At 42.2% G+C, this 139,883-nt stretch overlaps 23 non-coding genes and 3 pseudogenes across 23 annotated transcripts; 22 read left to right on the plus strand and 4 right to left on the minus strand.

Moving 5' to 3' along the window:
- Positions 1-13,758: 13,758 nt before the first annotated feature.
- Positions 13,759-13,922, minus strand: LOC135014765 (U1 spliceosomal RNA). Its single transcript, XR_010213162.1, has one exon. It is a non-coding gene; the product is annotated as a U1 spliceosomal RNA (small nuclear RNA).
- A 14,610-nt stretch (positions 13,923-28,532) lies between these two features.
- LOC135014778 (U1 spliceosomal RNA) lies at positions 28,533-28,698 on the minus strand. Its single transcript, XR_010213175.1, has one exon. It is a non-coding gene; the product is annotated as a U1 spliceosomal RNA (small nuclear RNA).
- Positions 28,699-41,335: 12,637 nt separating this feature from the next.
- Positions 41,336-41,499, plus strand: LOC135014771 (U1 spliceosomal RNA). The gene has a single exon (XR_010213168.1). It is a non-coding gene; the product is annotated as a U1 spliceosomal RNA (small nuclear RNA).
- A 152-nt stretch (positions 41,500-41,651) lies between these two features.
- LOC135014751 (U1 spliceosomal RNA) lies at positions 41,652-41,787 on the plus strand (annotated as a pseudogene).
- A 698-nt stretch (positions 41,788-42,485) lies between these two features.
- Positions 42,486-42,649, plus strand: LOC135014795 (U1 spliceosomal RNA). Its single transcript, XR_010213190.1, has one exon. It is a non-coding gene; the product is annotated as a U1 spliceosomal RNA (small nuclear RNA).
- A 152-nt stretch (positions 42,650-42,801) lies between these two features.
- On the plus strand, positions 42,802-42,943 carry LOC135014744 (U1 spliceosomal RNA; annotated as a pseudogene).
- A 692-nt stretch (positions 42,944-43,635) lies between these two features.
- LOC135014776 (U1 spliceosomal RNA) lies at positions 43,636-43,799 on the plus strand. The gene has a single exon (XR_010213173.1). It is a non-coding gene; the product is annotated as a U1 spliceosomal RNA (small nuclear RNA).
- A 152-nt stretch (positions 43,800-43,951) lies between these two features.
- Positions 43,952-44,112, plus strand: LOC135014732 (U1 spliceosomal RNA). Its single transcript, XR_010213141.1, has one exon. It is a non-coding gene; the product is annotated as a U1 spliceosomal RNA (small nuclear RNA).
- A 672-nt stretch (positions 44,113-44,784) lies between these two features.
- Positions 44,785-44,948, plus strand: LOC135014797 (U1 spliceosomal RNA). The gene has a single exon (XR_010213192.1). It is a non-coding gene; the product is annotated as a U1 spliceosomal RNA (small nuclear RNA).
- A 152-nt stretch (positions 44,949-45,100) lies between these two features.
- On the plus strand, positions 45,101-45,263 carry LOC135014729 (U1 spliceosomal RNA). The gene has a single exon (XR_010213138.1). It is a non-coding gene; the product is annotated as a U1 spliceosomal RNA (small nuclear RNA).
- Positions 45,264-45,934: 671 nt separating this feature from the next.
- On the plus strand, positions 45,935-46,098 carry LOC135014764 (U1 spliceosomal RNA). The gene has a single exon (XR_010213161.1). It is a non-coding gene; the product is annotated as a U1 spliceosomal RNA (small nuclear RNA).
- A 152-nt stretch (positions 46,099-46,250) lies between these two features.
- Positions 46,251-46,413, plus strand: LOC135014726 (U1 spliceosomal RNA). The gene has a single exon (XR_010213135.1). It is a non-coding gene; the product is annotated as a U1 spliceosomal RNA (small nuclear RNA).
- A 671-nt stretch (positions 46,414-47,084) lies between these two features.
- LOC135014772 (U1 spliceosomal RNA) lies at positions 47,085-47,248 on the plus strand. The gene has a single exon (XR_010213169.1). It is a non-coding gene; the product is annotated as a U1 spliceosomal RNA (small nuclear RNA).
- A 152-nt stretch (positions 47,249-47,400) lies between these two features.
- LOC135014757 (U1 spliceosomal RNA) lies at positions 47,401-47,563 on the plus strand. The gene has a single exon (XR_010213155.1). It is a non-coding gene; the product is annotated as a U1 spliceosomal RNA (small nuclear RNA).
- A 671-nt stretch (positions 47,564-48,234) lies between these two features.
- Positions 48,235-48,398, plus strand: LOC135014800 (U1 spliceosomal RNA). The gene has a single exon (XR_010213195.1). It is a non-coding gene; the product is annotated as a U1 spliceosomal RNA (small nuclear RNA).
- Positions 48,399-48,551: 153 nt separating this feature from the next.
- LOC135014730 (U1 spliceosomal RNA) lies at positions 48,552-48,714 on the plus strand. Its single transcript, XR_010213139.1, has one exon. It is a non-coding gene; the product is annotated as a U1 spliceosomal RNA (small nuclear RNA).
- A 671-nt stretch (positions 48,715-49,385) lies between these two features.
- On the plus strand, positions 49,386-49,549 carry LOC135014769 (U1 spliceosomal RNA). The gene has a single exon (XR_010213166.1). It is a non-coding gene; the product is annotated as a U1 spliceosomal RNA (small nuclear RNA).
- A 152-nt stretch (positions 49,550-49,701) lies between these two features.
- LOC135014731 (U1 spliceosomal RNA) lies at positions 49,702-49,864 on the plus strand. The gene has a single exon (XR_010213140.1). It is a non-coding gene; the product is annotated as a U1 spliceosomal RNA (small nuclear RNA).
- Positions 49,865-50,535: 671 nt separating this feature from the next.
- Positions 50,536-50,699, plus strand: LOC135014792 (U1 spliceosomal RNA). The gene has a single exon (XR_010213187.1). It is a non-coding gene; the product is annotated as a U1 spliceosomal RNA (small nuclear RNA).
- Positions 50,700-50,851: 152 nt separating this feature from the next.
- On the plus strand, positions 50,852-51,014 carry LOC135014737 (U1 spliceosomal RNA). Its single transcript, XR_010213144.1, has one exon. It is a non-coding gene; the product is annotated as a U1 spliceosomal RNA (small nuclear RNA).
- Positions 51,015-51,679: 665 nt separating this feature from the next.
- On the plus strand, positions 51,680-51,843 carry LOC135014783 (U1 spliceosomal RNA). Its single transcript, XR_010213179.1, has one exon. It is a non-coding gene; the product is annotated as a U1 spliceosomal RNA (small nuclear RNA).
- A 152-nt stretch (positions 51,844-51,995) lies between these two features.
- Positions 51,996-52,137, plus strand: LOC135014747 (U1 spliceosomal RNA; annotated as a pseudogene).
- Positions 52,138-52,829: 692 nt separating this feature from the next.
- LOC135014770 (U1 spliceosomal RNA) lies at positions 52,830-52,993 on the plus strand. The gene has a single exon (XR_010213167.1). It is a non-coding gene; the product is annotated as a U1 spliceosomal RNA (small nuclear RNA).
- Positions 52,994-53,145: 152 nt separating this feature from the next.
- Positions 53,146-53,308, plus strand: LOC135014736 (U1 spliceosomal RNA). The gene has a single exon (XR_010213143.1). It is a non-coding gene; the product is annotated as a U1 spliceosomal RNA (small nuclear RNA).
- Positions 53,309-55,875: 2,567 nt separating this feature from the next.
- Positions 55,876-56,038, minus strand: LOC135014759 (U1 spliceosomal RNA). Its single transcript, XR_010213157.1, has one exon. It is a non-coding gene; the product is annotated as a U1 spliceosomal RNA (small nuclear RNA).
- A 152-nt stretch (positions 56,039-56,190) lies between these two features.
- LOC135014721 (U1 spliceosomal RNA) lies at positions 56,191-56,354 on the minus strand. Its single transcript, XR_010213130.1, has one exon. It is a non-coding gene; the product is annotated as a U1 spliceosomal RNA (small nuclear RNA).
- Positions 56,355-139,883: the final 83,529 nt, after the last annotated feature.

The following is a 139,883-nucleotide window of genomic DNA, read 5'->3' on the forward strand; positions in this document are numbered from 1 at the left end:
GCTCCAAAACGGGCGGGAGAGTGCGGATGACTCTGCAGCACCGATTGAGCAAACATGAGTTCCTCCTCAGCCAGGGTATCAAACTTATAGTATTTTGCAAAGGTGTTTGAACCCGACCAAGTAGCAGCTTGACACAGCTGTAGTGCCGAGACCCCTCGGGCAGCCGCCCAAGAAGAGCCCACTTTCCTCGTGGAATGGGCCTTGACCGATTTCAGTAACTGCAATCCAGCCATAGAATGCGCTTGCTGAATCGTGTTACAAATCCGGTGAGCAATAGCCTGCTTTGAAGCAGGGGCACCAATCTTGTTGGTTGCATACAGGACAAACAGCGCTTCAGTTTTCCTGACTCTAGCCGTCCTGGCCACGTAAATTTTCAAAGCCCTGACCACATCAAGTAACTCGGAATCCTCCAAGTCACGCGTAGCCACAGGCACCACAATAGGTTGGTTCATATGAAAAGATGAGACCACTTTTGGTAGGAATTGAGGACGGGTCCGCAATTCCGCTCTATCCACATGGAATACCAAATATGGGCTTTTATGTGACAAAGCCGCTAATTCCGACACTCGCCTAGCCGAAGCCAAGGCTAATAACATGACCACCTTCCATGTGAGATATTTTAACTCCACTGTTTTAAGTGGTTCAAACCAGTGTGATTTTAGAAAACTTAACACCACGTTAAGGTCCCAAGGTGCCACCGGAGGCACAAAAGGAGGCTGAATATGCAGCACTCCTTTTACAAAAGTCTGAACTTCTGGAAGAGAAGTCAATTCTTTTTGAAAGAAAATGGATAAGGCCGAAATCTGGACCTTAATAGAGCCTAATTTTAGGCCCAAATTCACTCCAGTTTGTAGGAAGTGAAGGAAACGGCCCAGATGGAATTCTTCCGTAGGAGCATTCCTGGCCTCACACCAAGAAACATAATTTCGCCATATACGGTGTAATGTTTTAACGTTACATCCTTCCTAGCCTTTATCAGCGTAGGGATGACCTCAACCGGAATGCTAGGATCCGGCATTCAACCGCCATGCCGTCAAACGCAGCCGCGGTAAGTCTTGGAACAGACAGGGCCCCTGATGCAACAGGTCCTGTCTTAGAGGGAGAGGCCACAGATCTTCTGTGAGCATTTCCTGCAGATCCGGATACCAGGTCCTCCGTGGCCAATCTAGAACAATGAGGATTGTTCTCACTCCTCTTTGTCTTATTATCCTCAACACCTTGGGTATGAGAGGAAGAGGAGGAAATACATAGACCGACCGGAACACCCACGGTGTCACTAGGGCATCTACAGCTACTGCCTGAGGGTCTCTTGACCTTGCGCAATACCTCTGTAGCTTTTTGTTGAGCCGGGACAACATCATGTCTATCTGTGGCAGTTCCCACTGACTTGTAATCTGTGCAAAGACTTCCTGATGAAGTCCCCACTCTCCCGGATGTAGGTCGTGTCTGCTGAGGAAGTCTGCTTCCCAGTTGTCCACTCCCGGAATGAACACTGCTGACAGTGCGCTTGCGTGATTCTCCACCCAGCGAAGAATTCTGGTGGCTTGTGCCATCGCCACTCTGCTCCTTGTGCCGCCTTGGCGGTTTACATGAGCCACTGCGGTGACGTTGTCTGACTGGATCAGAACCGGTTGGTCGCAAAGTAAGGTCTCCTCTTGACGTAGGGCATTGTATATGGCCCTTAGATCCAGGATGTTGATGTGAAGACAAGTCTCTTGACTTGACCAAATACCTTGGAAATTTCTTCCCTGTGTGACTGCTCCCCAACCTTGGAGGCTTGCGTCTGTGGTCACCAGGATCCAGCCCTGAATGCTGAATCTGCGTCCCTCGAGAAGGTGAGAACTCTGCAGCCACCACAGGATTGATACCCTGACCCTGGGGGACAGGGTGATCAACCAATGCATCTGTAAATGTGACCCAGACCACTTGTCCAGTAGGTCCCATTGGAAAGTCCTTGCATGGATTCTGCCGAATGGAATGGCCTCGTATGATGCCACCATCTTTCCCAGGACTCGAGTGCAGTGATGCACTGACACCTGTTTTGGTTTCAATAGGTTCCTGACAAGAGTCATGAGTTCCTGGGCCTTTTCTATCAGGAGATAAACCCTCTTCTCGTCCGTGTCCAGAATCATGCCCAAGAAAGACAGACGAGTAGTAGGAATCAACTGCGACTTCGGGATATTGAGAATCCAGCCGTGTTGCTGTAACACTTTCAGTGAAAGTGATACGCTGTTCAGCAACTGCTCTCTTGATCTCGCTTTTATGAGATCGCCCAAGTACGGGATAATTGTGACACCTTGCTTGCACAGGAGCACCATCATTTCCGTCATTACCTTGGTGAAAATTCTCAGGGCCATGGAGAGACCAAACAGCAACGTCTGAAATTGGCAATGACAGTCCTGTACCGCAAATCTGAGGTACGCCTGATGAGGTGGATAAATGGGGACATGAAGGTATGCATCCTGTACACAAATGCGGACAACAGGTGTCAAGCCGTGTGTTGCCTTTGTCAAGCTGTAATAAGTAGGGATAAGGACGTTAACCACCTCGGAACATCCTCCCTTATACGTCACCTGCAGCGCATTAATCATAAGTCAGTGACAAGTTCAAAAACTTTGGATGACAGCGGAAGCAGTCCACTGACCACCTTCCTCTTGTAACCAAGCTCCTGCAAACCACACCACCAACTCCCTCAGTGTCAATTTCCTCCTTAGACAGGAGAGCCAATAGTCCTGCAGGCCATGTCACTGGCAAGTCTGACGAGTCCTCTCCTGCCTGGGATTCCTCCGATGCATCCTGAGTGTAATGCCTACTGCTGCTGGCGCTGCTGTTGTTGCTGCTGGGAGTCGATCGTCATCCCAGAGGGGAAGTCGGAAGACCACTTGTATTACTTCCAGTAAGCAATTGACTGTCCAACAGTCCTTTGCGAGGAAGATGAAATATCACAGCAGTCATCCTGCTGCAAAGCGGATAACTCAGGTCTGGGTGGTGAGAAACTTGGTTCCGGTATCCATCGTTAATTTAGAGGCAACTAGAGACTTGATTGAGGTACTGTGTCCCCGGTACCAAATACCCTCTAGGTTCCATTTCTCTAGGCAGGCGATACCGAAAATGTACACAGACCTCAGAAAAAGAGTCACCAGTGTCCTAAAAAATGCAGTTGTACCCAATGTCCACTTGTCTGTGGTTAAGTGGAGCAGGGCAGACTCAGGACTATATGACTGTGACAGCCCACTGGGTAGATGTATTGCCTCCCGCAGCAAGAACAGCAGCGGCGTCACCAGTAGCAGCATCTCGCAAATGCCAACTCATTCCTAGGCAGGCTACGCTTTGTATCACCGCTTTCCATAAGAGGCACACAGCTGACAATCTCTTACGGAAACTGAGGAACATCATCGCAGAATGGCTTACCCCAATTGGACTCTCCTGGGGATTTGTGACATCGGACAACGCCACCAATATTGTGCGTGCATTACATCTGGGCAAATTCCAGCACGTCCCATGTTTTGCACATACATTGAATTTGGTGGTGCAGAATTATTTAAAAAATGACAGGGGCGTGCAAGAGATGCTGTCGGTGGCCCGAAGAATTGCGGGCCACTTTCTGCATTCAGCCACCGCGTGCCGAAGACTGGAGCACCACCAAACTTTCCTGAACCTGCCCTGCCATCCTCTGAAGCAAGAGGTGGTAACGAGGTGGAATTCAACCCTCTATATGCTTCAGAGGATGGAGGAGCAGCAAAAGGCCATTCAAGCCTATACATCTACCCACGATATAGGCAAAGTAGGGGGAATGCACCTGACTCAAGCGCAGTGGAGAATGATTTCAACGTTGTGCAAGGTTCTGCAACCCTTTGAACTTGCCACACGTGAAGTCAGTTCAGACACTGCCAGCCTGAGTCAGGTCATTCCCCTCATCAGGCTTTTGCAGAAGAAGCTGGAGACATTGAAGGAGGAGCTAAAACAGAGCGATTCCACTAGGCATGTGGGACTTGTGGATGGAGCCCTTAATTCGCTTAACCAGGATTCAATCTGTTGAAATCAGAGCAATACATTTTGGCCACCGTACTCGATCCTAGATTTAAAACCTACATTGTATCTCTCTTTCCGGCAGACACAAGTCTGCAGTGGTTCAAAGACCTGTTGGTGAGAAAATTGTCAAGTCAAGCGGAACGTGACTGTCAGGAATCGACTCACCAAGCTGACATCTGTCCGCCGCTGCGGACTCCGTCCTGGGTCCCTGCGTTCATCTGTCATCCGCGTCTCTGCCATCAGACGCCATCCTGGGCCTGGGAGCGCTCCTGTGATAGCGGGCGTGTAGCACGCCGCGTTCCCGCTAGGCCGCGGCATGGGCGCCGCCATGACAGCCTCCAGCAGTCAGCATACGGCGGCCAATCCGGTGCTTGGCCGCACCCACTTTTCCTCACTCCACCAATGACTGTTTAACAAGGGGTATATATGAAGCTGCAGGATCAGTCTGCAGGCATCCTGAACTTTGTGTCACTCCTGCGACTCATGTGTAAGGATCTGGTTCCTGTTTCCTCCGTGTACCTGGATACCTACCTGCTGTTCCGTGTTCCTGGCTTTCTACCTGAGACTTTGTACTCCTGGTTACTTTTCACAGCTCCGTGGAACTTCAAGCCCCAGCAATACCTGCTTCCATCTACAGGCTTCACACTCATCACCATCTCTGTGTGCTTCAGCCTAGCAGTAGAGACTGACTCCAGGTGTGTTCCATCTCTCCACCTGTGATACAGCTTGCTTGCTGCCAGTGCCTCATCACCTGCACTGTGAGTCAGACTCCTGCCTCTGCTACCAGGTTTGCTATACAACACCATCTCTGCTGGTTCCATGTTTTAATCTGCTCTGGTTCCCATACCAGAATATTCTCTGCCAAATTATCACTCATCTGTTATCATCACTACCGGTAATTATTTCATCAGTCACCATTCATTCTGTTACCATAGACTTTCAGCTGCCACGCTGTACAATTGACATTTGCATTTCCTACTGTTATTTTTTGCTGCCGTTTTGTGAACCATCTGTTTAATAAATATCATTGCGCTCATGCGCAGAAACATAATCCAGCCTCCTCGTTTTCTCCCATCCACCTCCACTGACCCACTAGCGCCTCCTCCGGGGACACAGACAAAACCTAGTCTGACAGTAAGTTCAGGATCGATGGACTCGGATGGTGGACGGAGTGTGGGGTCAGAGGCCTTGCAAAATCTGGTCTCCCGTCTGGATGGTCAAGAGGCTGCGCAGCAGCAGATGCTCCAGTTCCTGCAAGGGATGTCCTCCCGGATAGATACACTACAGCAATCCCTGCCTAGTGTACACACTTCTACAGTTCCTGTTACTCCAGCACCTGCCAGTACTGTGAGTTCCTCTATGCCGGCTGCATCAGCTCCAGTGTCACGTCTGCACCTGCCCGTGCCAAGCAAGTATGATGGCAGCCCAAAGTTATGTCGCGGGTTTCTCAACCAATGTGAAATCCAGTTTGAATTGTTGTCACATAATTTCCCCACGTCAAGATCCAAGGTTGCCTACATCATCTCTCTACTTTCTGGATCTGCTTTGAGTTGGGTGTCTCCTCTGTGGGAACGTGCCGACCCTCTGATTAACAACTATACAGAATTCGTGTCAACCTTCAGACGGATCTTTGACGAGCCTGGTCGTGCAACATCAGCTTCTGCAGACCTAATCCAACTTCGTCAAGGTACCCGTAGTATGGGACAATATGTCATCCAGTTCCAGACGTTGGCCGCAGAGATTCAGTGGAACAATCAAGCCCTGGTAGCAGCTTTCTGGCATGGACTCTCTGATCGGATCAAGGACGAACTGGCAACCCGCGATCTTCCTGTACAATTGTCTGATTTAATTTCCCTGTGCATCAAGTTGGACTCTCGCATCCGCGAACGCAACAATGAACGTGCTCGGAGTGAGCCACGCAGATCAAGGATGATACCTTCCGTACAGTTCCAGTCTCCACCTTCTGATGAGCCTATGCAAATAAATAGGTCCCGCCTAACTCCTGAGGAGCGGTCAAGAAGACTTCGTGAGAGACTTTGTCTTTATTGTGCGGCTGCAGGTCACCAGATTAACTCCTGCACAGTGCGTTCGGGAAACGCCAGATCCTGACTTGTAAAGGAGGAGTCAAGTTGGGATCTTCTAGACAAGCTCCTTCTAATCAAGACCTTATCCTTCCTGTGACTTTAGAGACTTCAGTTGGGCTTCAGTCTGCATCAGCATTAGTGGACTGTGGAGCCGCAGGAAATTTCATCACCCAAGCTGCGGTAAATAAATTTTGCTTGCCTGTATGTGAACTTTCTTACCCAGTCTACATTACCGCCGTGGATGGTAGCCGAATCTCCAAGGGGAATATTTCTCACCAAACTGCACCAGTGGTTTTGGGAGTTGGGTTCCTACACTCAGAATTAATAAAGTTCTTAGTCATTCCTCAAGCCACCCAGGAGATCGTTTTGGGCATGCCCTGGCTCCAGCTACACAATCCACAGTTTGACTGGTCAACGTTACAACTTACTTCATGGGGTTCACATTGCCATCAGTCCTGTTTAGCCCAAGTTTGTCCAATCAAGTCTACTGAAGTAAAAACCCAGTCAAGTCTTCCTGCGGCTTATCAAGATTTCTCTGATGTCTTCAGTGAAAAGGCCGCGGATGTCCTGCCGCCCCATAGAGAATGGGATTGTCCCATCGATCTCCTTCCTGGCAAGAAGCCACCTAGGGGGCGTACCTACCCGTTATCTGTTCCTGAAACTGAAGCGATGAGCGACTACATCCGGGAAAATTTACAGAAGGGATTCATCCGTCCTTCATCATCACCCGCTGGTGCAGGCTTCTTCTTTGTTAAAAAGAAGGATGGAGGACTGCGTCCATGCATTGACTACCGGGGTCTCAATGACATTACCATTAAAAATAGTTATCCATTACCACTCATTACCGAATTATTTGACAGAGTTAAAGGAGCCCGCATCTTCACCAAGCTAGATCTCCGCGGTGCCTACAACCTCATCAGAATCCGGAGTGGTGACGAATGGAAGACAGCTTTTAACACTCGAGATGGTCATTACGAGTACCTGGTAATGCCATTCGGGTTGAGTAATGCCCCAGCAGTGTTCCAACACTTTGTGAACGAAATCTTCCGTGACGTTCTGTATAAATACCTCGTTGTTTATCTGGATGATATCCTCATCTTCTCCCAAGATCTTCCCTCTCATCGTCTACAAGTCCGTGAAGTCCTCCGACGTCTTCGTGAGAACCGGCTCTACGGTAAACTATCCAAGTGTACCTTTGAAGTTTCCTCTATACCCTTCCTGGGTTATATAATTTCCGGATCGGATCTCCAGATGGACCCGACAAAGTTGGAAGCCATTGCCAATTGGTCCATTCCAAATTCTCTCAAGTCTATTCAGCGGTTCCTGGGATTTGCCAACTACTATAGGAAATTTATTCGGGGATTCTCCACTATCATCGCTCCTATTACCAACTTAACTCGGAAAGGGGCAGACCATTCCAACTGGTCAGAAGAGGCTTTAGCGGCCTTCCAGAAGATCAAGCTGGCCTTTATGTCTGCTCCAGTTCTGTCCCAGCCAGATGTAAACAGACCGTTCGAGTTGGAGGTGGATGCCTCTACAGTTGGAGTTGGAGCTGTTCTCTCCCAGAAGGGAACCGATGGGAAAATCCACCCCTGTGGATTTTATTCTCGTAAATTCCTCCCTGCAGAAGCTAACTACTCCATTGGAGATCAAGAACTACTGGCGATTAAGCTGGCCCTCGAGGAATGGAGGTATCTCCTGGAAGGGGCCAAACATCCGTTCAACATCTACACGGATCATAAAAATCTGCTATATTTAAAGGCAGCCCAGTGCCTTAATCCTCGCCAGTCCAGGTGGGCTATGTTTTTCTCACGTTTTAACTTTAAGCTTCATTTCCGCCCAGGTTCGCAGAATGTTAAAGCTGACGCCTTATCCCGATCTATGGAATCCGAAGAGGAAACGCCTGACTCAGTTCCACATTCCATCCTGAGTCCAGTGGTATTTGCTGCATCTCAAGTCTCCCCAGCTCCTCCTCCTGGTAAGACTTTTGTTTCCCCAGAACTCCGTCCCAAGTTGCTGTCTTGGGCCCATCAATCCAAGTTCACTGGTCATCCCGGTGTCCTGAAAACCTTCAAGTTCCTCTCTGAGACATACTGGTGGCCAAAGATGAAAGCTGACATCAAGGATTTCGTAGCATCCTGTCCTAAGTGTGTGCAGCACAAGACTCCTCGTCAGTCTCCAGCAGGTCAGTTACAACCATTATCTATTCCTAGTCGCCCTTGGTCACACCTGTCCATGGACTTTATCTCCGACCTTCCTCCTTCTCAAGGATACAATACCATCTGGGTTGTAGTGGATAGATTTACCAAGATGGCCCATTTTGTTCCTCTCCAGGGTCTCCCTTCTGCCCCAAAACTCGCCCAAATCTTCCTACGGGAGATTTTCCGCTTACATGGTCTACCCTCAGAAATAATATCCGACCGAGGTGTACAGTTTGTAGCGAGGTTTTGGAGGGCTCTCTGTTCTGCCATGCAGGTTAAACTGAAGTTCTCGTCATCTTACCACCCTCAGACGAATGGGCAGACAGAGAGGGTAAATCAAGAACTAGAGACATTTTTAAGATTGTATGTTTCATCTTCTCAGGATGACTGGTTTGATCTGCTCCCATGGGCCGAGTTTGCCCACAACTTCCGCTACCACACTGCTACTGAGACAACTCCATTCTTTGCAGTATATGGGCAACATCCTCGTGTTCCAGACTTCCAAGAACTCCCTCACATGGATGTTCCTGCTGCCACTACTGCCCTGAGTCAGTTTTCTTCAATCTGGAGGAAGATTCACATTTCTCTCAAAAAGGCCTCCAGCCGGTATAAATACTTTGCTGATCGCAAAAGACGCGCAGTTCCTAGCCTGAAACCTGGGGACAAGGTTTGGCTGTCTACCCGGAACCTCCGTCTTAGGGTCCCGTCTATGAAATTTGCACCACGTTTCATTGGCCCCTTCCCTGTCGAAAGAGTCATCAACCCTGTGGCCTACAAGCTGAAGTTACCACCTTCTCTGCGAATACCTAATGCTTTTCATGTTTCTCTCCTCAGACCTTTAGTCCTGAATCATTTTCAAAGAGCTCTTCCAGTTGGCCCCAAAGTTCGAACTCAGCGGGGCGTGGAGTTCGAGATTGGCAAGATTCTGGATTCCCGTTGCCGGTATGGACGTCTTCAATACCTTGTCGATTGGTCCGGTTATGGCCCAGAGGAGAGAAGTTGGGTGAATTCGTTGGATGTCCATGCTCCAAGGTTGGTCCGTGTCTTCCATAACACTCATCCTTCCAAGCCACGTGGGTGTTCGGTGCCCACCCTTAAAGGGGGGGTACTGTCAGGAATCGACTCACCAAGCTGACATCTGTCCGCCGCTGCGGACTCCGTCCTGGGTCCCTGCGTTCATCTGTCATCCGCGTCTCTGCCATCAGACGCCATCCTGGGCCTGGGAGCGCTCCTGTGATAGCGGGCGTGTAGCACGCCGCGTTCCCGCTAGGCCGCGGCATGGGCGCCGCCATGACAGCCTCCAGCAGTCAGCATACGGCGGCCAATCCGGTGCTTGGCCGCACCCACTTTTCCTCACTCCACCAATGACTGTTTAACAAGGGGTATATATGAAGCTGCAGGATCAGTCTGCAGGCATCCTGAACTTTGTGTCACTCCTGCGACTCATGTGTAAGGATCTGGTTCCTGTTTCCTCCGTGTACCTGGATACCTACCTGCTGTTCCGTGTTCCTGGCTTTCTACCTGAGACTTTGTACTCCTGGTTACTTTTCACAGCTCCGTGGAACTTCAAGCCCCAGCAATACCTGCTTCCATCTACAGGCTTCACACTCATCACCATCTCTGTGTGCTTCAGCCTAGCAGTAGAGACTGACTCCAGGTGTGTTCCATCTCTCCACCTGTGATACAGCTTGCTTGCTGCCAGTGCCTCATCACCTGCACTGTGAGTCAGACTCCTGCCTCTGCTACCAGGTTTGCTATACAACACCATCTCTGCTGGTTCCATGTTTTAATCTGCTCTGGTTCCCATACCAGAATATTCTCTGCCAAATTATCACTCATCTGTTATCATCACTACCGGTTATTATTTCATCAGTCACCATTCATTCTGTTACCATAGACTTTCAGCTGCCACGCTGTACAATTGACATTTGCATTTCCTACTGTTATTTTCTGCTGCCGTTTTGTGAACCATCTGTTTAATAAATATCATTGCGCTCATGCGCAGAAACATAATCCAGCCTCCTCGTTTTCTCCCATCCACCTCCACTGACCCACTAGCGCCCCCTCCGGGGACACAGACAAAACCAAGCCTGACAGTGACCCGTCAACAGCTCCTCCTTCACATTCTCCCGCAACTGGGGGTGCGAGGAAAAGGCTAAGAATTCCGAGCCCACCGCTGGCGGTGATGCAGGGCAGTCTGGAGTGAGTGCTGACATCTGGTCCGGACTGAAGGACCTGGCAGCGATTACTGACATGTCGTCTACTGTCACTGCATATGATTCTGTCACCTTTGAAAGAATGGTGGAGGATTATATGAGTGACCGCATCCAGGTAGGCACGTCAGACCTACATATACAGTATGTATACTGGCAGGAAAAAGAGGCAATTTGGAGGCCCTTGCACAAACTGGCTTTATTCTACCTAAGTTGCCCTCCCTCCAGTGTGTACTCCAAAAGAGTGTTTAGTGCAGCCGCTCACCTTGTCAGCAATCGGCGTACGAGGTTACTTCCAGAAAATATGGAGAAGATGATGATCATCAAAATTAATTATAATCAATTCCTCCGTGGAGACATTCACCAGCAATTGCCTCCAGAAAGTACACAGGGATCTGAGATGGTGGATTCCAGTGGGGACGAATTAATAATCTGTGAGGAGGGCGATGTACACAGTGAAAGGGGTGAGGAATCGGAGGATGATGAGGTGGACATCTTGCCTCTGTAGAGCCAGTTTGTGCAAGGAGAGATTGATTGCTTCTTTTTTGGTGGGGGCCCAAACCAACCAGTCATTTCAGTCAGCCGTGTGGCAGACCCTGTTGCTGAAATGATGGGTTCGTCAATGTTTTTCTTTTCAATCTAAGCCCCTGCAGTTTTCTGTAAGAATCCGCTTCGCTATGATGATCAACAAGTCACAAGGGCAAACACTCAGGGCTGGAGGCGTAGATCTTAGGACCAGCTGCTACAAGCATGGCAAAGGTGTCACTATCATTGGTGACACCCAGAGAGGCAGCGAGGGAGATTGTAATGCAGTGCGCGCAGATAAGCAGCGCAATGGTAAAAAGGAGGCATGGTCTCATAGGTAGGGGTGTGGCCTGTTGGCCTGAATCTCCATTTTGTTGCTCCGGGTATCCCGGGGGTTGGGGGCTGCACCCAGGGACTAGTGTGTGAGTGGTGCTGGCTCCTGCACAGTGACAGAAACTGGGTGTTGCACGTAATGTCACAGTGAAACACCCATATTCTGTCACTGAAGAGGAGCCGGTACTTTGGTGTCACCCCCCTTGGCGGGTGACACTCGGGTGTGGGCCGCAACCCCATTGTGATGCCACTGACCCATGGGAAGCTTTACGTGGCTTACCCTTGTGTTAGTAGCCCCAAGCATCTTTTGTGTTAGTCCCTGAAGAAAAACTTCAAATATTTACAAATACATTTTGTAATCAATGGGCCTAATTCAGTAAGGATTGCAAATTCCGCTAAGTAACAGAATTTGCAATCCTTTGGTTCACATGCTGGGGCCACCCAGCATGCCGCCTCCCTTCTTGACCACGCTGAATTTGCAGTCGCAGTGCAGTTCAGCGTGATCATAAAAAATAGGTTAGCCTCCTGTTGGTGCAGACTGTATGTGTGCGCAGGAAGCCGCCACCATTTTTGTGATCGCAGCTGCTGCATGTGATGTCATGCAGCCGCTCTGACCACGCCTCCTGTTTCTCCGATGCCGACCCCATTTTGAAGCCCTGCCCACGCACCGCTCCATCTCCGACTTAGAAATGGAGTGTTGCTGACCCCCCCCCAGCACCGATTGACAGTCAGAGGCGATCGCATTATCTGCGGGGTGCCGCAGAAAATGCAGGCGCATGCGTATGCTCTTAGCAATTTTTGCAGTTGGATTGCTTATTGCGATTGCAATCCAACCTGAATCAGGCTCTATTACCTATCACAATGCACTGCGGGTAGTACAAAATGGGGTTAATATAAGAGAAAACCCCCCAGAGCTGTGCTCCTTAACTGTCCCTGGTGGCCAGTGGAGCGGCTGCCCAGTAATCAGTGTCCACGCCAGTGCGCACATGGCCCGCCCCCTACAGCCACGCTGGATCACGGTATAGTGCGGGCACAGAAGTACCTTACCTCCCTTTCATCAGCGGACTCGTGATCCCGGAGGGCGGTGTGTGTGTGACTGACCTTAGGAAGAAACCGGAGCCTCCGCTGCAGTGACCCAGCAACCAGGGCACGGGAGTATACTGCGCCGCTGGGAGTGATGGAGCTGCAGTAAAGATGTCTATTAGACCTAGCCTGCTGCAGCCGTTGTAGATTCTTATAAAAAAAAGTTCTTCTTTTCTTGTCAAAATTAATAGCTAAGAATAGGCTGCCTGAGGCAGCCCCCTGTTAAGTGGCCTGCTACTGAAGGCACCAACTACAAACTGAGCTCCCTGTTCATGGAAGCGAGGTTATAGAGGAGGGGGCGCTGAGCATCTTGGGAACAGTCAAAAGCTTTGAGCCTGTTGGTGCCTCAGATCAAGATCCTACTCTACACCCAATGTGAATCCTTGTGGAGTCCAGTGTACCCCACAGAAGAAATGAATGTGTCACAACCATTGGCAGCAACATTAGAATAGCTGCTGATGGGCACAATTGAGAAAGGAACGGGGGAAAACATTTGAATCCAGCACATATATGTAATTTGAATATGTAATTTGTACCTTCCTACTTTAAAATGTAATGGATGAACCTCACCCTGTGAGAACTATCTTCATGATCAAGAGATCTCATACGCAAGAAAAGCATGTGTTGAGATAGGGCTGTGGAGGGCCGCTGCTCGGGCACACCCCCGTCAAGTTAAGGAGATTCAACTGAGGAAGCACATGAAAACTCTTGTCTGGGGACAACAACTGCAGGGAGACCACATATTTTCAGATAAACATGAGAGGGCGGAAGGCTGCCTAATACTGAAGCACCCGCAAACATCAAACCATATGCAACAACTAGTGCAAGCATTCCTTGGGAAAGGTCTGCAGCAGACGGATTTGCATACGGTGATGTCATCCAAGCAGTGGGCCAAAGTTGGCTGGAACCCTCATCTGCATATGAAAAGAGAAAAGGGGCGCTTGGATGACCCCTAGTTCGCATCGAACACCCCCACCCTCCTTCGGTGTGGGATCATGTTGGCCATGCCCCTGCCCCTGAAGCATTCAAGCTGATTTCTTGCAGCAGCTGGGCACTGTAACAGCTCCAGAGCTGCTCTGTAAGGCACATAAAAGGGTGTGGGCCCTGCAACACCACCTGTAGTTCGCATTGTGCGTTGGAAGGCACAAAGTAAGCAGATGGGAGAAGTCAGGATAGTGCGCAAGGGCATAGAAGGGAGGGGCTCAAGAAAAGAGAAGTGGAAACAGACAGCAAACTAGGCTGGAGAGAGACCTGAGACAAAGAGATCTGAATTATACCAGAGCCAACCAGGGGAAAGCACAAATGCAGCCCCCCCCTACCACAAATTATGCAGTCGAGTTTCCCACATTTGGGGAAATCACAGAGGTCAGCATACCCAGAATGCAATGAATGAACCTCACCCTGGGAAAACAATCTTCATGACCATGGTATCACCTATGCAAAATAAGTATGATTTGAGATAGGGCTGGGGAGGGCCGCTGCTCAGGCACACCTCCGTCAAGTAAAGGAGATTCAACTGAGGCAGTACAAGGGAACTCTCATCTGGGGACAACAACTGCAGGGAGAACACATTTTCAGACGAATGTGGGAGGGCAGAAGGCTGCCTAATACTGAAGCACCCCCCAAACAACAAACCAAATGCAACAACTAGTGCAAGCATTCCTGGGGGAATGCCTGCAGCAGATGGATTCGCATATGGTGATGTCATCCAAGCAATGGGCATAGTTGGCTTCAACCCTCGTCTGCATATGAAAAGAGAAAATGGTCACGCAGGGCATGGCGGCCTTTGTGGGGTTGCGCTTGGATGACCCCTAGATCGCTTTATACACCCCCATCAGTGTGGGGCTCATGTTGGCCATGCCCAAGCCCCTGAAGCATTCAAGCTGATTTCTTGCAGCAGCTGGACCCAGTAACAGCTCCAGAGTTGATCTACAAGACAAGTAAAAGGGTGTGAGCCCTGCAGCACCACCTGTAGTTTGCATACACACTTATATAGGACAGCATCTCTTATATGCCCAGGGGCAATAATAGTAGCCTTATCTAGGGTATCCGTCCATGCCGCTACAGCACTACACACCCAGGCCGACGCAATTGCCGGTCTGAGTAAGGTACCTGAATGTGTATAAATGGACTTCAGGGTAATCTCCTGTTTGCGGTCAGCAGACTCTTTGAGGGTAGCCGTATCCTGGGACGGGAGGGCTACCTTCTTGGATAAGCGTGTTAATGCTTTGTCCACCCAAGGGGAGGATTCCCATCGTAACCTATCCGTTGATGGGAAAGGATACGCCATAAGAATCCTTTTGGAAATCTGCAGGGGATTCCCAAGCTTTTTCACATAACTCGTTCAGCTCGTGTGAGGGGGGAAAGGTTACCTCAGGCTTCTTTCCCTTGTACATATGTACCCTCTTGTCAGGGATAGGGGGCTCCTCTGTGATGTGCAAAACATTTTTTATTGCCATAATCATATATCAAATGTATTTTGCCAATTTTGGCTGTAACTTTGCATCATCGTAATCGACACTGGAGTCAGAATCCGTGTTGGTATCTGTGTCAACAATCTGGATAGTGGGCGCTTATGAGACCCTGACAGTCCCTGCGACATAGGATCAGGCATGGGTTGAGACCCTGACTGTCCCAAAGCTTCAGCCTTGTCTAATCTTTTGTGCAATGAGTTTACACTAGCACTTAAAACATTCCACATATCCATCCAATCAGGTGTCGGCGGAGACACCACGTTCATTTGCTCCCGCTCCTCTCTAATATAGCCTTCTTCCTCAGACATGTCGACACACACGTACCGACACACCACACACACAGGGAATACTTTTACTGAAGACATTTCCCCCACAAGGCCCTTTGGAGAGACAGAGAGAGAGTATGCCAGCACATACCCCTGCGCTATATAACCCAGGAATAGCACAGTAACTTAATGTTTGCACAGTAGCGCTGCTGTATGTAATTTGCGCCGAATTATGTGCCCCCTCTCTTTTCAACCCTCTTGTCTACCGTGGTATAAGCAGGGGAGAGTCCGGGGAGCTTCCTCTCAGCGGTGCTGTGGAGAAAAAATGGCGCTGGTGAGTGCTGAGGGAGAAGCCCCGCCCCCTCGGCGGCGGGCTTCTGTCCCGCTTAAACTGTACAATTGGCGGGGGCTCATACATATATACAGTGCCCAGCTGTATATATGTTATATTTTTGCCAAAAAGAGGTTTATATTGCAGCCCAGGGCGCCCCCCCTGCGCCCTGCACCCTTAAAGTGACCGGAGTATGTGAGGTGTATGGGAGCAATGGCGCACAGCTGCAGTGCTGTGCGTTACCTCAATGAAGATCATGAAGTCCTCTGCCGCCTCTGAAGTCTTCTTTTCTTCTCATACTCACCCGGCTTCTATCTTCCGGCTCTGCGAGGGGGACGGACGGCGAGGGTGAGATCCTGCGTACCAATCCCTTTGGAGCTAATCCCTTTGGAGCTAATGGTGTCCAGTAGCTTAAGAAGCAGGACCTTGCAACTCGGAGAGTAGGGCTGCTTCTCTCCCCTCAGTCCCTCGATGCAGGGAGTCTGTTGCCAGCAGTGCTCCCTGAAAATTAAAAACCTAACAAAATACGTTCTGTCAGAAAGCTCAGGAGAGCTCCTGAAAAGCACCCAGTCTCCACTGGGCACAGTATCAAACTGAGGTATGGAGGAGGGGCATAGAGGGAGGAGCCAGTGCACACCCAGAACTAAAGTCTTTCTTAAAGTGCCCATGTCTCCTGCGGAGCCCGTCTATCCCCATGGTCCTTACGGAGTCCCCAGCATCCTCTAGGACGTTAGAGAAAATAGGATTTTAATACCTACCGGTAAATCCTTTTCTCTTAGTCCGTAGAGGATGCTGGGCACCCGTCCCAGTGCGTACTGTGTCTGCAGTTATTAAATGGCCCTTAACTCCAGAACATTTATGTGGAGACAACTTTCCCGACTTGACCATCTTCCTTGGACGTTTTCCCCCTGTGTGACTGCTCCCCAGCCTCGGAGGGTTGCATCCATGGTCCCTAGGATCCAGTCCTGGATCCCGAACCTTCGCCCCTCTAGGAGGTGAGAACTGTGCAGCCACCAATGGAGTGAGATTCTGGTCTTGGAAGACAGAATTATCCTCCGGTGCGTGTGTAGGTGGGATCCGGACCACTTGTCCAACAGGTCCCACTGGAACACTCTGGCATGGAACCTGCCAAACTGAATGGGCTCGTAGGCCGCAACCATCTTCCCCAGCAACCAAATGCATTGATGGATTAACACTCTTGCTGGTTTCAGAATTTGTTTGACCAGACTCTGGATCTCCAGAGCCTTTCCACTGGAAGAAAACCTCTTCTGTGTCCAGTATCACTCCCAAAAACAACAACCGCGTCATTGGGACCAACTGCGATTTTGGCAAGTTTAGGAGCCAACCATGTTGTTGAAGAACTGTCAGGGAGAGTGCAATGTTTTGCACTAACTGGTCCCTGGATCTCGCCTTTATCAAGAGATCATCCAAGTACGGGATAATTGTCACTCCTTGCTTGCGATCACCCTGGTGAAAATCCTCAGAGCCGTGGACAGACCAAACGGCAATGTCTGAAATTGGTAATGACAATACTGAATTGCAAACCTCAGGTAGCTTGATGCAGAGGCTAAATGGGAACATGTAAGTAGGCATCCTTTATGTCTACTAAAACCATGAAATCTCCTTCCTCCGGACTGGAGATCACTGCACTGAGAGATTCCATCTTGAAATTGAATTTCCTTAGGTAGAAATTGAGGGATTTCAGATTTCAGATTGGTCTGACTGAGCCGTCCGGCTTAGGGACCACGAAGAGGCTTGAATAAAAACCTTCTCCCTGCTGACTAAGGCCGATTTGAACAATCGGTGAGGGGGAACATCTTGAAACCCCAGTTTGTACCCTTGGGACACTATTTGTAAAACACACGAGTCCATGTCCGAATGAATCCAGAACTGACTGAAGAGTTTTAGACGTGCCCCCACTGGTGCGGGCTCCTGCAAGAGAGCCCCAGCGTCATGCAGTGGATTTGGCAGAAGCAGAGGATGATCTCTGCTCCTGCGATCTTGAAGAGGATGCAGACCTCTTCTCTCTTCTCCTTCCTCTACCTGCAAAGAAAGGGGAATCTTAACTTCTTGCATATCTATTGGGCCGAAATGACTGCATCAGATAATGATGCGTCTTCATCCGTTGGGAGGGAACATAGGGCAAGAAGGTTGACTTACCTGCGGGAGCTGCCGAGATCAAATTAACTAGGCAGTCACCAAACAAGGCTTCACCTTCATAGGGAAGAGACTCCCTTTCTTCTTGGAGTCAGCATCAGCATTCTCTTGGTGAATCCACAATGCCCTCCTATCCGAGACTGCCATGAAATTGGCCCGTGAACTCAAGAGTCCTATATCCCTTGCAGTCTCACGTAAGTATGCTGCAGTGTCCTTGATATGATACAACGTAAGGAGTATCCCATCTCTCCAGGGTATCTATATCGGATGACAAGGTATTCGACCAATTCTTTAATACTACTACTCACCCATGCACATGTAATGGCAGGTCTAAGTAATGTACCCGTGGTTACATAACTATAAATAATGTAGCTTCCTGCATACGATCCGCTGGATTTGTGAGAGGGCCCCGTGCAGAACAGGGGGTGACTCCCACTTTATTCTGTCCGCGGCGGGAAATGAATAAACAACCAGAATCCTTTTGGGGATTTGAAACCATCTTGTCGAGCTGGCCCAGACTTTCTCAAACAGAGATGGAGGAACGTTACATCAGCTTTCATTATATATCTATATATACATACATATAGACCCCTTTGTCAGGAACAGCAGGGTCTTCAGTGATTTTAATATGTCCTTAATATCCACAATCATGTACTGAATGCTCCTTGCCAATATTGGATCTAATCAGGAAACATTATGGTCGACATAGGAATCAGTATCCGTGTCAGTATCAGTGTGTAGTAACTGGGCAAAATAACATTTTTGCGACCCCGCGGGGCCTGAGGGAAAAGAAACATAGCCATGAACATCACATCTATTCTCTACGTCTGTGTCTGGGACACAGATTTATCCAACCTTACTCTGATATTACTGAAACATTTACCCAGTCAGTTATTGGTGGTGCCAACATGGCCACCATCATATGTCTGCATTCCTAATATAGTTTCCTCTTGGGAAAAACATTCAGCCACTGACATGTTGACACACATGTACCAAGTACCCACAGACACACCGGCTTATGGGGGACAGACCGTCAGTAAATCTGTCAGAGGGACACAGCACGAGTGGAGAGGCCGCAGCAGAAATGTCTGCACTGGTGTCAGTAGGTGACTGAGGCAGGGATGACTGGGAGATAGTGGGTGACTGAAGCATGTATGAGTGGGAGATAGTGGGTGACTGAGGCCGGGGTGACTGGGAGATAGTGGGTGACAGGGAGATAGTGGGTTACTGAGGGAGGGGTGATAGGAAGGGGTTGGGTAAGTATGGGAAGAAAGTGGGTGACAGGGATAATAAATGACTAAGGCAGGGGTGATAGGGAGATAGTGGATGACTGTGGCAGGGGTGACAGGGACAGTAAGAGACTGAGGCAGGGGTGACAGGGATAGTGGCTGACTGAGGCAGGGGTGACTGGGAGATAGTAGGTGACTGAGGCAGGGTTGACAGGGATAGTGGGTGACTGAAGCAGGGGTGATAGGGTGACAGTGGGTGACTCAAGCAGGGGTGACTGGTATAGTGGGTGACTGAGGCAGGGATCGCAGGTATAGTGGTTGACTGAGGCAGCGGTGACTGGGAGATAGTGGGTAACTGAGGCAGGGGTGACAGGGAAAGTGTGTGACTCAGGCAGGGGTGATAGGGAGATAGTGGGCAGCATATCTCTGCGTCACTGCAGCAGCACATTCCTGCTTCAATGACAGCAGCACATCCCTGCCTCACTTATAGCAGCACATCCCTGCCTCGCTGACAGCAGCACATCCCTGCCTCGCTGACAGCAGCACATCCCTGCTTCGCTGACAGCAGCACATCCCTGCTTCGCTGACAGCAGCACATCCCTGCTTCGCTGACAGCAGCACATCCCTGCTTCGCTGACAGCAGCACATCCCTGCCTCGCTGACAGCAGCACATCCCTGTCTCGCTGACAGCAGCACAGCACTGCTTCGCTGACAGCAGCACATCACTGCTTCACTACCAGCAGCACATCCCTGCCTCACTGGCAGCAGCACATCCCTGCCTTACTGACAGCTGTATATAGGGCCTAATTCAGACCTGATCCCTGCTGTGCATATTCACACAACAGGAGATCAGGTCTGAAGTGCGTGTGAGCTGGTGCCGCAGTGCACCGGCACATGCCAGAGATGCAATCAGCATCTCTGCCCAGTGAGCGCCTCTGCCTGATTGACAGGCAGAGGCGGTCACTGGGCAGGAGGAGTCGGGCCAGCGGCGTTGTGCCGCCATTTTGGGGGCACAGTCAGGACAACGCAGACATGACCGGACCGTATGGGGGCGGGCCGTGACGGCTGCGTGACCCGGACAGCAACGGGCCTTATTTACTAAAATCTCAGATAAATTTTATGGCATTTATGTGCAGTCTAGTTTGCACAGTTGATAGAGTGTTGATCTTGCACTATCAATGTAAGCCTCACATAGGTTTGATACACATGTAAGTTTGTTTTTATTTTACTACATTGTGGTTTGTGGCTCTATAGCATGTAATGCATGTCTTTTAACAGTAGTCAAGTCTTCCAATGTGCTTGTTAGTGAAACCCAATAGATAGCTTTATTTTATTTTGTTTCTTCAAATATTGAATGCATATGTCTTATAACTTTTTTTTTTAAATATATATACATTTTTATTATAAGATTTTCAATGACACAAGTACATACAAGTTGCAGATTATGGATTGTGAAGGACAAATCAACCATATAAACAATTTAAGCAATTTAAATTACATGCAGGTAGTAGAATATCAAACTCCTTGGATGAGAGTTGGTCGTAATAAACTAGGATAGAAAAGAATAAAGTAGAAAATAAGATTTTAAACCTACCGGTAAATCTTTTTCTCGTAGTCCGTAGAGGATGCTGGGGACTCCGTAAGGACCATGGGGATAGACAGGCTCCACAGGAGACATGGGCACTTTAAGAAAGACTTTAGTTCTGGGTGTGCACTGGCTCCTCCCTCTATGCCACAGTTAGAGAAACTGTGCCCAGAGGAGACGGACAGTATGAGGAAAGGATTTTGTTAATCCAGGGCAAGATTCATACCAGCCACACCAATCACACCGTATAACTTGTGATAAACTACCCAGTTATCAGTATGAAAAAACAACATAGCATCAGTGCAGGACCGATGCAACTATAACATAACCCTTATTGAAGCAATAACTATATACAAGTATTGCAGAAGTAGTCCGCACTTGGGACGGGCGCCCAGCATCCTCTACGGACTACGAGAAAAAGATTTACCGGTAGGTTTAAAATCTTATTTTCTCTAACGTCCTAGAGGATGCTGGGGACTCCGTAAGGACCATGGGGATTATACCAATGCTCCAAAACGGGTGGGAGAGTGCGGATGACTCTGCAGCACCGATTGAGCAAACATGTGTTCCTCCTCAGCCAGGGTATCAAACTTATAGTATTTTGCAAAGGTGTTTGAACCCGACCAAGTAGCAGCTTGACACAGCTGTAGTGCCGAGACCCCTCGGGCAGCCGCCCAAGAAGAGCCCACTTTCCTCGTGGAATGGGCCTTGACCGATTTCAGTAACTGCAATCCAGTCATAGAATGCGCTTGCTGAATCGTGTTACAAATCCGGCGATCAATAGCCTGTTTTGAAGCAGGGGCACCAATCTTGTTGGTTGCATACAGGACAAACAGCGCTTCAGTTTTCCTGACTCTAGCCGTCCTGGCCACGTAAATTTTCAAAGCCCTGACCACATCAAGTAACTCGGAATCCTCCAAGTCACGCGTAGCCACAGGCACCACAATAGGTTGGTTCATATGAAAAGATGAGACCACTTTTGGTAGGAATTGAGGACGGGTCCGCAATTCCGCTCTATCCACATGGAATACCAAATATGGGCTTTTATGTGACAAAGCCGCTAATTCCGACACTCGCCTAGCCGAAGCCAAGGCTAATAACATGACCACCTTCCATGTGAGATATTTTAACTCCACTGTTTTAAGTGGTTCAAACCAGTGTGATTTTAGAAAACTTAACACCACGTTAAGGTCCCAAGGTGCCACCGGAGGCACAAAAGGAGGCTGAATATGCAGCACTCCTTTTACAAAAGTCTGAACTTCTGGAAGAGAAGCCAATTCTTTTTGAAAGAAAATGGATAAGGCCGAAATCTGGACCTTAATAGAGCCTAATTTTAGGCCCAAATTCACTCCAGTTTGTAGGAAGTGAAGGAAACGGCCCAGATGGAATTCTTCCGTAGGAGCATTCCTGGCCTCACACCAAGAAACATAATTTCGCCATATACGGTGTAATGTTTTAACGTTACATCCTTCCTAGCCTTTATCAGCGTAGGGATGACCTCAACCGGAATGCTAGGATCCGGCATTCAACCGCCATGCCGTCAAACGCAGCCGCGGTAAGTCTTGGAACAGACAGGGCCCCTGATGCAACAGGTCCTGTCTTAGAGGGAGAGGCCACAGATCTTCTGTGAGCATTTCCTGCAGATCCGGATACCAGGTCCTCCGTGGCCAATCTGGAACAATGAGGATTGTTCTCACTCCTCTTTGTCTTATTATCCTCAACACCTTGGGTATGAGAGGAAGAGGAGGAAATACATAGACCGACCGGAACACCCACGGTGTCACTAGGGCGTCTACAGCTACTGCCTGAGGGTCTCTTGACCTTGCGCAATACCTCTGTAGCTTTTTGTTGAGCCGGGACAACAACATGTCTATCTGTGGCAGTTCCCACTGACTTGTAATCTGTGCAAAGACTTCCTGATGAAGTCCCCACTCTCCCGGATGTAGGTCGTGTCTGCTGAGGAAGTCTGCTTCCCAGTTGTCCACTCCCGGAATGAACACTGCTGACAGTGCGCTTGCGTGATTCTCCACCCAGCTAAGAATTCTGGTGGCTTGTGCCATCGCCACTCTGCTCCTTGTGCCGCCTTGGCGGTTTACATGAGCCACTGCGGTGACGTTGTCTGACTGGATCAGAACCGGTTGGTCGCAAAGTAAGGTCTCCGCTTGACGTAGGGCATTGTATATGGCCCTTAGATCCAGGATGTTGATGTGAAGACAAGTCTCTTGACTTGACCAAATACCTTGGAAATTTCTTCCCTGTGTGACTGCTCCCCAACCTTGGAGGCTTGCGTCTGTGGTCACCAGGATCCAGCCCTGAATGCTGAATCTGCGTCCCTCGAGAAGGTGAGCACTCTGCAGCCACCACAGGAGTGATACCCTGACCCTGGGGGACAGGGTGATCAACCAATGCATCTGTAAATGTGACCCGGACCACTTGTCCAGTAGGTCCCATTGGAAAGTCCTCGCATGGAACCTGCCGAATGGAATGGCCTCGTATGATGCCACCATCTTTCCCAGGACTCGAGTGCAGTGATGCACTGACACCTGTTTTGGTTTCAATAGGTTCCTGACAAGAGTCATGAGTTCCTGGGCCTTTTCTATCAGGAGATAAACCCTCTTCTCGTCCGTGTCCAGAATCATGCCCAAGAAAGACAGATGAGTAGTAGGAATCAACTGCGACTTCGGGATATTGAGAATCCAGCCGTGTTGCTGTAACACTTTCAGTGAAAGTGATACGCTGTTCAGCAACTGCTCTCTTGATCTCGCTTTCATGAGATCGCCCAAGTACGGTATAATTGTGACACCTTGCTTGCACAGGAGCACCATCATTTCCGCCATTACCTTGGTGAAAATTCTGAGGGCCATGGAGAGACCAAACAGCAACGTCTGAAATTGGCAATGACAGTCCTGTACCGCAAATCTGAGGTACGCCTGATGAGGTGGATAAATGGGGACATGAAGGTATGCATCCTGTACACAAATGCGGACAACAGGTGTCAAGCCGTGTGTTGCCTTTGTCAAGCTGTAATAAGTAGGGATAAGGACGTTAACCACCTCGGAACATCCTCCCTTATACGTCACCTGCAGCGCATTAATCATAAGTCAGTGACAAGTTCAAAAACTTTGGATGACAGCGGAAGCAGTCCACTGACCACCTTCCTCTTGTAACCAAGCTCCTGCAAACCACACCACCAACTCCCTCAGTGTCAATTTCCTCCTTAGACAGGAAAGCCAATAGTCCTGCAGGCCATGTCACTGGCAAGTCTGACGAGTCCTCTCCTGCCTGGGATTCCTCCGATGCATCCTGAGTGTAACGCCTACTGCTGCTGGCGCTGCTGTTGTTGCTGCTGGGAGTCGATCGTCATCCCAGAGGGGAAGTCGGAAGACCACTTGTATTACTTCCAGTAAGCAATTGACTGTCCAACAGTCCTTTGCGAGGAAGATGAAATATCACAGCAGTCATCCTGCTGCAAAGCGGATAACTCAGGTCTGGGTGGTGAGAAACTTGGTTCCGGTATCCATCGTTAATTTAGAGGCAACTAGAGACTTGATTGAGGTACTGTGTCCCCGGTACCAAATACCCTCTAGGTTCCATTTCTCTAGGCAGGCGATACCGAAAATGTACACAGACCTCAGAAAAAGAGTCACCAGTGTCCTAAAAAATGCAGTTGTACCCAATGTCCACTTGTCTGTGGTTAAGTGGAGCAGGGCAGACTCAGGACTATATGACTGTGACAGCCCACTGGGTAGATGTATTGCCTCCCGCAGCAAGAACAGCAGCGGCGTCACCAGTAGCAGCATCTCGCAAATGCCAACTCATTCCTAGGCAGGCTACGCTTTGTATCACCGCTTTCCATAAGAGGCACACAGCTGACAATCTCTTACGGAAACTGAGGAACATCATCGCAGAATGGTTTACCCCAATTGGACTCTCCTGGGGATTTGTGACATCGGACAACGCCACCAATATTGTGCGTGCATTACATCTGGGCAAATTCCAGCACGTCCCATGTTTTGCACATACATTGAATTTGGTGGTGCAGAATTATTTAAAAAATGACAGGGGCGTGCAAGAGATGCTGTCGGTAGCCCGAAGAATTGCGGGCCACTTTCTGCATTCAGCCACCGCGTGCCGAAGACTGGAGCACCACCAAACTTTCCTGAACCTGCCCTGCCATGCTCTGAAGCAAGAGGTGGTAACGAGGTGGAATTCAACCCTCTATATGCTTCAGAGGATGGAGGAGCAGCAAAAGGCCATTCAAGCCTATACATCTACCCACGATATAGGCAAAGTAGGGGGAATGCACCTGACTCAAGCGCAGTGGAGAATGATTTCAACGTTGTGCAAGGTTCTGCAACCCTTTGAACTTGCCACACGTGAAGTCAGTTCAGACACTGCCAGCCTGAGTCAGGTCATTCCCCTCATCAGGCTTTTGCAGAAGAAGCTGGAGACATTGAAGGAGGAGCTAAAACAGAGCGATTCCGCTAGGCATGTGGGACTTGTGGATGGAGCCCTTAATTCACTTAACCAGGATTCAATCTGTTGAAATCAGAGCAATACATTTTGGCCACCGTACTCGATCCTAGATTTAAAACCTACATTGTATCTCTATTTCCGGCAGACACAAGTCTGCAGAGGTTCAAAGACCTGTTGGTGAGAAAATTGTCAAGTCAAGCGGAACGTGACCCGTCAACAGCTCCTCCTTCACATTCTCCCGCAACTGGGGGTGCGAGGAAAAGGCTAAGAATTCCGAGCCCACCCGCTGGCGGTGATGCAGGGCAGTCTGGAGTGAGTGCTGACATCTGGTCCGGACTGAAGGACCTGGCAACGATTACTGACATGTCGTCTACTGTCACTGCATATGATTCTGTCACCTTTGAAAGAATGGTGGAGGATTATATGAGTGACCGCATCCAGGTAGGCACGTCAGACCTACATATACAGTATGTATACTGGCAGGAAAAAGAGGCAATTTGGAGGCCCTTGCACAAACTGGCTTTATTCTACCTAAGTTGCCCTCCCTCTAGTGTGTACTCCAAAAGAGTGTTTAGTGCAGCCGCTCACCTTGTCAGCAATCGGCGTACGAGGTTACTTCCAGAAAATGTGGAGAAGATGATGATCATCAAAATGAATTATAATCAATTCCTCCGTGGAGACATTCACCAGCAATTGTCTCCAGAAAGTACACAGGGATCTGAGATGGTGGATTCCAGTGGGGACGAATTAATAATCTGTGAGGAGGGCGATGTACACAGTGAAAGGGGTGAGGAATCGGAGGATGATGAGGTGGACATCTTGCCTCTGTAGAGCCAGTTTGTGCAAGGAGAGATTGATTGCTTCTTTTTTGGTGGGGGCCCAAACCAACCAGTCATTTCAGTCAGCCGTGTGGCAGACCCTGTTGCTGAAATGATGGGTTCGTCAATGTTTTTCTTTTCAATCTAAGCCCCTGCAGTTTTCTGTAAGAATCCGCTTCGCTATGATGATCAACAAGTCACAAGGGCAAGCACTCAGGGCTGGAGGCGTAGATCTTAGGACCAGCTGCTACAAGCATGGCAAAGGTGTCACTATCATTGGTGACACCCAGAGAGGCAGCGAGGGAGATTGTAATGCAGTGCGCGCAGATAAGCAGCGCAATGGTAAAAAGGAGGCATGGTCTCATAGGTAGGGGTGTGGCCTGTTGGCCTGAATCTCCATTTTGTTGCTCCGGGTATCCCGGGGGTTGGGGGCTGCACCCAGGGACTAGTGTGTGAGTGGTGCTGGCTCCTGCACAGTGACAGAAACTGGGTGTTGCACGTAATGTCACAGTGAAACACCCATATTCTGTCACTGAAGAGGAGCCGGCACTTTGGTGTCACCCCCCTTGGCGGGTGACACTCGGGTGTGGGCCGCAACCCCATTGTGATGCCACTGACCCATGGGAAGCTTTACGTGGCTTACCCATGTGTTAGTAGCCCCAAGCATCTTTTGTGTTAGTCCCTGAAGAAAAACTTCAAATATTTACAAATAAATTTTGTAATCAATGGGCCTAATTCAGTAAGGATTGCAAATTCCGCTAAGTAACAGAATTTGCAATCCTTTGGTTCACATGTTGGGGCCACCCAGCATGCCGCCTCCCTTCTTGACCACGCTGAAATTGCAGTCGCAGTGCAGTTCAGCGTGATCATAAAAAATAGGTTAGCCTCCTGTTGGTGCAGACTGTATGTGTGCGCAGGAAGCCGCCACCATTTTTGTGATCGCAGCTGCTGCATGTGATGTCATGCAGCCGCTCTGACCACGCCTCCTGTTTCTCCGTTGCCGACCCCATTTTGAAGCCCTGCCCACGCACCGCTCCATCTCCGACTTAGAAATGGAGTGTTGCTGACCCCCCCCCAGCACCGATTGACAGTCAGAGGCGATCGCATTATCTGCGGGGTGCCGCAGAAAATGCAGGCGCATGCGTATGCTCTTAGCAATTTTTGCAGTTGGATTGCTTATTGCGATTGCAATCCAACCTGAATCAGGCTCTATTACCTATCACAATGCACTGCGGGTAGTAAAAAATGGGGTTAATATAAGAGAAAACCCCCCAGAGCTGTGCTCCTTAACTGTCCCTGGTGGCTAGTGGAGCGGCTGCCCAGTAATCAGTGTCCACGCCAGTGCGCACATGGCCCGCCCCCTACAGCCACGCTGGATCACGGTATAGTGCGGGCACAGAAGTACCTTACCTCCCTTTCATCAGCGGACTCGTGATCCCGGAGGGCGGTGTGTGTGTGACTGACCTTAGGAAGAAACCGGAGCCTCCGCTGCAGTGACCCAGCAACCAGGGCACGGGAGTATACTGCGCCGCTGGGAGTGATGGAGCTGCAGTAAAGATGTCTATTAGACCTAGCCTGCTGCAGCCGTTGTAGATTCTTATAAAAAAAAGTTCTTCTTTTCTTGTCAAAATTAATAGCTAAGAATAGGCTGCCTGAGGCAGCCCCCTGTTAAGTGGCCTGCTACTGAAGGCACCAACTACAAACTGAGCTCCCTGTTCATGGAAGCGAGGTTATAGAGGAGGGGGCGCTGAGCATCTTGGGAACAGTCAAAAGCTTTGAGCCTGTTGGTGCCTCAGATCAAGATCCTACTCTACACCCAATGTGAATCCTTGTGGAGTCCAGTGTACCCCACAGAAGAAATGAATGTGTCACAACCATTGGCAGCAACATTAGAATAGCTGCTGATGGGCACAATTGAGAAAGGAACGGGGGAAAACATTTGAATCCAGCACATATATGTAATTTGAATATGTAATTTGTACCTTCCTACTTTAAAATGTAATGGATGAACCTCACCCTGTGAGAACTATCTTCATGATCAAGAGATCTCATACGCAAGAAAAGCATGTGTTGAGATAGGGCTGTGGAGGGCAGCTGCTCGGGCACACCCCCGTCAAGTTAAGGAGATTCAACTGAGGAAGCACATGAAAACTCTTGTCTGGGGACAACAACTGCAGGGAGACCACATATTTTCAGATAAACATGAGAGGGCGGAAGGCTGCCTAATACTGAAGCACCCACAAACATCAAACCATATGCAACAACTAGTGCAAGCATTCCTTGGGAAAGGTCTGCAGCAGACGGATTTGCATACGGTGATGTCATCCAAGCAGTGGGCCAAAGTTGGCTGGAACCCTCATCTGCATATGAAAAGAGAAAAGGGGCGCTTGGATGACCCCTAGTTCGCATCGAACACCCCCACCCTCCTTCGGTGTGGGATCATGTTGGCCATGCCCCTGCCCCTAAAGCATTCAAGCTGATTTCTTGCAGCAGCTGGGCACTGTAACAGCTCCAGAGCTGCTCTGTAAGGCAGGTGTGGGGCCTGCAACACCACCTGTAGTTCGCATTGTGCGTTGGAAGGCACAAAGTAAGCAGACGGGAGAAGTCAGGATAGTGCGCAAGGGCATAGAAGGGAGGGGCTCAAGAAAAGAGAAGTGGAAACAGACAGCAAACTAGGCTGGAGAGAGACCTGAGACAAAGAGATCTGAATTATACCAGAGCCAACCAGGGGAAAGCACAAATGCAGCCCCCCCCCCTACCACAAATTATGCAGTCGAGTTTCCCACATTTGGGGAAATCACAGAGGTCAGCATACCCAGAATGCAATGAATGAACCTCACCCTGGGAAAACAATCTTCATGACCATGGTATCACCTATGCAAAATAAGTATGATTTGAGATAGGGCTGGGGAGGGCCGCTGCTCAGGCACACCTCCGTCAAGTAAAGGAGATTCAACTGAGGCAGTACAAGGGAACTCTCATCTGGGGACAACAACTGCAGGGAGAACACATTTTCAGACGAATGTGGGAGGGCAGAAGGGTGCCTAATACTGAAGCACCCCCCAAACAACAAACCAAATGCAACAACTAGTGCAAGCATTCCTGGGGGAATGCCTGCAGCAGATGGATTCGCATATGGTGATGTCATCCAAGCAATGGGCATAGTTGGCTTCAACCCTCGTCTGCATATGAAAAGAGAAAATGGTCACGCAGGGCATGGCGGCCTTTGTGGGGTTGCGCTTGGATGACCCCTAGATCGCTTTATACACCCCCATCAGTGTGGGGCTCATGTTGGCCATGCCCAAGCCCCTGAAGCATTCAAGCTGATTTCTTGCAGCAGCTGGACCCAGTAACAGCTCCAGAGTTGATCTACAAGACAAGTAAAAGGGTGTTAGCCCTGCAGCACCACCTGTAGTTTGCATACACACTTATATAGGACAGCATCTCTTATATGCCCCAGGGGCAATAATAGTAGCCTTATCTAGGGTATCCGTCCATGCCGCTACAGCACTACACACCCAGGCCGACGCAATTGCCGGTCTGAGTAAGGTACCTGAATGTGTATAAATGGACTTCAGGGTAATCTCCTTTTTGCGGTCAGCAGACTCTTTGAGGGTAGCCGTATCCTGGGACGGGAGGGCTACCTTCTTGGATAAGCGTGTTAATGCTTTGTCCACCCAAGGGGAGGATTCCCATCGTAACCTATCCGTTGATGGGAAAGGATACGCCATAAGAATCCTTTTGGAAATCTGCAGGGGATTCCCAAGCTTTTTCACATAACTCGTTCAGCTCGTGTGAGGGGGGAAAGGTTACCTCAGGCTTCTTTCCCTTGTACATATGTACCCTCTTGTCAGGGATAGGGGGCTCCTCTGTGATGTGCAAAACATTTTTTATTGCCATAATCATATATCAAATGTATTTTGCCAATTTTGGCTGTAACTTTGCATCATCGTAATCGACACTGGAGTCAGAATCCGTGTTGGTATCTGTGTCAACAATCTGGATAGTGGGCGCTTATGAGACCCTGACAGTCCCTGCGACATAGGATCAGGCATGGGTTGAGACCCTGACTGTCCCAAAGCTTCAGCCTTGTCTAATCTTTTGTGCAATGAGTTTACACTAGCACTTAAAACATTCCACATATCCATCCAATCAGGTGTCGGCGGAGACACCACGTTCATTTGCTCCCGCTCCTCTCTAATATAGCCTTCTTCCTCAGACATGTCGACACACACGTACCGACACACCACACACACAGGGAATACTTTTACTGAAGACATTTCCCCCACAAGGCCCTTTGGAGAGACAGAGAGAGAGTATGCCAGCACATACCCCTGCGCTATATAACCCAGGAATAGCACAGTAACTTAATGTTTGCACAGTAGCGCTGCTGTATGTAATTTGCGCCGAATTATGTGCCCCCTCTCTTTTCAACCCTCTTGTCTACCGTGGTATAAGCAGGGGAGAGTCCGGGGAGCTTCCTCTCAGCGGTGCTGTGGAGAAAAAATGGCGCTGGTGAGTGCTGAGGGAGAAGCCCCGCCCCCTCGGCGGCGGGCTTCTGTCCCGCTTAAACTGTACAATTGGCGGGGGCTCATACATATATACAGTGCCCAGCTGTATATATGTTATATTTTTGCCAAAAAGAGGTTTATATTGCATCCCAGGGCGCCCCCCCTGCGCCCTGCACCCTTACAGTGACCGGAGTATGTGAGGTGTATGGGAGCAATGGCGCACAGCTGCAGTGCTGTGCGTTACCTCAATGAAGATCATGAAGTCCTCTGCCGCCTCTGAAGTCTTCTTTTCTTCTCATACTCACCCGGCTTCTATCTTCCGGCTCTGCGAGGGGGACGGACGGCGAGGGTGAGATCCTGCGTACCAATCCCTTTGGAGCTAATCCCTTTGGAGCTAATGGTGTCCAGTAGCTTAAGAAGCAGGACCTTGCAACTCGGAGAGTAGGGCTGCTTCTCTCCCCTCAGTCCCTCGATGCAGGGAGTCTGTTGCCAGCAGTGCTCCCTGAAAATTAAAAACCTAACAAAATACTTTCTGTCAGAAAGCTCAGGAGAGCTCCTGAAAAGCACCCAGTCTCCACTGGGCACAGTATCAAACTGAGGTATGGAGGAGGGGCATAGAGGGAGGAGCCAGTGCACACCCAGAACTAAAGTCTTTCTTAAAGTGCCCATGTCTCCTGCGGAGCCCGTCTATCCCCATGGTCCTTACGGAGTCGCCAGCATCCTCTAGGACGTTAGAGAAAATAGGATTTTAATACCTACCGGTAAATCCTTTTCTCTTAGTCCGTATAGGATGCTGGGCACCCGTCCCAGTGCGTACTGTGTCTGCAGTTATTAAATGGCCCTTAACTCCAGAACATTTATGTGGAGACAACTTTCCCGACTTGACCATCTTCCTTGGACGTTTTCCCCCTGTGTGACTGCTCCCCAGCCTCGGAGGGTTGCATCCATGGTCCCTAGGATCCAGTCCTGGATCCCGAACCTTCGCCCCTCTAGGAGGTGAGAACTGTGCAGCCACCAATGGAGTGAGATTCTGGTCTTGGAAGACAGGATTATCCTCCGGTGCGTGTGTAGGTGGGATCCGGACCACTTGTCCAACAGGTCCCACTGGAACACTCTGGCATGGAACCTGCCAAACTGAATGGGCTCGTAGGCCGCAACCATCTTCCCCAGCAACCGAATGCATTGATGGATTAACACTCTTGCTGGTTTCAGAATTTGTTTGACCAGACTCTGGATCTCCCGAGCCTTTCCACTGGAAGAAAACCTCTTCTGTGTCCAGTATCACTCCCAAAAACAACAACCGCGTCATTGGGACCAACTGCGATTTTGGCAAGTTTAGGAGCCAACCATGTTGTTGAAGAACTGTCAGGGAGAGTGCAATGTTTTGCACTAACTGGTCCCTGGATCTCGCCTTTATCAAGAGATCATCCAAGTACGGGATAATTGTCACTCCTTGCTTGCGATCACCCTGGTGAAAATCCTCAGAGCCGTGGACAGACCAAACGGCAATGTCTGAAATTGGTAATGACAATACTGAATTGCAAACCTCAGGTAGCTTGATGCAGAGGCTAAATGGGAACATGTAAGTAGGCATCCTTTATGTCTACTAAAACCATGAAATCTCCTTCCTCCGGACTGGAGATCACTGCACTGAGAGATTCCATCTTGAAATTGAATTTCCTTAGGTAGAAATTGAGGGATTTCAGATTTCAGATTGGTCTGACTGAGCCGTCCGGCTTAGGGACCACAAAGAGGCTTGAATAAAAACCTTCTCCCTGCTGACTAAGGCCGATTTGAACAATCGGTGAGGGGGAACATCTTGAAACCCCAGTTTGTACCCTTGGGACACTATTTGTAAAACACACGAGTCCATGTCCGAATGAATCCAGAACTGACTGAAGAGTTTTAGACGTGCCCCCACTGGTGCGGGCTCCTGCAAGAGAGCCCCAGCGTCATGCAGTGGATTTGGCAGAAGCAGAGGATGATCTCTGCTCCTGCGATCTTGAAGAGGATGCAGACCTCTTCTCTCTTCTCCTTCCTCTACCTGCAAAGAAAGGGGAATCTTAACTTCTTGCATATCTATTGGGCCGAAATGACTGCATCAGATAATGATGCGTCTTCATCCATTGGGAGGGAACATAGGGCAAGAAAGTTGACTTACCTGCGGGAGCTGCCGAGATCAAATTAACTAGGCAGTCACCAAACAAGGCTTCACCTTCATAGGGAAGAGACTCCCTTTCTTCTTGGAGTCAGCATCAGCATTCTCTTGGTGAATCCACAATGCCCTCCTATCCGAGACTGCCATGAAATTGGCCCGTGAACTCAAGAGTCCTATATCCCTTGCAGTCTCACGTAAGTATGCTGCAGTGTCCTTGATATGATACAACGTAAGGAGTATCCCATCTCTCCAGGGTATCTATATCGGATGACAAGGTATTCGACCAATTCTTTAATACTACTACTCACCCATGCACATGTAATGGCAGGTCTAAGTAATGTACCCGTGGTTACATAACTATAAATAATGTAGCTTCCTGCATACGATCCGCTGGATTTGTGAGAGGGCCCCGTGCAGAACAGGGGGTGACTCCCACTTTATTCTGTCCGCGGCGGGAAATGAATAAACAACCAGAATCCTTTTGGGGATTTGAAACCATCTTGTCGAGCTGGCCCAGACTTTCTCAAACAGAGATGGAGGAACGTTACATCAGCTTTCATTATATATCTATATATACATACATATAGACCCCTTTGTCAGGAACAGCAGGGTCTTCAGTGATTTTAATATGTCCTTAATATCCACAATCATGTACTGAATGCTCCTTGCCAATATTGGATCTAATCAGGAAACATTATGGTCGACATAGGAATCAGTATCCGTGTCAGTATCAGTGTGTAGTAACTGGGCAAAATAACATTTTTGCGACCCCGCGGGGCCTGAGGGAAAAGAAACATAGCCATGAACATCACATCTATTCTCTACGTCTGTGTCTGGGACACAGATTTATCCAACCTTACTCTGATATTACTGAAACATTTACCCAGTCAGTTATTGGTGGTGCCAACAGGGCCACCATCATATGTCTGCATTCCTAATATAGTTTCCTGTTGGGAAAAACATTCAGCCACTGACATGTTGACACACATGTACCAAGTACCCACAGACACACCGGCTTATGGGGGACAGACCGTCAGTAAATCTGTCAGAGGGACACAGCACGAGTGGAGAGGCCGCAGCAGAAATGTCTGCACTGGTGTCAGTAGGTGACTGAGGCAGGGATGACTGGGAGATAGTGGGTGACTGAAGCATGTATGAGTGGGAGATAGTGGGTGACTGAGGCCGGGGTGACTGGGAGATAGTGGGTGACAGGGAGATAGTGGGTTACTGAGGGAGGGGTGATAGGAAGGGGTTGGGTAAGTATGGGAAGAAAGTGGGTGACAGGGATAATAAATGACTAAGGCAGGGGTGATAGGGAGATAGTGGATGACTGTGGCAGGGGTGACAGGGACAGTAAGAGACTGAGGCAGGGGTGACAGGGATAGTGGCTGACTGAGGCAGGGGTGACTGGGAGATAGTGGGTGACTGAGGCTGGGTTGACAGGGATAGTGGGTGACTGAAGCAGGGGTGATAGGGTGACAGTGGGTGACTCAAGCAGGGGTGACTGGTATAGTGGGTGACTGAGGCAGGGATCGCAGGTATAGTGGTTGACTGAGGCAGCGGTGACTGGGAGATAGTGGGTAACTGAGGCAGGGGTGACAGGGAAAGTGTGTGACTCAGGCAGGGGTGATAGGGAGATAGTGGGCAGCATATCTCTGCGTCACTGCAGCAGCACATTCCTGCTTCAATGACAGCAGCACATCCCTGCCTCACTTATAGCAGCACATCCCTGCCTCGCTGACAGCAGCACATCCCTGCCTCGCTGACAGCAGCACATCCCTGCCTCGCTGACAGCAGCACATCCCTGCTTCGCTGACAGCAGCACATCCCTGCTTCGCTGACAGCAGCACATCCCTGCTTCGCTGACAGCAGCACATCCCTGCCTCGCTGACAGCAGCACATCCCTGTCTCGCTGACAGCAGCACAGCACTGCTTCGCTGACAGCAGCACATCACTGCTTCACTACCAGCAGCACATCCCTGCCTCACTGGCAGCAGCACATCCCTGCCTTACTGACAGCTGTATATAGGGCCTAATTCAGACCTGATCCCTGCTGTGCATATTCACACAACAGGAGATCAGGTCTGAAGTGCGTGTGTGCTGGTGCCGCAGTGCACCGACACATGCCAGAGATGCGATCAGCATCTCTGCCCAGTGAGCGCCTCTGCCTGATTGACAGGCAGAGGCGGTCACTGGGCAGGAGGAGTCGGGCCAGCGGCGTTGTGCCGCCATTTTGGGGGCACAGTCAGGACAACGCAGACATGACCGGACCGTATGGGGGCGGGCCGTGACGGCTGCGTGACCCGGACAGCAACGGGCCTTATTTACTAAAATCTCAGATAAATTTTATGGCATTTATGTGCAGTCTAGTTTGCACAGTTGATAGAGTGTTGATCTTGCACTATCAATGTAAGCCTCACATAGGTTTGATACACATGTAAGTTTGTTTTTATTTTACTACATTGTGGTTTGTGGCTCTATAGCATGTAATGCATGTCTTTTAACAGTAGTCAAGTCTTCCAATGTGCTTGTTAGTGAAACCCAATAGATAGCTTTATTTTATTTTGTTTCTTCAAATATTGAATGCATATGTCTTATAACTTTTTTTTTTAAATATATATACATTTTTATTATAAGATTTTCAATGACACAAGTACATACAAGTTGCAGATTATGGATTGTGAAGGACAAATCAACCATATAAACAATTTAAGCAATTTAAATTACATGCAGGTAGTAGAATATCAAACTCCTTGGATGAGAGTTGGTCGTAATAAACTAGGATAGAAAAGAATAAAGTAGAATATAAGATTTTAAACCTACCGGTAAATCTTTTTCTCGTAGTCCGTAGAGGATGCTGGGGACTCCGTAAGGACCATGGGGATAGACAGGCTCCACAGGAGACATGGGCACTTTAAGAAAGACTTTAGTTCTGGGTGTGCACTGGCTCCTCCCTCTATGCCACAGTTAGAGAAACTGTGCCCAGAGGAGACGGACAGTATGAGGAAAGGATTTTGTTAATCCAGGGTAAGATTCATACCAGCCACACCAATCACACCGTATAACTTGTGATAAACTACCCAGTTATCAGTATGAAAAAACAACATAGCATCAGTGCAGGACCGATGCAACTATAACATAACCCTTATTGAAGCAATAACTATATACAAGTATTGCAGAAGTAGTCCGCACTTGGGACGGGCGCCCGGCATCCTCTACGGACTACGAGAAAAAGATTTACCGGTAGGTTTAAAATCTTATTTTCTCTAACGTCCTAGAGGATGCTGGGGACTCCGTAAGGACCATGGGGATTATACCAATGCTCCAAAACGGGCGGGAGAGTGCGGATGACTCTGCAGCACCGATTGAGCAAACATGAGTTCCTCCTCAGCCAGGGTATCAAACTTATAGTATTTTGCAAAGGCGTTTGAACCCGACCAAGTAGCAGCTTGACACAGCTGTAGTGCCGAGACCCCTCGGGCAGCCGCCCAAGAAGAGCCCACTTTCCTCGTGGAATGGGCCTTGACCGATTTCAGTAACTGCAATCCAGCCATAGAATGCGCTTGCTGAATCGTGTTACAAATCCGGCGATCAATAGCCTGTTTTGAAGCAGGGGCACCAATCTTGTTGGTTGCATACAGGACAAACAGCGCTTCAGTTTTCCTGACTCTAGCCGTCCTGGCCACGTAAATTTTCAAAGCCCTGACCACATCAAGTAACTCGGAATCCTCCAAGTCACGCGTAGCCACAGGCACCACAATAGGTTGGTTCATATGAAAAGATGAGACCACTTTTGGTAGGAATTGAGGACGGGTCCGCAATTCCGCTCTATCCACATGGAATACCAAATATGGGCTTTTATGTGACAAAGCCGCTAATTCCGACACTCGCCTAGCCGAAGCCAAGGCTAATAACATGACCACCTTCCATGTGAGATATTTTAACTCCACTGTTTTAAGTGGTTCAAACCAGTGTGATTTTAGAAAACTTAACACCACGTTAAGGTCCCAAGGTGCCACCGGAGGCACAAAAGGAGGCTGAATATGCAGCACTCCTTTTACAAAAGTCTGAACTTCTGGAAGAGAAGCCAATTCTTTTTGAAAGAAAATGGATAAGGCCGAAATCTGGACCTTAATAGAGCCTAATTTTAGGCCCAAATTCACTCCAGTTTGTAGGAAGTGAAGGAAACGGCCCAGATGGAATTCTTCCGTAGGAGCATTCCTGGCCTCACACCAAGAAACATAATTTCGCCATATACGGTGTAATGTTTTAACGTTACATCCTTCCTAGCCTTTATCAGCGTAGGGATGACCTCAACCGGAATGCTAGGATCCGGCATTCAACCGCCATGCCGTCAAACGCAGCCGCGGTAAGTCTTGGAACAGACAGGGCCCCTGATGCAACAGGTCCTGTCTTAGAGGGAGAGGCCACAGATCTTCTGTGAGCATTTCCTGCAGATCCGGATACCAGGTCCTCCGTGGCCAATCTGGAACAATGAGGATTGTTCTCACTCCTCTTTGTCTTATTATCCTCAACACCTTGGGTATGACAGGAAGAGGAGGAAATACATAGACCGACCGGAACACCCACGGTGTCACTAGGGCGTCTACAGCTACTGCCTGAGGGTCTCTTGACCTTGCGCAATACCTCTGTAGCTTTTTGTTGAGCCGGGACAACAACATGTCTATCTGTGGCAGTTCCCACTGACTTGTAATCTGTGCAAAGACTTCCTGATGAAGTCCCCACTCTCCCGGATGTAGGTCGTGTCTGCTGAGGAAGTCTGCTTCCCAGTTGTCCACTCCCGGAATGAACACTGCTGACAGTGCGCTTGCGTGATTCTCCACCCAGCGAAGAATTCTGGTGGCTTGTGCCATCGCCACTCTGCTCCTTGTGCCGCCTTGGCGGTTTACATGAGCCACTGCGGTGACGTTGTCTGACTGGATCAGAACCGGTTGGTCGCAAAGTAAGGTCTCCGCTTGACGTAGGGCATTGTATATGGCCCTTAGATCCAGGATGTTGATGTGAAGACAAGTCTCTTGACTTGACCAAATACCTTGGAAATTTCTTCCCTGTGTGACTGCTCCCCAACCTTGGAGGCTTGCATCTGTGGTCACCAGGATCCAGCCCTGAATGCTGAATCTGCGTCCCTCGAGAAGGTGAGCACTCTGCAGCCACCACAGGAGTGATACCCTGACCCTGGGGGACAGGGTGATCAACCAATGCATCTGTAAATGTGACCCGGACCACTTGTCCAGTAGGTCCCATTGGAAAGTCCTCGCATGGAACCTGCCGAATGGAATGGCCTTGTATGATGCCACCATCTTTCCCAGGACTCGAGTGCAGTGATGCACTGACACCTGTTTTGGTTTCAATAGGTTCCTGACAAGAGTCATGAGTTCCTGGGCCTTTTCTATCAGGAGATAAACCCTCTTCTCGTCCGTGTCCAGAATCATGCCCAAGAAAGACAGACGAGTAGTAAGAATCAACTGCGACTTCGGGATATTGAGAATCCAGCCGTGTTGCTGTAACACTTTCAGTGAAAGTGATACGCTGTTCAGCAACTGCTCTCTTGATCTCGCTTTTATGAGATCGCCCAAGTACGGGATAATTGTGACACCTTGCTTGCACAGGAGCACCATCATTTCCGCCATTACCTTGGTGAAAATTCTGAGGGCCATGGAGAGACCAAACAGCAACGTCTGAAATTGGCAATGACAGTCCTGTACCGCAAATCTGAGGTACGCCTGATGAGGTGGATAAATGGGGACATGAAGGTATGCATCCTGTACACAAATGCGGACAACAGGTGTCAAGCCGTGTGTTGCCTTTGTCAAGCTGTAATAAGTAGGGATAAGGACGTTAACCACCTCGGAACATCCTCCCTTATACGTCACCTGCAGCGCATTAATCATAAGTCAGTGACAAGTTCAAAAACTTTGGATGACAGCGGAAGCAGTCCACTGACCACCTTCCTCTTGTAACCAAGCTCCTGCAAACCACACCACCAACTCCCTCAGTGTCAATTTCCTCCTTAGACAGGAGAGCCAATAGTCCTGCAGGCCATGTCACTGGCAAGTCTGACGAGTCCTCTCCTGCCTGGGATTCCTCCGATGCATCCTTGAGTGTAACGCCTACTGCTGCTGGCGCTGCTGTTGTTGCTGCTGGGAGTCGATCGTCATCCCAGAGGGGAAGTCGGAAGACCACTTGTACTACTTCCAGTAAGCAATTGACTGTCCAACAGTCCTTTGCGAGGAAGATGAAATATCACAGCAGTCATCCTGCTGCAAAGCGGATAACTCAGGTCTGGGTGGTGAGAAACGTGGTTCCGGTATCCATCGTTAATTTAGAGGCAACAAGAGACTTGATTGAGGTACTGTGTCCCCGGTACCAAATACCCTCTAGGTTCCATTTCTCTAGGCAGGCGATACCGAAAATGTACACAGACCTCAGAAAAAGAGTCACCAGTGTCCTAAAAAATGCAGTTGTACCCAATGTCCACTTGTCTGTGGTTAAGTGGAGCAGGGCAGACTCAGGACTATATGACTGTGACAGCCCACTGGGTAGATGTATTGCCTCCCGCAGCAAGAACAGCAGCGGCGGCACCAGTAGCAGCATCTCGCAATTGCCAACTCGTTCCTAGGCAGGCTACGCTTTGTATCACCGCTTTCCATAAGAGGCACACAGCTGACAACCTCTTACGGAAACTGAGGAACATCATCGCAAAATGGCTTACCCCAATTGAACTCTCCTGGGGATTTGTGACATCGGACAACGCCACCAATATTGTGCGTGCATTACATCTGGGCAAATTCCAGCACGTCCCATGTTTTGCACATACATTGAACTTTGTGGTGCAGAATTATTTAAAAAACGACAGGGGCGTGCAAGAGATGCTGTCGGTGGCCCGAAGAATTGCGGGCCACTTTCTGCCTTCAGCCACCGCATGCCGAAGACTGGAGCACCACCAAACATTCCTGAACCTGCCCTGCCATCATCTGAAGCAAGAGGTGGTAACGAGGTGGAATTCAACCCTCTATATGCTTCAGAGGATGGAGGAGCAGCAAAAGGCCATTCAAGCCTATACATCTGCCCACGATATAGGCAAAGGAGGGGGAATGCACCTGACTCAAGCGCAGTGGAGAATGATTTCAACGTTGTGCAAGGTTCTGCAACCCTTTGAACTTGCCACACGTGAAGTCAGTTCAGACACTGCCAGCCTGAGTCAGGTCATTCCCCTCATCAGGCTTTTGCAGAAGAAGCTGGAGACATTGAAGGAGGAGCTAAAACAGAGCGATTCCACTAGGCATGTGGAACTTGTGGATGGAGCCCTTAATTCGCTTAACCAGGATTCAATCTGTTGAAATCAGAGCACTACATTTTGGCCACCGTGCTCGATCCTAGATTTAAAACCTACATTGTATCTCTCTTTCCGGCAGACACAAGTCTGCAGAGGTTCAAAGACCTGCTGGTGAGAAAATTGTCAAGTCAAGCGGAACGTGACCCGTCAACAGCTCCTCCTTCACATTCTCCCGCAACTGGGGGTGCGAGGAAAAGGCTAAGAATTCCGAGCCCACCCGCCTGCAATAAGCAATCCAACTGCAAAAATTGCTAAGAGCATACGCATGCGCCTGCATTTTCTGTGGCACCCCGCAGATAATGCGATCGCCTCTGACTGTCAATCGGTGCGGGGGGGGGGAGGGGGGTCAGCAACACTCCATTTCAAAGTCGGAGATGGAGCGGTGCGGGGGCAGGGCTTCAACGGAGAAACAGGAGGCGTGGTCAGAGCGGCTGCATGACATCACATGCAGCCGCTGCGATCACAAAAATGGTGGCGGCTTCCTGCGCACACGTACAGTCTGCACCAACAGGAGGCTAAACCATTTTTTATGATCACGCTGAACTGCACTGAGACTGCAATTTCAGCGTGGTCAAGAAGGGAGGCGGCATGCTGGGTGGCCATGCCCTGTGATGGGTGGCCCCAGCATGCGAACCAAAGGATTGCAAATTCTGTTACTTAGCAGAATGTGCAATCCTTACTGAATTAGGCCCATTGATTACAAAATTATAAACAATATTTGAAGTTTTTCTTCAGGGACTAATACAAAAGATGCTTGGGGCTACTAACACAAGGGTAAGCCACGTAAAGCTTCCCATGGGTCAGTGGCATCACAACGGGGTTGCGGCACACACCCGAGTGTCACCCGCCAAGGGGGGTGACACCAAAGTGCCGGCTCTTCTTCAGTGACAGAATATGGGTGTTTCACTGTGACATTACGTGCAACACCCAGGTTCTGTCACTGTGCAGGAGCCAGCACCACTCACACACTAGTCCCCGGGTGCAGCCCCCAACCCCCGGGATACCCGCAGCAACCAAATGGTGATTCAGGCCACGCCCCTACCTATGAGACCATGCCTCCTTTTTACCATTGCGCTGCTTATCTGCGCGCACTGCATTACAATCTCCCTCGCCGCCTCTCTGGGTGTCACCAGTGATAGTGACACCTCTGCCATGCTTGTAGCAGCTGGTCCTAAGATCTACGCCTCCAGCCCTGAGTGTTTTCCCTTGTGACTTCTTGATCATCATAGCGAAGCAGATGCTTACAGAAAACTGCAGGCGCTTAGATTGAAAAGAAAAACATTGACGAACCCATCATTTCAGCGACAGGGTCTGCCACACGGCTGACTGAAATGACTGGTTGGTTTGGGCCCCCACCAAAAAAGAATCAATCAATCAATCTCTCCTTGCACAAACTGGCTCTACATAGGCAAGATGTCCTCCCTTGTGCTGCCTCAGTTGAATCTCCTTTACTTGACAGAGATGTGCCTGAGCAGCGGCCCTCCCCAGCCCTATCCCAAATCATACTTATTTTGCATAGGAGATACCATGGTCATGAAGATTGTTCTCCCAGGGTGAGGTTCATTCATTGCATTCTGGGTATGCTGACCCCTGTGATTTCCCCAAATGTGGGAAACTCGACTGCATTATTTGTGGTAGAGGGGGACTGTGTTTGTGCTTTCCTCTGGTCAGCTCTGATAAAAGTCAGATTTCTTTGTCTCAGATCTTCCTCTAGCCTTGTTCCTCTTTTGAGAGTTCCCTTGTGCTGCCTCAGTTGGATCTCCTTCACTTGACAGGGGGGTGCCCGAGCAGCGACCCTCCACAACTCTAGCCCAACTCCTACTTACCTGCCAGGTGAGATACTATGATCATGTAGGTGCTTCTCCCAGGGCAAGGCTCACCCATTGCACTCTGGGTGTGCTGCCCCTGTGATTTCCCCAAATGTGGGACACTTGACTGCATAATTTGTGGTTCCCCTAGTCGGCTCTCGTATAATTCAGATCTCTTTGTCTCAGGTCTCTCTCCAGCCTAGTTTGCTGTCTGTTTCCACTTCTCTTTTCTTGAGCCGCTCCCTTCTATGCCCTTGCGCACTATCCTGACTTCTCCCGTCTGCTTACTTTGTGCCTTCCAATGCACAATGCAAACTACAGGTAGTGCTGCAGGGCCCACACCCTTTTACTTGCCTTACAGAGCAGCTCTGGAGCTGTTACGGTGCCCAGCTGCTGCAAGAAATCAGCTTGAATGCTTCAGTGGCTGGGGCATTGCCAACATGAGCCCCACACCGAAGGAGGGTGGGGGTGTTTAATGCGAACTAAGGGTCATCCAAGCGCCGCAAAAGGCCGCCATGCCCTGCATACCCCTTTTCTCTTTTCATATGCAGACGAGGGTTGAAACCAACTTTGACCCACTGCTTGGATGGCATTACCATATGCAAATCAATCTGCTGCAGGCCTTCCCCCAGGAATGCTTGCACTAGTTGTTGCATTTGGTTTGTTGTTTGGGGGTGCTTCAGTATTAGGCAGCCTTCTACCCTCCCATGTTCATCTGAAAATATGTGTTCTCCCTGCAGTTGTTGTCCCCAGATGAGAGTTCCCTTGTGCTGCCTCAGTTGAATCTCCTTTACTTGACAGAGATGTGCCTGAGCAGCGGCCCTCCCCAGCCCTATCCCAAATCATACTTATTTTGCATAGGAGATACCATGGTCATGAAGATTGTTCTCCCAGGGTGAGGTTCATTCATTGCATTCTGGGTATGCTGACCTCTATGATTTCCCCAAATGTGGGAAACTCGACTGCATTATTTGTGGTAGTGGGGGACTGTGTTTGTGCTTTCTTCTGGTCAACTCTGGTAAAAGTCAGATTTCTTTGTCTCAGATCTTCCTCTAGCCTTGTTCCTCTTTCGAGAGTTCACTTGTGCTGCCTCAGTTGGATCTCCTTCACTTGACAGGGGGGTACCCGAGCAGCGACCCTCCCCAGCTCTAGCCCAACTCCTACTTACCTGCCAGGTGAGATACTATGATCATGTAGGTGCTTCTCCCAGGGCAAGGCTCACCCATTGCACTCTGGGTGTGCTGCCCCTGTGATTTCCCCAAATGTGGAAAACTTGACTGCATAATTTGTGTTTCCCCTGGTCGGCTCTCGTATAATTAAGATCTCTTTGTCTCAGGTCTCTCTCCAGCCTAGTTTGCTGTCTGTTTCCACTTCTCTTTTCTTGAGCCGCTCCCTTCTATGCCCTTGCGCACTATCCTGACTTCTCCCGTCTGCTTACTTTGTGCCTTCCAACGCACAATGCGAACTACAGGTAGTGCTGCAGGGCCCACACCCTTTTACTTGCCTCACAGAGCAGCTCTGGAGCTGTTACAGTGCCCAGCTGCTGCTAGAAATCAGCTTGAATGCTTAAGGGGCTGGGGCATAGCCAACATGAGCCCCACACCGAAGGAGGGTGGAGGTGTTTAATGCGAACTAGGGGTCATCCAAGCGCCGCAAAAGGCCGCCATGCCCTGCACGCCCCATTTCTCTTTTCATATGCAGACGAGGGTTGAAGCCATCTTTGACCCACTGCTTGGATGACATCACCATATGCAAATCCATCTGCTGCAGGCCTTCCCCCAGGAATGCTTGCACTAGTTGTTGCATTTGGTTTGTTGTTTGGGGGTGCTTCAGTATTAGGCAGCCTTCTGCCCTCCCATGTTCATCTGAAAATATGTGTTCTCCCTGCAGTTGTTGTCCCCAGATGAGAGTTCCCTTGTGCTGCCTCAGTTGAATCTCCTTTACTTGACAGAGATGTGCCTGAGCAGCGGCCCTCCCCAGCTCTATCCCAAATCATACTTATTTTGCATAGGAGATACCATGGTCATGAAGATTGTTCTCCCAGGGTGAGGTTCATTCATTGCATTCTGGGTATGCTGACCCCTATGATTTCCCCAAATGTGGGAAACTCGACTGCATTATTTGTGGTAGTGGGGGACTGTGTTTGTGCTTTCCTCTGGTCAGCTCTGGTAAAAATCAGATTTCTTTGTCTCAGATCTTCCTCTAGCCTTGTTCTTTTTTCTAGAGTTCCCTTGCGCTGCCTCAGTTGGATCTCCTTCACTTGACAGGGGGGTACCAGAGCAGCAACCCTCCCCAGCTCTAGCCCAACTCCTACTTACCTGCCAGGTGAGATACTATGATCATGAAGGTGCTTCTCCAAGGGCAAGGCTCACCCATTGCACTCTGGGTGTGCTGCTCCTGCGATTTCCCCAAATGTGGGAAACTTGACTGCATAATTTGTGTTTACCTGGTCGGCTCTCGTATAATTCAGATCTCTTTGTCTCAGGTCTCTCTCCAGCCTAGTTTGCTGTTTGTTTCCACTTCTCTTTTCTTGAGCCGCTCCCTTCTATGCCCTTGCGCACTATCCTGACTTCTCCCGTCTGCTTACTTTGTGCTTTCCAATGCACAATGCAAACTACAGGTAGTGCTGCAGGGCCCACACCCTTTTACTTGCCTTACAGAGCAGCTCTGGGGCTGTTACAGTGCCCAGCTGCTGCAAGAAATCAGCTTGAATGCTTCAGGGGCTGGGGCATAGCCAACATAAGCCCCACACCGAAGGAGGGTGGAGGTGTTTAATGCGAACTAAGGGTCATCCAAGCGCCGCAAAAGGCCGCCATGCCCTGCACGCCCCTTTTCTCTTTTCATATGCAGACGAGGGTTGAAGCCAACTTTGACCCACTGCTTGGATGGCATTACCATATGCAAATTAATCTGCTGCAGGCCTTCCCCCAGGAATGCTTGCACTAGTTGTTGCATTTGGTTTGTTGTTTGGGGGTGCTTCAGTATTAGGCAGCCTTCTGCCCTCCCATGTTCATCTGAAAATATGTGTTCTCCCTGCAGTTGTTGTCCCCAGAAGAGAGTTCCCTTGTGCTGCCTCAGTTGAATCTCCTTTACTTGACAGAGATGTGCCTGAGCAGCGGCCCTCCCCAGCCCTATCTCAAATTATACTTATTTTGCATAGGAGATACCATGGTCAAGAAGATTGTTCTCCCAGGGTGAGGGTCATTCATTGCATTCTGGGAATGCTGACCCCTGTGATTTCCCCAAATGTGGGAAACTTGACTGCATTATTTGTAGTAGTGGGGGACTGTGTTTGTGCTTTCCTCTGGTCAGCTCTGGTAAAAGTCAGATTTTTTTGTCTCATTTCTTCCTCTAGCCTTATTCTTCTTTTGAGAGTTCCCTTGTGCTGCCTCAGTTGGATCTCCTTCACTTGACAGAGGGGTGCTTGAGCAGCGACCCTCCCCAGCTATAGCCCAACTCCTACTTACCTGCCAGGTGAGATACTATGATCATGAAGGTGCTTCTCCCAGGGCAAGGCTCACCCATTGCACTCTGGGTGTGCTGCTCCTGCGATTTCCCCAAATGTGGGACACTTGACTGCATAATTTGTGTTTCCCCTGGTCGGCTCTCGTATAATTCAGATCTCTTTGTCTCAGGTCTCTCTCCAGCCTAGTTTGCTGTCTGTTTCCACTTCTCTTTTCTTGAGCCGCTCCCTTCTATGCCCTTGCGCACTATCCTGACTTCTCCCGTCTGCTTACTTTGTGCCTTCCAATGCACAATGCGAACTACAGGCAGTGCTGCAGGACCCACACCCTTTTACTTGCCTTACAGAGCAGCTCTGGAGCTGTTACAGTGCCCAGCTGCTGCAAGAAATCAGCTTGAATGCTTCAGGGGCTGGGGCATTGCCAACATGAGCCCCACACCGAAGGAGGGTGGGGGTGTTTAATGCGAACTAAGGGTCATCCAAGCGCCGCAAAAGGCCGCCATGCCCTGCATACCCCTTTTCTCTTTTCATATGCAGATGAGGGTTCCAGCCAACTTTGGCCCACTGCTTGGATGACATCACTGTATGCAAATACGTCTTCTGCAGACCTTCCCCCAGGAATGCTTGTACTAGTTGTTGCATTTGGTTTGTTGTTTGGGGGTGCTTCAGTATTAGGCAGCCTTCTGCCCTCCCATGTTCATTTGAAAATATGTGTTCTCCCTGCAGTTGTTGTCCCCAGATGAGAGTTCCCTTGTGCTGCCTCATTTGAATCTCCTTTACTTGACAGAGATATGCCTGAGCAGCGGCCCTCCCCAGCCCTATCCCAAATCATACTTATTTTGCATAGGAGATACCATGGTCATGAAGATTGTTCTCCCAGGGTGAGGTTCATTCATTGCATTCTGGGTATGCTGACCCCTGTGATTTCCCCAAATGTGGGAAACTCAACTGCATTATTTGTGGTAGTGGGGGACTGTGTTTGTGCTTTCCTCTGGTCAGCTCTGGTAAAAGTCAGATTTCTTTGTCTCAGATCTTCCTCTAGCCTTGTTCTTCTTTCGAGAGTTCCCTTGTGCTGCCTCAGTTGGATCTCCTTCACTTGACAGGGGGGTGCCCGAGCAGCGACCCTCCCCAGCTCTAGCCCAACTCCTACTTACCTGCCAGGTGAGATACTATGATCAGGAAGGTGCTTCTCCCAGGGCAAGGCTCACCCATTGCACTCTGGGTGTGCTGCTCCTGCGATTTCCCCAAATGTGGGACACTTGACTGCATAATTTGTGTTTCCTCTGGTCGGCTCTCGTATAATTCAGATCTCTTTGTCTCAGGTCTCTCTCCAGCCTAGTTTGCTGTCTGTTTCCACTTCTCTTTTCTTGAGCCGCTCCCTTCTATGCCCTTGCGCACTATCCTGACTTCTCCCGTCTGCTTACTTTGTGCCTTCCAACGCACAATGCGAACTACAGGTAGTGCTGCAGGGCCCACACCCTTTTAGTTGCCTCACAGAGCAGCTCTGGAGCTGTTACAGTGCCCAGCTGCTGCAAGAAATCAGCTGGAATGCTTCAGGGGCTGGGGCATTTCCAACATGAGCCCCACACCGAAGGAGGGTGGGGGTGTTTAATGCGAACTAAGGGTCATCCAAGCGCCGCAAAAGGCCGCCATGCCCTGCATACCCCTTTTCTCTTTTCATATGCAGATGAGGGTTCCAGCCAACTTTGGCCCACTGCTTGGATGACATCACTGTATGCAAATCCGTCTTCTGCAGACCTTCCCCCAGGAATGCTTGTACTAGTTGTTGCATTTGGTTTGTTGTTTGGGGGTGCTTCAGTATTAGGCAGCCTTCTGCCCTCCCATGTTCATTTGAAAATATGTGTTCTCCCTGCAGTTGTTGTCCCCAGATGAGAGTTCCCTTGTGCTGCCTCAGTTGAATCTCCTTTACTTGACAGATATATGCCTGAGCAGCGGCCCTCCCCAGCCCTATCCCAAATCATACTTATTTTGCATAGGAGATACCATGGTCATGAAGATTGTTCTCCCAGGGTGAGGTTCATTCATTGCATTCTGGGTATGCTGACCCCTGTGATTTCCCCAAATGTGGGAAACTCGACTGCATTATTTGTGATAGTGGGGGACTGTGTTTGTGCTTTCCTCTGGTCAGCTCTGGTAAAAGTCAGATTTCTTTGTCTCAGATCTTCCTCTAGCCTTGTTCTTCTTTCGAGAGTTCCCTTGTGCTGCCTCAGTTGGATCTCCTTCACTTGACAGGGGGGTGCCCGAGCAGCGACCCTCCCCAGCTCTAGCCCAACTCCTACTTACCTGCCAGGTGAGATACTATGATCAGGAAGTTGCTACTCCCAGGGCAAGGCTCACCCATTGCACTCTGGGTGTGCTGCTCCTGCGATTTTCCCAAATGTAGGAAACTTGACTGCATAATTTGTGTTTCCCCTGGTCGGCTCTCGTATAATTCAGATCTCTTTGTCTCAGGTCTCTCTCCAGCCTAGTTTGCTGTCTGTTTCCACTTCTCTTTTCTTGAGCCGCTCCCTTCTATGCCCTTGCGCACTATCCTGACTTCTCCCGTCTGCTTACTTTGTGCTTTCCAATGCACAATGCAAACTACAGGTAGTGCTGCAGGGCCCACACCCTTTTACTTGCCTTACAGAGCAGCTCTGGGGCTGTTACAGTGCCCAGCTGCTGCAAGAAATCAGCTTGAATGCTTCAGGGGCTGGGGCATAGCCAACATGAGCCCCACACCGAAGGAGGGTGGAGGTGTTTAATGCGAACTAGGGGTCATCCAAGCGCCGCAAAAGGCCGCCATGCCCTGCACGCACCTTTTCTCTTTTCATGTGCAGACGAGGGTTGAAGCAAACTTTGACCCACTGCTTGGATGGCATTACCATATGCAAATCAATCTGCTGCAGGCCTTCCCCCAGGAATGCTTGCACTAGTTGTTGCATTTGGTTTGTTGTTTGGGGGTGCTTCAGTATTAGGCAGCCTTCTGCCCTCCCATGTTCATCTAAAAATATGTGTTCTCCCTGCAGTTGTTGTCCCCAGATGAGAGTTCCCTTGTGCTGCCTCAGTTGAATCTCCTTTACTTGACAGAGATGTGCCTGAGCAGCGGACCTCCCCAGCCCTATCTCAAATCATACTTATTTTGCATAGGATATACCATGGTCATGAAGATTGTTCTCCCAGGGTGAGGGTCATTCATTGTATTCTGGGTATGCTGACCCCTGTGATTTCCCCAAATGTGGGAAACTTGACTGCATTATTTGTAGTAGTGGGGGACTGTGTTTGTGCTTTCCTCTGGTCAGCTCTGGTAAAAGTCAGATTTTTTTTGTCTCATTTCTTCCTCTAGCCTTATTCTTCTTTTGAGAGTTCCCTTGTGCTGCCTCAGTTGGATCTCCTTCACTTGACAGAGGGGTACTTGAGCAGCGACCCTCCCCAGCTATAGCCCAACTCCTACTTACCTGCCAGGTGAGATACTATGATCATGAAGGTGCTTCTCCCAGGGCAAGGCTCACCCATTGCACTCTGGGTGTGCTGCTCCTGCGATTTCCCCAAATGTGGGACACTTGACTGCATAATTTGTGTTTCCCCTGGTCGGCTCTCGTATAATTCAGATCTCTTTGTCTCAGGTCTCTCTCCAGCCTAGTTTGCTGTCTGTTTCCACTTCTCTTTTCTTGAGCCGCTCCCTTCTATGCCCTTGCGCACTATCCTGACTTCTCCCGTCTGCTTACTTTGTGCCTTCCAATGCACAATGCGAACTACAGGTAGTGCTGCAGGACCCACATCCTTTTACTTGCCTTACAGAGAAGCTCTGGAGCTGTTACAGTGCCCAGATGCTGCAAGAAATCAGCTTGAATGCTTCAGGGGCTGGGGCATTGCCAACATGAGCCCCACACCAAAGGAGGGTGGAGGTGTTTAATGCGAACTAAGGGTCATCCAAGCGCCGCAAAAGGCCGCCATGCCCTGCATACCCCTTTTCTCTTTTCATATGCAGATGAGGGTTCCAGCCAACTTTGGCCCACTGCTTGGATGACATCACTGTATGCAAATCCGTCTTCTGCAGACCTTCCCCAAGGAATGCTTGTACTAGTTGTTGCATTTGGTTTGTTGTTTGGGGGTGCTTCAGTATTAGGCAGCCTTCTGCCCTCCCATGTTCATTTGAAAATATGTGTTCTCCCTGCAGTTGTTGTCCCCAGATGAGAGTTCCCTTGTGCTGCCTCAGTTGAATCTCCTTTACTTGGCAGAGATATGCCTGAGCAGCGGCCCTCCCCAGCCCTATCCCAAATCATACTTATTTTGCATAGGAGATACCATGGTCATGAAGATTGTTCTCCCAGGGTGAGGTTCATTCATTGCATTCTGGGTATGCTGACCCCTGTGATTTCCCCAAATGTGGGAAACTCGACTGCATTATTTGTGGTAGTGGGGGACTGTGTTTGTGCTTTCCTCTGGTCAGCTCTGGTAAAAGTCAGATTTCTTTGTCTCAGATCTTCCTCTAGCCTTGTTCTTCTTTCGAGAGTTCCCTTGTGCTACCTCAGTTGGATCTCCTTCACTTGACAGGGGGGTGCCCGAGCAGCGACCCTCCCCAGCTCTAGTCCAACTCCTACTTACCTGCCAGGTGAGATACTATGATCAGGAAGGTGCTTCTCCCAGGGCAAGGCTCACCCATTGCACTCTGGGTGTGCTGCTCCTGCGATTTCCCCAAATGTGGGACACTTGACTGCATAATTTGTGTTTCCTCTGGTCGGCTCTCGTATAATTCAGTTCTCTTTGTCTCAGGTCTCTCTCCAGCCTAGTTTGCTGTCTGTTTCCACTTCTCTTTTCTTGAGCCGCTCCCTTCTATGCCCTTGCGCACTATCCTGACTTCTCCCGTCTGCTTACTTTGTGCCTTCCAACGCACAATGTGAACTACAGGTAGTGCTGCAGGGCCCACACCCTTTTACTTGCCTTACAGAGCAGCTCTGGAGCTGTTACAGTGCCCAGCTGCTGCAAGAAATCAGCTTCAATGCTTCAGGGGCTGGGGCATAGCCAACATGAGCCCCACACCGAAGGAGGGTGGAGGTGTTTAATGCGAACTAGGGGTCATCCAAGTGCCGCAAAAGGCCGCCATGCCCTGCACGCCCCTATTCTCTTTTCATATGCAGACGAGGGTTGAAGCCAACTTTGACCCACTGCTTGGATGACATCACCATATGCAAATCCATCTGCTGCAGGCCTTCCCCCAGGAATGCTTGCACTAGTTGTTGCATTTGGTTTGTTGTTTGGGGGTGCTTCAGTATTAGGCAGCCTTCTGCCCTCCCATGTTCATCTGAAAATATGTGTTCTCCCTGCAGTTGTTGTCCCCAGATGAGAGTTCCCTTGTGCTGCCTCAGTTGAATCTCCTTTACTTGACAGAGATGTGCCTGAGCAGCGGCCCTCCCCAGCCCTATCCCAAATCATACTTATTTTGCATAGGAGATACCATGGTCATGAAGATTCTTCTCCCAGGGTGAGGTTCATTCATTGCATTCTGGGTATGCTGACCCCTGTGATTTCCCCAAATGTGGGAAACTCGACTGCATTATTTGTGGTAGTTGGGGACTGTGTTTGTGCTTTCCTCTGGTCAGCTCTGGTAAAAGTCAGATTTCTTTGTCTCAGATCTTCCTCTAGCCTTGTTCTTCTTTCGAGAGTTCCCTTTTGCTGCCTCAGTTGGATCTCCTTCACTTGACAGGGGGGTGCCCGAGCAGCGACCCTCCCCAGCTCTAGCCCAACTCCTACTTACCTGCTAGGTGAGATACTATGATCATGAAGGTGCTTCTCCCAGGGCAAGGCTCACCCATTGCACTCTGGGTGTGCTGCCCCTGTGATTTCCCCAAATGTGGGAAACTTGACTGCATAATTTGTGTTTCCACTGGTCGGCTTTCATATAATTCAGATCTCTTTGTCTAAGGTCTCTCTCCAGCCTAGTTTGCTGTCTGTTTCCACTTCTTTTTTTTTGAGCCCCTCCCTTCTATACCCTTGTGCACTATCCTGACTTCTCCTCCTGTCTGCTTACTTTGTGCCTTCCAATGCACAATGCAAACTACAGGTAGTGCTGCAGGGCCCACAACCTGTTACTTGCCTTACAGAGCAGCTCTGGAGCTGTTACAGTGCCAAGCTGCTGCAAGAAATCAGCTTGAATGCTGGGGCATTGCCAACATGAGCCCCACACCGAAGGAGGGTGGGGGTGTTTAATGCGAACTAAGGGTCATCCAAGCGCCGCAAAAGGCCGCCATGCCCTGCATACCCCTTTTCTCTTTTCATATGCAGATGAGGGTTCCAGCCAACTTTGGCCCACTGCTTGGATGACATCACTGTATGCAAATCCGTCTTCTGCAGACCTTCCCCCAGGAATGCTTGTACTAGTTGTTGCATTTGGTTTGTTGTTTGGGGGTGCTTCAGTATTAGGCAGCCTTCTGCCCTCCCATGTTCATTTGAAAATATGTGTTCTCCCTGCAGTTGTTGTCCCCAGATGAGAGTTCCCTTGTGCTGCCTCAGTTGAATCTCCTTTACTTGACAGATATATGCCTGAGCAGCGGCCCTCCCCAGCCCTATCCCAAATCATACTTTTTTTGCATAGGAGATACCATGGTCATGAAGATTGTTCTCCCAGGGTGAGGTTCATTCATTGCATTCTGGGTATGCTGACCCCTGTGATTTCCCCAAATGTGGGAAACTCGACTGCATTATTTGTGGTAGTGGGGGACTGTGTTTGTGCTTTCCTCTGGTCAGCTCTGGTAAAAGTCAGATTTCTTTGTCTCAGATCTTCCTCTAGCCTTGTTCTTCTTTCGAGAGTTCCCTTGTGCTGCCTCAGTTGGATCTCCTTCAATTGACAGGGGGGTGCCCGAGCAGCGACCCTCCCCAGCTCTAGCCCAACTCCTACTTACCTGCCAGGTGAGATACTATGATCATGTAGGTGCTTCTCCCAGGGCAAGGCTCACCCATTGCACTCTGGGTGTGCTGCCCCTTTGATTTCCCCAAATGTGGGAAACTTGACTGCATAATTTGTGTTTCCCCTGGTCGGCTCTCATATAATTCAGATCTCTTTGTCTCAGGTCTCTCTCCAGCCTAGTTTGCTGTCTGTTTCCACTTCTCTTTTCTTGAGCCGCTCCCTTCTATGCCCTTGCGCACTATCCTGACTTCTCCCGTCTGCTTACTTTGTGCCTTCCAACGCACAATGCGAACTACAGGTAGTGCTGCAGGGCCCACACCCTTTTACTTGCCTTACAGAGCAGCTCTGGAGCTGTTACAGTGCCCAGCTGCTGCAAGAAATCAGCTTCAATGCTTCAGGGGCTGGGGCATAGCCAACATGAGCCCCACACCGAAGGAGGGTGGAGGTGTTTAATGCGAACTAGGGATCATCCAAGCGCCGCAAAAGGCCGCCATGCCCTGCACGCCCTTTTTCTCTTTTCATATGCAGACGAGGGTTGAAGCCAACTTTGACCCACTGCTTGGATGACATCACCATATGCAAATCCATCTGCTGCAGGCCTTCCCCCAGGAATGCTTGTACTAGTTGTTGCATTTGGTTTGTTGTTTGGGGGTGCTTCAGTATTAGGCAGCCTTCTGCCCTCCCATGTTCATCTGAAAATATGTGTTCTCCCTGCAGTTGTTGTCCCCAGATGAGAGTTCCCTTGTGCTGCCTCAGTTGAATCTCCTTTACTTGACAGAGATGTGCCTGAGCAGCGGCCCTCCCCAGCCCTATCCCAAATCATACTTATTTTGCATAGGAGATACCATGGTCATGAAGATTGTTCTCCCAGGGTGAGGTTCATTCATTGCATTCTGGGTATGCTGACCCCTGTGATTTCCCCAAATGTGGGAAACTCGACTGCATTATTTGTGGTAGTGGGGGACTGTGTTTGTGCTTTCCTCTGGTCAGCTCTGGTAAAAGCTAGATTTCTGTGTCTCAGATCTTCCTCTAGCCTTGTTCTTCTTTCGAGAGTTCTCTTGTGCTGCCTCAGTTGGATCTCCTTCACTTGACAGGGGGGTGCCCGAGCAGCGACCCTCCTCAGCTCTTGCCCAACTCCTACTTACCTGCCAGGTGAGATACTATGATCATGAAGGTGCTTTTCCCAGGGCAAGGCTCACCCATTGCACTCTGTGTGTGCTGCTCCAGCGATTTCCCCAAATGTGGGAAACTCGACTGCATAATTTGTGTTTCCCCTGGTCGGCTCTCGTATAATTCAGATCTCTTTGTCTCAGGTCTCTCTCCAGCCTAGTTTGCTGTCTGTTTCCACTTCTCTTTTCTTGAGCCGCTCCCTTCTATGCCCTTGCGCACTATCCTGACTTCTCCCGTCTGCTTACTTTGTGCCTTCCAACGCACAATGCGAACTACAGGTAGTGCTGCAGGGCCCACACCCTTTTAGTTGCCTTACAGAGCAGCTCTGGAGCTGTTACAGTGCCCAGCTGCTGCAAGTAATCAGCTTGAATGCTTCAGGGGCTGGGGCATGGCCAACATGAGCCCCACACCGAAGGAGGGTGGGGGTGTTTAATGCGAACTAGGGGTCATCCAAGCGCCGCAAAAGGCCTCCATGCCCTGCATACCCCTTTTCTCTTTTCATATGCAGATGAGGGTTCCAGCCAACTTTGGCCCACTGCTTGGATGACATCACCGTATGCAATTCCATCTTCTGCAGACCTTCCCCAAGGAATGCTTGTACTAGTTGTTGCATTTGGTTTGTTGTTTGGGGGTGCTTCAGTATTAGGCAGCCTTCTGCCCTCCCATGTTCATCTGAAAATATGTGTTCTCCCTGCAGTTGTTGTCCCCAGATGAGAGTTCCCTTGTGCTGCCTCAGTTGAATCTCCTTTACTTGACAAGGGAGGCATTTTGGATTTTTTCTTTGGGTACCCTTACACCTGATGGTCTGATTGAGAGCATCGAACTGAACAACATTGGCAGTCTCTGAAGATTTTATCTATTGATTTACCTAATATATTATTTATTGAATATCCATTTATTGTATGTTTAATAAATAAACAAAATTATTAGAAGTAGCTATTTTGGGAACAGCTTTCCTCTTAGGATTAAACTGTATAATCCTGTTGTGTGTGTTCCTTTAAAGTTCTTTAGTAAAATCCACTAGTAATGATGAACATCAGATTTCTTCCTCCATCCTCTTTTTACACTTTCTCTTGGTTCTATATATATATATATTTTTTATTTTTTTATTTTTTCCCCTCCTTCTCCCAATAGGCCCCCCTCCCTTCCCCCCCCCCTCCCTGTTTTAAATTTTTAAATCTTTAAATCTTTAAATCTTCGAATCCTTAAATTGTCTGTTTAATATTTATTTTTTCTTCAATTCTTTTTGTTGTTTAAGCAGCAATGTAATTATTCCAGGGGTTAAAATAATGAAATATAGAAATAATATTAACAAAAATTAAAGGTAAAAATGAATTGATAGAATGATCACATTAAAAGTAAATAAATAATATGGATGTTAAACTGAGCGGGTTGGATTCGAACTTGGGACTCGCTGCATAGAGTGCAGGTGATGTTTCCCCTGCGCCACAAGAGCTGCTTTAGTAGTGGGTTGGATTTATGTTACCCTAAAAGGTTTTATATAAGTAAATGGGGATCCTTAGTGCTGGGTCTCTGAATTATGTGTATGTGATTATAGAGATGAGGTATTGATTGAAAGATTAGAGGTTAATCTGTATATAGATTATATATTTTCTGTTATTTTTTAAACCACCTTGTTGCTTATTTTATTATTATTTTTAATCACCATGTTGCTTATTTTTATATTATGAAATGCCTTTATATGTGCAATTGCAATTAGAAAGTTGTTCCATATGTGAGTCATTACATGTATGCATCCAATTAGTACATGTATGTATCCAATCAACTAATTAGTAATGCTATTGGTCCGGTGCATTTTAAAAAGAGCCTGCTAGGCTGCTGATGTATCCTCTGACGAAACCGCTCTTGGATAACAGCGGAGAAACGCGTAAGGAAGGTGACTACCAGACACTCTGATTGCTGAGATATAAGCCCATTCATGAACAAGCTACATCACGGCGGACGTCTGATGTAAAGACAGCGGTGAAGGGGAAAAAGCAATTTGAGACCGAGCAAAAGGAGGTCTCTACCCCACGGCAGGGAGGAATATCCCGACCGCGAGTGCCAATAAGATCCAGCCACGGTTAACGACTGAGGCAGCATAAGGAAACTCTCATCTGGGGACAACAACTGCAGGGAGAACACATATTTTCAGATGAACATGGGAGGGCAGAAGGCTGCCTAATACTGAAGCACCCCCAAACAACAAACCAAATGCAACAACTAGTGCAAGCATTCCTGGGGGAAGGCCTGCAGCAGATGGATTTGCATATGGTGATGTCATCCAAGCAGTGGGTCAAAGTTGGCGTCAACCCTCGTCTGCATATGAAAAGAGAAAAGGGGCGTGCAGGGCATGGCGGCCTTTTGCGGCGCTTGGATGACCCCTAGTTCGCATTAAACACCTCCACCCTCCTTCGGTGTGGGGCTCATGTTGGCTATGCCCCAGCCCCTGAAGCATTCAAGCTGATTTCTTGCAGCAGCTGGGCACTGTAACAGCTCCAGAGCTGCTCTGTAAGGCAAGTAAAAGGGCGTGGGCCCTGCAGCACTACCTGTAGTTTGCATTGTGCGTTGGAAGGCACAAAGTAAGCAGACGGGAGAAGTCAGGATAGTGCGCAAGGGCATAGAAGGGAGCGGCTCAAGAAAAGAGAAGTGGAAACAGACAGCAAACTAGGCTGGAGAGAGACCTGAGACAAAGAGATCTGAATTATACGAGAGCCGACCAGGGGAAACACAAATTATGCAGTCAAGTGTCCAACATTTGGGGAAACCGCAGGAGCAGCACACCCAGAGTGCAATGGGTGAGCCTTGCCCTGGGAGAAGCACCTTCATGATCATAGTATCTCAGCTGGCAGGTAAGTAGGAGTTGGGCTAGAGCTGGGGAGGGTCGCTGCTCGGGCACCCCCCTGTCAAGTGAAGGAGATCCAACTGAGGCAGCACAAGGGAACTCTCGAAAGAAGAACAAGGCTAGAGGAAGATCTGAGATAAAGAAATCTGACTTTTACCAGAGCTGACCAGAGGAAAGCACAAACACAGTACCTCACTACCACAAATAATGCAGTCCAGTTTCCCACATTTGGGGAAATCACAGGGATCAGCATACCCAGAATGCAATGAATGAACCTCACCTTGGGAGAACAATCTTCATGACCATGGTATCTCCTATGCAAAATAAGTATGATTTGGGATAGGGCTGGGGAGGGCCGCTGCTCAGGCACATCTCTGTCAAGAATTTATAAAGTCTATACATATATATAACCAAATGTCAATATATATATATATATATATATATAGAACCCAGCGCTCCTATCAAAACTTATCTATTTCACCAATTTGTTGCTTATTTAATCTTTATACATCTATTAATTTTTACCATATATAATAAAATGCTGCTCCCATAGTTAGTACTGTTCTACCAATAATAAACCAAATTTTAAAGATAATCACACTTGTTATCAAGGGAGCGCAAAAAATAAAATATACAAGCTCTTTATTTTTTAAAAATTTATATAGACAGAAGAAACCCACATTCAATAAAATACAATGGAGTCAACATATATAGGCACCACTATCCATATCTAAATGTAATCAGTATCTATTTCATATTGCCCTTGATGACAACGGAATGTCTATTAAAGTGTCCAAAAAATCCTCCTGGATACAGCTGTTGTAATTTAATCGTTACTTTCCAGTTGTAATTGATACATTAAATTCCTTCTTGTGGATGAACAGCAACAGTTGTAACCAACGCCTCTTATTTACTGCAGTTAAAGTTCATATGTAACTCACGTGAGTAATGAAAGAAAACAGGGGGAGAGCGCTGTGATGGTTGGTGAAACACAGCGGTATGCTACGACGTACCCACATTTGCATCCATGCATATATAGATGTAGGTGTGTGTACGTCGGTGTGCGTCCAGGTGTCAACGCGTGTATGTATAGATGCAGGTGTGGGTACGTCTGTGTATGTCCAGGTGTCAGAATGTGTATGTATAGATGCAGGTGTGGGAACGTCAGTGTAGGTTCAGATGTCAGCGCGTGTATGTATAGATGCAGGTGCTTGTATGTCCAGATGTCAGTGCATGTATGTATAGATGCAAGTGTGGGTACGTCGGTGTATGTCCATTTGTCAGCGCGTGTATATATAGATGCAGGTGCTTGTATGTTGGTGTATGTCCAGGTGTCAGCGTGTGTATGTATAGATGCAGGTGTGGGAATGTTAGTGTATCTCCAGGTGTCAGGGTGTGTATGTATGGATATTAGGTGTGGGTACATCAGTGTATGTCCAGGTGTCAGCGCATGTATGTATAGATGCAGGATAATAATCACACAGCGTGCCCCCCACCAACCACAAACCTCCCCCACCCCCCTGTATGACATAAACACCGCTAATTCCACTTACACACAATAATTTCAGTTTGCGACCAGGAGCCGGCAATGTATGTGCACCCAAATGAAGCCACTGTACATGCCCTGCAGGCTGCTATGTACTGCACAGGTGCAACAAATTTAAATGCCCTATCTTTAAAATGGGGCATATTTTACTAAATTAAAAAAACCTGTAACTTTCTGTAAACCCTTAACCCCAAAAGGCACTACACTAACATCGGGGTGTAGAGTTGGATCTTGATCCAAGGCACCAACAGGCTAAAGCTTTGACTGTTCCCAGGATGCCTTGCACCGCCTCCTCTATAACCCTGCCCAGTGACGTAACTAGACCTTTGTGGTCCCCATAGCAAAATTCTGAATGGGCCCACCAGCACTCAACAAGAATGAGTGGCGTTTGGGGTCAGAAAAGTAGAGGGAAAGGGGTCTGACAGAGTAGGGGGCAGGACATGAATGAATAGAAACTGAGGTGTCCATTATATAAAGAAATACAGTTTGTGTGTCTGTGTGTATATCACACACACACATATAAGGGAAATTCAAATGCCCTCAATTATTGCGCCCATTACACTCTGGTTTAGGTGCACAAAGCACCTAAACCTGAATAAAGTAATGGGCGCGATCGTGAAAAGACACCGTTTGGTTGCCCAAATGGGTCTCTTTGCACACATTTCAGCTTGTTTCCCCTGGGGGTAGCGAGCTGAAATAAACATGTCGCACCCGTTGGCAGCAACATTAGAATAGCTGCTGACGGGCACGATTGAGGGAGGAAAGGGACATTTGAATCCAGCCCATAGATGCAATGTGAATATGTAATTTGTACCTTCCTTTCTTAAAATATATATAGTAGTGTATACACTAGTGGTCTTTCCGAACCCCCTAATCCTAACATTGTAATTTGCTTTAGGGCGCACCTCCAATTAGTCTAGTGTTTCGTATTTTCACATTAAATACTTTCTTGCATTGGTTGGTTAAAGATTAGATCGTATATTTTTCTAGATATAGCTGTGCATAGTCTACAAGGCTACATGCTTCTCCCCTAACTAGAGATGTGCAGCGGGCATTTTTCGTGTTTCATGTTTTGGTTTTGGATTCGGATCCGCAGTTGTGTTTTGGATACGGACGCGTTTTGGCAAAACCACCTTTTGGGTTTTGTATTCGGGTGATTTTTTTTTAAACCCTCAAACAGCTAAAATCATAGAATTTGGGGGTAATTTTGATCCTATAGTATTAAGCTCAATAACCATAATTTCTACTCCTTTCCAGTCTATTCTGAACACCTCACACCTCCCAATATTATTTTTAGTCCTAAAATTTGCACCAAGGTCCCTGGATGACTAAGCTAAGCGACCCAATTGGGCAGCACAAACACCTGGCCCATCTAGGAGTGGCACTGCAGTGTCAGACAGGATGGTACTTAAAAAAATAGCCCCAAACAGCACATGATGCAAAGATAAATAAAAAAAGAGGCGCAAGATGAAATTGTAGTGTGTCTCTCCTGCTCAGTGTCAGTTCTCAGTAGTATCCTCATCAGTGCTCAGTATCACTGCTCATTGTCTTGTGCTGCATTGTGGTGCTCAGTATACTAGAGTACATTACTAATAGTCCAGTGCTGCATCTTGCTGCTCAGTGTCAGTTCTAGTATCCTCATCAGTGCTCAGTATCACTGCTCATTGTCTTGTGCTGCATTGTGGTGCTCAGTATACTACAGAACATTACTAATAGTCCAGTGCTGCATCTGGCTGCTCAGTGTCAGTTCTAGTAATCTCATCAGTGCTCCGTATCACTGCTCATTGTCTTGTGGTGCTCAGTATACTACAGTACATTACTAATACTCCAGTGTCTTGTGCCGCATATGGCTGCTGTAGGGTGCTGTGGTAGTGTCCTGTCACTGTGCATATGTCATCATTCCAGTCACAGTGATATCTGGTATCTATCTAGTGGTATCTAATTCCAGACATTACCACCGTCTAATTCCAGATATATTACTGGCATATAATTCCACACATTAAAAAATGGAGAACAAAAAAGGTGGAGGGTAAAATAGGGAAAGCTCAAGATCCACTTCCACCTAGTGCTGAAGCTGCTGCCACTAGTCAAGGAAGAGACTATTCAATGCCATCAACATTATGTAATGATTATACGATACATTATATATCATATCATTGTATGGTTGTAAAATACAACTTAAAAACTTTAATTAATAAATACATAAAGGGGTATATGCAATTGTGGTCGAATTCCCGAAATTGTCGAATTTCGGGTCATTTTCGCCAAAAAAAAAAAAAATCGTCAATGCAATTCAGTGCTTTCCGTCAAAAAAACGGACTTTCAAAATTCGACTTTTTGAAATTCGACTTTTTGCAAATTCGACTTTTCTGCAATGATACAAGTGCTGCAATTCGACAAAAGCATATTCAATTCAAGTTTGGAAATTCGACAGCAGTGCTTTTAGACAGTAAATTCGTCATTTTCAATCCGTCACACTTTGGAGGGTGAAAACAATAAAAAAAAATTTAAACATGTTTTTTTTGGTGTGTTTTTTTGTGGGAATAGCATATCTATTTATATTAGTAGGGATTAGGTACTTTTTTTTTTTTTTTTTTTGGAGGCACAAGTATTACTTATATATTTTTTAAAATATTATTTTTTTATTTTTTTTTTAGTGCTGGAACGGGAAAATTTTTTAAAAAAATGGCGTGGGGTCCCCCCTCCAAAGCATAACCAGCCTCGGGCTCTTCGAGCTGGTCCTGGTTCTAAAAATGCGGGGAAAAATTGGGCAGGGATCCCCCGTATTTTTAAAACCAGCACCGGGCTCTGCGCCTGGTGCTGGTGCAAAAAATACGGGGAACAAAACGAGCAGGGGTCCCCCGTATTTTTTACACCAGCATCGGGCTCCACTAGCTGGACAGATAATGCCACAGCCGGGGGTCACTTTTATACAGTGCCCTGCGGCCGTGGCATTAAATATCCAACTAGTCACCCCTGGCCGGGGTACCCTTGGGGAGTGGGGACCCCTTCAATCAAGGGGTCCCCCCCAGCCACCCAAGGGCCAGGGGTGAAGCCCGAGGCTGTCCCCCCCATCCAAGGGCTGCGGATGGGAGGCTGATAGCCTTGAGTAAAATTACAAGAATATTGTTTTTCCCAGTAGTACTACAAGTCCCAGCAAGCCTCCCCCGCAAGCTGGTACTTGGAGAACCACAAGTACCAGCATGCGGAGAAAAATGGGCCCGCTGGTACCTGTAGTACTACTGGGAAAAAAATACCCAAATAAAAACAGGACACAGACACCGTGACAGTAAAACTTTATTACACACTGCCGACACACACATACTTACCTATGTTCACACGCCGACATCGGTCCTCTTCTCCATGTAGAATCCACGGATACCTGAAAAGAAAAGTTCAATATACTCACCTCAGCCAGGGTCCAGAGATAAATCCACGTACTTGGCAAAAAAAGAAAACGGACACACGGACCACCGGACTGAAAGGGGTCCCATGCTGACACATGAGACCCCTTACCCCGAATGCCGGGACACCACGTGACTCCTGTCACTGAAGTCCCTTCAGCCAATCAGGAAGCGCTACTTCCGTGGCGCTCACCTGATTGGCTGTGCGCTGTCTGTGCTGTGACAGCGCATCGCACAGCTCGGTCCATTAGTTTCAATGGTGGTAACTTTGCCGTCAGCGGTGGGGTTACCCGCGGTCAGCCGCTGACCGGCGGGTGACCTCACCGCTAGCCGCTAAATTCCCACCATTGAATATAATGGACGGAGCTGTGCGATGCGCTGTCACAGCACAGACAGCGCACAGCCAATCAGGTGAGCGCCACAGAAGTAGCGCTTCCTGATTGGCTGAAGGGACTTCAGTGACAGGAGTCACGTGGTGTCCCGGCATTCGGGGTAAGGGGTCTCATGTGTCAGCATGGGACCCCTTTCAGTCCGGTGGTCCGTGTGTCCGTTTTCTTTTTTTGCCAAGTACGTGGATGTATCTCTGGACGTGGATGTACCTCTGGACGCTGGAAGGTGAGTATAATTTTTTTCACAGGTACCCTCGGATCGTCGGAGACCGTGGCAGTCGGCGTGTCAACATAGGTAAGTATGTGTGTGTCGGCAGTGTGTAATAAAGTTTTACTGTCACGGTGTCTGTGTCCTGTTTTTATTTGGGTATTTTTTTTCCAGTAGAACTACAGGTACCAGCGGGCCCGTTTTTCTCCCGCATGCTGGTACTTGTGGTTCTCCAAGTACCAGTTTGCGGGGGAGGCTTGCTGGGACTTGTAGTTCTTCTGGAAAAAACAATATTCTTGTCATTTTACTCTAGGCTATCAGCCTCCCATCCGCAGCCATTGGATGGGGGGGACAGCCTCGGGCTTCACCCCTGGCCCTTGGGTGGCTGGGGGGGGGGACCCCTTGATTGAAGGGGTCCCCACTCCCCCAGGGTACCCCGGCCAGGGGTGACTAGTTGGATATTTAATGCCACGGCCGCAGGGCACTGCATAAAAGTGACCCCCGGCTGTGGCATTATCTGTCCAGCTAGTGGAGCCCGATGCTGGTGTAAAAAATACGGGGGACCCCTACTCTTTTTGTCCCCCGTATTTTTTGCACCAGCACCAGGCGCAGAGCCCGGTGCTGGTTTTAAAAATACGGGGGATCCCTGCCCAATTTCCCCCCCGCATTTTTGGAACCAGGACCAGCTCGAAGTGCCCGAGGCTGGTTATGCTTTGGACGGGGGACCCCACGCCATTTTTTTTTCGTGTTTTTCCCGTTTTTTTAAATCGCGGCAAAATCCGGCAAATTGGCCGTTTTTCGCCCGCGGGACTGTCGGATCCGTTTTTCATTGAATATGGTGAATTCCGGCAGCCACCTGCCGGAATTCACCTGTCGAATTGTGTCGAATTTAAAAACGGCGATAATTTGCCGCGATTCGCCGTGAATTGCATATACCCCAAAGTAGCTTTTATGTAACCTTTTTAAACCTATTAGCATAGACCGAATCTCATCGTGTGTATAGGCCTTTAGTTCAACAACAGCATGGGACCAGTTAGTGTGTTTTGACCACTGCACAGCACCTGGTGTTATATAGTAAGCACCACTATGGCATAGTATACAGCATTATGGGCCTGATATGAGTGTGACCAGCGGTGATGTGGAATGCAGTAGGAGGTGCTGTTTAGTAAGCACCACTTCTATATCCACCATGCAGTATATTGTGTGAATATAGAAGTGTTGGCTGTGTTATGTATTAGAGTAATTATTGCAGCTCCCAGCTAAAATTGCAACAATGTAATTTAGTGACAAGCTGCAGAGATTAACCCTTTCTGTGGCTGCTGCACAACCTCTATTCATATAGCTGAATTAAATTAGGGAGATGTTCTCACCCCGCGAGCAAGCGCAGGTATATGCCACACTTATGGTAACATTGGATTTTCAGATATTTTCTTGCAGGGGTGTTTCTAAACAATTTGGCTTCAAATGCGAGATTTAAAAATGCGTGCCCCCCGCCACCATTGGCATTAAAAATTGTGCCCCTCCCCCATATATATATATAAAAAAAACTATATTTGCGTGAGCGCTCCGGACGGGATGGGGGGGGCGTGACCTCGCAAAAATGGGTATGGTCTCCATAAAATGGGCGTAGCCTTGCAGGCAAAGACTACCTTACACCCCAGTTCTTGACCCTGCACCAACAGACCTCGGCCACCACAGGGAAAAAAGTACAGTCATTTCCACCATGTTAAGCCCCACACATTAATGCCCTTTGGAACATATTATGTCACTCACCACAATATCTGTGATACACTATGCCCTACAGTAAAGCTTCTAATTACTTTTACAAAAACTGCTCAATGCCAAGAGTTTCACGTGCTGGGTGTCATGCTCATTGCCAGGGGTTTCACTCTCTGGGTGTCATGCTCATTGCCAGGGGGAACGCAGTAGGAGGTGTTATATAGTAAGCACCACTATGGCATAGTATATAGCATTATATATATTGTGAGCACTGGTGATGTTGAGTGCAGTAGAGCTGCTGCTGGGTAATTACAATTGACTACAACCACCAATATATTCTGCTGCACTATATATATGCAAAGCTAATTCTGCTGGGTAATTACAATTGAATACAACCACCAATATATTCTGCTGCACTATATCTATATATGCAAGCTAATTCTGCTGGGTAATTACAATTGACTACAACCACCAATATATTCTGCTGCACTATATCTATATATGCAAAGCTAATTCTGCTGAGTAATTACAATTGACTACAACCACCATTATATTCTGCTGCACTATATCTATATATGCAAAGCTAATTCTGCTGGGTAATGCAAATTGAAACATTATTGCATAGTATGTGATTTTGAAGTACTTTTTTAAAGTTTTGAATGATATAAACCCAGTTTAATCTTTGTGGAATGCCTGGTTGTTGTTTTTAAGGTAATTTATTGCCTGGCATTTGAGGGGGTGGGGTGTGGTTACAGATTTCAATTATTGGTTTCACTTGTAATAGTCTTCTACTTAAGTCCAATGGTGTAGGCTGTGCAAAGCCATTTGGCTGTGCATTTATTGATCTAAGCGTGCATTTTTATCAAAGCGTGATAAAATTGACACATAACAGCAGCGTTCAATCAGTATCAATTTATCTTCAGCTGATGTCGATTGTGAATTTACGTTTCTTCTCTTCTTGTCACCTACAGGTAATTACAATTGACTACAACCACCAATATATTCTGCTGCACTATATCTATATATGCAAAGCTAATTCTGCTGGGTAATGCAAATTGAAACATTATTGCATAGTATGTGATTTTGAAGTACTTTTTTAAAGTTTTGAATGATATAGACCCAGTTTAATCTTTGTGGAATGCCTGGTTGTTGTTTTTAAGGTAATTTATTGCCTGGCATTTGAGGGGGTGGGGTGTGGTTACAGATTTCAATTATTGGTTTCACTTGTAATAGTCTTCTACTTAAGTCCAATGGTGTAGGCTGTGCAAAGCCGTTTGGCTGTGCATTTATTGATCTAAGCGTGCATTTTTATCAAAGCGTGATAAAATTGACACATAACAGCAGTGTTCAATCAGCATTAATTTATCTTCAGCTAATATCGATTGTGAATTGACGTTTCTTCTCTTCTTGTCACTTACAGGTAATTACAATTGACTACAACCACCAATATATTCTGCTGCACTATATCTATATATGCAAAGCTAATTCTGCTGGGTAATGCAAATTGAAACATTATTGCATAGTATGTGATTTTGAAGTACTTTTTTAAAGTTTTGAATGATATAGACCCAGTTTAATCTTTGTGGAATGCCTGGTTGTTGTTTTTAAGGTAATTTATTGCCTGGCATTTGAGGGGGTGGGGTGTGGTTACAGATTTCAATTATTGGCTTCACTTGTAATAGTCTTCTACTTAAGTCCAATGGTGTAGGCTGTGCAAAGCCGTTTGGCTGTGCATTTATTGATCTAAGCGTGCATTTTTATCAAAGCGTGATAAAATTGACACATAACAGCAGTGTTCAATCAGCATTAATTTATCTTCAGCTGATATCGATTGTGAATTGACGTTTCTTCTCTTCTTGTCACCTACAGGTAATTACAATTGACTACAACCACCAATATATTCTGCTGCACTATATCTATATATGCAAAGCTAATTCTGCTGGGTAATGCAAATTGAAACATTATTGCATAGTATGCAATAATATAGTATGCATATAGCAGAGGATAGTTTCAATCTGCCTACCTCTGGGTTATGGGCCCAGAATGCTTTTATTGCAGTACTCTGCTGCACATGTAAGTGCAAGAGATCATGAAGCACTCACTCATCATGGGAAAGTACCAATGTGTTTCTTAGTTGATTGATGGAAGAAACATCTTACAAAAACTCTCCAGATTATTGACTTTTTAAAGTTTTTCTAGGAAATGTTCTAGATGAATGCTTATTAGCGTTTGTCAGAACATACGTTTGCAAAGTGTCTCTGTGGCGCAATCAGTTAGCGTGTTCGGTTATTAACCAAAAGGTTGGTGGTTCAATCCCACCCAGGGATGTGATTTACCTTGTTATCAGATTTTGGTGATCTTTAAGTAGACAAGTCAAAATTTCAAACCCCCTCTTATGGTGTAGGGTACCTGGCCTTCTCTGATGTAATCAGAGTTAGATTTGATTAAGTGATTTTATAAAAAAAACAGCTAGGAAGCACAATTTAGCAGTGGGTTGCAGAGAAAAAGAAATATGCTGGCAAAAAAATCCAATTGAGTGATTAAACAGCTCTTCATTTTCTGGCTTTATTTTTATGCTAACAAATTTGTTCTCTGAAAAGTGTCCACAAAGACAAGTATCTGATTAACACCTTTGTAGGGATGGTTTTTCACCTATTACTAAATTAAACTTGCTTCATTGGAAAGGCAGCAAGATGCATCGTCATTTCAATATCTACTGAAATAATACAGGTTGACACCAGGAAACATTAACGCCACTGCATCCTTGCTGCTTTCTCATGTGGAAGTCTGTTTAATGTGAAAACAAGGTGATATCTAATTAGCACACAGGTAAGGAATTAAGAAAATCTTTATTTAAGGGTGAAGATGTTTCTCACAAAATCGTTGCCCCAATGCATCATTGAAATTCAAGCTGGAAAGATGATTTTAATATATCACTTGTACATTTTGTATTGCTCTTCTGGTGACAATGTAGTTTGTTTTTGTCAATTACCATTTTAATAATAGGGTAAAGAAAATGAAGTGGATTTTTTTAAAGAAAACAATACTGTCAATATACTATTAAAACAAATTAAAATGGTAAAAGTTATTGTACTTTAAGTAAAAATAAAAGAGCAAAAATATCAATCCCAGTTTTGGATTACTTTAATTAACAAAAAAAATGCATATAGCAGAGGATAGTTTCAATCTGCCTACCTCTGGGTTATGGGCCCAACATGCTTCCATTGCAGTACTCTGCTGCACATGTAAGTGCAAGAGATCCTGAAGCACTCACTCATCATGGGAAAGTACCAATGTGTTTCTTCGTTGGTTGATGGAAGAAACATCTTACAAAAACTCTCCAGATTATTGACTTTTTAAAGTTTTTCTAGGAAACGTTCTAGATGAATGCTTATTAGCCTTTGTCAGTATGGACTTTTGCAAAGTGTCTCTGTGGCGCAATCAGTTAGTGTGTACGGCTATTAACCAAAAGGTTGGTGGTTCAATCCTACCCAGGGACGTAATTGTCCTTGTTATCAGATTTTGGTGATCTTTAAGTAGACAAGTCAAAATTTCAAACCCCCTGTTATGGTGTAGGGTACCTGGCCTTCTCTGATGTAATCAGAGTTAGATTTGATTCAGTGATTTTATAAAAACAGCTAGGAAGCACAATTTAGCAGTGGGTTGCAGAGAAAAAGAAATATGCTGGCAAAAAAATCCAATTGAGTGATTAAACAGCTCTTCATTTCTGGCTTTATTTTATGCTAACAAATTTGTTCTCTGAAAAGTGTCCACAAAGCCAAGTCTCTGATTAACACCTTTGTTAGGGATGGTTTTTCACCTATTACTAAATTAAACTTGCTTCATTGGAAAGGCAGCAAGATGCATCCTCATTTCAATGTCTACTGAAATAATACAAGTTGACACCAGGAAACATTAACGCCACTGCATCCTTGCTGCTTTCTCATGTGGAAGTCTGTTTAATGTGAAAACAAGGTGATATCTAATTAGCACACAGGTAAGGAATTAAGAAAATCTTTATTTAAGGGTGAAGATGTTTCTCACAAAATCGTTGCCCCAATGCATCATTGAAATTCAAGCTGGAAAGATGATTTTAATATATCACTTGTACATTTTGTATTGCTCTTCTGGTGACAATGTAGTTTGTTTTTGTCAATTACCATTTTAATAATAGGGTAAAGAAAATGAAGTGGATTTTTTAAAGAAAACAATACTGTCAATATACTATTAAAACAAATTAAAATGGTAAAAGTTATTGTACTTTAAGTAAAAATAAAAAAGCAAAAATATCAATCCCAGTTTTGGATTACTTTAATTAACAAAAAAATGCATATAGCAGAGGATAGTTTCAATCTGCCTACCTCTGGGTTATGGGCCCAACATGCTTCCATTGCAGTACTCTGCTGCACATGTAAGTGCAAGAGATCCTGAAGCACTCACTCATCATGGGAAAGTACCAATGTGTTTCTTCGTTGGTTGATGGAAGAAACATCTTACAAAAACTCTCCAGATTATTGACTTTTTAAAGTTTTTCTAGGAAACGTTCTAGATGAATGCTTATTAGCCTTTGTCAGTATGGACTTTTGCAAAGTGTCTCTGTGGCGCAATCAGTTAGTGTGTACGGCTATTAACCAAAAGGTTGGTGGTTCAATCCTACCCAGGGACGTAATTGACCTTGTTATCAGATTTTGGTGATCTTTAAGTAGACAAGTCAAAATTTCAAACCCCCTGTTATGGTGTAGGTTACCTGGCCTTCTCTGATGTAATCAGAGTTAGATTTGATTCAGTGATTTTATAAAAACAGCTAGGAAGCACAATTTAGCAGTGGGTTGCAGAGAAAAAGAAATATGCTGGCAAAAAAATCCAATTGAGTGATTAAACAGCTCTTCATTTCTGGCTTTATTTTATGCTAACAAATTTGTTCTCTGAAAAGTGTCCACAAAGCCAAGTCTCTGATTAACACCTTTGTTAGGGATGGTTTTTCACCTATTACTAAATTAAACTTGCTTCATTGGAAAGGCAGCAAGATGCATCCTCATTTCAATGTCTACTGAAATAATACAAGTTGACACCAGGAAACATTAACGCCACTGCATCCTTGCTGCTTTCTCATGTGGAAGTCTGTTTAATGTGAAAACAAGGTGATATCTAATTAGCACACAGGTAAGGAATTAAGAAAATCTTTATTTAAGGGTGAAGATGTTTCTCACAAAATCGTTGCCCCAATGCATCATTGAAATTCTAGCTGGAAAGATGATTTTAATATATCACTTGTACATTTTGTATTGCTCTTCTGGTGACAATGTAGTTTGTTTTTGTCAATTACCATTTTAATAATAGGGTAAAGAAAATGAAGTGGATTTTTTAAAGAAAACAATACTGTCAATATACTATTAAAACAAATTAAAATGGTAAAAGTTATTGTACTTTAAGTAAAAATAAAAAAGCAAAAATATCAATCCCAGTTTTGGATTACTTTAATTAACAAAAAAATGCATATAGCAGAGGATAGTTTCAATCTGCCTACCTCTGGGTTATGGGCCCAACATGCTTCCATTGCAGTACTCTGCTGCACATGTAAGTGCAAGAGATCCTGAAGCACTCACTCATCATGGGAAAGTACCAATGTGTTTCTTCGTTGGTTGATGGAAGAAACATCTTACAAAAACTCTCCAGATTATTGACTTTTTAAAGTTTTTCTAGGAAACGTTCTAGATGAATGCTTATTAGCCTTTGTCAGTATGGACTTTTGCAAAGTGTCTCTGTGGCGCAATCAGTTAGTGTGTACGGCTATTAACCAAAAGGTTGGTGGTTCAATCCTACCCAGGGACGTAATTGACCTTGTTATCAGATTTTGGTGATCTTTAAGTAGACAAGTCAAAATTTCAAACCCCCTGTTATGGTGTAGGGTACCTGGCCTTCTCTGATGTAATCAGAGTTAGATTTGATTCAGTGATTTTATAAAAACAGCTAGGAAGCACAATTTAGCAGTGGGTTGCAGAGAAAAAGAAATATGCTGGCAAAAAAATCAAATTGAGTGATTAAACAGCTCTTCATTTCTGGCTTTATTTTATGCTAACAAATTTGTTCTCTGAAAAGTGTCCACAAAGCCAAGTCTCTGATTAACACCTTTGTTAGGGATGGTTTTTCACCTATTACTAAATTAAACTTGCTTCATTGGAAAGGCAGCAAGATGCATCCTCATTTCAATGTCTACTGAAATAATACAAGTTGACACCAGGAAACATTAACGCCACTGCATCCTTGCTGCTTTCTCATGTGGAAGTCTGTTTAATGTGAAAACAAGGTGATATCTAATTAGCACACAGGTAAGGAATTAAGAAAATCTTTATTTAAGGGTGAAGATGTTTCTCACAAAATCGTTGCCCCAATGCATCATTGAAATTCAAGCTGGAAAGATGATTTTAATATATCACTTGTACATTTTGTATTGCTCTTCTGGTGACAATGTAGTTTGTTTTTGTCAATTACCATTTTAATAATAGGGTAAAGAAAATGAAGTGGATTTTTTAAAGAAAACAATACTGTCAATATACTATTAAAACAAATTAAAATGGTAAAAGTTATTGTACTTTAAGTAAAAATAAAAAAGCAAAAATATCAATCCCAGTTTTGGATTACTTTAATTAACAAAAAAATGCATATAGCAGAGGATAGTTTCAATCTGCCTACCTCTGGGTTATGGGCCCAACATGCTTCCATTGCAGTACTCTGCTGCACATGTAAGTGCAAGAGATCCTGAAGCACTCACTCATCATGGGAAAGTACCAATGTGTTTCTTCGTTGGTTGATGGAAGAAACATCTTACAAAAACTCTCCAGATTATTGACTTTTTAAAGTTTTTCTAGGAAACGTTCTAGATGAATGCTTATTAGCCTTTGTCAGTATGGACTTTTGCAAAGTGTCTCTGTGGCGCAATCAGTTAGTGTGTACGGCTATTAACCAAAAGGTTGGTGGTTCAATCCTACCCAGGGACGTAATTGACCTTGTTATCAGATTTTGGTGATCTTTAAGTAGACAAGTCAAAATTTCAAACCCCCTGTTATGGTGTAGGGTACCTGGCCTTCTCTGATGTAATCAGAGTTAGATTTGATTCAGTGATTTTATAAAAACAGCTAGGAAGCACAATTTAGCAGTGGGTTGCAGAGAAAAAGAAATATGCTGGCAAAAAAATCAAATTGAGTGATTAAACAGCTCTTCATTTCTGGCTTTATTTTATGCTAACAAATTTGTTCTCTGAAAAGTGTCCACAAAGCCAAGTCTCTGATTAACACCTTTGTTAGGGATGGTTTTTCACCTATTACTAAATTAAACTTGCTTCATTGGAAAGGCAGCAAGATGCATCCTCATTTCAATGTCTACTGAAATAATACAAGTTGACACCAGGAAACATTAACGCCACTGCATCCTTGCTGCTTTCTCATGTGGAAGTCTGTTTAATGTGAAAACAAGGTGATATCTAATTAGCACACAGGTAAGGAATTAAGAAAATCTTTATTTAAGGGTGAAGATGTTTCTCACAAAATCGTTGCCCCAATTCATCATTGAAATTCAAGCTGGAAAGATGATTTTAATATATCACTTGTACATTTTGTATTGCTCTTCTGGTGACAATGTAGTTTGTTTTTGTCAATTACCATTTTAATAATAGGGTAAAGAAAATCAAGTGGATTTTTGAAAGAAAACAATACCGTCAATATACTATTAAAACAAATTAAAATGGTAAAAGTTATTGTACTTTAAGTAAAAATAAAAGAGCCAAAATATCAATCCCAGTTTTGGATTACTTTAATTAACAAAAAAAATGCATATAGCAGAGGATAGTTTCAATCCACCTACCTCTGGGTTATGGGCCCAGCATGCTTCCAATTCTGTACTCTGCTGCACATGTAAGTGCAAGAGATCCTGAAGCACTCTCATCATGGGAAAGTACCAATGTGTTTCTTTGTTGGTTGATGGAAGAAACATCTTACAAAAACTCTCCAGATTATTGACTTTTTAAAGTTTCTATAGAGAAACGTTTTAGATGAATGCTTATTAGCCTTTGTCAGTACGTACTTTTTCAAAGTGTCTCTGTGGTGCAATCAGTTAGTATGTATGGCTATTAAGCAAAAGGTTGGTGGTTCAATCCCACCCAGGGACGTAATTGACCTTGTTATCAGATTTTGGTGAACTTTAAGTAGACAAGTCAAAATTTCAAACCCCTTGTTATGGTGTAGGGTACCTGGCCTTCTCTGATGTAATCAGAGTTAGATTTGATTCAGTGATTTTATAAAAACAGCTAGGAAGCACAATTTAGCAGTGGATTGCAGAGAAAAAAAATATGCTGGCAGAAAAATCCAATTGAGTGATTAAACAGCTCTTCATTTTCTGGCTTTATTTTTATGCTAACAAATTTGTTCTCTGAAAAGTGTCCACAAAGCCAAGTCTCTGATTAACACCTTTGTAAGGATGGTTTTTCACCTATTACTAAATTAAACTTGCTTCATTGGAAAGGCAGCAAGATGCATCCTCATTTCAATGTCTACTGAAATAATACAAGTTGACACCAGGAAACATTAACGCCACTGCATCCTTGCTGCTTTCTCATGTGGAAGTCTGTTTAATGTGAAAACAATGTGATATCTAATTAGCACACAGGTAAGGAATTAAGAAAATCTTTATTTAAGGGTGAAGATGTTTCTCACAAAATTGTTGACCCAATGCATCATTGAAATTCAAGCTGGAAAGATGATTTTAATATATCACTTGTACATTTTGTATTGCTCTTCTGGTGACAATGTAGTTTGTTTTTGTCAATTACCATTTTAATAATAGGGTAAAGAAAATGAAGTGGATTTTTGAAAGAAAACAATACTGTCAATATACTATTAAAACAAATTAAAATGGTAAAAGTTATTGTACTTTAAGTAAAAATAAAAGAGACAAAATATCAATCCCAGTTTTGGATTACTTTAATTAACAAAAAAAATGCATATAGCAGAGGATAGTTTCAATCTGCCTACCTCTGGGTTATGGGCCCAGCATGCTTCCATTGCAGTACTCTGCTGCACATGTAAGTGCAAGAGATCCTGAAGCACTCACTCATCATGGGAAAGTACCAATGTGTTTCTTCGTTGGTTGATGGAAGAAACATCTTACAAAAACTCTCCAGATTATTGACTTTTTAAAGTTTTTCTAGGAAACGTTTTAGATGAATGCTTATTAGCCTTTGTCAGTATGTACTTTTGCAAAGTGTCTCTGTGGCGCAATCCGTTAGTATGTACAGCTACTAACCAAAAGGTTGGTGGTTCAATCCCACCCAGAGACCTAATTGACCTTGTTATAAGATTTTGGTGATCTTTAAGTAGACAAGTCAAAATTTCAAACCCCCTGTTATGGTGTAGGGTACCTGGCCTTCTCTGATGTAATCAGAGTTAGATTTGATTCAGTGATTTTATAAAAACAGCTAGGAAGCACAATTTAGCAGTGGGTTGCAGAGAAAAAAAATATGCTGGCAGAAAAATCCAATTGAGTGATTAAACAGCTCTTCATTTTCTGGCTTTATTTTTATGCTAACAAATTTGTTCTCTGAAAAGTGTCCACAAAGCCAAGTCTCTGATTAACACCTTTGTAAGGATGGTTTTTCACCTATTACTAAATTAAACTTGCTTCATTGGAAAGGCAGCAAGATGCATCCTCATTTCAATGTCTACTGAAATAATACAAGTTGACACCAGGAAACATTAATGCCACTGCATCCTTGCTGCTTTCTCATGTGGAAGTCTGTTTAATATGAAAACAAGGTGATATCTAATTAGCACACAGGTAAGGAATTAAGAAAATCTTTATTTAAGGGTGAAGATGTTTCTCACAAAATCGTTGCCCCAATGCATCATTGAAATTCAAGCTGGAAATATGATTTTAATATATCACTTGTACATTTTGTATTGCTCTTCTGGTGACAATGTAGTTTGTTTTTGTCAATTACCATTTTAATAATAGGGTAAAGAAAATGAAGTGGATTTTTGAAAGAAAACAATACTGTCAATATACTATTAAAACAAATTAAAATGGTAAAAGTTATTGTACTTTAAGTAAAAATAAAAGAGCCAATATATCAATCCCAGTTTTGGATTACTTTAATTAACAAAAAAAAATGCATATAGCAGAGGATAGTTTCAATCTGCCTACCTCTGGGTTATGGGCCCAGCATGCTTCCATTGCTGTACTCTGCTGCACATGTAAGTGCAAGAGATCCTGAAGCACTCACTCATCATGGGAAAGTACCAATGTGTTTCTTCGTTGGTTGATGGAAGAAACATCTTACAAAAACTCTCCAGATTATTGACTTTTTAAAGTTTTTCTAGGAAACTTTTTAGATGAATGCTTATTAGCCTTTGTCAGTATGTACTTTTGCAAAGTGTCTCTGTGGCGCAATCTGTTAGTATGTACGGCTACTAACCAAAAGGTTGGAGGTTCAATCCCACCCAGAGACCTAATTGACCTTGTTATCAGATTTTGGTGATCTTTAAGAAGACAAGTCAAAATTTCAAACCCCCTGTTATGGTGTAGGGTACCTGGCCTTCTCTGATGTAATCAGAGTTAGATTTGATTCAGTGATTTTATAAAAACAGCTAGGAAGCACAATTTAGCAGTGGGTTGCAGAGAAAAAAAATATGCTGGCAGAAAAATCCAATTGAGTGATTAAACAGCTCTTCATTTTCTGGCTTTATTTTTATGCTAACAAATTTGTTCTCTGAAAAGTGTCCACAAAGCCAAGTCTCTGATTAACACCTTTGTAAGGATGGTTTTTCACCTATTACTAAATTAAACTTGCTTCATTGGAAAGGCAGCAAGATGCATCCTCATTTCAATGTCTACTGAAATAATACAGGTTGACACCAGGAAACATTAACGCCCTGCATCCTTGCTGCTTTCTCATGTGGAAGTCTGTTTAATGTGAAAACAAGGTGATATCTAATTAGCACACAGGTAAGGAATTAAGAAAATCTTTATTTAAGGGTGAAGATGTTTCTCACAAAATCGTTGCCCCAATGCATCATTGAAATTCAAGCTGGAAAGATGATTTTAATATATCACTTGTACATTTTGTATTGCTCTTCTTGTGACAATGTAGTTTGTTTTTGTCAATTAATATTTTAATAATAGGGTAAAGAAAATTAAGTGGATTTTTGAAAGAAAACAATACTGTCAATATACTATTAAAACAAATTAAAATGGTAAAAGTTATTGTACTTTAAGTAAAAATAAAAGAGCAAAAATAACAATCCCAGTTTTGGATTACTTTAATTAACAAAAAAAATGCATATAGCAAAGGATAGTTTCAATCTGCCTACCTCTGGGTTATGGGCCCAGCATGCTTCCATTGCAGTACTCTGCTGCACATGTAAGTGCAAGAGATCCTGAAGCACTCACTCATCATGGGAAAGTACCAATGTGTTTCTTTGTTGGTTGATGGAAGAAACATCTTACAAAAACTCTAAAGATTATTGACTTTTTAAAGTTTTTCTAGGAAACGTTCTAGATGAATGCTTATTAGCCTTTGTCAGTATGTACTTTTGCAAAGTGTCTCTGTGGCGTAATCAGTTAGTGTGTACGGCTATTAACCAAAAGGTTGGTGGTTCAATCCCACCCAGGGACGTAATTGACCTTGTTATCAGATTTTGGTGTTATTTAAGTAGACGAGTCAAAATTTCAAGCCCCCTGTTATGGTGTAGGGTACCTGGCCTTCTCTGATGTAATCAGAGTTAGATTTGATTCAGTGATTTTATAAAAACAGCTAGGAAGCACAATTTAGCAGTGGGTTGCAAAGAAAAAGAAATATGCTGGCAAAAAAATCCAATTGAGTGATTAAACGGCTCTTCATTTCTGGCTTTATTTTTATGCTAACAAATTTGTTCTCTGAAAAGTGTCCACAAAGCCAAGTCTCTGATTAACACCTTTGTAGGGATGGTTTTTCACCTATTACTAAATTAAACTTGCTTCATTGGAAAGGCAGCAAGATGCATCCTCATTTCAATGTCTACTGAAATAATACAAGTTGACACCAGGAAACATTAATGCCACTGCATCCTTGCTGCTTTCTCATGTGGAAGTCTGTTTAATGTGAAAACAAGGTGATATCTAATTAGCACACAAGTAAGGAATTAAGAAAATCTTTTTTTAAGGGTGAAGATGTTTCTCACAAAATCGTTGCCCCAATGCATCATTGAAATTCAAGCTGGAAAGATGATTTTAATATATCACTTGTACATTTTGTATTGCTCTTCTGGTGACAATGTAGTTTGTTTTTGTCAATTACCATTTTAATAATAGGGTAAAGAAAATGAAGTGGATTTTTGAAAGAAAACAATACTGTCAATATACTATTAAAACAAATTAAAATTGTAAAAGTTATTGTACTTTAAGTAAAAATAAAAGAGCCAAAATATCAATCCCAGTTTTGAAATACTTTAATTAACAAAAAAAAATGCATATAGCAGAGGATAGTTTCAATCTGCCTACCTCTGGGTTATGGGCCCAGCATGCTTCCATTGCTGTACTCTGCTGCACATGTAAGTGCAAGAGATCCTGAAGCACTCACTCATCATGGGAAAGTACCAATGTGTTTCTTCGTTGGTTGATGGAAGAAACATCTTACAAAAACTCTCCAGATTATTTACTTTTTATAGTTTTTCTAGGAAACTTTTTAGATGAATGCTTATTAGCCTTTGTCAGTATTTACTTTTGCAAAGTGTCTCTGTGGCGCAATCAGTTAGTATGTACGGCTATTAACTAAAAGGTTGGTGGTTCAATCCCACCCAGGGACCTAATTGACCTTGTTATCAAATTTTGGTGATCTTTAAGTAGACAAGTCAAAATTTCAAACCCCCTGTTATGGTGTAGGGTACCTGGCCTTCTCTGATGTAATCAGAGTTAGATTTGATTCAGTGATTTTATGAAAACAGCTAGGAAGCACAATTTAGCAGTGGGTTGCAGAGAAAAAAAAATATGCTGGCAGAAAAATCCAATTGAGTGATTAAACAGCTCTTCATTTTCTGGCTTTATTTTTATGCTAACAAATTTGTTCTCTGAAAAGTGTCCACAAAGCCAAGTCTCTGATTAACACCTTTGTAAGGATGGTTTTTCACCTATTACTAAATTAAACTTGCTTCATTGGAAAGGCAGCAAGATGCATCCTCATTTCAATGTCTACTGAAATAATACAAGTTGACACCAGGAAACATTAACGCCACTGCATCCTTGCTGCTTTCTCATGTGGAAGTCTGTTTAATATGAAAACAAGGTGATATCTAATTAGCACACAGGTAAGGAATTAAGAAAATCTTTATTTAAGGGTGAAGATGTTTCTCACAAAATCGTTGCCCCAATGCATCATTGAAATTCAAGCTGGAAATATGATTTTAATATATCACTTGTACATTTTGTATTGCTCTTCTGGTGACAATGTAGTTTGTTTTTGTCAATTACCATTTTAATAATAGGGTAAAGAAAATGAAGTGGATTTTTGAAAGAAAACAATACTGTCAATATACTATTAAAACAAATTAAAATGGTAAAAGTTATTGTACTTTAAGTAAAAATAAAAGAGCCAATATATCAATCCCAGTTTTGGATTACTTTAATTAACAAAAAAAATGCATATAGCAGAGGATAGTTTCAATCTGCCTACCTCTGGGTTATGGGCCCAGCATGCTTCCATTGCTGTACTCTGCTGCACATGTAAGTGCAAGAGATCCTGAAGCACTCACTCATCATGGGAAAGTACCAATGTGTTTCTTCGTTGGTTGATGGAAGAAACATCTTACAAAAACTCTCCAGATTATTGACTTTTTAAAGTTTTTCTAGGAAACGTTTTAGATGAATGCTTATTAGCCTTTGTCAGTATGTACTTTTGCAAAGTGTCTCTGTGGCGCAATCCGTTAGTATGTACGGCTACTAACCAAAAGGTTGGTGGTTCAATCCCACCCAGAGACCTAATTGACCTTGTTATCAGATTTTGGTGATCTTTAAGTAGACAAGTCAAAATTTCAAACCCCCTGTTATGGTGTAGGGTACCTGGCCTTCTCTGATGTAATCAGAGTTAGATTTGATTCAGTGATTTTATAAAAACAGCTAGGAAGCACAATTTAGCAGTGGGTTGCAGAGAAAAAAAATATGCTGGCAGAAAAATCCAATTGAGTGATTAAACAGCTCTTCATTTTCTGGCTTTATTTTTATGCTAACAAATTTGTTCTCTGAAAAGTGTCCACAAAGCCAAGTCTCTGATTAACACCTTTGTAAGGATGGTTTTTCACCTATTACTAAATTAAACTTGCTTCATTGGAAAGGCAGCAAGATGCATCCTCATTTCAATGTCTACTGAAATAATACAAGTTGACACCAGGAAACATTAACGCCACTGCATCCTTGCTGCTTTCTCATGTGGAAGTCTGTTTAATATGAAAACAAGGTGATATCTAATTAGCACACAGGTAAGGAATTAAGAAAATCTTTATTTAAGGGTGAAGATGTTTCTCACAAAATCGTTGCCCCAATGCATCATTGAAATTCAAGCTGGAAATATGATTTTAATATATCACTTGTACATTTTGTATTGCTCTTCTGGTGACAATGTAGTTTGTTTTTGTCAATTACCATTTTAATAATAGGGTAAAGAAAATGAAGTGGATTTTTGAAAGAAAACAATACTGTCAATATACTATTAAAACAAATTAAAATGGTAAAAGTTATTGTACTTTAAGTAAAAATAAAAGAGCCAATATATCAATCCCAGTTTTGGATTACTTTAATTAACAAAAAAAAATGCATATAGCAGAGGATAGTTTCAATCTGCCTACCTCTGGGTTATGGGCCCAGCATGCTTCCATTGCTGTACTCTGCTGCACATGTAAGTGCAAGAGATCCTGAAGCACTCACTCATCATGGGAAAGTACCAATGTGTTTCTTCGTTGGTTGATGGAAGAAACATCTTACAAAAACTCTCCAGATTATTGACTTTTTAAAGTTTTTCTAGGAAACGTTTTAGATGAATGCTTATTAGCCTTTGTCAGTATGGACTTTTGCAAAGTGTCTCTGTGGCGCAATCCGTTAGTATGTACAGCTACTAACCAAAAGGTTGGTGGTTCAATCCCACCCAGAGACCTAATTGACCTTGTTATCAGATTTTGGTGATCTTTAAGAAGACAAGTCAAAATTTCAAACCCCCTGTTATGGTGTAGGGTACCTGGCCTTCTCTGATGTAATCAAAGTTAGATTTGATTCAGTGATTTTATAAAAACAGCTAGGAAGCACAATTTAGCAGTGGGTTGCAGAGAAAAAAAATATGCTGGCAGAAAAATCCAATTGAGTGATTAAACAGCTCTTCATTTTCTGGCTTTATTTTTATGCTAACAAATTTGTTCTCTGAAAAGTGTCCACAAAGCCAAGTCTCTGATTAACACCTTTGTAAGGATGGTTTTTCACCTATTACTAAATTAAACTTGCTTCATTGGAAAGGCAGCAAGATGCATCCTCATTTCAATGTCTACTGAAATAATACAGGTTGACACCAGGAAACATTAACGCCACTGCATCCTTGCTGCTTTCTCATGTGGAAGTCTGTTTAATGTGAAAACAAGGTGATATCTAATTAGCACACAGGTAAGGAATTAAGAAAATCTTTATTTAAGGGTGAAGATGTTTCTCACAAAATCGTTGCCCCAATGCATCATTGAAATTCAAGCTGGAAAGATGATTTTAATATATCACTTGTACATTTTGTATTGCTCTTCTTGTGACAATGTAGTTTGTTTTTGTCAATTACCATTTTAATAATAGGGTAAAGAAAATTAAGTGGATTTTTGAAAGAAAACAATACTGTCAATATACTATTAAAACAAATTAAAATGGTAAAAGTTATTGTACTTTAAGTAAAAATAAAAGAGCAAAAATAACAATCCCAGTTTTGGATTACTTTAATTAACAAAAAAAATGCATATAGCAAAGGATAGTTTCAATCTGCCTACCTCTGGGTTATGGGCCCAGCATGCTTCCATTGCAGTACTCTGCTGCACATGTAAGTGCAAGAGATCCTGAAGCACTCACTCATCATGGGAAAGTACCAATGTGTTTCTTTGTTGGTTGATGGAAGAAACATCTTACTAAAAACTCTCCAGATTATTGACTTTTTAAAGTTTTTCTAGGAAACGTTCTAGATGAATGCTTATTAGCCTTTGTCAGTATGTACTTTTGCAAAGTGTCTCTGTGGCGTAATCAGTTAGTGTGTACGGCTATTAACCAAAAGGTTGGTGGTTCAATCCCACCCAGGGACGTAATTGACCTTGTTATCAGATTTTGGTGATATTTAAGTAGACGAGTCAAAATTTCAAACCCCCTGTTATGGTGTAGGGTACCTGGCCTTCTCTGATGTAATCAAAGTTAGATTTGATTCAGTGATTTTATAAAAACAGCTAGGAAGCACAATTTAGCAGTGGGTTGCAGAGAAAAAGAAATATGCTGGCAAAAAAATCCAATTGAGTGATTAAACGGCTCTTCATTTCTGGCTTTATTTTTATGCTAACAAATTTGTTCTCTGAAAAGTGTCCACAAAGCCAAGTCTCTGATTAACACCTTTGTAGGGATGGTTTTTCACCTATTACTAAATTAAACTTGCTTCATTGGAAAGGCAGCAAGATGCATCCTCATTTCAATGTCTACTGAAATAATACAGGTTGACACCAGGAAACATTAACGCCACTGCATCCTTGCTGCTTTCTCATGTGGAAGTCTGTTTAATGTGAAAACAAGGTGATATCTAATTAGCACACAGGTAAGGAATTAAGAAAATCTTTATTTAAGGGTGAAGATGTTTCTCACAAAATCGTTGCCCCAATGCATCATTGAAATTCAAGCTGGAAAGATGATTTTAATATATCACTTGTACATTTTGTATTGCTCTTCTTGTGACAATGTAGTTTGTTTTTGTCAATTACCATTTTAATAATAGGGTAAAGAAAATTAAGTGGATTTTTGAAAGAAAACAATACTGTCAATATACTATTAAAACAAATTAAAATGGTAAAAGTTATTGTACTTTAAGTAAAAATAAAAGAGCAAAAATAACAATCCCAGTTTTGGATTACTTTAATTAACAAAAAAAATGCATATAGCAAAGGATAGTTTCAATCTGCCTACCTCTGGGTTATGGGCCCAGCATGCTTCCATTGCAGTACTCTGCTGCACATGTAAGTGCAAGAGATCCTGAAGCACTCACTCATCATGGGAAAGTACCAATGTGTTTCTTTGTTGGTTGATGGAAGAAACATCTTACAAAAACTCTAAAGATTATTGACTTTTTAAAGTTTTTCTAGGAAACGTTCTAGATGAATGCTTATTAGCCTTTGTCAGTATGTACTTTTGCAAAGTGTCTCTGTGGCGTAATCAGTTAGTGTGTACGGCTATTAACCAAAAGGTTGGTGGTTCAATCCCACCCAGGGACGTAATTGACCTTGTTATCAGATTTTGGTGTTATTTAAGTAGACGAGTCAAAATTTCAAGCCCCCTGTTATGGTGTAGGGTACCTGGCCTTCTCTGATGTAATCAGAGTTAGATTTGATTCAGTGATTTTATAAAAACAGCTAGGAAGCACAATTTAGCAGTGGGTTGCAAAGAAAAAGAAATATGCTGGCAAAAAAATCCAATTGAGTGATTAAACGGCTCTTCATTTCTGGCTTTATTTTTATGCTAACAAATTTGTTCTCTGAAAAGTGTCCACAAAGCCAAGTCTCTGATTAACACCTTTGTAGGGATGGTTTTTCACCTATTACTAAATTAAACTTGCTTCATTGGAAAGGCAGCAAGATGCATCCTCATTTCAATGTCTACTGAAATAATACAAGTTGACACCAGGAAACATTAATGCCACTGCATCCTTGCTGCTTTCTCATGTGGAAGTCTGTTTAATGTGAAAACAAGGTGATATCTAATTAGCACACAAGTAAGGAATTAAGAAAATCTTTTTTTAAGGGTGAAGATGTTTCTCACAAAATCGTTGCCCCAATGCATCATTGAAATTCAAGCTGGAAAGATGATTTTAATATATCACTTGTACATTTTGTATTGCTCTTCTGGTGACAATGTAGTTTGTTTTTGTCAATTACCATTTTAATAATAGGGTAAAGAAAATGAAGTGGATTTTTGAAAGAAAACAATACTGTCAATATACTATTAAAACAAATTAAAATTGTAAAAGTTATTGTACTTTAAGTAAAAATAAAAGAGCCAAAATATCAATCCCAGTTTTGAAATACTTTAATTAACAAAAAAAAATGCATATAGCAGAGGATAGTTTCAATCTGCCTACCTCTGGGTTATGGGCCCAGCATGCTTCCATTGCTGTACTCTGCTGCACATGTAAGTGCAAGAGATCCTGAAGCACTCACTCATCATGGGAAAGTACCAATGTGTTTCTTCGTTGGTTGATGGAAGAAACATCTTACAAAAACTCTCCAGATTATTTACTTTTTATAGTTTTTCTAGGAAACTTTTTAGATGAATGCTTATTAGCCTTTGTCAGTATTTACTTTTGCAAAGTGTCTCTGTGGCGCAATCAGTTAGTATGTACGGCTATTAACTAAAAGGTTGGTGGTTCAATCCCACCCAGGGACCTAATTGACCTTGTTATCAAATTTTGGTGATCTTTAAGTAGACAAGTCAAAATTTCAAACCCCCTGTTATGGTGTAGGGTACCTGGCCTTCTCTGATGTAATCAGAGTTAGATTTGATTCAGTGATTTTATGAAAACAGCTAGGAAGCACAATTTAGCAGTGGGTTGCAGAGAAAAAAAAATATGCTGGCAGAAAAATCCAATTGAGTGATTAAACAGCTCTTCATTTTCTGGCTTTATTTTTATGCTAACAAATTTGTTCTCTGAAAAGTGTCCACAAAGCCAAGTCTCTGATTAACACCTTTGTAAGGATGGTTTTTCACCTATTACTAAATTAAACTTGCTTCATTGGAAAGGCAGCAAGATGCATCCTCATTTCAATGTCTACTGAAATAATACAAGTTGACACCAGGAAACATTAACGCCACTGCATCCTTGCTGCTTTCTCATGTGGAAGTCTGTTTAATATGAAAACAAGGTGATATCTAATTAGCACACAGGTAAGGAATTAAGAAAATCTTTATTTAAGGGTGAAGATGTTTCTCACAAAATCGTTGCCCCAATGCATCATTGAAATTCAAGCTGGAAATATGATTTTAATATATCACTTGTACATTTTGTATTGCTCTTCTGGTGACAATGTAGTTTGTTTTTGTCAATTACCATTTTAATAATAGGGTAAAGAAAATTAAGTGGATTTTTGAAAGAAAACAATACTGTCAATATACTATTAAAACAAATTAAAATGGTAAAAGTTATTGTACTTTAAGTAAAAATAAAAGAGCAAAAATAACAATCCCAGTTTTGGATTACTTTAATTAACAAAAAAAATGCATATAGCAAAGGATAGTTTCAATCTGCCTACCTCTGGGTTATGGGCCCAGCATGCTTCCATTGCAGTACTCTGCTGCACATGTAAGTGCAAGAGATCCTGAAGCACTCACTCATCATGGGAAAGTACCAATGTGTTTCTTTGTTGGTTGATGGAAGAAACATCTTACAAAAACTCTAAAGATTATTGACTTTTTAAAGTTTTTCTAGGAAACGTTCTAGATGAATGCTTATTAGCCTTTGTCAGTATGTACTTTTGCAAAGTGTCTCTGTGGCGTAATCAGTTAGTGTGTACGGCTATTAACCAAAAGGTTGGTGGTTCAATCCCACCCAGGGACGTAATTGACCTTGTTATCAGATTTTGGTGTTATTTAAGTAGACGAGTCAAAATTTCAAGCCCCCTGTTATGGTGTAGGGTACCTGGCCTTCTCTGATGTAATCAGAGTTAGATTTGATTCAGTGATTTTATAAAAACAGCTAGGAAGCACAATTTAGCAGTGGGTTGCAAAGAAAAAGAAATATGCTGGCAAAAAAATCCAATTGAGTGATTAAACGGCTCTTCATTTCTGGCTTTATTTTTATGCTAACAAATTTGTTCTCTGAAAAGTGTCCACAAAGCCAAGTCTCTGATTAACACCTTTGTAGGGATGGTTTTTCACCTATTACTAAATTAAACTTGCTTCATTGGAAAGGCAGCAAGATGCATCCTCATTTCAATGTCTACTGAAATAATACAAGTTGACACCAGGAAACATTAATGCCACTGCATCCTTGCTGCTTTCTCATGTGGAAGTCTGTTTAATGTGAAAACAAGGTGATATCTAATTAGCACACAAGTAAGGAATTAAGAAAATCTTTTTTTAAGGGTGAAGATGTTTCTCACAAAATCGTTGCCCCAATGCATCATTGAAATTCAAGCTGGAAAGATGATTTTAATATATCACTTGTACATTTTGTATTGCTCTTCTGGTGACAATGTAGTTTGTTTTTGTCAATTACCATTTTAATAATAGGGTAAAGAAAATGAAGTGGATTTTTGAAAGAAAACAATACTGTCAATATACTATTAAAACAAATTAAAATTGTAAAAGTTATTGTACTTTAAGTAAAAATAAAAGAGCCAAAATATCAATCCCAGTTTTGAAATACTTTAATTAACAAAAAAAAATGCATATAGCAGAGGATAGTTTCAATCTGCCTACCTCTGGGTTATGGGCCCAGCATGCTTCCATTGCTGTACTCTGCTGCACATGTAAGTGCAAGAGATCCTGAAGCACTCACTCATCATGGGAAAGTACCAATGTGTTTCTTCGTTGGTTGATGGAAGAAACATCTTACAAAAACTCTCCAGATTATTTACTTTTTATAGTTTTTCTAGGAAACTTTTTAGATGAATGCTTATTAGCCTTTGTCAGTATTTACTTTTGCAAAGTGTCTCTGTGGCGCAATCAGTTAGTATGTACGGCTATTAACTAAAAGGTTGGTGGTTCAATCCCACCCAGGGACCTAATTGACCTTGTTATCAAATTTTGGTGATCTTTAAGTAGACAAGTCAAAATTTCAAACCCCCTGTTATGGTGTAGGGTACCTGGCCTTCTCTGATGTAATCAGAGTTAGATTTGATTCAGTGATTTTATGAAAACAGCTAGGAAGCACAATTTAGCAGTGGGTTGCAGAGAAAAAAAAATATGCTGGCAGAAAAATCCAATTGAGTGATTAAACAGCTCTTCATTTTCTGGCTTTATTTTTATGCTAACAAATTTGTTCTCTGAAAAGTGTCCACAAAGCCAAGTCTCTGATTAACACCTTTGTAAGGATGGTTTTTCACCTATTACTAAATTAAACTTGCTTCATTGGAAAGGCAGCAAGATGCATCCTCATTTCAATGTCTACTGAAATAATACAAGTTGACACCAGGAAACATTAACGCCACTGCATCCTTGCTGCTTTCTCATGTGGAAGTCTGTTTAATATGAAAACAAGGTGATATCTAATTAGCACACAGGTAAGGAATTAAGAAAATCTTTATTTAAGGGTGAAGATGTTTCTCACAAAATCGTTGCCCCAATGCATCATTGAAATTCAAGCTGGAAATATGATTTTAATATATCACTTGTACATTTTGTATTGCTCTTCTGGTGACAATGTAGTTTGTTTTTGTCAATTACCATTTTAATAATAGGGTAAAGAAAATGAAGTGGATTTTTGAAAGAAAACAATACTGTCAATATACTATTAAAACAAATTAAAATGGTAAAAGTTATTGTACTTTAAGTAAAAATAAAAGAGCCAATATATCAATCCCAGTTTTGGATTACTTTAATTAACAAAAAAAATGCATATAGCAGAGGATAGTTTCAATCTGCCTACCTCTGGGTTATGGGCCCAGCATGCTTCCATTGCTGTACTCTGCTGCACATGTAAGTGCAAGAGATCCTGAAGCACTCACTCATCATGGGAAAGTACCAATGTGTTTCTTCGTTGGTTGATGGAAGAAACATCTTACAAAAACTCTCCAGATTATTGACTTTTTAAAGTTTTTCTAGGAAACGTTTTAGATGAATGCTTATTAGCCTTTGTCAGTATGTACTTTTGCAAAGTGTCTCTGTGGCGCAATCCGTTAGTATGTACGGCTACTAACCAAAAGGTTGGTGGTTCAATCCCACCCAGAGACCTAATTGACCTTGTTATCAGATTTTGGTGATCTTTAAGTAGACAAGTCAAAATTTCAAACCCCCTGTTATGGTGTAGGGTACCAGGCCTTCTCTGATGTAATCAGAGTTAGATTTGATTCAGTGATTTTATAAAAACAGCTAGGAAGCACAATTTAGCAGTGGGTTGCAGAGAAAAAAAATATGCTGGCAGAAAAATCCAATTGAGTGATTAAACAGCTCTTCATTTTCTGGCTTTATTTTTATGCTAACAAATTTGTTCTCTGAAAAGTGTCCACAAAGCCAAGTCTCTGATTAACACCTTTGTAAGGATGGTTTTTCACCTATTACTAAATTAAACTTGCTTCATTGGAAAGGCAGCAAGATGCATCCTCATTTCAATGTCTACTGAAATAATACAAGTTGACACCAGGAAACATTAACGCCACTGCATCCTTGCTGCTTTCTCATGTGGAAGTCTGTTTAATATGAAAACAAGGTGATATCTAATTAGCACACAGGTAAGGAATTAAGAAAATCTTTATTTAAGGGTGAAGATGTTTCTCACAAAATCGTTGCCCCAATGCATCATTGAAATTCAAGCTGGAAATATGATTTTAATATATCACTTGTACATTTTGTATTGCTCTTCTGGTGACAATGTAGTTTGTTTTTGTCAATTACCATTTTAATAATAGGGTAAAGAAAATGAAGTGGATTTTTGAAAGAAAACAATACTGTCAATATACTATTAAAACAAATTAAAATGGTAAAAGTTATTGTACTTTAAGTAAAAATAAAAGAGCCAATATATCAATCCCAGTTTTGGATTACTTTAATTAACAAAAAAAAATGCATATAGCAGAGGATAGTTTCAATCTGCCTACCTCTGGGTTATGGGCCCAGCATGCTTCCATTGCTGTACTCTGCTGCACATGTAAGTGCAAGAGATCCTGAAGCACTCACTCATCATGGGAAAGTACCAATGTGTTTCTTCGTTGGTTGATGGAAGAAACATCTTACAAAAACTCTCCAGATTATTGACTTTTTAAAGTTTTTCTAGGAAACGTTTTAGATGAATGCTTATTAGCCTTTGTCAGTATGTACTTTTGCAAAGTGTCTCTGTGGCGCAATCCGTTAGTATGTACAGCTACTAACCAAAAGGTTGGTGGTTCAATCCCACCCAGAGACCTAATTGACCTTGTTATCAGATTTTGGTGATCTTTAAGAAGACAAGTCAAAATTTCAAACCCCCTGTTATGGTGTAGGGTACCTGGCCTTCTCTGATGTAATCAAAGTTAGATTTGATTCAGTGATTTTATAAAAACAGCTAGGAAGCACAATTTAGCAGTGGGTTGCAGAGAAAAAAAATATGCTGGCAGAAAAATCCAATTGAGTGATTAAACAGCTCTTCATTTTCTGGCTTTATTTTTATGCTAACAAATTTGTTCTCTGAAAAGTGTCCACAAAGCCAAGTCTCTGATTAACACCTTTGTAAGGATGGTTTTTCACCTATTACTAAATTAAACTTGCTTCATTGGAAAGGCAGCAAGATGCATCCTCATTTCAATGTCTACTGAAATAATACAGGTTGACACCAGGAAACATTAACGCCACTGCATCCTTGCTGCTTTCTCATGTGGAAGTCTGTTTAATGTGAAAACAAGGTGATATCTAATTAGCACACAGGTAAGGAATTAAGAAAATCTTTATTTAAGGGTGAAGATGTTTCTCACAAAATCGTTGCCCCAATGCATCATTGAAATTCAAGCTGGAAAGATGATTTTAATTTATCACTTGTACATTTTGTATTGCTCTTCTTGTGACAATGTAGTTTGTTTTTGTCAATTACCATTTTAATAATAGGGTAAAGAAAATTAAGTGGATTTTTGAAAGAAAACAATACTGTCAATATACTATTAAAACAAATTAAAATGGTAAAAGTTATTGTACTTTAAGTAAAAATAAAAGAGCAAAAATAACAATCCCAGTTTTGGATTACTTTAATTAACAAAAAAAATGCATATAGCAAAGGATAGTTTCAATCTGCCTACCTCTGGGTTATGGGCCCAGCATGCTTCCATTGCAGTACTCTGCTGCACATGTAAGTGCAAGAGATCCTGAAGCACTCACTCATCATGGGAAAGTACCAATGTGTTTCTTTGTTGGTTGATGGAAGAAACATCTTACTAAAAACTCTCCAGATTATTGACTTTTTAAAGTTTTTCTAGGAAACGTTCTAGATGAATGCTTATTAGCCTTTGTCAGTATGTACTTTTGCAAAGTGTCTCTGTGGCGTAATCAGTTAGTGTGTACGGCTATTAACCAAAAGGTTGGTGGTTCAATCCCACCCAGGGACGTAATTGACCTTGTTATCAGATTTTGGTGATATTTAAGTAGACGAGTCAAAATTTCAAACCCCCTGTTATGGTGTAGGGTACCTGGCCTTCTCTGATGTAATCAGAGTTAGATTTGATTCAGTGATTTTATAAAAACAGCTAGGAAGCACAATTTAGCAGTGGGTTGCAGAGAAAAAGAAATATGCTGGCAAAAAAATCCAATTGAGTGATTAAACGGCTCTTCATTTCTGGCTTTATTTTTATGCTAACAAATTTGTTCTCTGAAAAGTGTCCACAAAGCCAAGTCTCTGATTAACACCTTTGTAGGGATGGTTTTTCACCTATTACTAAATTAAACTTGCTTCATTGGAAAGGCAGCAAGATGCATCCTCATTTCAATGTCTACTGAAATAATACAAGTTGACACCAGGAAACATTAATGCCACTGCATCCTTGCTGCTTTCTCATGTGGAAGTCTGTTTAATGTGAAAACAAGGTGATATCTAATTAGCACACAAGTAAGGAATTAAGAAAATCTTTTTTTAAGGGTGAAGATGTTTCTCACAAAATCGTTGCCCCAATGCATCATTGAAATTCAAGCTGGAAAGATGATTTTAATATATCACTTGTACATTTTGTATTGCTTTTCTGGTGACAATGTAGTTTGTTTTTGTCAATTACCATTTTAATAATAGGGTAAAGAAAATGAAGTGGATTTTTGAAAGAAAACAATACTGTCAATATACTATTAAAACAAATGAAAATTGTAAAAGTTATTGTACTTTAAGTAAAAATAAAAGAGCCAAAATATCAATCCCAGTTTTGAAATACTTTAATTAACAAAAAAAAATGCATATAGCAGAGGATAGTTTCAATCTGCCTACCTCTGGGTTATGGGCCCAGCATGCTTCCATTGCTGTACTCTGCTGCACATGTAAGTGCAAGAGATCCTGAAGCACTCACTCATCATGGGAAAGTACCAATGTGTTTCTTCGTTGGTTGATGGAAGAAACATCTTACAAAAACTCTCCAGATTATTTACTTTTTATAGTTTTTCTAGGAAACGTTTTAGATGAATGCTTATTAGCCTTTGTCAGTATTTACTTTTGCAAAGTGTCTCTGTGGCGCAATCAGTTAGTATGTATGGCTATTAACTAAAAGGTTGGTGGTTCAATCCCACCCAGGGACGTAATTGACCTTGTTATCAAATTTTGGTGATCTTTAAGTAGACAAGTCAAAATTTCAAACCCCCTGTTATGGTGTAGGGTACCTGGCCTTCTCTGATGTAATCAGAGTTAGATTTGATTCAGTGATTTTATAAAAACAGCTAGGAAGCACAATTTAGCAGTGGGTTGCAGAGAAAAAAAATATGCTGGCAGAAAAATCCAATTGAGTGATTAAACAGCTCTTCATTTTCTGGCTTTATTTTTATGCTAACAAATTTGTTCTCTGAAAAGTGTCTACAAAGCCAAGTCTCTGATTAACACCTTTGTAAGGATGGTTTTTCACCTATTACTAAATTAAACTTGCTTCATTGGAAAGGCAGCAAGATGCATCCTCATTTCAATGTCTACTGAAATAATACAAGTTGACACCAGGAAACATTAACGCCACTGCATCCTTGCTGCTTTCTCATGTGGAAGTCTGTTTAATGTGAAAACAATGTGATATCTAATTAGCACACAAGTAAGGAATTAAGAAAATCTTTATTTAAGGGTGAAGATGTTTCTCACAAAATTGTTGACCCAATGCATCATTGAAATTCAAGCTGGAAAGATGATTTTAATATATCACTTGTACATTTTGTATTGCTCTTCTGGTGACAATGTAGTTTGTTTTTGTCAATTACCATTTTAATAATAGGGTAAAGAAAATGAAGTGGATTTTTTAAAGAAAACAATACTGTCAATATACTATTAAAACAAATTAAAATGGTAAAAGTTATTGTACTTTAAGTAAAAATAAAAGAGACAAAATATCAATCCCAGTTTTGGATTTCTTTAATTAACAAAAAAAAATGCATATAGCAGAGGATAGTTTCAATCTGCCTACCTCTGGGTTATGGGCCCAGCATGCTTCCATTGCAGTACTCTGCTGCACATGTAAGAGCAAGAGATCCTGAAGCACTCACTCATCATGGGAAAGTACCAATGTGTTTCTTCGTTGGTTGATGGAAGAAACATCTTACAAAAACTCTCCAGATTATTGACTTTTTAAAGTTTTTCTAGGAAACGTTTTAGATGAATGCTTATTAGCCTTTGTCAGTATGGACTTTTGCAAAGTGTCTCTGTGGCGCAATCAGTTAGTATGTACGGCTATTAACCAAGAGGTTGGTGGTTCAATCCCACCCAGGGACGTAATTGACCTTGTTATCAGATTTTGGTGATCTTTAAGTAGACAAGTCAAAATTTCAAACCCCCTGTTATGGTGTAGGGTACCTGGCCTTCTCTGATGTAATCAGAGTTAGATTTGATTCAGTGATTTTATAAAAACAGCTAGGAAGCACAATTTAGCAGTGGGTTGCAGAGAAAAAAAATATGCTGGCAGAAAAATCCAATTGAGTGATTAAACAGCTCTTCATTTTCTGGCTTTATTTTTATGCTAACAAATTTGTTTTCTGAAAAGTGTCCACAAAGCCAAGTCTCTGATTAACACCTTTGTAAGGATGGTTTTTCACCTATTACTAAATTAAACTTGCTTCATTGGAAAGGCAGCAAGATGCATCCTCATTTCAATGTCTACTGAAATAATACAGGTTGACACCAGGAAACATTAACGCCACTGCATCCTTGCTGCTTTCTCATGTGGAAGTCTGTTTAATGTGAAAACAAGGTGATATCTAATTAGCACACAGGTAAGGAATTAAGAAAATCTTTATTTAAGGGTGAAGATGTTTCTCACAAAATCGTTGCCCCAATGCATCATTGAAATTCAAGCTGGAAAGATGATTTTAATATATCACTTGTACATTTTGTATTGCTCTTCTGGTGACAATGTAGTTTGTTTTTGTCAATTACCATTTTAATAATAGGGTAAAGAAAATGAAGTGGATTTTTGAAAGAAAACAATACTGTCAATATACTATTAAAACAAATTAAAATTGTAAAAGTTATTGTACTTTAAGTAAAAATAAAAGAGCCAAAATATCAATCCCAGTTTTGAAATACTTTAATTAACAAAAAAAAATGCATATAGCAGAGGATAGTTTCAATCTGCCTACCTCTGGGTTATGGGCCCAGCATGCTTCCATTGCTGTACTCTGCTGCACATGTAAGTGCAAGAGATCCTGAAGCACTCACTCATCATGGGAAAGTACCAATGTGTTTCTTCGTTGGTTGATGGAAGAAACATCTTACAAAAACTCTCCAGATTATTTACTTTTTATAGTTTTTCTAGGAAACGTTTTAGATGAATGCTTATTAGCCTTTGTCAGTATTTACTTTTGCAAAGTGTCTCTGTGGCACAATCAGTTAGTATGTACGGCTATTAACTAAAAGGTTGGTGGTTCAATCCCACCCAGGGACGTAATTGACCTTGTTATCAGATTTTGGTGATCTTTAAGTAGACAAGTCAAAATTTCAAACCCCCTGTTATGGTGTAGGGTACCTGGCCTTCTCTGATGTAATCAGAGTTAGATTTGATTCAGTGATTTTATAAAAACAGCTAGGAAGCACAATTTAGCAGTGCGTTGCAGAGAAAAAAAATATGCTGGCAGAAAAATCCAATTGAGTGATTAAACAGCTCTTCATTTTCTGGCTTTATTTTTATGCTAACAAATTTGTTCTCTGAAAAGTGTCCACAAAGCCAAGTCTCTGATTAACACCTTTGTAAGGATGGTTTTTCACCTATTACTAAATTAAACTTGCTTCATTGGAAAGGCAGCAAGATGCATCCTCATTTCAATGTCTACTGAAATAATACAAGTTGACACCAGGAAACATTAACGCCACTGCATCCTTGCTGCTTTCTCATGTGGAAGTCTGTTTAATATGAAAACAAGGTGATATCTAATTAGCACACAGGTAAGGAATTAAGAAAATCTTTATTTAAGGGTGAAGATGTTTCTCACAAAATCGTTGCCCCAATGCATCATTGAAATTCAAGCTGGAAATATGATTTTAATATATCACTTGTACATTTTGTATTGCTCTTCTGGTGACAATGTCGTTTGTTTTTGTCAATTACCATTTTAATAATAGGGTAAAGAAAATGAAGTGGATTTTTGAAAGAAAACAATACTGTCAATATACTATTAAAACAAATTAAAATGGTAAAAGTTATTGTACTTTAAGTAAAAATAAAAGAGCCAAAATATCAATCCCAGTTTTGGATTACTTTAATTAACAAAAAAAAATGCATATAGCAGAGGATAGTTTCAATCTGCCTACCTCTGGGTTATGGGCCCAGCATGCTTCCATTGCTGTACTCTGCTGCACATGTAAGTGCAAGAGATCCTGAAGCACTCACTTATCATGGGAAAGTACCAATGTGTTTCTTCGTTGGTTGATGGAAGAAACATCTTACAAAAACTCTCCAGATTATTGACTTTTTAAAGTTTTTCTAGGAAACGTTTTAGATGAATGCTTATTAGCCTTTGTCAGTAAGTACTTTTGCAAAGTGTCTCTGTGGCGCAATCCGTTAGTATGTACGGCTACTAACCAAAAGGTTGGTGGTTCAATCCCACCCAGAGACCTAATTGACCTTGTTATCAGATTTTGGTGATCTTTAAGAAGACAAGTCAAAATTTCAAACCCCCTGTTATGGTGTAGGGTACCTGGCCTTCTCTGATGTAATCAGAGTTAGATTTGATTCAGTGATTTTATAAAAACAGCTAGGAAGCACAATTTAGCAGTGGGTTGCAGACCAAAAAAATATGCTGGCAGAAAAATCCAATTGAGTGATTAAACAGCTCTTCATTTTCTGGCTTTATTTTTATGCTAACAAATTTGTTCTCTGAAAAGTGTCCACAAAGCCAAGTCTCTGATTAACACCTTTGTAAGGATGGTTTTTCACCTATTACTAAATTAAACTTGCTTCATTGGAAAGGCAGCAAGATGCATCCTCATTTCAATGTCTACTGAAATAATACAGGTTGACACCAGGAAACATTAACGCCACTGCATCCTTGCTGCTTTCTCATGTGGAAGTCTGTTTAATGTGAAAACAAGGTGATATCTAATTAGCACACAGGTAAGGAATTAAGAAAATCTTTATTTAAGGGTGAAGATGTTTCTCACAAAATCGTTGCCCCAATGCATCATTGAAATTCAAGCTGGAAAGATGATTTTAATATATCACTTGTACATTTTGTATTGCTCTTCTGGTGACAATGTAGTTTGTTTTTGTCAATTACCATTTTAATAATAGGGTAAAGAAAATGAAGTGGATTTTTGAAAGAAAACAATACTGTCAATATACTATTAAAACAAATTAAAATTGTAAAAGTTATTGTACTTTAAGTAAAAATAAAAGAGCCAAAATATCAATCCCAGTTTTGAAATACTTTAATTAACAAAAAAAAATGCATATAGCAGAGGATAGTTTCAATCTGCCTACCTCTGGGTTATGGGCCCAGCATGCTTCCATTGCTGTACTCTGCTGCACATGTAAGTGCAAGAGATCCTGAAGCATTCACTCATCATGGGAAAGTACCAATGTGTTTCTTCATTGGTTGATGGAAGAAACATCTTACAAAAACTGTCCAGATTATTTACTTTTTATAGTTTTTCTAGGAAACGTTTTAGATGAATGCTTATTAGCCTTTGTCAGTATTTGCTTTTGCAAAGTGTCTCTGTGGCGCAATCAGTTAGTATGTACGGCTATTAACTAAAAGGTTGGTGGTTCAATCCCACCCAGGGACCTAATTGACCTTGTTATCAAATTTTGGTGATCTTTAAGTAGACAAGTCAAAATTTCAAACCCCCTGTTATGGTGTAGGGTACCTGGCCTTCTCTGATGTAATCAGAGTTAGATTTGATTCAGTGATTTTATAAAAACAGCTAGGAAGCACAATTTAGCAGTGGGTTGCAGAGAAAAAAAATATGCTGGCAGAAAAATCCAATTGAGTGATTAAACAGCTCTTCATTTTCTGGCTTTATTTTTATGCTAACAAATTTGTTCTCTGAAAAGTGTCCACAAAGCCAAGTCTCTGATTAACACCTTTGTAAGGATGGTTTTTCACCTATTACTAAATTAAACTTGCTTCATTGGAAAGGCAGCAAGATGCATCCTCATTTCAATGTCTACTGAAATAATACAGGTTGACACCAGGAAACATTAACGTCACTGCATCCTTGCTGCTTTCTCATGTGGAAGTCTGTTTAATGTGAAAACAAGGTGATATCTAATTAGCACACAGGTAAGGAATTAAGAAAATCTTTATTTAAGGGTGAAGATGTTTCTCACAAAATCGTTGCCCCAATGCATCATTGAAATTCAAGCTGGAAAGATGATTTTAATATATCACTTGTACATTTTGTATTGCTCTTCTTGTGACAATGTAGTTTGTTTTTGTCAATTACCATTTTAATAATAGGGTAAAGAAAATTAAGTGGATTTTTGAAAGAAAACAATACTGTCAATATACTATTAAAACAAATTAAAATGGTAAAAGTTATTGTACTTTAAGTAAAAATAAAAGAGCAAAAGTATCAATCCCAGATTTGGATTACTTTAATTAACAAAAAAAATGCATATAGCAAAGGATAGTTTCAATCTGCCTACCTCTGGGTTATGGGCCCAGCATGCTTCCATTGCAGTACTCTGCTGCACATGTAAGTGCAAGAGATCCTGAAGCACTCACTCATCATGGGAAAGTACCAATGTGTTTCTTTGTTGGTTGATGGAAGAAACATCTTACAAAAACTCTCCAGATTATTGACTTTTTAAAGTTTTTCTAGGAAACGTTCTAGATGAATGCTTATTAGCCTTTGTCAGTATGTACTTTTGCAAAGTGTCTCTGTGGCGTAATCAGTTAGTGTGTACGGCTTTTAACCAAAAGGTTGGTGGTTCAATCCCACCCAGGGACGTAATTGACCTTGTTATCAGATTTTGGTGATATTTAAGTAGACAAGTCAAAATTTCAAACCCCCTGTTATGGTGTAGGGTACCTGGCCTTCTCTGATGTAATCAGAGTTAGATTTGATTCAGTGATTTTATAAAAACAGCTAGGAAGCACAATTTAGCAGTGGGTTGCAGAGAAAAAGAAATATGCTGCCAAAAAAATCCAATTGAGTGATTAAACGGCTCTTCATTTCTGGCTTTATTTTTATGCTAACAAATTTGTTCTCTGAAAAGTGTCCACAAAGCCAAGTCTCTGATTAACACCTTTGTAAGGATGGTTTTTCACCTATTACTAAATTAAACTTGCTTCATTGGAAAGGCAGCAAGATGCATCCTCATTTCAATGTCTACTGAAATAATACAAGTTGACACCAGGAAACATTAACGCCACTGCATCCTTGCTGCTTTCTCATGTGGAAGTCTGTTTAATGTGAAAACAAGGTGATATCTAATTAGCACACAAGTAAGGAATTAAGAAAATCTTTTTTTAAGGGTGAAGATGTTTCTCACAAAATCGTTGCCCCAATGCATCATTGAAATTCAAGCTGGAAAGATGATTTTAATATATCACTTGTACATTTTGTATTGCTCTTCTGGTGACAATGTAGTTTGTTTTTGTCAATTACCATTTTAATAATAGGGTAAAGAAAATGAAGTGGATTTTTGAAAGAAAACAATACTGTCAATATACTATTAAAACAAATTAAAATTGTAAAAGTTATTGTACTTTAAGTAAAAATAAAAGAGCCAAAATATCAATCCCAGTTTTGAAATACTTTAATTAACAAAAAAAAATGCATATAGCAGAGGATAGTTTCAATCTGCCTACCTCTGGGTTATCGGCCCAGCATGCTTCCATTGCTGTACTCTGCTGCACATGTAAGTGCAAGAGATCCTGAAGCACTCACTCATCATGGGAAAGTACCAATGTGTTTCTTCGTTGGTTGATGGAAGAAACATCTTACAAAAACTCTCCAGATTATTGACTTTTTAAAGTTTTTCTAGGAAACGTTTTAGATGAATGCTTATTAGCCTTTGTCAGTATGTACTTTTGCAAAGTGTCTCTGTGGCGCAATCAGTTAGTATGTACGGCTATTAACCAAAAGGTTGGTGGTTCAATCCCACCCAGGGATGTAATTGACCTTGTTATCAGATTTTGGTGATCTTTAAGTAGACAAGTCAAAATTTCAAACCCCCTGTTATGGTGTAGGGTACCTGGCCTTCTCTGATGTAATCAGATTTGATTCAGTGATTTTATAAAAACAGCTAGGAAGCACAATTTAGCAGTGGGTTGCAGAGAAAAAAAATATGCTGGCAGAAAAATCCAATTGAGTGATTAAACAGCTCTTCATTTTCTGGCTTTATTTTTATGCTAACAAATTTGTTCTCTGAATAGTGTCCACAAAGCCAAGTCTCTGATTAACACCTTTGTAAGGATGGTTTTTCACCTATTACTAAATTAAACTTGCTTCATTGGAAAGGCAGCAAGATGCATCCTCATTTCAATGTCTACTGAAATAATACAGGTTGACACCAGGAAACATTAACGCCACTGCATCCGTGCTGCTTTCTCATGTGGAAGTCTGTTTAATGTGAAAACAAGGTGATATCTAATTAGCGCACAGGTAAGGAATTAAGAAAATCTTTATTTAAGGGTGAAGATGTTTCTCACAAAATCGTTGCCCCAATGCATCATTGAAATTCAAGCTGGAAAGATGATTTTAATATATCACTTTTACATTTTGTATTGCTCTTCTGGTGACAATGTAGTTTGTTTTTGTCAATTACCATTTTAATAATAGGGTAAAGAAAATTAAGTGGATTTTTGAAAGAAAGCAATACTGTCAATATACTATTAAAACAAATTAAAATGGTAAAAGTTATTGTACTTTAAGTAAAAATAAAAGAGCCAAAATATCAATCCCAGTTTTGGATTACTTTAATTAACAAACAAAAAAATGCATATAGCAGAGGATAGTTTCAATCTGCCTACCTCTGGGTTATGGGCCCAGCATGCTCCCATTGCTGTACTCTGCTGCACATATAAGTGCAAGAGATCCTGAAGCACTCACTCATCATGGGAAAGTACCAATGTGTTTCTTTGTTGGTTGATAGAAGAAATATCTTACAAAAACTCTCCAGATTATTGACTTTTTTAAGTTTTTCTAGGAAACGTTTTAGATGAATGCTTATTAGCATTTGTGAGTATGTACTTTTGGAAAGTGTCTCTGTGGCGCAATCAGTTAGTGTGTATGGCTATTAACCAAAAGGTTGGTGGTTAAATCCTACCCAGGGACGTAATTGACCTTGTGATCAGATTTTGGTGATATTTAAGTAGACAAGTCAAAATTTCAAACCCCCTCTTATGGTGTAGGGTACCTGGACTTCTCTGATGTAATCAGAGTTAGATTTGATTCAGTGATTTTATAAAAAAACAGCTAGGAAGCACAATTTAGCAGTGGGTTGCAGAGAAAAAAAATATGCTGGCAGAAAAATTCAATTGAGTGATTAAACAGCTCTTCATTTTCTGGCTTTATTTTTATGCTAACAAATTTGTTCTCTGAAAAGTGTCCACAAAGCCAAGTCTCTGATAAACACCTTTGTAAGGATGGTTTTTCACCTATTACTAAATTAAACTTGCTTCATTGGAAAGGCAGCAAGATGCATCCTCATTTCAATGTCTACTGAAATAATACAAGTTGACACCAGGAAACATTAACGCCACTGCATCCTTGCTGCTTTCTCATGTGGAAGTCTGTTTAATGTGAAAACAAGGTGATATCTAATTAGCACACAGGTAAGGAATTAAGAAAATCTTTATTTAAGGGTGAAGATGTTTCTCACAAAATTGTTGACCCAATGCATCATTGAAATTCAAGCTGGAAAGATGATTTTAATATATCACTTGTACATTTTGTATTGCTCTTCTGGTGACAATGTAGTTTGTTTTTGTCAATTACCATTTTAATAATAGGGTAAAGAAAATGAAGTGGATTTTTGAAAGAAAACAATACTGTCAATATACTATTAAAACAAATTAAAATGGTAAAAGTTATTGTACTTTAAGTAAAAATAAAAGAGACAAAATATCAATCCCAGTTTTGGATTTCTTTAATTAACAAAAAAAATGCATATAGCAGAGGATAGTTTCAATCTGCCTACCTCTGGGCTATGGGCCCAGCATGCTTCCATTGCAGTACTCTGCTGCACATGTAAGTGCAAGAGATCCTGAAGCACTCACTCATCATGGGAAAGTACCAATGTGTTTCTTCGTTGGTTGATGGAAGAAACATCTTACAAAAACTCTCCAGATTATTGACTTTTTAAAGTTTTTCTAGGAAACGTTTTAGATGAATGCTTATTAGCCTTTGTCAGTATGTACTTTTGCAAAGTGTGTCTGTGGCGCAATCAGTTAGTATGTACGGCTATTAACCAAAAGGTTGGTGGTTCAATCCCACCCAGGGACGTAATTGACCTTGTTATCAGATTTTGGTGATCTTTAAGTAGACAAGTCAAAATTTCAAACCCCCTGTTATGGTGTAGGGTACCTGGCCTTCTCTGATGTAATCAGATTTGATTCAGTGATTTTATAAAAACAGCTAGGAAGCACAATTTAGCAGTGGGTTGCAGAGAAAAAAAATATGCTGGCAGAAAAATCCAATTGAGTGATTAAACAGCTCTTCATTTTCTGGCTTTATTTTTATGCTAACAAATTTGTTCTCTGAAAAGTGTCCACAAAGCCAAGTCTCTGATTAACACCTTTGTAAGGATGGTTTTTCACATATTACTAAATTAAACTTGCTTCATTGGAAAGGCAGCAAGATGCATCCTCATTTCAATGTCTACTGAAATAATACAGGTTGACACCAGGAAACATTAACGCCACTGCATCCTTGCTGCTTTCTCATGTGGAAGCCTGTTTAATGTGAAAACAAGGTGATATCTAATTAGCACACAGCTAAGGAATTAAGAAAATCTTTATTTAAGGGTGAAGATGTTTCTCACAAAATCGTTGCCCCAAAGCATCATTGAAATTCAAGCTGGAAAGATGATTTTAATATATCACTTGTACATTTTGTATTGCTCTTCTGGTGACAATGTAGTTTGTTTTTGTCAATTACCATTTTAATAATAGGGTAAATAAAATGAAGTGGATTTTTGAAAGAAAACAATACTGTCAATATACTATTAAAACAAATTAAAATGGTAAAAGTTATTGTACTTTAAGTAAAAATAAAAGAGCCAAAATATCAATCCCAGTTTTGGATTACTTTAATTAACAAAAAAAATGCATATAGCAGAGGATAGTTTCAATCTGCCTACCTCTGGGTTATGGGCCCAGCATGCTTCCATTGCTGTACTCTGCTGCACATATAAGTGCAAGAGATCCTGAAGCACTCACTCATCATGGGAAAGTACCAATGTGTTTCTTCGTTGGTTGATAGAAGAAATATCTTACAAAAACTCTCTAGATTATTGACTTTTTTAAGTTTTTCTAGGAAACGTTTTAGATGAATGCTTATTAGCATTTGTCAGTATGTACTTTCGGAAAGTGTCTCTGTGGTGCAATCAGTTAGTATTTATTGCTACTAACCAAAAGGTTGGTGGTTCAATCCCACCCAGAGACCTAATTGACCTTGTTATCAGATTTTGGTGATCTTTAAGTAGACAAGTTAAAATTTCAAACCCCCTGTTATGGTGTAGGGTACCTGGCCTTCTCTGATGTAATCAGAGTTAGATTTGATTCAGTGATTTTATAAAAACAGCTAGGAAGCACAATTTAGTAGTGGGTTGCAGAGAAAAAAAATATGCTGGCAGAAAAATCCAATTGAGTGATTAAACAGCTCTTTATTTTCTGGCTTTATTTTTATGCTAACAAATTTGTTCTCTGAAAAGTGTCCACAAAGCCAAGTCTCTGATTAACACCTTTGTAAGGATGGTTTTTCACCTATTACTAAATTAAACTTGCTTCATTGGAAAGGCAGCAAGATGCATCCTCATTTCAATGTCTACTGATATAATACAGGTTGACACCAGGAAACATTAACGCCACTGCATCCTTGCTGCTTTCTCATGTGGAAGTCTGTTTAATGTGAAAACAAGGTGATATCTAATTAGCACACAGGTAAGGAATTAAGAAAATCTTTATTTAAGGGTGAAGATGTTTCTCACAAAATCGTTGCCCCAATGCATCATTGAAATTCAAGCTGGAAAGATGATTTTAATATATCACTTGTACATTTTGTATTGCTCTTCTGGTGACAATGTAGTTTGTTTTTGTCAATTACCATTTTAATAATAGGGTAAAGAAAATTAAGTGGATTTTTGAAAGAAAGCAATACTGTCAATATACTATTAAAACAAATTAAAATGGTAAAAGTTATTGTACTTTAAGTAAAAATAAAAGAGCCAAAATATCAATCCCAGTTTTGGATTACTTTAATTAACAAACAAAAAAATGCATATAGCAGAGGATAGTTTCAATCTGCCTACCTCTGGGTTATGGGCCCAGCATGCTCCCATTGCTGTACTCTGCTGCACATATAAGTGCAAGAGATCCTGAAGCACTCACTCATCATGGGAAAGTACCAATGTGTTTCTTCGTTGGTTGATAGAAGAAACATCTTACAAAAACTCTCCAGATTATTGACTTTTTTAAGTTTTTCTAGGAAACGTTTTAGATGAATGCTTATTAGCATTTGTGAGTATGTACTTTTGGAAAGTGTCTCTGTGGCGCAATCAGTTAGTGTGTATGGCTATTAACCAAAAGGTTGGTGGTTAAATCCTACCCAGGGACGTAATTGACCTTGTGATCAGATTTTGGTGATATTTAAGTAGACAAGTCAAAATTTCAAACCCCCTCTTATGGTGTAGGGTACCTGGACTTCTTTGATGTAATCAGAGTTAGATTTGATTCAGTGATTTTATAAAAAACAGCTAGGAAGCACAATTTAGCAGTGGGTTGCAGAGAAAAAAAATATGCTGGCAGAAAAATCCAATTGAGTGATTAAACAGCTCTTCATTTTCTGGCTTTATTTTTATGCTAACAAATTTGTTCTCTGAAAAGTGTCCACAAAGCCAAGTCTCTGATAAACACCTTTGTAAGGATGGTTTTTCACCTATTACTAAATTAAACTTGCTTCATTGGAAAGGCAGCAAGATGCATCCTCATTTCAATGTCTACTGAAATAATACAAGTTGACACCAGGAAACATTAACGCCACTGCATCCTTGCTGCTTTCTCATGTGGAAGTCTGTTTAATGTGAAAACAAGGTGATATCTAATTAGCACACAGGTAAGGAATTAAGAAAATCTTTATTTAAGGGTGAAGATGTTTCTCACAAAATCGTTGCCCCAATGCATCATTGAAATTCAAGCTGGAAAGATGATTTTAATATATCACTTGTACATTTTGTATTGCTCTTCTGGTGACAATGTAGTTTGTTTTTGTCAATTACCATTTTAATAATAGGGTAAAGAAAATTAAGTGGATTTTTGAAAGAAAACAATACTGTCAATATACTATTAAAACAAATTAAAATGGTAAAAGTTATTGTACTTTAAGTAAAAATAAAAGAGCAAAAATATCAATCCCAGTTTTGGATTACTTTAATTAACAAAAAAAATGCATATAGCAAAGGATAGTTTCAATCTGCCTACCTCTGGGTTATGGACCCAGCATGCTTCCATTGCAGTACTCTGCTGCACATGTAAGTGCAAGAGATCCTGAAGCACTCACTCATCATGGGAAAGTACCAATGTGTTTCTTCGTTGGTTGATGGAAGAAACATCTTACAAAAACTCTCCAGATTATTGACTTTTTATAGTTTTTCTAGGAAACGTTTTAGATGAATGCTTATTAGCCTTTGTCAGTATTTACTTTTGCAAAGTGTCTCTGTGGCGCAATCAGTTAGTATGTACGGCTATTAACCAAAAGGTTGGTGGTTCAATCCCACCCAGGAACGTAATTGACCTTGTGATCAGATTTTGGTGATATTTAAGTAGACAAGTCAACATTTCAAACCCCCTCTTATTGTGTAGGGTACCTGGCCTTCTCTGATGTAATCAGAGTTAGATTTGATTCAGTGGTTTTATAAAAAAACAGCTAGGAAGCACAATTTAGCAGTGGGTTGCAGAGAAAAAAAATATGCTAGCAAAAAAATCCAATTGAGTGATTAAACAGCTCTTCATTTTCTGGCTTTATTTTTATGCTAACAAATTTGTTCTCTGAAAAGTGTCCACAAAGCCAAGTCTCTGATTAACACCTTTGTAGGGATGGTTTTTCACCTATTACTAAATTAAACTTGCTTCATTGGAAAGGCAGCAAGATGCATCCTCATTTCAATGTCTACTGAAATAATACAAGTTGACACCAGGAAACATTAACGCCACTGCATCCTTGCTGCTTTCTCATGTGGAAGTCTGTTTAATGTGAAAACAAGGTGATATCTAATTAGCACACAGGTAAGGAATTAAGAAAATCTTTATTTAAGGGTGAAGATGTTTCTCACAAAATCGTTGCCCCAATGCATCATTGAAATTCAAGCTGGAAAGATGATTTTAATATATCACTTGTACATTTTGTATTGCTCTTCTGGTGACAATGTAGTTTGTTTTTGTCAATTACCATTTTAATAATAGGGTAAAGAAAATCAAGTGGATTTTTGAAAGAAAACAATACTGTCAATATACTATTAAAACAAATTAAAATGGTAAAAGTTATTGTACTTTAAGTAAAAATAAAAGAGCCAAAATATCAATCCCAGTTTTGGATTACTTTAATTAACAAAAAAAAATGCATATAGCAGAGGATAGTTTCAATCCACCTACCTCTGGGTTATGGGACCAGCATGCTTCCAATTATGTTCTCTGCTGCACATGTAAGTGCAAGAGATCCTGAAGCACTCACTCATCATGGGAAAGTACCAATGTGTTTCTTTGTTGGTTGATGGAAGAAACATCGTACAAAAACTCTCCAGATTATTGACTTTTTAAAGTTTTTATAGAGAAACGTTTTAGATGAATGCTTATTAGCCTTTGTCAGTATGTACTTTTTCAAAGTGTCTCTGTGGCGCAATCAGTTAGTATGTATGGCTATTAACCAAAAGGTTGGTGGTTCAATCCCACCCAGGGACGTAATTGACCTTGTTATCAGATTTTGGTGATCTTTAAGTAGACAAGTCAAAATTTCAAACCCCCTGTTATGGTGTAGGGTACCTGGCCTTCTCTGATGTAATCAGAGTTAGATTTGATTCAGTGATTTTATAAAAACAGCTAGGAAGCACAATTTAGCAGTGGATTGCAGAGAAAAAAAATATGCTGGCAGAAAAATCCAATTGAGTGATTAAACAGCTCTTCATTTTCTGGCTTTATTTTTATGCTAACAAATTTGTTCTCTGAAAAGTGTCCACAAAGCCAAGTCTCTGATTAACACCTTTGTAAGGATAGTTTTTCACCTATTACTAAATTAAACTTGTTTCATTGGAAAGGCAGCAAGATGCATCCTCATTTCAATGTCTACTGAAATAATACAAGTTGACACCAGGAAACATTAACGCCACTGCATCCTTGCTGCTTTCTCATGTGGAAGTCTGTTTAATGCGAAAACAAGGTGATATCTAATTAGCACACAGGTAAGGAATTAAGAAAATCTTTATTTAAGGGTGAAGATGTTTCTCACAAAATCGTTGCCCCAATGCATCATTGAAATTCAAGCTGGAAAGATGATTTTAATATATCACTTGTACATTTTGTATTGCTCTTCTGGTGACAATGTAGTTTGTTTTTGTCAATTACCATTTTAATAATAGGGTAAAGAAAATTAAGTGGATTTTTGAATGAAAACAATACTGTCAATATACTATTAAAACAAATTAAAATGGTAAAAGTTATTGTACTTTAAGTAAAAATAAAAGGGCCAAAATATCAATCCCAGTTTTGGATTACTTTAATTAACAAAAAAAAATTGCATATAGCAGAGGATAGTTTCAATCTGCCTACCTCTGGGTTATGGGCCCAGCATGCTTCCGTTGTTGTACTCTGCTGCACATGTAAGTGCAAGAGATCCTGAAGCACTCACTCATCATGGCAAAGTACCAATGTGTTTCTTCGTTGGTTGATGGAAGAAACATTTTACAAAAACTCTCCAGATTATTGACTTTTTAAAGTTTTTCTAGGAAACGTTCTAGATGAATGCTTATTAGCCTTTGTCAGTATGTACTTTTTGCAAAGTGTCTCTGTGGCGCAATTGGTTAGTGTGTACGGCTATTAACCAAAAGGTTGGTGGTTCAATCCCACCCAGGGACGTAATTGACCTTGTTATCAGATTTTGGTGATCTTTAAGAAGACAAGTCAAAATTTCAAACCCCCTGTTATGGTGTAGGGTACCTGGCCTTCTCTGATGTAATCAGAGTTAGATTTGATTCAGTGATTTTATAAAAAACAGCTAGGAAGCACAATTTAGCAGTGGGTTGCAGAGAAAAAAAATATGCTGGCAGAAAAATCCAATTGAGTGATTAAACAGCTCTTCATTTTCTGGCTTTATTTTTATGCTAACAAATTTGTTCTCTGAAAAGTGTCCACAAAGCCAAGTCTCTGATTAACACCTTTGTAAGGATGGTTTTTCACCTATTACTAAATTAAACTTGCTTCATTGGAAAGGCAGCAAGATGCATCCTCATTTCAATGTCTACTGAAATAATACAGGTTGACACCAGGAAACATTAACGCCACTGCATCCTTGCTGCTTTCTCATGTGGAAGTCTGTTTAATGCGAAAACAAGGTGATATCTAATTAGCACACAGGTAAGGAATTAAGAAAATCTTTATTTAAGGGTGAAGATGTTTCTCACAAAATCGTTGCCCCAATGCATCATTGAAATTCAAGCTGGAAAGATGATTTTAATATATCACTTGTACATTTTGTATTGCTCTTCTGGTGACAATGTAGTTTGTTTTTGTCAATTACCATTTTAATAATAGGGTAAAGAAAATTAAGTGGATTTTTGAAAGAAAACAATACTGTCAATATACTATTAAAACAAATTAAAATGGTAAAAGTTATTGTACTTTAAGTAAAAATAAAAGAGCCAAAATATCAATCCCAGTTTTGGATTACTTTAATTAACAAAAAAAAATTGCATATAGCAGAGGATAGTTTCAATCTGCCTACCTCTGGGTTATGGGCCCAGCATGCTTCCGTTGCTATACTCTGCTGCACATGTAAGTGCAAGAGATCCTGAAGCACTCACTCATAATGGCAAAGTACCAATGTGTTTCTTCGTTGGTTGATGGAAGAAACATTTTACAAAAACTCTCCAGATTATTGACTTTTTAAAGTTTTTCTAGGAAACGTTCTAGATGAATGCTTATTAGCCTTTGTCAGTATGTACTTTTTGCAAAGTGTCTCTGTGGCGCAATTGGTTAGTGTGTACGGCTATTAACCAAAATGTTGGTGGTTAAATCCTACCCAGGGACGTAATTGACATTGTGATCAGATTTTGGTGATATTTAAGTAGAGAAGTCAAAATTTCAAACCCCCTCTTATGGTGTAGGGTACCTGGCCTTCTCTGATGTAATCAGAGTTAGATTTGATTCAGTGATTTTATAAAAAACAGCTAGGAAGCACAATTTAGCAGTGGGTTGCAGAGAAAAAAAATATGCTGGCAGAAAAATCCAATTGAGTGATTAAACAGCTCTTCATTTTCTGGCTTTATTTTTATGCTAACAAATTTGTTCTCTGAAAAGTTTCCACAAAGCCAAGTCTCTGATTAACACCTTTGTAAGGATGGTTTTTCACCTATTACTAAATTAAACTTGCTTCATTGGAAAGGCAGCAAGATGCATCCTCATTTCAATGTCTACTGAAATAATACAAGTTGACACCAGGAAACATTAACGCCACTGCATCCTTGCTGCTTTCTCATGTGGAAGTCTGTTTAATGTGAAAACAAGGTGATATCTAATTAGCACACAGGTAAGGAATTAAGAAAATCTTTATTTAAGGGTGAAGATGTTTCTCACAAAATCGTTGCCCCAATGCATCATTGAAATTTAAGCTGGAAAGATGATTTTAATATATCACTTGTACATTTTGTATTGCTCTTCTTGTGACAATGTAGTTTGTTTTTGTCAATTACCATTTTAATAATAGGGTAAAGAAAATTAAGTGGATTTTTGAAAGAAAACAATACTGTCAATATACTATTAAAACAAATTAAAATGGTAAAAGTTATTGTACTTTAAGTAAAAATAAAAGAGCCAAAATATCAATCCCAGTTTTGGATTACTTTAATTAACAAAAAAAATGCATATAGCAGAGGATAGTTTCAATCCACCTACCTCTGGGTTATGGGCCCAGCATGCTTCCAATTCTGTACTCTGCTGCACATGTAAGTGCAAGAGATCCTGAAGCACTCACTCATCATGGGAAAGTACCAATGTGTTTCTTTGTTGGTTGATGGAAGAAACATCTTACAAAAACTCTCCAGATTATTGACTTTTTAAAGTTTTTATAGAGAAACGTTTTAGATGAATGCTTATTAGCCTTTGTCAGTATGTACTTTTTCAAAGTGTCTCTGTGGCGCAATCAGTTAGTATGTATGGCTATTAACCAAAAGGTTTGTGGTTCAATCCCACCCAGGGACGTAATTGACCTTGTTATCAGATTTTGGTGATCTTTAAGTAGACAAGTCAAAATTTCAAACCCCCTGTTATGGTGTAGGGTACCTGGCCTTCTCTGATGTAATCAGAGTTAGATTTGATTCAGTGATTTTATAAAAACAGCTAGGAAGCACAATTTAGCAGTGGATTGCAGAGAAAAAAATATGCTGGCAGAAAAATCCAATTGAGTGATTAAACAGCTCTTCATTTTCTGGCTTTATTTTTATGCTAACAAATTTGTTCTCTGAAAAGTGTCCACAAAGCCAAGTCTCTGATTAACACCTTTGTAAGGATAGTTTTTCACCTATTACTAAATTAAACTTGTTTCATTGGAAAGGCAGCAAGATGCATCCTCATTTCAATGTCTACTGAAATAATACAAGTTGACACCAGGAAACATTAACGCCACTGCATCCTTGCTGCTTTCTCATGTGGAAGTCTGTTTAATGCGAAAACAAGGTGATATCTAATTAGCACACAGGTAAGGAATTAAGAAAATCTTTATTTAAGGGTGAAGATGTTTCTCACAAAATCGTTGCCCCAATGCATCATTGAAATTCAAGCTGGAAAGATGATTTTAATATATCACTTGTACATTTTGTATTGCTCTTCTGGTGACAATGTAGTTTGTTTTTGTCAATTACCATTTTAATAATAGGGTAAAGAAAATTAAGTGGATTTTTGAATGAAAACAATACTGTCAATATACTATTAAAACAAATTAAAATGGTAAAAGTTATTGTACTTTAAGTAAAAATAAAAGGGCCAAAATATCAATCCCAGTTTTGGATTACTTTAATTAACAAAAAAAAATTGCATATAGCAGAGGATAGTTTCAATCTGCCTACCTCTGGGTTATGGGCCCAGCATGCTTCCGTTGTTGTACTCTGCTGCACATGTAAGTGCAAGAGATCCTGAAGCACTCACTCATCATGGCAAAGTACCAATGTGTTTCTTCGTTGGTTGATGGAAGAAACATTTTACAAAAACTCTCCAGATTATTGACTTTTTAAAGTTTTTCTAGGAAACGTTCTAGATGAATGCTTATTAGCCTTTGTCAGTATGTACTTTTTGCAAAGTGTCTCTGTGGCGCAATTGGTTAGTGTGTACGGCTATTAACCAAAAGGTTGGTGGTTCAATCCCACCCAGGGACGTAATTGACCTTGTTATCAGATTTTGGTGATCTTTAAGAAGACAAGTCAAAATTTCAAACCCCCTGTTATGGTGTAGGGTACCTGGCCTTCTCTGATGTAATCAGAGTTAGATTTGATTCAGTGATTTTATAAAAAACAGCTAGGAAGCACAATTTAGCAGTGGGTTGCAGAGAAAAAAAATATGCTGGCAGAAAAATCCAATTGAGTGATTAAACAGCTCTTCATTTTCTGGCTTTATTTTTATGCTAACAAATTTGTTCTCTGAAAAGTGTCCACAAAGCCAAGTCTCTGATTAACACCTTTGTAAGGATGGTTTTTCACCTATTACTAAATTAAACTTGCTTCATTGGAAAGGCAGCAAGATGCATCCTCATTTCAATGTCTACTGAAATAATACAAGTTGACACCAGGAAACATTAACGCCACTGCATCCTTGCTGCTTTCTCATGTGGAAGTCTGTTTAATGTGAAAACAAGGTGATATCTAATTAGCACACAGGTAAGGAATTAAGAAAATCTTTATTTAAGGGTGAAGATGTTTCTCACAAAATCGTTGCCCCAATGCATCATTGAAATTCAAGCTGGAAAGATGATTTTAATATATCACTTGTACATTTTGTATTGCTCTTCTTGTGACAATGTAGTTTGTTTTTGTCAATTACCATTTTAATAATAGGGTAAAGAAAATTAAGTGGATTTTTGAAAGAAAACAATACTGTCAATATACTATTAAAACAAATTAAAATGGTAAAAGTTATTGTACTTTAAGTAAAAATAAAAGAGCCAAAATATCAATCCCAGTTTTGGATTACTTTAATTAACAAAAAAAATGCATATAGCAGAGGATAGTTTCAATCCACCTACCTCTGGGTTATGGGCCCAGCATGCTTCCAATTCTGTACTCTGCTGCACATGTAAGTGCAAGAGATCCTGAAGCACTCACTCATCATGGGAAAGTACCAATGTGTTTCTTTGTTGGTTGATGGAAGAAACATCTTACAAAAACTCTCCAGATTATTGACTTTTTAAAGTTTTTATAGAGAAACGTTTTAGATGAATGCTTATTAGCCTTTGTCAGTATGGACTTTTTCAAAGTGTCTCTGTGGCGCAATCAGTTAGTATGTATGGCTATTAACCAAAAGGTTGGTGGTTCAATCCCACCCAGGGACGTAATTGACCTTGTTATCAGATTTTGGTGATCTTTAAGTAGACAAGTCAAAATTTCAAACCCCCTGTTATGGTGTAGGGTACCTGGCCTTCTCTGATGTAATCAGAGTTAGATTTGATTCAGTGATTTTATAAAAACAGCTAGGAAGCACAATTTAGCAGTGGATTGCAGAGAAAAAAAATATGCTGGCAGAAAAATCCAATTGAGTGATTAAACAGCTCTTCATTTTCTGGCTTTATTTTTATGCTAACAAATTTGTTCTCTGAAAAGTGTCCACAAAGCCAAGTCTCTGATTAACACCTTTGTAAGGATAGTTTTTCACCTATTACTAAATTAAACTTGTTTCATTGGAAAGGCAGCAAGATGCATCCTCATTTCAATGTCTACTGAAATAATACAAGTTGACACCAGGAAACATTAACGCCACTGCATCCTTGCTGCTTTCTCATGTGGAAGTCTGTTTAATGCGAAAACAAGGTGATATCTAATTAGCACACAGGTAAGGAATTAAGAAAATCTTTATTTAAGGGTGAAGATGTTTCTCACAAAATCGTTGCCCCAATGCATCATTGAAATTCAAGCTGGAAAGATGATTTTAATATATCACTTGTACATTTTGTATTGCTCTTCTGGTGACAATGTAGTTTGTTTTTGTCAATTACCATTTTAATAATAGGGTAAAGAAAATTAAGTGGATTTTTGAAAGAAAACAATACTGTCAATATACTATTAAAACAAATTAAAATGGTAAAAGTTATTGTACTTTAAGTAAAAATAAAAGGGCCAAAATATCAATCCCAGTTTTGGATTACTTTAATTAACAAAAAAAAATTGCATATAGCAGAGGATAGTTTCAATCTGCCTACCTCTGGGTTATGGGCCCAGCATGCTTCCGTTGTTGTACTCTGCTGCACATGTAAGTGCAAGAGATCCTGAAGCACTCACTCATCATGGGAAAGTACCAATGTGTTTCTTCGTTGGTTGATGGAAGAAACATTTTACAAAAACTCTCCAGATTATTGACTTTTTAAAGTTTTTCTAGGAAACGTTCTAGATGAATGCTTATTAGCCTTTGTCAGTATGTACTTTTTGCAAAGTGTCTCTGTGGCGCAATTGGTTAGTGTGTACGGCTATTAACCAAAAGGTTGGTGGTTCAATCCCACCCAGGGACGTAATTGACCTTGTTATCAGATTTTGGTAATCTTTAAGTAGACAAGTCAAATTTCATACCCCCTGTTATGGTGTAGGGTACCTGGCCTTCTCTGATGTAATCAGAGTTAGATTTGATTCAGTGATTTTATAAAAACAGCTAGGAAGCACAATTTAGCAGTGGGTTGCAGAGAAAAAGAAATATGCTGGCAAAAAAATCAAATTGCGTGATTAAACAGCTCTTCATTTTCTGGCTTTATTTTTATGCTAACAAATTTGTTCTCTGAAAAGTGTCCACAAAGCCAAGTCTCTGATTAACACCTTTGTAGGGATGGTTTTTCACCTATTACTAAATTAAACTTGCTTCATTGGAAAGGCAGCAAGATGCATCCTCATTTCAATGTCTACTGAAATAATACAGGTTGACACCAGGAAACATTAACGCCACTGCATCCTTGCTGCTTTCTCATGTGGAAGTCTGTTTAATGTGAAAACAAGGTGATATCTAATCAGCACACAGGTAAGGAATTACGAAAATCTTTATTTAAGGGTGAAGATGTTTCTCACAAAATTGTTGCCCCAATGCATCATTGAAATTCAAGCTGGAAAGATGATTTTAATATATCACTTGTACATTTTGTATTGCTCTTCTGGTGACAATGTAGTTTTTTTTGTCAATTACCATTTTAATAATAGGGTAAAGAAAATGAAGTGGATTTTTGAAAGAAAACAATACTGTCAATATACTATTCAAACAAATTAAAATGGTAAAAGTTATTGTACTTTAAGTAAAAATAAAAGAGACAAAATATCAATCCCAGTTTTGGATTACTTTAATTAACAAAAAAAAATGCATATAGCAGAGGATAGTTTCAATCTGCCTACCTCTGGGTTATGGGCCCAGCATGCTTCCATTGCAGTGCTCTGCTGCACATGTAAGTGCAAGAGATCCTGAAGCACTCACTCATCATGGGAATGTACCAATGTGTTTCTTCGTTGGTTGATGGAAGAAACATCTTACAAAAACTCTCCAGATTATTGACTTTTTAAAGTTTTTCTAGGAAACGTTTTAGATGAATGCTTATTAGCCTTTGTCAGTATGGACTTTTGCAAAGTGTCTCTGTGGCGCAATCAGTTAGTATGTACGGCTATTAACTAAAAGGTTGGTGGTTCAATCCCACCCAGGGACCTAAATGACCTTGTTATCAAATTTTGGTGATCTTTAAGTAGACAAGTCAAAATTTCAAACCCCCTGTTATGGTGTAGGGTACCTGGCCTTCTCTGATGTAATCAGAGTTAGATTTGATTCAGTGATTTTATAAAAACAGCTAGGAAGCTCAATTTAGCAGTGGGTTGCAGAGAAAAAAAATATGCTGGCAGAAAAATCCAATTGAGTGATTAAACAGCTCTTCATTTTCTGGCTTTATTTTTATGCTAACAAATTTGTTCTCTGAAAAGTGTCCACAAAGCCAAGTCTCTGATTAACACCTTTGTAAGGATGGTTTTTCACCTATTACTAAATTGCACCTCAATTATTTTCTTTACCCTATTATTAAAATGGTAATTGACAAAAACAAACTACATTCACCAGAAGAGCAATACAAAATGTACAAGTGATATATTAAAATCATATTTCCAGCTTGAATTTCAATGATGCATTGGGGCAACGATTTTGTGAGAAACATCTTCACCCTTAAATAAAGATTTTCTTAATTCCTTACCTGTGTGCTAATTAGATATCACCTTGTTTTCACATTAAACAGACTTCCACATGAGAAAGCAGCAAGGATGCAGTGGCATTAATGTTTCCTGGTGTCAACTTGCATTATTTCAGTAGACATTGAAATGAGGATGCATCTTGCTGCCTTTCCAATAAAGCAAGTTTAATTTAGTAATAGGTGAAAAACCATCCCTACAAAGGTGTTAATCAGAGACTTGGCTTTGTGGACACTTTTCAGAGAACAAATTTGTTAGCATAAAAATAAAGCCAGAAATGAAGAGCTGTTTAATCACTCAATTGGATTTTTAGAGCTACGCATTGGAAAATTCAGGGCTATACCGTGTAGATGAAGCACTAACAGGAGGCTTTAAAATTTTCATTCTAGTGTCCTTCGTTTGGGAGAAAAATGCAAAGGTACAAGACAGCTTCTCCTTGCCAATATCTCTCTTTTGCAAAGAGCTACGCATTGGAAAATTCAGGTCTATGTCGTGTAGATGATGGCCTAACAGGTGGCTTTAAAATTTTCTTTCTAGTGTCCTTCGTTTGGGAGAAAAATGCAAAGGTACAAGACAGCTTTTCCTTGCCAATATCTCTCTTTTGCAAAGAGCTGCGCATTGGAAAATTCAGGGCTATGTCGTGTAGATGATGGCCTAACAGGAGGCTTTAAAATTTTCTTTCTAGTGTCCTTCGTTTGGGAGATAAATGCAAAGGTACAAGACAGCTTTTCCTTGCCAATATCTTTTTTTTTTGCAAAGAGCTGCGCATTGGAAAATTCAGGGCTATGTCGTGTAGATGATGGCCTAACAGGAGGCTTTAAAATTTTCTTTCTAGTGACCTTCGTTTGGGAGAAAAATGCAAAGGTACAAGACAGCTTTTCCTTGCCAATATCTCTCTTTTACAAAGAGCTGCGCATTGGAAAATTCAGGGCTATGTCGTGTAGATGATGGCCTAACAGGAGGCTTTACAATTTTCTTTCTAGTGTCCTTCGTTTGGGAGAAAAATGCAAAGGTACAAGACAGCTTTTCCTTGCCAATATCTCTCTTTTGCAAAGAGCTACGCATTGGAAAATTCAGGTCTATGTCGTGTAGATGATGGCCTAACAGGTGGCTTTAAAATTTTCTTTCTAGTGTCCTTCGTTTGGGAGAAAAATGCAAAGGTACAAGACAGCTTTTCCTTGCCAATATCTCTCTTTTGCAAAGAGCTGCGCATTGGAAAATTCAGGGCTATGTCGTGTAGATGATGGCCTAACAGGAGGCTTTAAAATTTTCTTTCTAGTGTCCTTCGTTTGGGAGATAAATGCAAAGGTACAAGACAGCTTTTCCTTGCCAATATCTTTTTTTTTGCAAAGAGCTGCGCATTGGAAAATTCAGGGCTATGTCGTGTAGATGATGGCCTAACAGGAGGCTTTAAAATTTTCTTTCTAGTGACCTTCGTTTGGGAGAAAAATGCAAAGGTACAAGACAGCTTTTCCTTGCCAATATCTCTCTTTTGCAAAGAGCTACGCATTGGAAAATTCAGGGCTATACCGTGTAGATGAAGCACTAACAGGAGGCTTTAAAATTTTCTTTCTAGTGTCCTTCGTTTGGAAGAAAAATGCAAAGGTACAAGACAGCTTTTCCTTGCCAATATCTCTCTTTTGCAAAGAGCTGAGCATTGGAAAATTCAGGGCTATGTCGTGTAGATGATGGCCTAACAGGAGGCTTTAAAATTTTCTTTCTAGTGTCCTTCGTTTGGGAGAAAAATGCAAAGGTACAAGACAGCTTTTCCTTGCCAATATCTCTCTTTTGCAAAGAGCTGAGCATTGGAAAATTCAGGGCTATGTCGTGTAGATGATGGCCTAACAGGAGGCTTTAAAATTTTCTTTCTAGTGTCCTTCGTTTGGGAGAAAAATGCAAAGGTACAAGACAGCTTTTCCTTGCCAATATCTCTCTTTTGCAAAGAGCTACGCATTGGAAAATTCAGGGCTATGTCGTGTAGATGATGGCCTAACAGGAGGCTTTAAAATTTTCTTTCTAGTGACCTTCGTTTGGGAGAAAAAAGCAAAGGTACAAGACAGCTTTTCCTTGCCAATATCTCTCTTTTGCAAAGAGCTGCGCATTGGAAAATTCAGGGCTATGTCGTGTAGATGATGGCCTAACAAGAGGCTTTAAAATTTTCTTTCTAGTGTCCTTCATTTGGGAGAAAAATGCAAAGGTACAAGACAGCTTTTCCTTGCCAATATCTCTCTTTTGCAAAGAGCTACGCATTGGAAAATTCAGGGCTATGTCGTGTAGATGATGGCCTAACAGGAGGCTTTAAAATTTTCTTTCTAGTGTCCTTCGTTTGGGAGAAAAATGCAAAGGTACAAAACAGCTTTTCCTTGCCAATATCTCTCTTTTGCAAAGAGCTGCGCATTGGAAAATTCAGGGCTATGTCGTGTAGATGATGGCCTAACAGGAGGCTTTACAATTTTCTTTCTAGTTTCCTTCGTTTGGGAGAAAAATGCAAAGGTACAAGACAGCTTTTCCTTGCCAATATCTCTCTTTTGCAAAGAGCTACGCATTGGAAAATTCAGGGCTATGTCGTGTAGATGATGACCTAACAGGAGGCTTTAAAATTTTCTTTCTAGTGACCTTCGTTTGGGAGAAAAATGCAAAGGTACAAGACAGCTTTTCCTTGCCAATATCTCTCTTTTGCAAAGAGCTGCGCATTGGAAAATTCAGGGCTATGTCGTGTAGATGATGGCCTAACAGGAGGCTTTAAAATTTTCTTTCTAGTGTCCTTCGTTTGGAAGAAAAATGCAAAGGTACAAGACAGCTTTTCCTTGCCAATATCTCTCTTTTGCAAAGAGCTGCGCATTGGAAAATGCTGGGCTATGTCGTGTAGATGATGGCCTAATAGGAGGCTTTAAAATTTTCTTTCTAGTGTCCTTCGTTTGGGAGAAAAATGCAAAGGTACAAGACAGCTTTTCCTTGCCAATATCTCTCTTTTGCAAAGAGCTACGCATTGGAAAATTCAGGGCTATGTCGTGTAGATGATGGCCTAACAGGAGGCTTTAAAATTTTCTTTCTAGTGTCCTTCGTTTGGGAGAAAAATGCAAAGGTACAAGACAGCTTTTCCTTGCCAATATCTTTTTTTTTTGCAAAGAGCTACGCATTGGAAAATTCAGGGCTATGTCGTGTAGATGATGGCCTAACAGGAGGCTTTAAAATTTTCTTTCTAGTGACCTTCGTTTGGGAGAAAAATGCAAAGGTACAAGACAGCTTTTCCTTGCCAATATCTCTCTTTTGCAAAGAGCTGCGCATTGCAAAATTCAGGGCTATGTCGTGTAGATGATGGCCTAAGAGGAGGCTTTAAAATTTTCTTTCTAGTGTCCTTCGTTTGGGAGAAAAATGCAAAGGTACAAGACAGCTTTTCCTTGCCAATATCTCTCTTTTGCAAAGAGCTACGCATTGGAAAATTCAGGGCTATGTCGTGTAGATGATGGCCTAACAGGAGGCTTTAAAATTTTCTTTCTAGTGACCTTAGTTTGGGAGAAAAATGCAAAGGTACAAGACAGCTTTTCCTTGCCAATATCTCTCTTTTGCAAAGAGCTGCGCATTGGAAAATTCAGGGCTATGTCGTGTAGATGATGGCCTAACAGGAGGCTTTAAAATTTTCTTTCTAGTGTCCTTCGTTTGGGAGAAAAATGCAAAGGTACAAGACAGCTTTTCCTTGCCAATATCTCTCTTTTGCAAAGAGCTGCGCATTGGAAAATTCAGGGCTATGTCGTGTAGATGATGGCCTAACAGGAGGCTTTAAAATTTTCTTTCTAGTGTCCTTCGTTTGGGAGATAAATGCAAAGGTACAAGACAGCTTTTCCTTGCCAATATCTTTTTTTTTTGCAAAGAGCTGCGCATTGGAAAATTCAGGGCTATGTCGTGTAGATGATGGCCTAACAGGAGGCTTTAAAATTTTCTTTCTAGTGACCTTCGTTTGGGAGAAAAATGCAAAGGTACAAGACAGCTTTTCCTTGCCAATATCTCTCTTTTGCAAAGAGCTGCGCATTGGAAAATTCAGGGCTATGTCGTGTAGATGATGGCCTAACAGGAGGCTTTACAATTTTCTTTCTAGTGTCCTTCGTTTGGGAGAAAAATGCAAAGGTACAAGACAGCTTTTCCTTGCCAATATCTCTCTTTTGCAAAGAGCTACGCATTGGAAAATTCAGGGCTATGTCGTGTAGATGATGGCCTAACAGGAGGCTTTAAAATTTTCTTTCTAGTGACCTTCGTTTGGGAGAAAAATGCAAAGGTACAAGACAGCTTTTCCTTGCCAATATCTCTCTTTTGCAAAGAGCTACGCATTGGAAAATTCAGGGCTATACCGTGTAGATGAAGCACTTACAGGAGGCTTTAAAATTTTCTTTCTAGTGTCCTTCGTTTGGGAGAAAAATGCAAAGGTACAAGATAGCTTTTCCTTGCCAATATCTCTCTTTTGCAAAGAGCTGAGCATTGGAAAATTCAGGGCTATGTCGTGTAGATGATGGCCTAACAGGAGGCTTTAAAATTTTCTTTCTAGTGTCCTTCGTTTGGGAGAAAAATGCAAAGGTACAAGACAGCTTTTCCTTGCCAATATCTCTCTTTTGCAAAGAGCTACGCATTGGAAAATGCAGGGCTATGTCGTGTAGATGATGGCCTAACAGGAGGCTTTAAAATTTTCTTTCTAGTGACCTTCGTTTGGGAGAAAAATGCAAAGGTACAAGACAGCTTTTCCTTGCCAATATCTCTCTTTTGCAAAGAGCTGCGCATTGGAAAATTCAGGGCTATGTCGTGTAGATGATGGCCTAACAGGAGGCTTTAAAATTTTCTTTCTAGTGTCCTTCGTTTGGGAGAAAAATGCAAAGGTACAAGACAGCTTTTCCTTGCCAATATCTCTCTTTTGCAAAGAGCTGCGCATTGGAAAATTCAGGGCTATGTCGTGTAGATGATGGCCTAACAGGAGGCTTTAAAATTTTCTTTCTAGTGTCCTTCGTTTGGGAGAAAAATGCAAAGGTACAAGATAGCTTTTCCTTGCCAATATCTCTCTTTTGCAAAGAGCTGAGCATTGGAAAATTCAGGGCTATGTCGTGTAGATGATGGCCTAACAGGAGGCTTTAAAATTTTCTTTCTAGTGTCCTTCGTTTGGGAGAAAAATGCAAAGGTACAAGACAGCTTTTCCTTGCCAATATCTCTCTTTTGCAAAGAGCTACGCATTGGAAAATGCAGGGCTATGTCGTGTAGATGATGGCCTAACAGGAGGCTTTAAAATTTTCTTTCTAGTGACCTTCGTTTGGGAGAAAAATGCAAAGGTACAAGACAGCTTTTCCTTGCCAATATCTCTCTTTTGCAAAGAGCTGCGCATTGGAAAATTCAGGGCTATGTCGTGTAGATGATGGCCTAACAGGAGGCTTTAAAATTTTCTTTCTAGTGTCCTTCGTTTGGGAGAAAAATGCAAAGGTACAAGACAGCTTTTCCTTGCCAATATCTCTCTTTTGCAAAGAGCTGCGCATTGGAAAATTCAGGGCTATGTCGTGTAGATGATGGCCTAACAGGAGGCTTTAAAATTTTCTTTCTAGTGTCCTTCGTTTGGGAGAAAAATGCAAAGGTACAAGACAGCTTTTCCTTGCCAATATCTCTCTTTTGCAAAGAGCTACGCATTGGAAAATTCAGGGCTATGTCGTGTAGATGATGGCCTAACAGGAGGCTTTAAAATTTTCTTTCTAGTGTCCTTCGTTTGGGAGAAAAATGCAAAGGTACAAGACAGCTTTTCCTTGCCAATATCTCTCTTTTGCAAAGAGCTGCGCATTGGAAAATTCAGGGCTATGTCATGTAGATGATGGCCTAACAGGAGGCTTTAAAATTATCTTTCTAGTGTCCTTCGTTTGGGAGAAAAATGCAAAGGTACAAGACAGCTTTTCCTTGCCAATATCTCTCTTTTGCAAAGAGCTACGCATTGGAAAATTCAGGGCTATGTCGTGTAGATGATGGCCTAACAGGAGGCTTTAAAATTTTCTTTCTAGTGTCCTTCGTTTGGGAGATAAATGCAAAGGTACAAGACAGCTTTTCCTTGCCAATATCTTTTTTTTTTGCAAAGAGCTGCGCATTGGAAAATTCAGGGCTATGTCGTGTAGATGATGGCCTAACAGGAGGCTTTAAAATTTTCTTTCTAGTGACCTTCGTTTGGGAGAAAAATGCAAAGGTACAAGACAGCTTTTCCTTGCCAATATCTCTCTTTTGCAAAGAGCTGCGCATTGGAAAATTCAGGGCTATGTCGTGTAGATGATGGCCTAACAGGAGGCTTTACAATTTTCTTTCTAGTGTCCTTCGTTTGGGAGAAAAATGCAAAGGTACAAGACAGCTTTTCCTTGCCAATATCTCTCTTTTGCAAAGAGCTACGCATTGGAAAATTCAGGGCTATACCGTGTAGATGAAGCACTAACAGGAGGCTTTAAAATTTTCTTTCTAGTGTCCTTCGTTTGGAAGAAAAATGCAAAGGTACAAGACAGCTTTTCCTTGCCAATATCTCTCTTTTGCAAAGAGCTGAGCATTGGAAAATTCAGGGCTATGTCGTGTAGATGATGGCCTAACAGGAGGCTTTAAAATTTTCTTTCTAGTGTCCTTCGTTTGGGAGAAAAATGCAAAGGTACAAGACAGCTTTTCCTTGCCAATATCTCTCTTTTGCAAAGAGCTGAGCATTGGAAAATTCAGGGCTATGTCGTGTAGATGATGGCCTAACAGGAGGCTTTAAAATTTTCTTTCTAGTGTCCTTCGTTTGGGAGAAAAATGCAAAGGTACAAGACAGCTTTTCCTTGCCAATATCTCTCTTTTGCAAAGAGCTACGCATTGGAAAATTCAGGGCTATGTCGTGTAGATGATGGCCTAACAGGATGCTTTAAAATTTTCTTTCTAGTGACCTTCGTTTGGGAGAAAAATGCAAAGGTACAAGACAGCTTTTCCTTGCCAATATCTCTCTTTTGCAAAGAGCTGCGCATTGGAAAATTCAGGGCTATGTCGTGTAGATGATGGCCTAACAGGAGGCTTTAAAATTTTCTTTCTAGTGTCCTTCGTTTGGGAGAAAAATGCAAAGGTACAAGACAGCTTTTCCTTGCCAATATCTCTCTTTTGCAAAGAGCTACGCATTGGAAAATTCAGGGCTATGTCGTGTAGATGATGGCCTAACAGGAGGCTTTAAAATTTTCTTTCTAGTGTCCTTCGTTTGGGAGAAAAATGCAAAGGTACAAAACAGCTTTTCCTTGCCAATATCTCTCTTTTGCAAAGAGCTGCGCATTGGAAAATTCAGGGCTATGTCGTGTAGATGATGGCCTAACAGGAGGCTTTACAGTTTTCTTTCTAGTTTCCTTCGTTTGGGAGAAAAATGCAAAGGTACAAGACAGCTTTTCCTTGCCAATATCTCTCTTTTGCAAAGAGCTACGCATTGGAAAATTCAGGGCTATGTCGTGTAGATGATGACCTAACAGGAGGCTTTAAAATTTTCTTTCTAGTGACCTTCGTTTGGGAGAAAAATGCAAAGGTACAAGACAGCTTTTCCTTGCCAATATCTCTCTTTTGCAAAGAGCTGCGCATTGGAAAATTCAGGGCTATGTCGTGTAGATGATGGCCTAACAGGAGGCTTTAAAATTTTCTTTCTAGTGTCCTTCGTTTGGAAGAAAAATGCAAAGGTACAAGACAGCTTTTCCTTGCCAATATCTCTCTTTTGCAAAGAGCTGCGCATTGGAAAATGCTGGGCTATGTCGTGTAGATGATGGCCTAATAGGAGGCTTTAAAATTTTCTTTCTAGTGTCCTTCGTTTGGGAGAAAAATGCAAAGGTACAAGACAGCTTTTCCTTGCCAATATCTCTCTTTTGCAAAGAGCTACGCATTGGAAAATTCAGGGCTATGTCGTGTAGATGATGGCCTAACAGGAGGCTTTAAAATTTTCTTTCTAGTGTCCTTCGTTTGGGAGAAAAATGCAAAGGTACAAGACAGCTTTTCCTTGCCAATATCTTTTTTTTTTGCAAAGAGCTACGCATTGGAAAATTCAGGGCTATGTCGTGTAGATGATGGCCTAACAGGAGGCTTTAAAATTTTCTTTCTAGTGACCTTCGTTTGGGAGAAAAATGCAAAGGTACAAGACAGCTTTTCCTTGCCAATAACTCTCTTTTGCAAAGAGCTGCGCATTGCAAAATTCAGGGCTATGTCGTGTAGATGATGGCCTAAGAGGAGGCTTTAAAATTTTCTTTCTAGTGTCCTTCGTTTGGGAGAAAAATGCAAAGGTACAAGACAGCTTTTCCTTGCCAATATCTCTCTTTTGCAAAGAGCTACGCATTGGAAAATTCAGGGCTATGTCGTGTAGATGATGGCCTAACAGGAGGCTTTAAAATTTTCTTTCTAGTGACCTTCGTTTGGGAGAAAAATGCAAAGGTACAAGACAGCTTTTCCTTGCCAATATCTCTCTTTTGCAAAGAGCTGCGCATTGGAAAATTCAGGGCTATGTCGTGTAGATGATGGCCTAACAGGAGGCTTTAAAATTTTCTTTCTAGTGTCCTTCGTTTGGAAGAAAAATGCAAAGGTACAAGACAGCTTTTCCTTGCCAATATCTCTCTTTTGCAAAGAGCTGCGCATTGGAAAATGCTGGGCTATGTCGTGTAGATGATGGCCTAATAGGAGGCTTTAAAATTTTCTTTCTAGTGTCCTTCGTTTGGGAGAAAAATGCAAAGGTACAAGACAGCTTTTCCTTGCCAATATCTCTCTTTTGCAAAGAGCTACGCATTGGAAAATTCAGGGCTATGTCGTGTAGATGATGGCCTAACAGGAGGCTTTAAAATTTTCTTTCTAGTGTCCTTCGTTTGGGAGAAAAATGCAAAGGTACAAGACAGCTTTTCCTTGCCAATATCTTTTTTTTTTTGCAAAGAGCTACGCATTGGAAAATTCAGGGCTATGTCGTGTAGATGATGGCCTAACAGGAGGCTTTAAAATTTTCTTTCTAGTGACCTTCGTTTGGGAGAAAAATGCAAAGGTACAAGACAGCTTTTCCTTGCCAATATCTCTCTTTTGCAAAGAGCTGCGCATTGCAAAATTCAGGGCTATGTCGTGTAGATGATGGCCTAAGAGGAGGCTTTAAAATTTTCTTTCTAGTGTCCTTCGTTTGGGAGAAAAATGCAAAGGTACAAGACAGCTTTTCCTTGCCAATATCTCTCTTTTGCAAAGAGCTACGCATTGGAAAATTCAGGGCTATGTCGTGTAGATGATGGCCTAACAGGAGGCTTTAAAATTTTCTTTCTAGTGACCTTCGTTTGGGAGAAAAATGCAAAGGTACAAGACAGCTTTTCCTTGCCAATATCTCTCTTTTGCAAAGAGCTGCGCATTGGAAAATTCAGGGCTATGTCGTGTAGATGATGGCCTAACAGGAGGCTTTAAAATTTTCTTTCTAGTGTCCTTCGTTTGGGAGAAAAATGCAAAGGTACAAGACAGCTTTTCCTTGCCAATATCTCTCTTTTGCAAAGAGCTGCGCATTGGAAAATTCAGGGCTATGTCGTGTAGATGATGGCCTAACAGGAGGCTTTAAAATTATCTTTCTAGTGTCCTTCGTTTGGGAGAAAAATGCAAAGGTACAAGACAGCATTTCCTTGCCAATATCTCTCTTTTGCAAAGAGCTGCTCATTGGAAAATCAGGGCTATGTCGTGTAGATGATGGCCTAACAGGAGGCTTTACAATTTTCTTTCTAGTGTCCTTCGTTTGGGAGAAAAATGCAAAGGTTCAAGACAGCTTTTCCTTGCCAATATCTCTCTTTTGCAAAGAGCTGCGCATTGGAAAATTCAGGACTATGTCGTGTAGATGATGGCCTAACAGGAGGCTTTAAAACTTTCTTTCTAGTGACCTTCGTTTGGGAGAAAAATGCAAAGGTACAAGACAGCTTTTCCTTGCCAATATCTCTCTTTTGCAAAGAGCTGCGCATTGGAAAATTCAGGACTATGTCGTGTAGATGATGACCTAACAGGAGGCTTTAAAATTTTCTTTCTAGTGTCCTTCGTTTGGGAGAAAAATGCAAAGGTACAAGACAGCTTTTCCTTGCCAATATCTCTCTTTTGCAAAGAGCTGCGCATTGGAAAATTCAGGGCTATACCGTGTAGATGAAGCACTAACAGGAGGCTTTAAAATTTTCATTCTAGTGTCCTTCGTTTGGGAGAAAAATGCAAAGGTACAAGACAGCTTTTCCTTGCCAATATCTCTCTTTTGCAAAGAGCTACGCATTGGAAAATTCAGGGCTATGTCGTGTAGATGATGGCCTAACAGGAGGCTTTAAAATTATCTTTCTAGTGTCCTTCGTTTGGAAGAAAAATGCAAAGGTACAAGACAGCTTTTCCTTGCCAATATCTCTCTTTTGCAAAGAGCTACGCATTGGAAAATTCAGGGCTATGTCGTGTAGATGATGGCCTAACAGGAGGCTTTAAAATTATCTTTCTAGTGTCCTTCGTTTGGAAGAAAAATGCAAAGGTACAAGACAGCTTTTCCTTGCCAATATCTCTCTTTTGCAAAGAGCTGCGCATTGGAAAATTCAGGACTATGTCGTGTAGATGATGGCCTAACAGGAGACTTTAAAATTTTCTTTCTAGTGTCCTTCGTTTGGGAGAAAAATGCAAAGGTACAAGACAGCTTTTCCTTGCCAATATCTCTCTTTTGCAAAGAGCTACGCATTGGAAAATTCAGGGCTATGTCGTGTAGATGATGGCCTAACAGGAGGCTTTAAAATTTTCTTTTTAGTGACCTTCGTTTGGGAGAAACATGCAAAGGTACAAGACAGCTTTTCCTTGCCAATATCTCTCTTTTGCAAAGAGCTGCGCATTGGAAAATTCAGGGCTATGTCGTGTAGATGATGGCCTAACAGGAGGCTTTAAAATTATCTTTCTAGTGTCCTTCGTTTGGGAGAAAAATGCAAAGGTACAAGACAGCTTTTCCTTGCCAATATCTCTCTTTTGCAAAGAGCTACGCATTGGAAAATTCAGGGCTATGTCGTGTAGATGATGGCCTAACAGGAGGCTTTAAAATTTTCTTTCTAGTGACCTTTGTTTGGGAGAAAAATGCAAAGGTACAAGACAGCTTTTCCTTGCCAATATCTCTCTTTTGCAAAGAGCTGCGCATTGGAAAATTCAGGACTATGTCGTGTAGATGATGGCCTAACAGGAGGCTTTAAAATTTTCTTTCTAGTGTCCTTCGTTTGGGAGAAAAATGCAAAGGTACAAGACAGCTTTTCCTTGCCAATATCTCTCTTTTGCAAAGAGCTACGCATTGGAAAATTCAGGGCTATGTCGTGTAGATGATGGCCTAACAGGAGGCTTTAAAATTTTCTTTTTAGTGACCTTCGTTTGGGAGAAACATGCAAAGGTACAAGACAGCTTTTCCTTGCCAATATCTCTCTTTTGCAAAGAGCTGCGCATTGGAAAATTCAGGGCTATGTCGTGTAGATGATGGCCTAACAGGAGGCTTTAAAATTTTCTTTCTAGTGTCCTTCGTTTGGGAGAAAAATGCAAAGGTACAAGACAGCTTTTCCTTGCCAATATCTCTCTTTTGCAAAGAGCTGCGCATTGGAAAATTCAGGGCTATGTCGTGTAGATGATGGCCTAACAGGAGGCTTTAAAATTATCTTTCTAGTGTCCTTCGTTTGGGAGAAAAATGCAAAGGTACAAGACAGCTTTTCCTTGCCAATATCTCTCTTTTGCAAAGAGCTACGCATTGGAAAATTCAGGGCTATGTCGTGTAGATGATGGCCTAACAGGAGGCTTTAAAATTTTCTTTCTAGTGACCTTCGTTTGGGAGAAAAATGCAATGGTACAAGACAGCTTTTCCTTGCCAATATCTCTCTTTTGCAAAGAGCTACGCATTGGAAAATTAATGGCTATGTCGTGTAGATGATGGCCTAACAGGAGGCTTTAACATTTTCTCTCTAGTGACCTTCGTTTGGGAGAAAAATGCAAAGGTACAAGACAGCTTTTCCTTGCCAATATCTCTCTTTTGCAAAGAGCTGCGCATTGGAAAATTCAGGACTATGTCGTGTAGATGATGACCTAACAGGAGGCTTTAAAATTTTCTTTCTAGTGTCCTTCGTTTGGGAGAAAAATGCAAAGGTACAAGACAGCTTTTCCTTGCCAATATCTCTCTTTTGCAAAGAGCTGCGCTTTGGAAAATTCAGGGCTATGTCGTGTAGATGATGGCCTAACAGGAGGCTTTAAAATTATCTTTCTAGTGTCCTTCGTTTGGGAGAAAAATGCAAAGGTACAAGACAGCTTTTCCTTGCCAATATCTCTCTTTTGCAAAGAGCTACGCATTGGAAAATTCAGGGCTATGTCGTGTAGATGATGGCCTAACAGGAGGCTTTAAAATTTTCTTTCTAGTGACCTTCGTTTGGGAGAAAAATGCAATGGTACAAGACAGCTTTTCCTTGCCAATATCTCTCTTTTGCAAAGAGCTACGCATTGGAAAATTAATGGCTATGTCGTGTAGATGATGGCCTAACAGGAGGCTTTAAAATTTTCTTTCTAGTGACCTTCGTTTGGGAGAAAAATGCAAAGGTACAAGACAGCTTTTCCTTGCCAATATCTCTCTTTTGCAAAGAGCTGCGCATTGGAAAATTCAGGACTATGTCGTGTAGATGATGACCTAACAGGAGGCTTTAAAATTTTCTTTCTAGTGTCCTTCGTTTGGGAGAAAAATGCAAAGGTACAAGACAGCTTTTCCTTGCCAATATCTCTCTTTTGCAAAGAGCTGCGCATTGGAAAATTCAGGGCTATGTCGTGTAGATGATGGCCTAACAGGAGGCTTTACAATTTTCTTTCTAGTGTCCTTCGTTTGGGAGAAAAATGCAAAGGTACAAGACAGCTTTTCCTTGCCAATATCTCTATTTTGCAAAGAGCTGCGCATTGGAAAATTCAGGGCTATGTCGTGTAGATGATGGCCTAACAGGAGGCTTTACAATTTTCTTTCTAGTGTCCTTCGTTTGGGAGAAAAATGCAAAGGTACAAGACAGCTTTTCCTTGCCAATATCTCTCTTTTGCAAAGAGCTACGCATTGGAAAATTCAGGGCTATGTCGTGTAGATGATGGCCTAACAGGAGGCTTTAAAATTTTCTTTCTAGTGACCTTCGTTTGGGAGAAAAATGCAAAGGTACAAGACAGCTTTTCCTTGCCAATATCTCTCTTTTGCAAAGAGCTACGCATTGGAAAATTCAGGACTATACCGTGTAGATGAAGCACTAACAGGAGGCTTTAAAATTTTCTTTCTAGTGTCCTTCGTTTGGGAGAAAAATGCAAAGGTACAAGACAGCTTTTCCTTGCCAATATCTCTCTTTTGCAAAGAGCTGAGCATTGGAAAATTCAGGGCTATGTCGTGTAGATGATGGCCTAACAGGAGGCTTTAAAATTTTCTTTCTAGTGTCCTTCGTTTGGGAGAAAAATGCAAAGGTACAAGACATCTTTTCCTTGCCAATATCTCTCTTTTGCAAAGAGCTACGCATTGGAAAATTCAGGGCTATGTCGTGTAGATGATGGCCTAACAGGAGGCTTTAAAATTTTCTTTCTAGTGACCTTCGTTTGGGAGAAAAATGCAAAGGTACAAGACAGCTTTTCCTTGCCAATATCTCTCTTTTGCAAAGAGCTACGCATTGGAAAATTCAGGGCTATGTCGTGTAGATGATGGCCTAACAGGAGGCTTTAAAATTTTCTTTCTAGTGACCTTCGTTTGGGAGAAAAATGCAAAGGTACAAGACAGCTTTTCCTTGCCAATATCTCTCTTTTGCAAAGAGCTGCGCATTGGAAAATTCAGGACTATGTCGTGTATATGATGACCTAACAGGAGGCTTTAACATTTTCTTTCTAGTGTCCTTCGTTTGGGAAAAAATGCAAAGGTACAAGACAGCTTTTCCTTGCCAATATCTCTCTTTTGCAAAGAGCTGCGCATTGGAAAATTCAGGGCTATGTCGTGTAGATGATGGCCTAACAGGAGGCTTTACAATTTTCTTTCTAGTGTCCTTCGTTTGGGAGAAAAATGCAAAGGTACAAGACAGCTTTTCCTTGCCAATATCTCTCTTTTGCAAAGAGCTACGCATTGGAAAATTCAGGGCTATGTCGTGTAGATGATGGCCTAACAGGAGGCTTTAAAATTTTCTTTCTAGTGACCTTCGTTTGGGAGAAAAATGCAAAGGTACAAGACAGCTTTTCCTTGCCAATATCTCTCTTTTGCAAAGAGCTGCGCATTGGAAAATTTAGGGCTATGTCGTGTAGATGATGGCCTAACAGGAGGCTTTAAAATTTTCTTTCTAGTGACCTTCGTTTGAGAGAAAAATGCAAAGGTACAAGACAGCTTTTCCTTGCCAGTATCTCTCTTTTGCAAAGAGCTGCGCATTGGAAAATTCAGGGCTATGTCGTGTAGATGATGGCCTAACAGGAGGCTTTACAATTATCTTTCTAGTGTCCTTCGTTTGGGAGAAAAATGCAAAGGTACAAGACAGCTTTTCCTTGCCAATATCTCTCTTTTGCAAAGAGCTGCGCATTGGAAAATTCAGGGCTATGTCGTGTAGATGATGGCCTAACAGGAGGCTTTAAAATTTTCTTTCTAGTGACCTTCGTTTGGGAGAAAAATGCAAAGGTACAAGACAGCTTTTCCTTGCCAATATCTCTCTTTTGCAAAGAGCTGCGCATTGGAAAATTCAGGACTATGTCGTGTAGATGATGACCTAACAGGAGGCTTTAAAATTTTCTTTCTAGTGTCCTTCGTTTGGGAGAAAAATGCAAAGGTACAAGACAGCTTTTCCTTGCCAATATCTCTCTTTTGCAAAGAGCTGCGCATTGGAAAATTCAGGGCTATACCGTGTAGATGAAGCACTAACAGGAGGCTTTAAAATTTTCATTCTAGTGTCCTTCGTTTGGGAGAAAAATGCAAAGGTACAAGACAGCTTTTCCTTGCCAATATCTCTCTTTTGCAAAGAGCTACGCATTGGAAAATTCAGGGCTATGTCGTGTAGATGATGGCCTAACAGGAGGCTTTAAAATTATCTTTCTAGTGTCCTTCGTTTGGAAGAAAAATGCAAAGGTACAAGACAGCTTTTCCTTGCCAATATCTCTCTTTTGCAAAGAGCTACGCATTGGAAAATTCAGGGCTATGTCGTGTAGATGATGGCCTAACAGGAGGCTTTAAAATTTTCTTTCTAGTGTCCTTCGTTTGGGAGAAAAATGCAAAGGTACAAGACAGCTTTTCCTTGCCAATATCTCTCTTTTGCAAAGAGCTGCGCATTGGAAAATTCAGGACTATGTCGTGTAGATGATGGCTTAACAGGAGGCTTTAAAATTTTCATTCTAGTGTCCTTCGTTTGGGAGAAAAATGCAAAGGTACAAGACAGCTTTTCCTTGCCAATATCTCTCTTTTGCAAAGAGCTACGCATTGGAAAATTCAGGGCTATGTCGTGTAGATGATGGCCTAACAGGAGGCTTTAAAATTATCTTTCTAGTGTCCTTCGTTTGGAAGAAAAATGCAAAGGTACAAGACAGCTTTTCCTTGCCAATATCTCTCTTTTGCAAAGAGCTACGCATTGGAAAATTCAGGGCTATGTCGTGTAGATGATGGCCTAACAGGAGGCTTTAAAATTATCTTTCTAGTGTCCTTCGTTTGGAAGAAAAATGCAAAGGTACAAGGCAGCTTTTCCTTGCCAATATCTCTCTTTTGCAAAGAGCTACGCATTGGAAAATTCAGGGCTATGTCGTGTAGATGATGGCCTAACAGGAGGCTTTAAAATTTTCTTTCTAGTGTCCTTCGTTTGGGAGAAAAATGCAAAGGTACAAGACAGCTTTTCCTTGCCAATATCTCTCTTTTGCAAAGAGCTACGCATTGGAAAATTCAGGGCTATGTCGTGTAGATGATGGCCTAACAGGAGGCTTTAAAATTTTCTTTCTAGTGACCTTCGTTTGGGAGAAAAATGCAAAGGTACAAGACAGCTTTTCCTTGCCAATATCTCTCTTTTGCAAAGAGCTACGCATTGGAAAATTCAGGACTATACCGTGTAGATGAAGCACTAACAGGAGGCTTTAAAATTTTCTTTCTAGTGTCCTTCGTTTGGGAGAAAAATGCAAAGGTACAAGACAGCATTTCCTTGCCAATATCTCTCTTTTGCAAAGAGCTGAGCATTGGAAAATTCAGGGCTATGTCGTGTAGATGATGGCCTAACAGGAGGCTTTAAAATTTTCTTTCTAGTGTCCTTCGTTTGGGAGAAAAATCCAAAGGTACAAGACATCTTTTCCTTGCCAATATCTCTCTTTTGCAAAGAGCTACGCATTGGAAAATTCAGGGCTATGTCGTGTAGATGATGGCCTAACAGGAGGCTTTAAAATTTTCTTTCTAGTGACCTTCGTTTGGGAGAAAAATGCAAAGGTACAAGACAGCTTTTCCTTGCCAATATCTCTCTTTTGCAAAGAGCTGCGCATTGGAAAATTCAGGACTATGTCGTGTATATGATGACCTAACAGGAGGCTTTAAAATTTTCTTTCTAGTGTCCTTCGTTTGGGAAAAAATGCAAAGGTACAAGACAGCTTTTCCTTGCCAATATCTCTCTTTTGCAAAGAGCTGCGCATTGGAAAATTCAGGGCTATGTCGTGTAGATGATGGCCTAACAGGAGGCTTTACAATTTTCTTTCTAGTGTCCTTCGTTTGGGAGAAAAATGCAAAGGTACAAGACAGCTTTTCCTTGCCAATATCTCTCTTTTGCAAAGAGCTACGCATTGGAAAATTCAGGGCTATGTCGTGTAGATGATGGCCTAACAGGAGGCTTTAAAATTTTCTTTCTAGTGACCTTCGTTTGGGAGAAAAATGCAAAGGTACAAGACAGCTTTTCCTTGCCAATATCTCTCTTTTGCAAAGAGCTGCGCATTGGAAAATTTAGGGCTATGTCGTGTAGATGATGGCCTAACAGGAGGCTTTAAAATTTTCTTTCTAGTGACCTTCGTTTGAGAGAAAAATGCAAAGGTACAAGACAGCTTTTCCTTGCCAATATCTCTCTTTTGCAAAGAGCTGCGCATTGGAAAATTCAGGGCTATGTCGTGTAGATGATGGCCTAACAGGAGGCTTTAAAATTATCTTTCTAGTGTCCTTCGTTTGGGAGAAAAATGCAAAGGTACAAGACAGCTTTTCCTTGCCAATATCTCTCTTTTGCAAAGAGCTGCGCATTGGAAAATTCAGGGCTATGTCGTGTAGATGATGGCCTAACAGGAGGCTTTAAAATTTTCTTTCTAGTGACCTTCGTTTGGGAGAAAAATGCAAAGGTACAAGACAGCTTTTCCTTGCCAATATCTCTCTTTTGCAAAGAGCTGCGCATTGGAAAATTCAGGACTATGTCGTGTAGATGATGACCTAACAGGAGGCTTTAAAATTTTCTTTCTAGTGTCCTTCATTTGGGAGAAAAATGCAAAGGTACAAGACAGCTTTTCCTTGCCAATATCTCTCTTTTGCAAAGAGCTGCGCATTGGAAAATTCAGGGCTATACCGTGTAGATGAAGCACTAACAGGAGGCTTTAAAATTTTCATTCTAGTGTCCTTCGTTTGGGAGAAAAATGCAAAGGTACAAGACAGCTTTTCCTTGCCAATATCTCTCTTTTGCAAAGAGCTACGCATTGGAAAATTCAGGGCTATGTCGTGTAGATGATGGCCTAACAGGAGGCTTTAAAATTATCTTTCTAGTGTCCTTCGTTTGGAAGAAAAATGCAAAGGTACAAGACAGCTTTTCCTTGCCAATATCTCTCTTTTGCAAAGAGCTACGCATTGGAAAATTCAGGGCTATGTCGTGTAGATGATGGCCTAACAGGAGGCTTTAAAATTTTCTTTCTAGTTACCTTCGTTTGGGAGAAAAATGCAAAGGTACAAGACAGCTTTTCCTTGCCAATATCTCTCTTTTGCAAAGAGCTGCGCATTGGAAAATTCAGGACTATGTCGTGTAGATGATGGCCTAACAGGAGGCTTTAAAATTTTCTTTCTAGTGTCCTTCGTTTGGGAGAAAAATGCAAAGGTACAAGACAGCTTTTCCTTGCCAATATCTCTCTTTTGCAAAGAGCTACGCATTGGAAAATTCAGGGCTATGTCGTGTAGATGATGGCCTAACAGGAGGCTTTAAAATTTTCTTTTTAGTGACCTTCGTTTGGGAGAAACATGCAAAGGTACAAGACAGCTTTTCCTTGCCAATATCTCTCTTTTGCAAAGAGCTGCGCATTGGAAAATTCAGGGCTATGTCGTGTAGATGATGGCCTAACAGGAGGCTTTAAAATTATCTTTCTAGTGTCCTTCGTTTGGGAGAAAAATGCAAAGGTACAAGACAGCTTTTCCTTGCCAATATCTCTCTTTTGCAAAGAGCTACGCATTGGAAAATTCAGGGCTATGTCGTGTAGATGATGGCCTAACAGGAGGCTTTAAAATTTTCTTTCTAGTGACCTTTGTTTGGGAGAAAAATGCAAAGGTACAAGACAGCTTTTCCTTGCCAATATCTCTCTTTTGCAAAGAGCTGCGCATTGGAAAATTCAGGACTATGTCGTGTAGATGATGGCCTAACAGGAGGCTTTAAAATTTTCTTTCTAGTGTCCTTCGTTTGGGAGAAAAATGCAAAGGTACAAGACAGCTTTTCCTTGCCAATATCTCTCTTTTGCAAAGAGCTACGCATTGGAAAATTCAGGGCTATGTCGTGTAGATGATGGCCTAACAGGAGGCTTTAAAATTTTCTTTCTAGTGACCTTCGTTTGGGAGAAAAATGCAAAGGTACAAGACAGCTTTTCCTTGCCAATATCTCTCTTTTGCAAAGAGCTGCGCATTGGAAAATTCAGGACTATGTCGTGTAGATGATGACCTAACAGGAGGCTTTAAAATTTTCTTTCTAGTGTCCTTCGTTTGGGAGAAAAATGCAAAGGTACAAGACAGCTTTTCCTTGCCAATATCTCTCTTTTGCAAAGAGCTGCGCATTGGAAAATTCAGGGCTATACCGTGTAGATGAAGCACTAACAGGAGGCTTTAAAATTTTCATTCTAGTGTCCTTCGTTTGGGAGAAAAATGCAAAGGTACAAGACAGCTTTTCCTTGCCAATATCTCTCTTTTGCAAAGAGCTACGCATTGGAAAATTCAGGGCTATGTCGTGTAGATGATGGCCTAACAGGAGGCTTTAAAATTATCTTTCTAGTGTCCTTCGTTTGGAAGAAAAATGCAAAGGTACAAGACAGCTTTTCCTTGCCAATATCTCTCTTTTGCAAAGAGCTACGCATTGGAAAATTCAGGGCTATGTCGTGTAGATGATGGCCTAACAGGAGGCTTTAAAATTTTCTTTCTAGTGTCCTTCGTTTGGGAGAAAAATGCAAAGGTACAAGACAGCTTTTCCTTGCCAATATCTCTCTTTTGCAAAGAGCTGCGCATTGGAAAATTCAGGACTATGTCGTGTAGATGATGGCTTAACAGGAGGCTTTAAAATTTTCATTCTAGTGTCCTTCGTTTGGGAGAAAAATGCAAAGGTACAAGACAGCTTTTCCTTGCCAATATCTCTCTTTTGCAAAGAGCTACGCATTGGAAAATTCAGGGCTATGTCGTGTAGATGATGGCCTAACAGGAGGCTTTAAAATTATCTTTCTAGTGTCCTTCGTTTGGAAGAAAAATGCAAAGGTACAAGACAGCTTTTCCTTGCCAATATCTCTCTTTTGCAAAGAGCTACGCATTGGAAAATTCAGGGCTATGTCGTGTAGATGATGGCCTAACAGGAGGCTTTAAAATTATCTTTCTAGTGTCCTTCGTTTGGAAGAAAAATGCAAAGGTACAAGACAGCTTTTCCTTGCCAATATCTCTCTTTTGCAAAGAGCTACGCATTGGAAAATTCAGGGCTATGTCGTGTAGATGATGGCCTAACAGGAGGCTTTAAAATTTTCTTTCTAGTGTCCTTCGTTTGGGAGAAAAATGCAAATGTACAAGACAGCTTTTCCTTGCCAATATCTCTCTTTTGCAAAGAGCTACGCATTGGAAAATTCAGGGCTATGTCGTGTAGATGATGGCCTAACAGGAGGCTTTAAAATTTTCTTTCTAGTGACCTTCGTTTGGGAGAAAAATGCAAAGGTACAAGACAGCTTTTCCTTGCCAATATCTCTCTTTTGCAAAGAGCTACGCATTGGAAAATTCAGGACTATACCGTGTAGATGAAGCACTAACAGGAGGCTTTAAAATTTTCTTTCTAGTGTCCTTCGTTTGGGAGAAAAATGCAAAGGTACAAGACAGCATTTCCTTGCCAATATCTCTCTTTTGCAAAGAGCTGAGCATTGGAAAATTCAGGGCTATGTCGTGTAGATGATGGCCTAACAGGAGGCTTTAAAATTTTCTTTCTAGTGTCCTTCGTTTGGGAGAAAAATCCAAAGGTACAAGACATCTTTTCCTTGCCAATATCTCTCTTTTGCAAAGAGCTACGCATTGGAAAATTCAGGGCTATGTCGTGTAGATGATGGCCTAACAGGAGGCTTTAAAATTTTCTTTCTAGTGACCTTCGTTTGGGAGAAAAATGCAAAGGTACAAGACAGCTTTTCCTTGCCAATATCTCTCTTTTGCAAAGAGCTGCGCATTGGAAAATTCAGGACTATGTCGTGTATATGATGACCTAACAGGAGGCTTTAAAATTTTCTTTCTAGTGTCCTTCGTTTGGGAAAAAATGCAAAGGTACAAGACAGCTTTTCCTTGCCAATATCTCTCTTTTGCAAAGAGCTGCGCATTGGAAAATTCAGGGCTATGTCGTGTAGATGATGGCCTAACAGGAGGCTTTACAATTTTCTTTCTAGTGTCCTTCGTTTGGGAGAAAAATGCAAAGGTACAAGACAGCTTTTCCTTGCCAATATCTCTCTTTTGCAAAGAGCTACGCATTGGAAAATTCAGGGCTATGTCGTGTAGATGATGGCCTAACAGGAGGCTTTAAAATTTTCTTTCTAGTGACCTTCGTTTGGGAGAAAAATGCAAAGGTACAAGACAGCTTTTCCTTGCCAATATCTCTCTTTTGCAAAGAGCTGGCATTGGAAAATTTAGGGCTATGTCGTGTAGATGATGGCCTAACAGGAGGCTTTAAAATTTTCTTTCTAGTGACCTTCGTTTGAGAGAAAAATGCAAAGGTACAAGACAGCTTTTCCTTGCCAATATCTCTCTTTTGCAAAGAGCTGCGCATTGGAAAATTCAGGGCTATGTCGTGTAGATGATGGCCTAACAGGAGGCTTTAAAATTATCTTTCTAGTGTCCTTCGTTTGGGAGAAAAATGCAAAGGTACAAGACAGCTTTTCCTTGCCAATATCTCTCTTTTGCAAAGAGCTGCGCATTGGAAAATTCAGGGCTATGTCGTGTAGATGATGGCCTAACAGGAGGCTTTAAAATTTTCTTTCTAGTGACCTTCGTTTGGGAGAAAAATGCAAAGGTACAAGACAGCTTTTCCTTGCCAATATCTCTCTTTTGCAAAGAGCTGCGCATTGGAAAATTCAGGACTATGTCGTGTAGATGATGACCTAACAGGAGGCTTTAAAATTTTCTTTCTAGTGTCCTTCATTTGGGAGAAAAATGCAAAGGTACAAGACAGCTTTTCCTTGCCAATATCTCTCTTTTGCAAAGAGCTGCGCATTGGAAAATTCAGGGCTATACCGTGTAGATGAAGCACTAACAGGAGGCTTTAAAATTTTCATTCTAGTGTCCTTCGTTTGGGAGAAAAATGCAAAGGTACAAGACAGCTTTTCCTTGCCAATATCTCTCTTTTGCAAAGAGCTACGCATTGGAAAATTCAGGGCTATGTCGTGTAGATGATGGCCTAACAGGAGGCTTTAAAATTATCTTTCTAGTGTCCTTCGTTTGGAAGAAAAATGCAAAGGTACAAGACAGCTTTTCCTTGCCAATATCTCTCTTTTGCAAAGAGCTACGCATTGGAAAATTCAGGGCTATGTCGTGTAGATGATGGCCTAACAGGAGGCTTTAAAATTTTCTTTCTAGTTACCTTCGTTTGGGAGAAAAATGCAAAGGTACAAGACAGCTTTTCCTTGCCAATATCTCTCTTTTGCAAAGAGCTGCGCATTGGAAAATTCAGGACTATGTCGTGTAGATGATGGCCTAACAGGAGGCTTTAAAATTTTCTTTCTAGTGTCCTTCGTTTGGGAGAAAAATGCAAAGGTACAAGACAGCTTTTCCTTGCCAATATCTCTCTTTTGCAAAGAGCTACGCATTGGAAAATTCAGGGCTATGTCGTGTAGATGATGGCCTAACAGGAGGCTTTAAAATTTTCTTTTTAGTGACCTTCGTTTGGGAGAAACATGCAAAGGTACAAGACAGCTTTTCCTTGCCAATATCTCTCTTTTGCAAAGAGCTGCGCATTGGAAAATTCAGGGCTATGTCGTGTAGATGATGGCCTAACAGGAGGCTTTAAAATTATCTTTCTAGTGTCCTTCGTTTGGGAGAAAAATGCAAAGGTACAAGACAGCTTTTCCTTGCCAATATCTCTCTTTTGCAAAGAGCTACGCATTGGAAAATTCAGGGCTATGTCGTGTAGATGATGGCCTAACAGGAGGCTTTAAAATTTTCTTTCTAGTGACCTTTGTTTGGGAGAAAAATGCAAAGGTACAAGACAGCTTTTCCTTGCCAATATCTCTCTTTTGCAAAGAGCTGCGCATTGGAAAATTCAGGACTATGTCGTGTAGATGATGGCCTAACAGGAGGCTTTAAAATTTTCTTTCTAGTGTCCTTCGTTTGGGAGAAAAATGCAAAGGTACAAGACAGCTTTTCCTTGCCAATATCTCTCTTTTGCAAAGAGCTACGCATTGGAAAATTCAGGGCTATGTCGTGTAGATGATGGCCTAACAGGAGGCTTTAAAATTTTCTTTCTAGTGTCCTTCGTTTGGGAGAAAAATGCAAAGGTACAAGACAGCTTTTCCTTGCCAATATCTCTCTTTTGCAAAGAGCTGCGCATTGGAAAATTCAGGGCTATGTCGTGTAGATGATGGCCTAACAGGAGGCTTTAAAATTATCTTTCTAGTGTCCTTCGTTTGGGAGAAAAATGCAAAGGTACAAGACAGCTTTTCCTTGCCAATATCTCTCTTTTGCAAAGAGCTACGCATTGGAAAATTCAGGGCTATGTCGTGTAGATGATGGCCTAACAGGAGGCTTTAAAATTTTCTTTCTAGTGACCTTCGTTTGGGAGAAAAATGCAATGGTACAAGACAGCTTTTCCTTGCCAATATCTCTCTTTTGCAAAGAGCTACGCATTGGAAAATTAATGGCTATGTCGTGTAGATGATGGCCTAACAGGAGGCTTTAACATTTTCTCTCTAGTGACCTTCGTTTGGGAGAAAAATGCAAAGGTACAAGACAGCTTTTCCTTGCCAATATCTCTCTTTTGCAAAGAGCTGAGCATTGGAAAATTCAGGGCTATGTCGTGTAGATGATGGCCTAACAGGAGGCTTTAAAATTTTCTTTCTAGTGTCCTTCGTTTGGGAGAAAAATCCAAAGGTACAAGACAGCTTTTCCTTGCCAATATCTCTCTTTTGCAAAGAGCTACGCATTGGAAAATTCAGGGCTATGTCGTGTAGATGATGGCCTAACAGGAGGCTTTAAAATTTTCTTTCTAGTGACCTTCGTTTGGGAGAAAAATGCAAAGGTACAAGACAGCTTTTCCTTGCCAATATCTCTCTTTTGCAAAGAGCTACGCATTGGAAAATTCAGGGCTATGTCGTGTAGATGATGGCCTAACAGGAGGCTTTAAAATTTTCTTTCTAGTGACCTTCGTTTGGGAGAAAAATGCAAAGGTACAAGACAGCTTTTCCTTGCCAATATCTCTCTTTTGCAAAGAGCTACGCATTGGAAAATTCTGGGCTATACCGTGTAGATGAAGCACTAACAGGAGGCTTTAAAATTTTCTTTCTAGTGTCCTTCGTTTGGGAGAAAAATGCAAAGGTACAAGACAGCTTTTCCTTGCCAATATCTCTCTTTTGCAAAGAGCTGCGCATTGGAAAATTCAGGACTATGTCGTGTATATGATGACCTAACAGGAGGCTTTAAAATTTTCTTTCTAGTGTCCTTCGTTTGGGAGAAAAATGCAAAGGTACAAGACAGCTTTTCCTTGCCAATATCTCTCTTTTGCAAAGAGCTGAGCATTGGAAAATTCAGGGCTATACCGTGTAGATGAAGCACTAACAGGAGGCTTTAAAATTTTCATTCTAGTGTCCTTCGTTTGGGAGAAAAATGCAAAGGTACAAGACAGCTTTTCCTTGCCAATATCTCTCTTTTGCAAAGAGCTGAGCATTGGAAAATTCAGGGCTATGTCGTGTAGATGATGGCCTAACAGGAGGCTTTAAAATTTTCTTTCTAGTGTCCTTCGTTTGGGAGAAAAATCCAAAGGTACAAGACAGCTTTTCCTTGCCAATATCTCTCTTTTGCAAAGAGCTACGCATTGGAAAATTCAGGGCTATGTCGTGTAGATGATGGCCTAACAGGAGGCTTTAAAATTTTCTTTCTAGTGACCTTCGTTTGGGAGAAAAATGCAAAGGTACAAGACAGCTTTTCCTTGCCAATATCTCTCTTTTGCAAAGAGCTACGCATTGGAAAATTCAGGGCTATGTCGTGTAGATGATGGCCTAACAGGAGGCTTTAAAATTTTCTTTCTAGTGACCTTCGTTTGGGAGAAAAATGCAAAGGTACAAGACAGCTTTTCCTTGCCAATATCTCTCTTTTGCAAAGAGCTGCGCATTGGAAAATTCAGGACTATGTCGTGTATATGATGACCTAACAGGAGGCTTTAAAATTTTCTTTCTAGTGTCCTTCGTTTGGGAAAAAATGCAAAGGTACAAGACAGCTTTTCCTTGCCAATATCTCTCTTTTGCAAAGAGCTGCACATTGGAAAATTCAGGGCTATGTCGTGTAGATGATGGCCTAACAGGAGGCTTTACAATTTTCTTTCTAGTGTCCTTCGTTTGGGAGAAAAATGCAAAGGTACAAGACAGCTTTTCCTTGCCAATATCTCTCTTTTGCAAAGAGCTACGCATTGGAAAATTCAGGGCTATGTCGTGTAGATGATGGCCTAACAGGAGGCTTTAAAATTTTCTTTCTAGTGACCTTCGTTTGGGAGAAAAATGCAAAGGTACAAGACAGCTTTTCCTTGCCAATATCTCTCTTTTGCAAAGAGCTGCGCATTGGAAAATTTAGGGCTATGTCGTGTAGATGATGGCCTAACAGGAGGCTTTAAAATTTTCATTCTAGTGTCCTTCGTTTGGGAGAAAAATGCAAAGGTACAAGACAGCTTTTCCTTGCCAATATCTCTCTTTTGCAAAGAGCTGCGCATTGGAAAATTCAGGACTATGTGGTGTATATGATGACCTAACAGGAGGCTTTAAAATTTTCTTTCTAGTGTCCTTCGTTTGGGAGAAAAATGCAAAGGTACAAGACAGCTTTTCCTTGCCAATATCTCTCTTTTGCAAAGAGCTGAGCATTGGAAAATTCAGGGCTATACCGTGTAGATGAAGCACTAACAGGAGGCTTTAAAATTTTCATTCTAGTGTCCTTCGTTTGGGAGAAAAATGCAAAGGTACAAGACAGCTTTTCCTTGCCAATATCTCTCTTTTGCAAAGAGCTGAGCATTGGAAAATTCAGGGCTATGTCGTGTAGATGATGGCCTAACAGGAGGCTTTAAAATTTTCTTTCTAGTGTCCTTCGTTTGGGAGAAAAATCCAAAGGTACAAGACAGCTTTTCCTTGCCAATATCTCTCTTTTGCAAAGAGCTACGCATTGGAAAATTCAGGGCTATGTCGTGTAGATGATGGCCTAACAGGAGGCTTTAAAATTTTCTTTCTAGTGACCTTCGTTTGGGAGAAAAATGCAAAGGTACAAGACAGCTTTTCCTTGCCAATATCTCTCTTTTGCAAAGAGCTACGCATTGGAAAATTCAGGGCTATGTCGTGTAGATGATGGCCTAACAGGAGGCTTTAAAATTTTCTTTCTAGTGACCTTCGTTTGGGAGAAAAATGCAAAGGTACAAGACAGCTTTTCCTTGCCAATATCTCTCTTTTGCAAAGAGCTGCGCATTGGAAAATTCAGGACTATGTCGTGTATATGATGACCTAACAGGAGGCTTTAAAATTTTCTTTCTAGTGTCCTTCGTTTGGGAAAAAATGCAAAGGTACAAGACAGCTTTTCCTTGCCAATATCTCTCTTTTGCAAAGAGCTGCGCATTGGAAAATTCAGGGCTATGTCGTGTAGATGATGGCCTAACAGGAGGCTTTACAATTTTCTTTCTAGTGTCCTTCGTTTGGGAGAAAAATGCAAAGGTACAAGACAGCTTTTCCTTGCCAATATCTCTCTTTTGCAAAGAGCTACGCATTGGAAAATTCAGGGCTATGTCGTGTAGATGATGGCCTAACAGGAGGCTTTAAAATTTTCTTTCTAGTGACCTTCGTTTGGGAGAAAAATGCAAAGGTACAAGACAGCTTTTCCTTGCCAATATCTCTCTTTTGCAAAGAGCTGCGCATTGGAAAATTTAGGGCTATGTCGTGTAGATGATGGCCTAACAGGAGGCTTTAAAATTTTCTTTCTAGTGTCCTTCGTTTGGGAGAAAAATGCAAAGGTACAAGACAGCTTTTCCTTGCCAATATCTCTCTTTTGCAAAGAGCTGCGCATTGGAAAATTCAGGGCTATGTCGTGTAGATGATGGCCTAACAGGAGGCTTTACAATTTTCTTTCTAGTGTCCTTCGTTTGGGAGAAAAATGCAAAGGTACAAGACAGCTTTTCTTTGCCAATATCTCTATTTTGCAAAGAGCTGCGCATTGGAAAATTCAGGGCTATGTCGTGTAGATGATGGCCTAACAGGAGGCTTTAAAATTTTCTTTCTAGTGACCTTCGTTTGGGAGAAAAATGCAAAGGTACAAGACAGCTTTTCCTTGCCAATATCTCTCTTTTGCAAAGAGCTACGCATTGGAAAATTCAGGACTATACCGTGTAGATGAAGCACTAACAGGAGGCTTTAAAATTTTCTTTCTAGTGTCCTTCGTTTGGGAGAAAAATGCAAAGGTACAAGACAGCTTTTCCTTGCCAATATCTCTCTTTTGCAAAGAGCTGAGCATTGGAAAATTCAGGGCTATGTCGTGTAGATGATGGCCTAACAGGAGGCTTTAAAATTTTCTTTCTAGTGTCCTTCGTTTGGGAGAAAAATCCAAAGGTACAAGACAGCTTTTCCTTGCCAATATCTCTCTTTTGCAAAGAGCTACGCATTGGAAAATTCAGGGCTATGTCGTGTAGATGATGGCCTAACAGGAGGCTTTAAAATTTTCTTTCTAGTGACCTTCGTTTGGGAGAAAAATGCAAAGGTACAAGACAGCTTTTCCTTGCCAATATCTCTCTTTTGCAAAGAGCTACGCATTGGAAAATTCAGGGCTATGTCGTGTAGATGATGGCCTAACAGGAGGCTTTAAAATTTTCTTTCTAGTGACAATCGTTTGGGAGAAAAATGCAAAGGTACAAGACAGCTTTTCCTTGCCAATATCTCTCTTTTGCAAAGAGCTGCGCATTGGAAAATTCAGGACTATGTCGTGTATATGATGACCTAACAGGAGGCTTTAAAATTTTCTTTCTAGTGTCCTTCGTTTGGGAAAAAATGCAAAGGTACAAGACAGCTTTTCCTTGCCAATATCTCTCTTTTGCAAAGAGCTGCGCATTGGAAAATTCAGGGCTATGTCGTGTAGATGATGGCCTAACAGGAGGCTTTACAATTTTCTTTCTAGTGTCCTTCGTTTGGGAGAAAAATGCAAAGGTACAAGACAGCTTTTCTTTGCCAATATCTCTATTTTGCAAAGAGCTGCGCATTGGAAAATTCAGGGCTATGTCGTGTAGATGATGGCCTAACAGGAGGCTTTACAATTTTCTTTCTAGTGTCCTTCGTTTGGGAGAAAAATGCAAAGGTACAAGACAGCTTTTCCTTGCCAATATCTCTCTTTTGCAAAGAGCTACGCATTGGAAAATTCAGGGCTATGTCGTGTAGATGATGGCCTAACAGGAGGCTTTAAAATTTTCTTTCTAGTGACCTTCGTTTGGGAGAAAAATGCAAAGGTACAAGACAGCTTTTCCTTGCCAATATCTCTCTTTTGCAAAGAGCTACGCATTGGAAAATTCAGGACTATACCGTGTAGATGAAGCACTAAC

The sequence above is a fragment of the Pseudophryne corroboree genome, unplaced genomic scaffold (assembly GCF_028390025.1).
Source record: "Pseudophryne corroboree isolate aPseCor3 unplaced genomic scaffold, aPseCor3.hap2 scaffold_288, whole genome shotgun sequence".
Lineage (NCBI taxonomy): Eukaryota > Metazoa > Chordata > Amphibia > Anura > Myobatrachidae > Pseudophryne > Pseudophryne corroboree.